The sequence below is a fragment of the Scyliorhinus torazame genome, chromosome 8 (genome assembly GCF_047496885.1).
Source record: "Scyliorhinus torazame isolate Kashiwa2021f chromosome 8, sScyTor2.1, whole genome shotgun sequence".
Classification (NCBI taxonomy): Eukaryota; Metazoa; Chordata; class Chondrichthyes; order Carcharhiniformes; family Scyliorhinidae; genus Scyliorhinus; species Scyliorhinus torazame.
Genome location: NC_092714.1, coordinates 173157851 through 173302029, shown reverse-complemented (window position 1 = coordinate 173302029; position 144179 = coordinate 173157851). Strand labels below are relative to the sequence as shown.

The 144179-nt window shown below is 50.1% G+C and overlaps 1 protein-coding gene across 1 annotated transcript; it reads right to left on the bottom strand.

Moving 5' to 3' along the window:
• Positions 1-28961: 28961 nt before the first annotated feature.
• Positions 28962-119480, bottom strand: LOC140428255 (RNA-binding protein 38-like). The gene is made up of 4 exons (XM_072514527.1): positions 119134-119480; positions 109034-109157; positions 104374-104428; positions 28962-30521 (listed from the first exon to the last, which is right to left on the bottom strand). Exons 1-4 carry the CDS (start codon positions 119341-119343, stop codon positions 30230-30232), a joined length of 681 nt encoding a protein of 226 aa, XP_072370628.1. The 5' UTR covers positions 119344-119480; the 3' UTR covers positions 28962-30229.
• Positions 119481-144179: the final 24699 nt, after the last annotated feature.

The following is a 144179-nucleotide window of genomic DNA, read 5'->3' as shown; positions in this document are numbered from 1 at the left end:
TTAACAAGATGTGAAGGGGTGCCAACAGGGTGGCCAAGTTTGTAATAAACTTCCCGTAATAATTTACGAGTCTCAGAAATGATCACAATTCTGCGGCATTTTGTGGAGTTGGGGCCCATTTTATGGCCTGAACCTTCTCCTCCACAGGGTGCAAACCGTCCTTATCCGCCCTATAACCCAAGTATGTCACAGTATTTGCTTGGAAGATGCACTTGCCTTTCTTCAGGTGGGCGCCTACCTGGGAAAAGCATCTGGGACCTCCTCTAGATTATCCTTGTGTTGCTTTTCGGTGGCCCCTGTGATGAACACATTTTCTCAATCTGTGATTTTCTAACCCAGGGTCGTGACCCGGGCAGTGGGTCGTGGGCGTGTGTCAGGAGGATCGCGGGGCCATGCGTTGCCGATCACGGGAAGTAGTGCCCAATAGCCGCAACTGGCTCTTAAAAATGCCGGCTGTCCCACGTATGTGTGCCCCCTCAGCAGTGTGCAGGCCCGGAGCCCAGTGGGGCAGACCACCTGCTCCTAACGTCAGCGTGTAGGAGCAGATTTTTTTTTCAAATCAATGCAGTCTTCCTGCCTGGAGCGGCGGCAGAGGGCAGGTCACACACCCCGTACACTGACATCATGTGCTCTGGCTGAAAAGAGATTCCTCCATTTTGTTAGCAGCAAGCAAGCAGCAGGACTGAAGAATTTAAAAAGGATCGTTTTGTAATAAGGAAGAGAGGGCCAGGGACACAAACCAGCCAGGATCTCACAACTGAATCTGCTGGAGAGAGCTACTCGGGAGAGTCCACAACAGGACAAAGCAGTGCTGGTGTGAGCTCCAGGGCCTCGGATCCGCAACCCATAAAGAAGAAGCTGAAATCTGGAATAAAGCAGTATAAAAATGATTTGTTAATTATGCACTGCAAATCAGGATGCAAAGTCCATGTGTGTTATATGCAGGGAAGTACTGGCAAATGAAAGATTAAAATCCTCAGAATTTCAAAGTCATTTGAAGACTAAGCATGGCGAGTTTGAGGATATACCTCTTGATTTTTTTCAAAGGATGCAGCAAGAACTTAAATCGTCAACTGAATTCCTCAGCAGAAATGTTACATTGAACGACAAAGTACAATTAGCCTCTTACATGGTAACTTACCGTGTAGCTAAAGAGAAAATGCCCCACACTGTCGTGGAGAGATTCATTCACCCTGCAGCAATAGACATCGTGCAGTCCTAGCTGTGAGGTTAGCTGAAATGCATCCCAGTTAGTGATAACACAGCGGCTCGCTGAATTTGTGATATTGCGGACTTCCGGGTGCGGCGATGACCAGCTAAGTCGCACGTTTCGGCAGCTCCCTGTGAAACGGACTTTTGGGCTCTTGATAGGAGCCCCAACGGCAATTTTAACGGCTGAAAACACCGTGCGGTAAACCAGAAGGGTGTTCCCCCTGGACACGGATGGAAAAAGGAGAGGAAAGTGGCCGGATTGCAGCGGATCCTTTGGAACAACGGCAAGGAAGGCAAGCAGAAACCAAGATGGCGTCGGAAGGTGGCAGTTTCATATGGGGCCCTGAACAACAAGAGTTTTTGAAACGCTGCGTGGAGGAGATAAAAAAGGAAATGAAGAAAGAGTTGTTGGCCCCGATATTACAGGCGATTGAAGGGCTGAAAGAGGAACAAAAGACAAAAGGAGCAGGAGCTTCGGGTCGTGAAGGCGAAAGCAGCAGAGAATGAAAACGATATACAGGGCCTGGTGGTGAAGTCGGAGATACAGGAGGCACACCAGAAACGATCTGTGGAGAGGTTGGAGGCACTGGAAAATAACGCAAGGAGGAACAACTTGAGGATTCTTGGCCTTCCTGAAGGTGTGGAGGGGGCGGACGTCGGGGCATATGTGAGCACGATGTTGCACTCGTTAATGGGAGTGGAGGCCCCGACGGGTCCGTTGGAGGTGGAGGGAGCATACCGAGTTATGGTGCGAGGATCGAGAGCAGGAGAAGCTCCCAGAGCCATAGTGGTGAGATTTCTCCGTTTTAAGGATAGAGAAATGGTCCTTAGATGGGCGAAGAAAGCTCGGTGTAGTAAATGGGAGAACGCGGTGATCCGCGTCTATCAAGATTGGAGTGCGGAGGTGGCGAGAAGGAGGGCGAGCTTTAATCGGGCCAAAGCGGTACTTCACAAAAAAAAGATAAAGTTTGGAATGCTGCAACCGGCAAGACTGTGGGTCACATATCAAGGGAGGCACCACTACTTTGAGACGGCGGATGAAGCGTGGACTTTTATTGTAGAAGAAAAATTGGAATGATTGGACTACGAAAATGAACGTTTGGACAAAGTGGTGGGACGAGTGGGGGGGGGGGCGAAGAGAGATTGTATGATTAATCCTGCGGTATGGTAACTTTTCTTTCTCCCACAGGTGGTGATGGGGGGAGGTGGGGAGGTTGAGGAGATGGGGCGTTGGCCATGGGAGGCGGGGCCGAGGGAGAGGCGCGGGCTTGGTTCCCGCGCTATGATAATTATGGCGGGAATAGAGAAGCAGGAAGGAGGGGGCGCCGCACGGGGCGAGCCGTGATCACGGGGGGAAGCCGAGGTCAGCCAGAGTTTGCTGACTTCTGGGAGCAACATGGGGGGAGTAATTACGCTAGCGGGGGGTCTAGCGGGGGGGGGGGGGGGGAGGGGGGAATTACTGGGTTGCTGCTGCTGGGGAAAGGGGGGAGTGGGTACGGGAAAGGATGGGCGGGGGGGCACCGTCTGGGAGAAATACAGCTGCGTGGGAACTGGGCGAGAAGCTGGAAAAAGATGATGGCTAACCGGCAAGGGGGGGGGGTGGGAAGCCCCCCAACTCGGCTGATCACGTGGAACGTGAGGGGGCTTAACGGGCCGATAAAGAGGGCACGAGTACTCGCACACCTTAAGAAACTTAAAGCAGATGTGGTCATGTTACAGGAAACGCACCTGAAACTGATAGATCAGGTTAGGTTGCGCAAAGGATGGGTAGGGCAGGTGTTCCATTCGGGGCTGGATGCGAAAAACAGGGGGGTGGCTATATTAGTGGGGAAGCGGGTAATGTTCGAGGCAAAGACTATAGTGGCGGATAACGGGGGCAGATACGTGATGGTGAGTGGCAAATTACAGGGAGAGATGGTGGTGTTGGTAAACGTGTATGCCCCGAATTGGGACGATGCCAATTTTATGAGGCGAATGCTAGGACGCATCCCAGACCTAGAGACCGGAAAGCTGATAATGGGGGGAGACTTTAACACGGTGTTGGAACCAAGGCTGGATAGGTCGAAGTCCAGGACTGGTAGGAGGCCGGCAGCAGCCAAGGTGCTTAAGGATTTTATGGAGCAGATGGGAGGGGTGGACCCGTGGAGATTCAGTAGACCTAGGAGTAAGGAGTTCTCGTTTTTCTCCTATGTCCATAAAGTCTATTCACGCATAGACTTTTTTGTGTTGGGTAGGGCATTGATCCCGAGGGTGAGGGGAACGGAATATACGGCTATAGCCATTTCGGATCATGCCCCACACTGGGTAGACTTGGAGATAGGGGAGGAAACAAGAGGGCGTCCACCCTGGAGAATGGACATGGGACTAATGGCGGATGAGGGGGTGTGCTTAAGGGTGAGGGGATGCATTGAAAAGTACTTGGAACTCAATGACAATGGGGAGGTTCAGGTGGGAGTGGTCTGGGAGGCGTTGAAGGCGGTGGTTAGGGGGGAGCTGATATCAATAAGGACACATAAAGGGAAGCAGGAGAGTAAGGAACGGGAGCGGTTGTTGCAAGAACTTTTGAGGGTGGACAGACAGTATGCAGAAGCACCGGAGGAGGGACTGTATAGGGAAAGGCAAAGGCTGCATGTGGAATTTGACTTGCTGACCACAGGCACTGCAGAGGCACAATGGAGGAAGGCGCAGGGTGTACAGTATGAATATGGAGAGAAGGCGAGCAGATTGCTGGCACACCAATTGAGGAAAAGGGGAGCAGCGAGGGAAATAGGGGGGGTGAGAGACGAAGATGGAGAGACGGAGCGGGGAGCGGAGAGAGTGAATGAAGTGTTTAAGACATTTTATAAAAAATTGTATGAAGCTCAACCCCCGGATGGGAGGGAGAGAATGATGGAGTTTTTGGATCGGCTGGAAATTCCCAAGGTGGAAGAGCAGGAAAGGATGGGATTGGGAGCACAGATCACGGTAGAAGAAGTGGTGAAAGGAATTAGCAACATGCAGACGGGAAAGGCCCCGGGACCGGACGGGTTCCCAGTTGAATTTTACAGAAAATATTTGGACTTGCTCGCCCCGCTACTGACAAGGACCTTTAACGAGGCAAAGGAAAGGGGACAACTGCCCCCGACTATGTCAGAAGCAACGATATCGCTTCTTTTAAAGAAGGAAAAGGATCCGCTACAATGCGGGTCCTACAGACCAATCTCCCTCCTCAATGTAGATGCCAAGGTCTTGGCCAAGGTAATGGCAATGAGAATAGAGGAATGTGTCCCGGGGGTGGTTCATGAGGACCAAACTGGGTTTGTGAAGGGGAGACAGCTGAACACGAACATACGGAGGTTGTTAGGGGTAATGATGATGGCCCCACCAGAGGGTGAAACGGAGATAGTAGTGGCGATGGATGCCGAGAAAGCATTTGATAGAGTGGAGTGGGATTATCTGTGGGAGGTGTTGAGGAGATTTGGGTTCGGAGAGGGGTATGTTAGATGGGTGCAGCTGTTGTATAGGGCCCCAGTGGCGAGTGTGGTCACGAATGGACGGGGATCGGCATATTTTCGGCTCCATAGAGGGACAAGGCAGGGATGTCCTCTGTCCCCATTACTGTTTGCACTGGCGATTGAGCCCCTGGCGATAGCGCTGAGAGGTTCCAAGGGATGGAGGGGAATACTTAGGGGAGGAGAAGAACACCGGGTATCTTTATATGCGGATGATCTGCTACTATATGTGGCGGATCCAGCGGAGGGGATGCCAGAAATAATGCGGATACTTGGGGAGTTTGGGGATTTTTCAGGGTATAAATTGAACATGGGGAAGAGTGAGCTGTTTGTGGTGCATCCAGGGGAGCAGAGTAGAGAAAAAGAAGAACTACCGTTGAGGAAGGTAACAAGAGACTTTCGTTACCTGGGCATCCAGATAGCTAAGAATTGGGGCACATTGCACAGGCTAAATTTGACGCGGTTGGTGGAACAGATGGAGGAAGATTTCAAGAGATGGGATATGGTAGCATTGTCAATGGCAGGGAGGGTACAGGCGGTTAAGATGGTGGTCCTCCCGAGATTCCTCTTTGTGTTTCAGTGTCTCCCGGTGGTGATCACGAAGGCTTTTTTCAAAAGGATAGAAAAGAGTATCATGGGTTTTGTTTGGGCCGGGAAGACTCCGAGAGTGAGGAAGGGATTCTTACAGCGTAGTAGAGATAGGGGGGGGCTGGCACTACCGAGCCTAAGTGAGTATTATTGGGCCGCTAATATTTCAATGGTGAGTAAGTAGATGGGAGAGGAGGAAGGAGCGGCGTGGAAGAGATTAGAGAGGGCGTCCTGTAGGGGGACCAGCCTGCAGGCTATGGTGACAGCCCCATTGCCGTTCTCACCAAGGAACTATACCACGAGTCCGGTGGTGGTAGCTACACTGAAGATTTGGGGACAGTGGAGACGACATAGGGGAAAGACCGGAGCACTGGGGGGGTCCCCGATAAGAAACAACCATAGGTTTGCCCCGGGGGGAATGGATGGGGGATATGGAATGTGGCAAAGAGCAGGAATAACGCAACTGAAAGATCTATTTGTGGATGGGAAGTTCGCGAGTCTGGGAGCGCTGACCGAGAAATATGGGTTGCCCCAAGGGAATGCATTCAGGTACATGCAATTGAGGGCTTTTGCGAGGCAACAGGTGAGGGAATTCCCGCAGCTCCCGACACAAGAGGTGCAGGACAGAGTCATCTCAAAGAAATGGGTGGGGGACGGTAAGGTGTCGGATATATATAGGGAAATGAGAGACGAAGGGGAGACTATGATGGACGAACTAAAAGGGAAATGGGAAGAAGAGCTAGGGGAGGAGATTGAGGAGGGGATGTGGGCAGATGCCCTAAACAGGGTAAACTCGTCGTCCTCGTGCGCCAGGCTAAGCCTGATTCAGTTTAAGGTATTACACAGGGCACATATGACTGGAACACGGCTCAGTAAATTTTTTGGGGTGGAGGATAGGTGTGCGAGGTGCTCGAGAAGCCCAGCGAATCATACCCATATGTTTTGGTCATGCCCGGCACTACAGGGGTTTTGGATGGGGGTGACAAAGGTGCTTTCGAAAGTAGTAGGAGTCCGGGTCGAACCAAGCTGGGGGTTGGCTATATTTGGGGTTGCACAAGAGCCGGGAGTGCAGGAGGCGAAAGAGGCCGATGTTTTGGCCTTTGCGTCCCTAGTAGCCCGGCGCAGAATATTGCTAATGTGGAAAGAAGCCAAGCCCCCGGGGGTGGAGACCTGGATAAATGATATGGCGGGGTTCATAAAGTTAGAGCGGATTAAGTTCGTCCTAAGGGGGTCGACTCAAGGGTTCACTAGGCAGTGGCAACCGTTCGTCGAATATCTTGCGGAAAGAAAGATAGGGGAGAACAAAGAAGGCAGCAGCAGCGGCCCAGGACTTGGGGGGGGGGGAGGGATGGGGGGGGGTTGGGGGGGGGTGGTGTGTGGCCTGAGACAAGGCAGTTGCCAATTAGGGCTAGTTTTTATTTTTTGTTATTTAATATTTATTTATTTGTTGTTGTTTTTGTTTAAATTTAAAAAGGTCATTATTATCTGTATTGTTACAATGTTGTGTAAAGGATGCACAATGTACTATGTTGGTTGACCAAAAATTTTCAATAAAATATTATTTTTAAAAAAAAAAGAATTTGTGATATTGCTGACATTTAGAAGCCCAGCTTATTTCCCGTTTAAAATCAGCACAGGAGTTCTCAATACAACTTGATGAATGTACAGATGTTTCAGATCATGCAACCTTGCTAGTTTACATTCGGTATGTTTGGCACAATGAATTTATTGAGGATTTGTTGTGCTGCCTGATATTACCAACCAACACAACAGGCACAGAGATTTTTGAAGCATTGAACAGTTACATGGTTGGAAAGTGCAGGTTCAATTGGATTATTTGCAAAGGAATCACAATCGATGGACCAGCCAACATGACTGGAAGAAACAGTGGATTTATAATAAGGATTAAGGAGGCAGCTGGTCAGGACATTGTTTGGAATCATTGTTTTATTCACCTTGAGGCATCAAAAGGAATTCCATCCGATCGTGAAGTGGTGTTGAAAGGAATTGTGAAAGCTGTGAATTTCACTAAACGCAGCGCACTCAATACCCGGCTTTTTGAGACTCTGTGTTCCGATATGGGGGCTGAGCACATGCATTTATTGTTCCACACAGAAATACATTGGCTGTCAAGGGGTTGGGTGCTTGGCAGAGTTTATAAACTGAGGTTTCAAATCCATGCTTTCCTCCTTGAGAAATTGTCCTTTCTGGCTGATTTGTTTGTTGATGAAACTTGGATGCTAACTATGTCTTACCTTGACATCTTTTCAATTCTAAATGAACTGAAACTCAAATTGTAAGTGAATTGTCAATGTGAAGAGATCGATGCTTTCCAAAAGTCGTTGAAAGTTTGGCAATTGTGAGTAAAAAGCCATAATTACTACATGTTCCCCACACTGCTACATCACATCGAAGAAATCACTGTCAGCAAGGGAACTGTCAATACACTGGCAAGCCTTATTCAGTCGCTTCGCTGATCAACGGTTTTTGTCACTACTTTCCAGAGGAGAGGTTTCAGATCTTGAGAAGCTGTGGGTGAAAAAGTCCTTTGCGTTTGAGACCCCAGAGTCAATCATTAACTTCAGCTGACTCCAAATGAAGAAACTGGGCAGGATTGTCCGAGCCTCCGTGGAGAAATCGCGCTTGGCACGGGGGCGGCCACGGACCGGAGAATCGCTGCCAGTCACGCGAGCGCGGTTGACGTGGCGCCGGTCGGGGGCCATTGAAAGAGGCCCCCACAGCGATTCTCTGCCGGCAACTGGCTGAGTTCCCGCTGGCGTGGTTCTAACATGGTTCCACCCGGCAGGCACTCAGAGTGGCGGCTGCCACGTGTGACAGTCGAGGAGTATTCTACCTAAGATCTTCCCGATTAGTTGTCGTTGTAAGCTACCAGACAAGGTCTTGTCAATATCTAAAGTAAGCCTCACTGTCTGGGATGTCTAATTATAGTATCAACAATGTTCCTTGCCTTCACTACCTTCGGTATACGAGAGAGACTATCACTTAGGGGGCTATCTTATCCTTAACTTCAACCAAATATTTCTTATTCTGAGAGCCGGGTATGGGTAAGTCATCCTCCATTAGCCTCAGAGGTGAGAATATGATGAGTCTTAGTTAAATGTCACACTTATTTATGAAAATCGACACGGATCTGTATGGTAAAATATATATGCAATTTATTTAAAGAATAAGGGTAATACAAGTTTTTAGTAAATGATACAGTTCGGCAAATACAGGATATGTGATGAGTTAGCCTTTGAATTCCCTAACTACATAATTGCTTAGGCTATAAACATTTAATACTTACAACGACTAGTAGCCTCGGAGTTCAATACTCAATCAAGAGCAGAATTCTACGAGTCGAGATAAAGGCAGCGGCTTGGTCAGGTAAACACTCAGCAATCTCCTAAAGCTCTCAAAGCGAACCTCTTTTCGCAGCCTTTGCTTAAACATTTATATGGTTTTCTTACTTAGGGAGTTCTAGGGAGTTTTAGCAGGGCATCTGCTTCTGAAAATACTAGATCAACTCCCAACAGTTATTTCTAGACAAACAGTAGCCTCCCTTAGTTGGTAAAGCTTATTTCTAGACAAGGCCACTAGACTTAATGAGCTCACTGCAGATGGGCTTTTTCAAAGGTAATGTCTGTAGTATTTGTTAAAAACATTATTGCGATAAGTAATGGTTTACAAGAGATACATGACTTCATCAGTCATCAGTTTTTAATATAGAGTTAATACATGATTTAATATAAAGTCAGTTCTGATCAGTTTTTAATATAGAGTGGATACCGCCACATGCGGCCGCCCTGATGGGGGGCAGGGGGGATCCGCCACCGGGGGGGGGGGGGTCCTCCAGGACAGCCAGGGTTCTGATCGGAAGCCACTGATCAAGGGGCGCGCATGATCTGGGGGGGGCCAATATTGTTGGAGCCAGCTTGCTGTGTGGGTCCACCATGTTGCGCAGGGCCGCCGCCGCAGGCCGGAAGTGGAGGGCCCCGTATCGGCAGCCGGAGCTGCATGGAGCACTCCGGTGCCCTGCTGGCCCCCTTCAGGTAAGTGAATTGCTGGGCCAAGGGGCCCATTGACGCCGGCGTGAAACGCTCCGGTGTTACATCGGTGTCAACACTTAGCCGCCGTTTCAGAGAATCCTGCCCCTGAACCTCTGCGCCTCACCTGTGACGGCACATTAAAAACACGGCACAAGTCAATGTGGCTGTCAGCATTCTGGAGTAGCGTCTCTGAGGAGTATCCGGAGCTGAGTTAAACAAACATTCTGTTGCTATTGCCCTTCACAAAGACCTAATGTGTGAGGTTGGATTATCCATCCTCACAAAGATGAAGACAGTACAAAGGAATCGGCTGAACTCTGCACCCAATATGCGCATTGCAGGTTTCCAGTGCCCATCCAGAAAATCTTTTTCCAATCAAAGCGGAGCACTCAAAGCCAATCACGTCCCAGCAGGTTAGGTCACGGCCCTTACACCACAACCAAGTGTAGCCAGTCAGTTATCCATGGCTCACTGGGGTCACGGTTGTTCCTATGATGCTCAGTGGTTCCCCAGTGTAAGTCGCCAATCTAGCATTGGTGTTGCATAGGCTGAGGGGCAGGTTTCCGGTGCGGAGTCAGTGGAACATCTGATGACCAATGATTAAGATTGCGGCCCCTGTGTCCATCTCCACCACTAGGGGGTGGCCATTCACCTTCATTTTGATCCAAATCAGTGCCACCTTCGGGGTGCAGTTCAACTGCACCATGTGTCCTCCTCAGGTGGGGCCACATGCATTGCCCTGACTCATGGCGGTCTCATTGTCTGGGCAGGCGCACACTCTCTGCTGATGCTGGCGACCTTGATTGCCACCTGATCTACGCCCAGATGCCTGACAATGTTGCCGGAACTCTCCCTCATCTTCAGGGGCAGTGTCCTGCTGGTATGCAGCGGTGCCGGAATATTGAGCCCGGATAGAGTGTTGTACCCTTGGTTGTCGCTTTAGAGGTGACCTGATCATTCGGGCTCTACCCTGGGATGTTGCTGGAGTCCTGTATGGAGCTGGAGCAACAGGAGGGACACTTTGGTCCAAGGAACCTTGGAGTTCCTGCACTGCTGCCTCCACGTTTTCACAGGGCAGCCCTAGCACAATGGGCCCTTTAAAATCCAGCGTAGCTCCACCTACAGCTTCCTCTGTGTGACCATGTTGTTGATTCCACACACCTGCCGATCCCTCAGCATCTTGGATAGGGATGGCCCGAACTCACAATGCTCAGCAAGTCGTCGGAGTCAGGTTAAGAAATCTGTTACGAACACCTCCAGAGTTCATACAGCCATGTTGAACCGGTACCGTTGCATGATAGCTAATGGTCTTGGATCACAATGGTTAGACACTAGTGCCACTAATGCATCAAATGATTGTTAATGTGGAGCAGCCGGGTACGTGAGGCTTTTTATAATGCCAAAGTTTGGGGCCCTGCAGGCTGTCAGGAGGGTTACCTTCTGTCGGTCCCCTTCCAAGGTGCCTTTACCCTGGAAAAAGTATCTCATACGCTCTGCGTAGAGTCCAATCTTCCAGGCCTGGGTCAAAGGCCACCAGTTTCCCCCAAAATGTAGTTCTCCACATTGCTGTACGGTAATCTCCCGGGGTAGCTGGGGCACCCTGAAGTAGAGTTCAGATTTTCCTTTCTCCTTGTTTCCAGTGACCAGGAAGCCAGCAGTAGAAATAAAAAAGATTCATTTAATGTGTTATAAAGTCTGCCCATGGCGGTAACTATTTACACCTCACAGTCCCCATTGAGGCAACCAACATGCCGGGCCCTGCTCGAGCCAGCTTTTATATTCAATCTTATGAGTCCCAGCCAGGTGAACCTAGGCCCACTTCCGGGGAAGCTCATATTCGAAGAGCCCCACAAGGAGATCAATTATGGCTTCCCCGTGGGTCTCATGGGGGTTATTACCCATGGGCATTGGGTGCTCTCTGGACAGTTCCATGGGCACCTTGCCCTGTGGAGCCCATTAGCAGTAATGCTTTATTGTTAATACTGTCGACCCCTTTCCAAAACGAGAGAGGGAATCATGTTCCAAATGGGTACTGGTTGAAGAATTGGCACTCCAGAATGGAGCCCTATCTCTGACCCTTGCTCACTTTGAACATGTTGTGGCTGTGGGACAGTGAGGTGGTCAAGGGTTAGAGAGTTATTACAGGGTATATTATAAAGACATGTGGGAGAGGAGCCCATGGCAGAGAATATGTTAAGCGATGGGCTGGGTTTGATTGGGCAAAGGGCCAATTCTTGGTCAGGACTCTATGGGAATTTCCAACATCTGCATCGACAGCCAAAGTTCATCTGAGCAATTGTTAAGCAGGTTTGTAAATGGCAGGCTGCCCACCATGAAGAAACGTTCTCTGTGAATACATTGCCAACTTGTACCAGGCTGTAACCAACAATCCTTTGTCAGCTCAATAGGCCCAGAATAATTTTGAGGGAAGATCATTTGCTTCTCTGAGCTCCTTCACAAAAGCACCTCAATGGAAGGAAGGTTGGCATGGCTATGTTTAGGATAACAAGGCTTCCATGAGGCCTAACCAGTGTTTTTTTAAATAACCACTGAAGGCCCAGCTGCCAATAGGGAGGGAGGCTTTTTACAAATGCGTGTCTGAATGTAGAGCCGATTCCAACTCAGCAACAGTTCTGGTGACTGATGCCGATGTCCTTCTGTTCGGAGGAGGAGGAGCACCATAACCTTAAATCCCTTAATTCTTCAAAAAACTATCTATCTTCATCTTAAAAACATTTAATGAAGGAGCTTCAACTGCTTCACTGGGCGAAGAATTCCATAGATTCACAACCCTTTGGGTGAAGAAGTTACTCCTAAGCTCAGTCCTAAATCTACTTCCCTTTTTTTTTGAGGCTATGCCCCCTAGTTCTGCTTTCAGATTTTAAAAGATCACGGCCTAGTTTCGGGAGACGTTCGGAGGAGGAGGAGCAGTCTCTGTCAGGGAGAGAACCTGAGAACATCTAAGACACTCAAAGGGTAAGAAGGTAAGTAAGTGATTTTTACTCATTTTTACTTTTATACCTTTTTCAAATTGTGTGTGTCGGCGGAAACTGAAGTGACATCACAGAAAAGCTGTGGCCTGAGTGGCTGGTTGGGAATCTACACTAAATTTAAAAAATTAAGCATTGGTAACTAATTAAACATAATTACTTAATTATAATTTATAGGGATATCTAAGCCAGAGATCGGAGAGTACTATATTTAGCTTTCGCATTTCTATTAGAAATCTAGTGCTAGGAAACAGATAGTTAACAGTAACTTTGAAATTTTTAAAAAAATATATTAAATTTTAATTTTAATTAATTGACGCAATGTCAGTTAGAGGGGTGCAGTGCTCTGACTGTGAGATGTGGCAGGTCCGGGAGGCTTCCAGCGTCCCGGATGGCTTCATCTGCAGAAAGTGCACCCAACTGGAGCTCCTCACAGACCGCATGGTTCGGTTGGAGCAGCAATTGGATGCACTTAGGAGCATGCAGGTGGCGGAAAGCGTCATAGATCGCAGTTATGTAAATATGGTCACACCCAAAGTGCAGGCAGAGAAATGGGTGACCACCAGAAAGGGCAGGCAGTCAGTGCAGGAATCCCCTGTGGTTGTCCCCCTCTCGAACAGGTATACCCCTTTGGATACTGTCGGCGGGGATAGCCTATCAGGGGAAAACAGCAGCAGCCAGAGCAGTGGCACCACGGCTGGCTCTGATGTTCAGAAGGGAGGGTCAAAGCCCAGAAGAGTAATAGTAATAGGGGACTCTATAGTCAGGGGCAAGATAGGCGCTTCTGTGGACGTGAAAGAGACTCCAGGATGGTATGTTGCCTCCCTGGTGCCAGGGTCCAGGATGTCTCCGAACGGGTAGAGGGCACCCTGAAGGGGGAGGGCAAACAGGCAGAGGTCGTTGTACATATTGGTACTAACAACATAGGCAGGAAGGGGCATGAGGTCCTGCAGCAGGAGTTCAGGGAGCTAGGCAGAAAGTTAAAAGACAGGACCTCGAGGGTTGTAATCTCGGGATTACTCCCTGTGCCACGTGCCAGTGAGGCTAGAAATAGGAAGATAGAGCAGCTAAACACGTGGCTAAACAGCTGGTGTAGGAGGGAGGGTTTCCGTTATCTGGACCACTGGGAGCTCTTCCGGGGCAGGTGTGACCTATATAAGAAGGACGGGTTGCATCTAAACCGGAGAGGCATAAATATCCTGGCCGCGAGGTTTGCTAGTGTCACACGGGAGGGTTTAAACTAGTATGGCAGGGGGGTGAGCACGGGAGCAATAGGTCAGAAGGTGAGAGCATTGAGGGAGAACTAGGGAATAGGGACAGTGGGGCTCTGAGGCAGAGCAGACAGGGAGAAGTTGCTGAACACAGCGGGTCGGGTGGCCTGAAGTGCATATGTTTTAATGCAAGAAGTATTACGGGTAAGGCAGATGAACTTAGAGCTTGGATTAGTACTTGGAACTATGATGTTGTTGCCATTACAGAGACCTGGTTGAGGGAAGGGCAGGATTGGCAGCTAAACGTTCCAGGATTTAGATGTTTCAGGCGGGATAGAGGGGGATGTAAAAGGGGAGGCGGAGTTACGCTACTGGTTTGGGAGAATATCACAGCTGTACTGCGGGAGGACACCTCAGAGGGCAGTGAGGCTATATGGGTAGAGATCAGGAATAAGAAGGGTGCAGTCACAATGTTGGGGGTTCACTACAGGCCTCCCAACAGCCAGCGGGAGATAGAGGAGCAGATAGGTAGACAGATTTTGGAAAAGAGTAAAAACAACAGGGTTGTGGTGATGGGAGACTTCAACTTCCCCAATATTGACTGGGACTCACTTAGTGCCAGGGGCTTAGACGGGGCGGAGTTTGTAAGGAGCATCCAGGAGGGCTTCTTAAAACAATATGGAGACAGTCCAACTAGGGAAGGGGCGGTACTGGACCTGGTATTGGGGAATGAGCCCGGCCAGGTGGTAGATGTTTCAGTAGGGGAGCATTTCGGTAACAGTGACCACAATTCAGTAAGTTTTAAAGTACTGGTGGACAAGGATAAGAGTGGTCCTAGGATGAATGTGCTAAATTGGGGGAAGGCTAATTATAACAATATTAGGTGGGAACTGAAGAACATAGATTGGGGGCGGATGTTTGAGGGCAAATCAACATCTGACATGTGGGAGGCTTTCACGTGTCAGTTGAAAGGAATTCAGGACCGGCATGTTCCTGTGAGGAAGAAGGAAAAATACGGCAATTTTCGGGAACCATGGATAACGAGAGATATTGTAGGCCTCGTCAAAAAGAAAAAGGAGGCATTTGTCAGGGCTAAAAGGCTGGGAACAGACGAAGCCTGCGTGGAATATAAGGAAAGTAGGAAGTAACTTAAGCAAGGAGTCAGGAGGGCTAGAAGGGGTCACGAAAAGTCATTGGCAAATAGGGTTAAGGAAAATCCCAAGGCGTTTTACACGTACGTAAAAAGCAAGAGGGTAGCCAGGGAAAGGGTTGGCCCACTGAAGGATAGGCAAGGGAATCTATGTGTGGAGCCAGAGGAAATGTGCGAGGTACTAAATGAATACTTTGCATCAGTATTCACCAAAGAGAAGAAATTGGTAGATGTTGAGTCTGGAGAAGGGTGTGTAGATAGCCTGGGTCACATTGAGATCCAAAAAGACGAGGTGTTGGGTGTCTTAAAAAATATTAAGGTAGATAAGTCCCCAGGGCCTGATGGGATCTATCCCAGAATACTGAAGGAGGCTGGAGAGGGAATTGCTGAGGCCTTGACAGAAATCTTTGGATCCTCACTGTCTTCAGGGGATGTCCCGGAGGACTGGAGAATAGCCAATGTTGTTCCTCTGTTTAAGAAAGGTAGCAAGGATAATCCCGGGAACTACAGGCCGGTGAGCCTTACTTCAGTGGTAGGGAAATTACTGGAGAGAATTCTTCGAGACAGGATCTACTCCCATTTGGAAGCAAATGGACGTATTAGTGAGAGGCAGCACGGTTTTGTGAAGGGAAGGTCGTGTCTCACTAACTTGATAGAGTTTTTCGAGGAGGTCACTAAGATGATTGATGCAGGTAGGGCAGCGGATGTTGTCTATATGGACTTCAGTAAGGCCTTTGACAAGGTCCCTCATGGTAGACTAGTACAAAAGGTGAAGTCACACGGGATCAGGGGTGAGCTGGCAAGGTGGATACAGAACTGGCTAGGTCATAGAAGGCAGAGAGTAGCAATGGAAGGATGCTTTTCTAATTGGAGGGCTGTGACCAGTGGTGTTCCACAGGGATCAGTGCTGGGACCTTTGCTCTTTGTAGTATATATAAATGATTTGGAGGAAAATGTAACTGGTCTGATTAGTAAGTTTGCAGACGACACAAAGGTTGGTGGAATTGCGGATAGCGATGAGGACTGACAGAGGATGCAGCAGGATTTAGATTGTTTGGAGACTTGGGCGGAGAGATGGCAGATGGAGTTTAATCCGGACAAATGTGAGGTATTGCATTTTGGAAGGTCTAATGCAGGTAGGGAATATACAGTGAATGGTAGAACCCTCAAGAGTATTGAAAGTCAAAGAGATCTAGGAGTACAGGTCCACAGGTCATTGAAAGGGGCAACACAGGTGGAGAAGATAGTCAAGAAGGCATACAGCATGCTTGCCTTCATTGGCCGGGGCATTGAGTATAAGAATTGGCAAGTCATGTTGCAGCTGTATAGAATCTTAGTTAGGCCACACTTGGAGTCTAGTGTTCAATTCTGGTCGCCACACTACCAGAAGAATGTGGAGGCTTTAGAGAGGGTGCAGAAGAGATTTACCAGAATGTTGCCTGGTATGGAGGGCATTAGCCATGAGGAGCGGTTGAATAAACTCGGTTTGTTCTCACTGGAACGAAGGAGGTTGAGGGGAGACCTGATAGAGGTCTACAAAATTATGAGGGGCATAGACAGAGTGGATAGTCAGAGGCTTTTCCCCAGGGTAGAGGGGTCAATTACTAGGGGGCATAGGTTTAAGGTGAGAGGGGCAAGGTTTAGAGTAGATGTACGAGGCAAGGTTTTACGCAGAGGGTAGTGTGTGCCTGGAACTCGCTACCGGAGGAGGTGGTGGAAGCAGGGACGATAGTGACATTTAAGGGGCATCTTGACAAATACATGAATAGGATGGGAATAGAGGGATACGGACCCAGGAAGTGTAGAAGATTGTAGTTTAGTCGGGCAGCATGGTCGGCACGGGCTTGGAGGGCCGAAGGGCCTGTTCCTGTGCTGTACTTTTCTTTGTTCTTTGTTCTTTGTTTGTTCTACCGCCCACCCTCCCAATCATTTCCTCAGCCTCCACTCTCTTCCACCCTCCCTCCCTATCTCCTTCCTACTCGCGATCTCCACTCCTCCCTTCCAATCACCCCCTCCTCAAACCGATAACATACATCAACACCCCCCCCCCCTCCACCCCACGACCCACTGATATATCCCGATGCTCTCCTGCCACCCATAACCTACCTGAGGCCACCAGTAGGAAAACATCCAATCCTGGCTCTGCACTTGTTAAGAAGAATACCTGCTGGGGTGACAAACCGGCTGCAAAGGTCAAGGGCTGTGGTCTCCGTTCCCCAGCTGCGTGTTTCTCGGTGACGCGCCGTTCACTGGCAGCGGGATTCTTGTTCCCGCCTCTTACCGATGGGAATTCCCATTGAAGAAGCCCCTATGCTGCCGGGAAACCCAGAGAATCTCAATGGACAGAGAATTGCGACCTAAACAGCATTCAGCCAACGCCAAATGTTTCACAATATCGAGAAGTTGTGTGTCCCCACCAGTCTGCAGGACGCTGATCTATACAATAATCACAGAATCATAGAATCCCTACAGTGCAGAAGAAGGCCATTTGGCCCATCGAGTCTGCACTGACCCTCCGAAAGAACACCCTCGGCGGGATTCTCCACTCCCACGTCGAAGTGGCCGCGCCGTCGTGAACGTCGTCGAGGTTCACGACGGCGCGGAACGGCCCCGGTCCCGACCGATTCAGGCCCTGACAATGGGCCAGTATCGGGGCCACATCATCTACACGCGCCAGGCCTTGTCGCCCGCGCAAAAGCGGCGCCGCATAGATGACGCGGCCTGCACCGCATAACGGGCGTGATCCACGCGTGCGCGGGTTGTCGTCCTCTCTAAATCCGCCCCACAAGAAGATGGGGGACGGATCTTGCGGGGCCGCGGAAGGAAGGATGTCCTCCTTCAGAGAGGACGGGCCGACGATCGGTGGGCACCCATCGCGGGTCACCCCACATTCCAGGTGAAGCCCGGTGCAGGATCCCCCCTCGCCCCCCCACAGGCCGCCCCTCCCCAGCATTCACGCACCGCCCACGACTGCAGCGACCAGGTGTGGGGGGAACCCGCCGTTTTGGCCTGGCCGCTCGGCCCATCCGGGCCTCAGAATAGCGGGGGTGCCGGAGAATCGCCATTTTGGGTGTATCTGGCGATTCTCCGGCCTGCGGCCCGCGAAACTCGACCGGGCCGTTCCCGCTGCTTGGGAGAATCGCGGGAGGGCGTCGGACCGGCGTCCCCGGAAATTTTGGCGGCCCAGGCGATTCTCCCAACCGGCGTGGGAGTGGAGAATCGCGCCCCCTATCCCTGTAATCCAGTGACCCCACCTAACCTTTTGGTCACTAAGGGGCAATTTAGTACAGCCAATCCACCTAACCTGCACATCTTTGGACTGTGGGAGGAAACCGGAACACCCGGAGGAAACCCACGCAGACACAGGAAGAAAGTGCAAACTCTACATGGACCGTGACCCAAGATCGGAATTGAACCCAGGTCCCTGGCGCTGTGAGGCAGCAGAGGACATGATGGTGTGAACACCTCAGTAGCAGTGAGGTGAAACAGGAATACTGGGCGGGATTCTCTGACCCCGGGGCCGGGTCGGAGAATCGCCGGGCCGGGTGCAATTCACACGACGACGGTCCGCCGATTCTCCATCGGTGCGGCGCCGGTCGGGGGCCGCTCTACCATCTACATGATGTACGGCAGTAACTCACCAAGGCTCCATAGACAGCACCTTCCAAATCCACGACTTCTACCATCTAGAAAGACAAGGGCAGCAGATACATGGGGGCTGTTGGGTGAAAATATTCACAAGTGGACCTTAACATGAGCGAAAGAAGCAATTTATTGTTGCAGAGCTCTGGGAGAAATACCCTAGACCCCATGGTCTTGACGGCATACTTTCTCTCTGAGCTGGGGCTTATACTGGATTAATATACACTTTCAAAAGCAAAATGAGTTTGCATTCTCATACATACAGCCAATCAATTCTCTTAGTATCGCAGTTCATTCCATATATAGTTAATCAATTCTTTACACAGTATGTTACATTCGTCCAATCAATATGTTGCGCGCGTGATTACATAGGGTCATTAGGTCATGAATTGCCAGCCTGGATGCCGGATCTAGGGGCCCCTTTCTCTCGTAGTGGTTTGGTGGGCTCCTTCCTCTGCAGTTGTTGTGACAGCTTAGAATAACAGCTCCTGCAGTCCGTGGAGCACCAGTCATCACTGACCCATTGGACGGAATTCTCCGACCCTCCCGCCGGTCGGGGGCCGCTGGCAGCGGACCCCCGGCAATTCCTTCGATGGGCCGAGCGGCCGGTGGTTTCTGGCCAGTACTGCCGGTGTGGATTGGACATCGTCCCACACGGTGGGACCTGGCAGGTAAGTTGGCTGGTGCGGTCCTCGGGGGCGCCTGGGGACCCCACTGTTCTGCACTTCTTGACACTTCTTCCTCCCGCGCCGGTCCCTGTAGGGCTCTGCCATGGCCAGGACAGAGAAGACACCCCCTGCGCATGTGGCAGAATACGCCGACCGGTCTGCGCATGTGCTGAACCACACCGGCGGTTCTGCGCATGCGCTAACTCGCGCAGTCCCTTCGGCGCCGGCTGGCGCGGCGCCAACCCATCCGGTGCTGCCCTAGCCCCCGGAAGTGCGGAGAATTCCGCAACTTCCGGTCGGCCCGACGCTGGAGTGGTTCACGCCGTTTTTTACGCGGGTGTCGGGCCTATTGTCTTTGCAGGATACACCTGGGGCGAGATTCTCTGACCCCTTGCCGGGTCGGAGAATCGCTGGGGGCTGGCGTGAATCCCGCCCCCGCCGGTTGCCGAATTCTCCACCACCGGAGATTCGGCGGGGGCAGGAATTGCGCCGCGCTGGTTGGCGGCCCCCACCCCCCCGCGATTCTCTGGCGCGGATGGGCCGAAGTCCCGCCGCTAAAATGCCTGTCCCGCTGGCGTAGATTAAACCACCTACCTTACCGGCGGGACAAGGCGGCGCCGGTGGGCTCCGGGGTCCTGGGTGGGGGGGGGGGGCAATCTGGCCCCAGGGGGTGCCCCCACGGTGGCCTGGCCCGCGATCGGGGCCCACCGATCCGCGGGCGGGCCTGTGCCATGGGGGCACTCTTTTCCTTCCGCCTTCGCCACGGTCTCCACCATGGCGGAGGCGGAAGAGACTCCCTCCACTGCGCATGCGCGGGATTGCCATCAGCGGCCGCTGATGCTCCCGCGCATGCACCGCCCCGAGATGTCATTTCCGCGCCAGCTAGGGAGGCACCAAAGGTCTTTTCCGCCAGCTGGCGGGGCGGAAATTCGTCCGGCACGTGCCTAGCCCCTTAAGGTTGGGGCTCGGCCCCCAAAGATGCGGCGCGATGCCCGACTGATTTGCGCCGTTTTGGGCGCCAGTCGGCGCCAGTCGCGCCATTTCCGGAGAATTTCGCCCCTGGTTTGAGGCACCATTTAGTCCAAAGTTCACTGTCTCAGCAGAAAACACCATTTATGGTAACTTAAAAACAAGCATTAATTCATATAGCCAAGTAACCCAGCATGCAATACCAAAGCAGAAGATGTACACCAACAACCCACCACCTGGAGGTTCCCCTCCAAGTCACTCACCATCCTGACATGGAAATATATCGCCGTCCCTTCACTGTCACTGGGTCAAAATCCTGGAACTCACTCCCTAACGGCACTGTGTGTGAACCGACATCTCAGGGACTGCAGCGGTTCAAGAAGGCAGCTCACCACCACCTTCTCAAGGGAAATTAGGAATGGGCAATAAATGCTGACCTAACCACAGAGGCCCAAATCTCATGAACGAATAAAAAAAAGTCCAGTGGTTGTGAAAGTATAGAAATGTAAATTATTTAAATGCAAATCTCTCTCAGGTGTACCTAAAAGATCTAATGATTCTGAAGAAGGGGTTTCTCTTGATGCCCTGACCAGTATTTACATCTTAATCAACTAAAAACACATTGCCTTGTCATAATTTCATTGTTTCTGGGTTCTTGGGTTTTTTTAAAATGTATTTTATTACAAACATGTATCAAAACAGTTTACAGCGAATAAACACCCCGGGAAACATACTTCCCAACAATCAATTATACAGTCTGTACAGATTTTTCCCCTTTTTCACCTCCCTCCCCCGCAACGAACAGCTCCTCAAACACGGTCACAAACATCCCCCACCTTTTCTCAAACCCTCCTGAAGAGCCCATTAACTCATACTTTATCTTCCCTAATCGCAGGAAGTCGTACAGGTCACCAACCAAACCGCTACCCCCGGTGGCGATGCCGACCGCGACTCCAGCAAAATCCGTCGCCGTGCAATCAGAGAGGCGAAGGCCAAGACATCGGCCTTCCTCCTCTCCATGAGCTCCGTCTTCTCTCAAACCCCAAATATCGCCACCAAAGAGTCCGGGTCCACTCCCTCCTCCACTATCCTGGCTAAGACCGCGAACACTCCCGCCCAGAATCTTCCCAATTTTTCGCAACCCCAAAACATGAGCGTGTGATTCGCTGGCCCCCACCCACACCTCTTGTACTCATCTGCTACCCCCTGAAAGAACCCACTCATTCTTGCCTGAGTCATATGCAACCTGTGTACCACCTTAAACTGTATCAGGCTGTTTCTAGGTTCTTGTTGAGTCTAAAACGTCTGTGTCATTTCAAACATTACAACAGAAACTGCATTCAAACTGTACTTAATTGGCTGGAAAGTGCTTTGGGACATCCTCGGGTTGTGAAAGGTGCTAAATAAATGCAAATTCTTTCTTCCTCTTTATGTATGGAGTTAGTTCTTCAATCAGAAATCAAGGCTAACTCTCGGGAATTCCCAAATGTATGTAAACACAGTTACTTGATACTGAACAGTGACCCAAGCTGGGACTCAAACCTGGGACCATGGAGCTGTGAAGCAACTGTGCTAACCACTGTGCTACCGTGTTGCCCCAAATCTCTGCAAACAAAAGCAATATGTCCAAGCCTTGCACCTTTTTTGAATTACCCGAGAGCTTGGGTGGCCTGTAGTTCCCCATTGTTTTCTCCATAGCAACACCTCAGACAATCAGAATCGACTAGCCAAACAATTGACACACTTTTCTCCTGCAGCCTTCCTGACACATTTCATTTCATTTAAGCCTGACATTCTTGAACAAATGCAACCACATTCAAGGCTCTGTGATGTGACATTGTTGGAGATAGGTTTCAAGATTACTCGCTAAATAATCATTGCTGATGCAAACCAGCTCATGCTCGGACTTTCACTGGCCTCTCCTGGCAGCAATACTAACCAATGAAACCTGTGAACTAACGTCAATGAAACTTCATTATCATCCCTCCCATTTTCCTGCTCACAACATCTCCCCCTCTCCTGTAACTGCAACTCCTGTTCGGAATCATTCTTCATCTCTTGCGATCGCTCTCAATTTGCCATTGAGCCTAAACATGACTGTCTCTGTTCTTACTGATTATGCCATCCAATACTTGTCCATATCACAAGGTCCTGAATAGCAATCAGGATCAGGAAAACCATCTTCCTTCACTTTCCATCCCAGGACATTCCTACACAGGGACTTATCTCATAGAATCATAGAATTTACAGTGCAGAAGGAGGCCATTCGGCCCATTGAGTCTGCATGGCCCTTAGAAAGAGCACCCGACCTAAGCCCACACCTACATCCTATCCCCGTATCCCAGTAACCCCACCCAATCTTTTGGACACTAAGGGCAACTTAGCATGGCCAATCCACCTAACCTGCACATCTTTGGACTGTGGGAAGAAACCGGAGCACCCGGAGGAAACCCACGCAGACACGGGGAGAACGTGCAGACGCTGTACTGGACAGTGACCCAAGCTGGGACTCAAACCTGAGACCATGGAGCTGTGAAGCAACTGTGCTAACCACTGTGCTACCGTGCTGCCCCAAATCTCTGCAAACAAAAGCAATATGTCCAAGCCTTGCACCTTTTTTGAATTGCCCGAGGGCTTGGTGTCCTGTACTTCCCCATTGCTTTCTCCATAGCAACACCTCAGACAATCAGAGTCGACTAGCCAACCAATTGACACCCTTTTCCCCTGCAGCCTTCCTGACACACCAAAGTGCTTTGCAGCCAATGAATTATTTGTGAAATGCAGTGAGTGTTGTTGAGTGGTAACTTCCACGGAGTTGAAATCAGCATTGGATTGCCACTACGTACCCACTTACCTACGCCAAATCTCTTCTGTGCCTCTTTCACCAACTTCCCGTTTCAGGCCAACAAGATCCAGGCAACCTAACAATCCTCAAGGCCCAGCGATGAAGTGCAGCAGAGGTGAATTGAAGGAGGACACCACCCTTTTTTTTTAACAGCACTCTCTGCCTTGAACCAGGTAAGATTAAATGTCCATTGAACTTGACAGGCCAGGGAGAAGGGAAGTATCCCAGGTAAGTGGATAAGATCTGGGGGGAGGGGGGAGGTGGGGATCCTCGGAGGTCAAGTAGCAAGGAGTTGGACATCAGTGGGGCTGGGAGAGATCGACATCAACGAGTTGGGAATGTTAGACATTCAGAGTTTGGGAGGGTAGGCTCGCAGTTGGGTCAGGGGTAGGATCAGGCCTGGGAGGGTGGAGATCTGTCAGTGTGGGGGGACTGAGAGGCGAGCCAGTGGGTGGTCAGGTTGGTCATGTCAGGGGGGTGTGAGAGCGTTGCCCAGGGGGGACATAGAGGTAATCCCATGGGGCAGGTCAGGAGTGGAGGGGGTATAGTGGGGGGGAGGTTAGCCAGGAAGGGGTTGGAGTCCCTTGGTGGGTCAGGGATGTAAGTGCAACCTTCTGAGTGGAGGGTCAGTCTGCACCTTGATGATCATTGCCCTATTGGTGTACCCCTGGGGGGACCCTGCCAGAATTATCCAAAGTTTTTGATTTAACTTGCATTTTCAGATGGTTTACAGAGCAGGGCAATTATCCAGGGGAAGTTCGTACTTCTCGGCAATTGACGTGCAAATGCTCACTTGTGAAGTTCCAAGAGAGATTCCCCAGCCCACCTTTAGGGTGCCCTTTGTCCCCTCCCCGTCAGAAAATACTGCACCAAATTTGAAATGTAGTCCGATGTAATGTAATCCCGGACATGCAACAGGAGTGAGAAGGCCGTGCTAGCCTGATTGTCTTAAAGAGTCAACGTGTATCCCTCAACCACAAACTGATTAATTGGACCTTTATCTCAGAGCTGTTTGTGGGAAATTGTTGTTTTTGAAGCCACTACTCCATTTCCCTCCTGATGCACATAAAATGCCAAAGGATTAGTCATACACCTCTCCCTGGCTGGATTGAACACAGTTCGGAGTATCTGGGTGGATTGCCAAAAACTGTGGGGTATCTATTGGGGTGCATAATCTCCAGTGGTATAGTTCCAGTTCTGTCACATGAGCAATCTATCTTGGGGGAGGGAGATATGTCACATTCTGGGAATTCAAAGTATGTTGGCATGAGGACACCTCAGGATTCGACTTTTAGCCCTCGTCAGGATGTTAAAAAATCATCTCAGTCCTCTGTGTTTTTCACCATCTCCAACCCAGGCCACCTTCCTGGAGGCAGGGTGTGTGTTGGAGGTGGCAGGCCAACATGTTTGCTCAGAATGTGGCCATTTACACTAATTAGCAGACACATAAGGCCAAATGAAGGAGGATAACTGGGACATTGTTCAGTCCTGTCTGGCACAAAAGTAAAACAGGAATGGTGGCCAAACCATGGCTTACAAGGGAAATTAGAGATGGTATTAGTTTCAAGGAAGAAGCATACGAATTGGCCAGAAAAAACAGCAGATCTGAGGATTGGGAGCAGTTTAGAATTCAGCAAAGGGGGATCAAGGGATTAATTAAGATGGGGAAGCGGAGTACGAGGGTAGCTTGCAAGGAACATTAAAACTGACTGTAAAAGCTTCTATAGGGACGTGAAGGGACTAAAACTTGAAGATGACAAAAATAGGTCCCCTTCAGTCTGAAACAGGGAAATTCATAATGTGGAACAAAGGAATGTCTGACCAACTAAATACATACTCTCATAGACTTATAGAATTTATAATGCACAAGGAAGCCATTAAGTCCATCGAGTTTGCACCGGCCCTTGGAAAGTGCACCCTACTTAACCCTACACTTCCACCCCATCCCCGTAACCCAGTAACCCCACCTAACCTTTTTGACACTAAGGGCAATTTAGCATGACCAATCCACCTGACCTGCACATCTTTGGACTGTGGGAGGAAACCAGAGCACCCGGAGGAAACCCACGCAGACACAGGGAGAACGTGCAGACTCCGCACAGACAGTGACCCGAGCCTGGAATCGAACCTGAGACCCTGGAGCTGTGAAGCAACACTACTAACCACTGTGCTACCATGCCGCTCACTCTGTCTTCACAAAAGAGGATACAAATAACATATTAGAAATGTTGGGGAAGACAGCGTTTAGTGAGAGGGAGGAATTGAAGGAAATCAGTATTCGTAGGGAAATGGTGTTGGGGGAAATTGATGCAATTAAAGACCAATAAATCCTTCGGGCCTGATAATCTTAAGGAAGTGGCCCTGGAAATAGTGGATGCGTTGGTGGTCATCTTCCAGGATTCTATAGACTCTGGAACAGTTCCTGCAGATTGGAGGATAGCTAATGTACCCCACTATTTAAAAAGGGAGGTAGAGTGAAAACAGGGAATTATAGACCAGTCAGCATGATGTCGGTAGTGGGGAAAATACTAGAATCCATTATAAAAGATTTAATAGCAGAGCACTTGGAAAGCAATGGCTGGTCCATACAGGCTCAGCGTGGATTTACGAAAGGGATTTGTCATGCTTGATAAATCTGGAATTCTTCAAGGGTGTAACTAGTAGAGTTGATGAGGGTGAGCCAGTGGATGTGGTATATTTGGACTTTTAGAAGGTTTTCAACAAAGTCCCACATAAGAGTAGCGTGTAAAATTAAAGCACATAGTGTTGGTGGTTGTGTATTGAGACAGTTAGAAAATTAGTCGACAGGCAGGAAGCAAAGAGTAGGAATAAATGGGTCTTTTTGGCAGGCAGTGATGAGAGGGCTACCACAGGGATTAGTGCTCGGATCTCAGCTGTTCACAATATATATTAATGATTTAGATGAGGGAACTAAATGTAATATCTCCAAATTTGCAGATGCCACAAAATTGGGTGGGAGGGTGAGCTGTGAGGGGGATGCAGAGATGCTTCAGTGTGATTTGGAGAAGTTGAGTGAGTGGACAAATGCATCGCAGACGCAGTATAATTTGGATCAATGTGAGGTTATCCACTTTGGGAGCAAAAATGGGAAGGCAAATTATCTGAATGGCTATAGTTTGAGAGAGAGGGGAATGTGCAATGCAAACTGGGTGTCCTCATACACCAGTCACTGAAAATAAGCATGCAAGTGCAGCAGGCGGTAAAGAAGGCAAATGGTATGCTGGCCTTTATAGCGAGCAGATCTGAGTACAGAATCAGGGATGTCTTGCTGCAATGACACAGGGCCTTGGTGAGACCACACCTTGAATATTGTGTGCAGTTTTCGTCTCCTTTAATGAGAAAGCATGTTCTTGGTGTCGAGGGAGTGCAGCAAAGTTTTACCAGGCTGATTCCTGTGATGGCAGGTCGGAAGTATGATGAGAGATTGAGTTAGTTAGGATAATGCTCGTTGGTGTTTGGAAGAATATGGGGGGATTCTATAGAAATCTATAAAATTCGAAAAGGACTCGTGAGGGTGGATGTTCCTCATGACAGGGGAGTCCAGAGCCAGGGGTCACTGTGTAAGGATATGGGGTAATCGATTTAGGACGGAGATAAGGAGAAATTTCCTCACCTAAAACGTGCTAAGCCCATGGAATTCTCTACGACAGAAAGTAGTTGAGGATAAAACAATATGTTTTCAAGGAGGAGATAATAATATAGCTTTTGGGGCTAAAGGAATCAAAGGATACGAAGCGGGGGAAGTGGGAACAAATTACTGAGTTGGATGATCAGCAATGATTAGAATGAATGGATTAGCAGAGTCGTTCCCGGTGCCACCCCGCTATCTAACGGCACTCTGTTGCCATTTTGTGCCCCAGCAGGGAATCCCCCCACCCCCAGGCCGCACTTTAGAACTTTAGAGAAATTTCCTGCACTGAGGAGCTCCGCTCAGGAAGAGATCAGGACACCATTTTTAAATGGCACTCCAATCTTTCAACCCCGAGACGCCCCTGGGCCACCACAGCTCACGTAAAAGGAGGTCCTTGGCCCCCCCTGCACCCTATCTCACAAAAGCAAGGGCACCCCCCTGTCCGATCCCAGTGTGGGGAAAAATGCTAGCCTGCCACTTTGGCACTGCCAGGGTGGCAATACCAGGGTGCCCAGGTGGCAGTGCCAGGGTGCCCAGGTGGCAGTGCCAGGGTGCTACCCTGCTCATTCGCCTGGGATCCAAATGCCGTTTTGCCACTTCCCAGTTTGTGAGGACCAGTGCCGAATGGCACTCGGCTATGCTCTCCTCGGCGAGGCCAATAGGTGCCGGGTGGCCGTTTAACCCGGCGGCAGCATGGCTTAGTGGGTTTCTAACCTCACTTCACCGTGCGAGACTGGCTCCCGCCCACAAGATCTGGTTAGATCTCGCAAATGCCATCGGGAATCCTGGGGTAGGCCTCTCCCGGGATTACCAGCCTTGTCCCGCTCTGGTTCCAGCGGTAAGCGGCCGGTAAACCGCACCCATTATTTTAAAATTGGTGCTCAACTATTGAAGGAATGAAATCAGGAAACACTTTCACATGAACGGTAATAGAAATCTGAAATTCTCTTCCCTAAAATGTTGGTGCCAATTATAATTCAAGACCAAGATGGATAGACAGATTGTTGTTGGGTAAGGCGAGGTGGAACATGAAGCAAGGGTGAACATGGGAATTAGGAGCACAAGCAGGCAATTCAGCCCCTCTAGCCTGCTCCACCATTCAATCAGATCATGGCTGATCTCTTCCTGGTCTCAAATCCACCACCCTTCCTGTTCTCCATATCTCTTTACCCGTTTCTTTTAAATCAGAAATATATCTAGCTCCTTCTTGAAACCATTTAATGACTCAGACGTGGAGCAGTGGTAAAACAGGTGGGTACGGTGAGTAAAACAGAGATGGTACAGATCAGCCATTGTCTAATGAATATCAGGGTAGGCTTGAAGGGCTGAATGGCCTCGGCTTGTCCTTATAATTGTTTTCCCTCTTTGCCCCAACACCCTCCTTTCTCTCTCCCTTAAGACCCAGACGTGGTGATTGATATTTAGGTCTGGTAAAAGAATGCTGACAGCATTCATGGAACTCGAGTACAGTGCATGGTTCTGGTCAGCTCATTGCAGAAAGGATGTAATTGCATCAGAGTGGGTGCAGTGGAGATGGACGAGGATGTTGCCAGAACTGGGAAATGGTAGCACAGTGGTTAGCACTGTGGCTTTACAGCACCAGGGTCCCAGGTTCGATTCCCAACTGAGTCACTATCTGCACATTCTCCTGTGTCTGCGTGGGTTTCCTCCGGGTGCTCCGGTTTCCTCCCACAAGTCCCGAAAGACTTGCTGTTAGGTAATTTGGACATTCTGAATTCTCCCTCCGTGTACCCGAACAGGTGCCGGAACATGGCGACTAGGGGCTTTTCACAGTAACTTCATTGCAGTGTTAATGTACGCCTACTTGTGACAATAAAGATGATTATTGTTATTAAAATTGCAGCTATGAAGAAAGGTTGGCTAGGCAGGGGTTCCCCTCGGAGCAGAGGAGGCTGAGGGGAGATTTGATTGGGATGCACAAAATCACGAGGAGCCTGGATAGTGGATGAAAAGGGCCTGCTTGTCTTAGCAAAGAGGTCAGTGATGAGGGGGCATAGATTTAAAGTGGTTGGTAGAGAGGAGATGAGAAGTGGTCTTTGCACCCAGAGGGTTGTGGGTGTCTGGAGCTCATTGCCTGAAAGGGGACAAGAGACAGAGACTCTCAATTCATTTAAAAGGTGTTGAGATGTGCATCTGATCTGCTGTACCCGGCTATGGACCAAATGCTGGAAAGTTGGATTAGGATGGGTGTCTTGTTTTTCAACCGGGATAGTCACGATGGGCCAAGTAGCCTTTTTCTTGTGCTGTAAACTTTCTCGGATTGTATACAAGCTGTCTACCATCTGCAGAGGAGGGCAAAAGCAATCTTCCAGCTGAGGGAAAGGGGAAGACAACGAACATGCAGTCCCTGCTCCTCCACCGTCACATCGACAGGCTGTGGTACCTCAATGTAGTCAGTTACAGGAACAAGCCACCTCAGTATGAGCAAGGGGGGGGGGGGGGGGGGGAGGGGGGGATCACATAACCGCAGAGATTTTGTTCAATATTTATGTTCCTTTATTACAACATTGAAAACATTTTTCTCAGTACCTGCTACAGTCCGATCGGAATGCCATTATATGTAATTGTCGCTTTGAGCCTAAATTGCTGTTGCTTTTTTTTTTTAAACATTTTTTTTACAAAAAAAATTATTTAAAAATTGCATTTATAACTTAAAAACTTCTCATTCATTTCAGCTGGGTATAAAATGTTTGGTATCCAAATCTATCAGACATGTAGTCAGTTTGCCTCCATACAGCAGGTGTTTTTGCAATTAGGAAGTTCCAATACTGCCCAGTGGGTGTTGGATAGAACACGAGATGAATACTGCATCATTAAATTGATAAAAATTACTGTCCTGTTCATATACAATTAGCTTTCCAAAAACAAAAAGCTCATTTTAAAAAATATATACCCAAGTTGAGATGATCTTAAGATTAATTACAAAATTAAGAAAATAGAACAGTGTTCTGACTACAGAAATATTGCTTCCCTTCCAAAGTTTTTTTTTTGCATATCGAAATTAATTAGCAACCTATTCATTTATAATCTACTTACAATAATTTATACATTGGTAGCTGAACAACTAACTTTTCTCCTTCCCCAGTTGCGATTCACAGCTCATCGCAATAAATATTAAAAAGTAGTCACAATTTTTATCCTCCGTAAGGCATTGATAAATAATAGGGTTTTATACAACAAAAATAGCGTTTTGTGTGTGTGTTCTTTCATCTCACTGCATTGTTTCTACTGCAGCTCGTACCTTACAAGAAACAGTATGCTACTCTTCATTCTAAGAGGTGGCAATAAGGAGAGAATACATTATGTAATTGGGGAGAAAGAGGCAGAGGTGGGCATTGAGAGGGTGGAAGAGAGGGTGAGAGAGAGAGGAAGACAGAGAGGCAGACACTGAGGGAGACAAAAACAGAGAGAGAGAGAGAGAGAGAGAGGCAGTAACAGAAAGAGATAGACAAAGTTGTCTGCTTTCCTGGCTTGCGATTAATGTTCGGTTTCTGATTGGAGATACTTCTTTCCAGAAGGTAAACTGAAAGAGGTGACTGGTTTTCATGGAGCCCAAGGCCCTGATGGATCCTGTCTGCCCCATTAATACTTCAAAAATCAGCTCTCCATATTCTCAATGAGATCTTACAGTAATGTCCCATTAATCGCCTGTGAGTCTTTCCACCTTAGAATAACAGTGCCAAGAGGATGATGTGAGGTCCATTATCATTTAATCCTCCTCCTTCCCTTCCTCCATTCCCTTTACTGAATCCGGTCAGGTTGCAGCGGTTGAGGAGGATACTGTACGAAGGCGGCTGTGGCAGCACCACCAGGACTCCCGCCCACCAAAGGCTGCTGCAGAGTGGAATAGCCAAATCCATAGTAGCTGGCAGCGGGCGAGGCAGCATATGGGTATTGATCGTAGGCGGCATACTGAGCATAAGTGGCAGAAGCTGTATAATCAATGAATGGGGAGGTCACCGACTGCAGCTGGGTTGGAAGGACAACTCCAGGCTGCACAATAGCCTGTGGGTAAATGTACTGGGTGGCGAGCCTGTAAAAAAAATGGAGGGGAACAAGTTAGCAAACATCCCTACAAGGCAACAGTACAACAGACAAAAAGAACTAAATTAAATGAAATATAAAGGAACTTCTCTATCACACCTTTCATGACCTCAGTAAGACCAAGGAGCAGAATTAAGCCATTCGGCCCATCGAGTCTGCTCTGCCATTCAGTCACGGCTGATATGTTTCTCATCCCCATTCTCCTGCCTTCTCCCCGTAACCCTTGATCCCCTTAATTAATCAAGAATTAGTAGGTTGCAAAGCATGGTCAAAGTGTGTTGCTGGAAATGCAGCAATACATTCGCGTGCGCACAAACACAAAAGTGTGACCATGAGGAATCGTTTTTTCTTGCCAATGGTGTTGAGGGATAAATATTGGCCAGGACACTGCTGAAAAGTCCCCAACTTCACACTTCAGAATAATGCAGTGGGATCCTTTATGTCCAGCTGGGAGGGCAGGCAGGGTATAGGATTAATGTCTTGTCCGACTGACGCCACTTCCGACGCTGTTAACCTAGATTCTTGCTCAAGTGTCTGGAGTGGAGCTCGGACCCATGACCTCCTGAGTCAGTGGGAGAGAGTGACACCCAGGGAGCGGCAAGAGGAGACTACAGGTGGCATTTTAAGGATGGCGAGAGTTGGCGCATAACACGCAACCGCCGATTCCCGAACTTCCACTGCCATTTAACCCTCACTGGAGTCTTGATTGACAGTCATTAAGGCTTCCATCCACCTTTGGAAGGAAGTCCCGCTTGTGAGAATTGGCCAACGAACCTGGCCAGTCGCGCCGCTTCAATGGCCAGAAGCGGAACTGCAGCGCTCTGCCCGGGACTAAGTCCTGGGACCTTTAAAGAGGAAACTCCCAGGGGATGCCCTGGAGGTGAGTGTTGTCGTGTTGGGTGCTCTGCTACACAGACGAACCAACACGGTTGCGGATGGTACAACTCAGTTTTATTACTAACAATAACATCTGTAAACTGGTTACTGTGGTTCGTTCATTACCCTCTAACCTGTGGACCTAGCCCTAACACTATCTTGGAGAAGCACTCAGCACATGGTGAATGTCTGAGTGGCTTGCTGTGAGCTCTGTGCCCTGAGCTGTCTCCTGCTGGAATGCACGGGAAGTGTCGTGTTCCCCGTTTTATAGTGTGTATGCTCTTGCCTGTGATTGGCTGTGGTGTTGTGTGTGTATTGATTGGTCTGTTGATCTGTCAATCAGTGTGTATGTGTGTTTGCATCATGATGTTTATCGGAATATCATGACAAGTGTGACGTTCAGGAGTAGGCCACGGGAAGAGGGGGTTCCCACAGCTCCAAGAACCCAGAAGGGATGGGCCTACTGGTTAATGTGCCCTACACCCTGCCCCCCTCCCCACCACTTCTGCCCGAGATGGAGAAAAGGTTTTTTCTCTGTATCCCACCCTTCCAGCGCTGCGCTCCCGGCAGCCTTAAAATTGAGGCTGGGTGAGAAAAGGCCCTTTAGGGTAGGTGAATGGGCGGGTTTCCGACCCGAGGCCCTGTCTGCCCAAGTATGAAATTGGGTCTGGGTTTAGGAGGGAGGGTTTCCGGAGGGAATTCTGTCCTTTCGATTTTAGGCTCACCCCTCGTCTCAGGACCGCCTTGGGAGAATTGTAAAATTCTACTTTTAAAGTTGGCGCATTTACCAAACAAATGACAACTTTCCAGCTGGGTAGAGGTTAACAGGAAGGCTGCTGACATGAGCAAATGTGTTTCATTTTAGGGAAATCTCTTTAGGCACAACAAGCCTGTCTCATTGAATATCCCGACTCCAGTTTAATTCTTTTTCGACAGACACCCCGCTAACTGTCTCTTGCACCTGCTGGGCAATGACTTTTGTAATTCCTTCCACAATTCCATTCCATTTTGGTGAAAAAATTCATTCAACTTCCTTTTTTGTACCCCTCAACTTCCTCATTTTCTTCCTTGCTCTGTGTGCACTCAAAAGAGGATTTAAATTTAACTCACAAACGCATTGCGTTTCACGACGGCGCAAACAGGGCCCGGACACGACCTATTCTGGCCCCCACAGGCGGCCAGCGTCCTTACACGGCACCAAATGGGCGCCGCGCCAACCTGCACAAGTGCAGTTGGGGCAGCCCAATCCTGCGCATGCGCAGTTGGGCCACGCTATCCTGCGCATGCGGGGGGAACGTCTTACGCACGCCGGCCCCTCACCAACATGGAGCCGGTGTTCTGGGAGGTAGGCCCGGGGGAGGGGGAGGGGGGGGGCAGAGGCCGGCCCTCCGATCGGTGGGCCCCGATCGCGGGCCAGACCCCATCGGAGGCCACCCGGTGAAGGAACCCCCCTCCACAGGCCGCCCCCCCAGCATTCCCGCAGAGGTCCCGTCGGCAGCGGCCAGGGGTGGACGGCGCCGACGGGAACCTTTCGTGTCGTAGCGGCCGCTCGGCCCATCCGGCTGGAGAATCGCCGCTCGCCGGTTCTCCGAGCAGCCCGGTGCGAATCGCGCGCCGCTGGTTTCCGGGAGGTGGGAGAATCACATGCGGGGGTCGGGCTGGCATGACGCGATTCGCACGACACCCCGGCGATTCTCCCACCCGGCGCGGAGGGGCGGGGTGGGGTAATAGCGCCCAATGTCCCTTGCGGCGCCTCCATAACAAAATGTGGACTCCCCCTATCTGCGGGCAGTAGCACTGTAATGGGGTGATGGTCGAGTCAGTCAGGGGAGCAGGCTCCCTTTCCCCATTCTTCCATACACCAAAACCAATCGCCCAATCAGAAGATAGAAATCACACCGCAAGGGTGATTCAATCCCAGATCTCGAGTTGGAATCAGTCGAATGGGATCTGGTGCCAGTGATTGTTGTGTGGCACAGTGTGCCTGGTTTGACAACACCAGACTTTTGAAAACTTGTGCTGAATGTCAGTCACCTCTGTTTAGAAAATCACCACCCCCTCATCAACTCCCACCTCACTCGATTATAATCTCGCTCATCGACTGGCTGGGGGTTTCGGAGGGAGGAGGGTAATCCCTTGATTTTGACCCAATGACAGTGAAGGAACGATGATTTATTTCCAAGTCAGGATGGCGAGTGGTTTGGAGGGGAACTTGCAGGTGGTGGCGTTCACATGCATCTGCTGGCCTTGATCTTCTAAATGGTCGAGGTCACGGGTTTGGGAGGTGCTTACGAAAGAGACTTGGTAAGTTCCTGCAGTTCATCTCATAAATGTGTGATGTACCTTCGGCCACTGTGTGTCAGTGGTGGAGGAAGGGAGTGTGGATGGATGAGGTGTCAATCAAAAGGGCTGCTTTGCCCTGGATGTTGGGTTGCGAGGATTTCTGGCAAGCCAGTATTTGTTGCCCATCCCTAATTGCCCCCAAATGTTTGTTCAGTGGCCACCCCCAGGATGTCGATCGTGGGGAATGCAGCGATGGTAATGCCATTGAATGTCAAGGAGAGATGGTCAAATTCTCTTGTTGGTTTCGTCACTGCCTGGCACTTGTATGGAGCAATCTTTATTTGTCATTTATCAGCCCAAGCCTGAATGTTGTCCAGGGGGCACAAACTACTTCAGGATCTGAGGCGTCACAAATGGTGCTGAACATGTTCAATCATCAGTGAACATTCCTACTTATGACTTTATGATGGAAGGAAGATCTTTGATGAAGCAGCTGAAAATGGTTGGGCGTAGGATACTATCCGGAGGAATTCCTGCAATGATGTCTTGGAACGGAGATGATTGACCTCCAACAACCAAAGCCATCTTCCAGTGACCTCACTGTCCTGACAACTCAAAGAAACAATCAGGCAAGTATCTCTATCCTTTTATCATGAGGTACATACAACAAATTCCATTTTTACACAGGCAGGTCATTAGCCTGACTGAGGTGGAACAGGGGAGGTCATTACTGCACTCCCATTGGATTCAATTATCCTGCTGGATGTCAACACAGTGTTCAGAGAATGGAGCTCTGGTCCCCATTCCTCATGGTGCTCAGAGAATACAGCTCAAACCCAGAACTATCCGAATAGGGGGCGTCATTCTCCGACCCCCCGCCGTGAATCTTGCCCCCGCCCCCGCCGAAGTCTCCGGTACCGGAGATTGGGCGGGGGCGGGAATCGGGCCGTGCCGGTTGGTGGGACCCCCCGCTCAATTATCTGGCCCGGATGGGCCGAAGTCCCGCCCAGAAATTGCCTGTCCCGCCGGCGTAAATCAAAGCTGGTATTTACCGGCGGGACCAGGCGGCGTGGACGGGCTCCGGGGTCCTGGGGGGGGGGGGGGGGCGCGGGGCGATCTGACCCCGGGGGGTGCCCCCACGGTGGCCTGGCCCGCGATCGGGGCCCACCGATCCGCGGCCGGGCCTGTGCCGTGGGGGCACTCTTTCCCTTCCGCCTCCGCCACGGGCCTCCACCATGGCGGAGGCGGAAGAGACTCTCCCCACTGCGCATGCGCGGGAAACTGTCGGCGGCCGCTGACGCACCCGCGCATGCGCCGCATTTCCGCGCCAGCTGGCGGGGCAACAAACGCCATTTCTGCCAGCTGGCGGGGCGGAAATCCCTCCGGCGCCGGCCTAGCCCCTCAATGTTGGGGCTCGGCCCCCAAAGATGCGGAGCATTCCGCACCTTTGGGCCGGCGCGATGCCCGTCTGATTGGCGCCATTTTTGGCGCCAGTCGGCAGACATCGCGCCGTTGGGGGAGAATTTCGCCCCAGATCAGCAATTCAAGGAGCATGAAATGCTGGGCAGTGCTGAGAATTGGAGCATCTTACTGTACAGAGGTAGATGGACTCCATGAAAGAGCTTTTCAATTGACACCACTATCCTGCTTGTTACCGATAGCCCTGAAAAGGTTTCCTATTTACATATTTATCAGATCACCTTTAGAAAGTCACATATTGAAACTGCTTCCTTCACACAAGGTCAGTAATTCCGAATCATAACAACGGCACACTGACAAATATTACAGTGACAAATCCTATCCATTAATACTGTACCCCAGTGTTATACAGTGACAAATCCTATCCATTAATACTGTACCCCAGTGTTATACAGTGACAGATCCTATCCATTAATACTGTACCCCAGTGTTATACAGTGACAAATCCTATCCATCAGTATTATACCCCAGTGTTATAGTGACTGATCCTATCCATCAGTATCATACCCCAGTGTTATACAGTGACAGATCCTATCCATCAGTATTATACCCCAGTGTTATACAGTGACAGATCCTATCCATCAGTACTATACCCCAGTGTTATACAGTGACAGATCCTATCCATCAGTACTATACCCCAGTGTTATACAGTGACTGATCCTATCCATCAGTATTATACCCCAGTGTTATACAGTGACAGATCCTATCCATCAGTATTATACCCAGTGTTATACAGTGACAGATCCTATCCATCAGTATTATACCCCAGTGTTATACAGTGACAGATCCTATCCATCAGTACTATACCCCAGTGTTATACAGTGACAGATCCTATCCATCAGTACTATACCCCAGTGTTATACAGTGACTGATCCTATCCATCAGTATTATACCCCAGTGTTATACAGTGACAGATCCTATCCATCAGTATTATACCCCAGTGTTATACAGTGACAAATCCTATCCATCAGTACTATACCCCAGTGTTATACAGTGACAGATCCTATCCATCAGTACTATACCCCAGTGTTATGCAGTGACAGATCCTATCCATCAGTACTATACCCCAGTGTTATGCAGTGACAGATCCAATCCATCAGTACTATACCCCAGTGTTATACAGTGACAGATCCTATCCATCAGTACTGTACCCCAGTGTTATACAGTGACAGATCCTATCCATCAGTACTATACCCCAGTGTTATACAGTGACAGATCCTATCCATCAGTACTATACCCCAGTGTTATACAGTGACAGATCCTATCCATCAGTACTATACCCCAGTGTTATACAGTGACAGATCCCATCCATCAATACTGTTCACCAGTGTTATACAATGACAGGCATCATCCATTGATACTGTACCCCAGTGTTATACAGTGACAGACCCTATCCATTAATACAATACCCCAGTGCTTTACAGTGACAGACCCTATCCAACACTGTGCCCCAGTGTTATACAGTGACAGATCCTATCCATTAATAATGTATCCCAGTGTTATACAGTGACAGCCATCATCCATTAACATTGTACCCCAGTGTTATACAATGATAGACATTATCCATTAATATTGTACCAGTGTTATACAGTGACAGATCCGATCGTTCAAAACTGTACCCCAGTGTTATACAATGACAGACATTATCTATTAATATTGTACCCCAGTATTACACAGTGACAAGTCCTATTGTTATGGGTGAGGCGTTTTCAGAACCCCAAAATGTATCATGGAGTTCAACCAACCTCTCCCTTTAATGGATTTGTAGCTTTTCCGAGCACACGGCTTGTTCCCTAGGTGTGGTATTACAATTATGGACACATGGGTTCTTAAACACAAAACACTGTTTATTCCATGAACTCAACTTAACATCTTAAATAAACATTGGATCTCTTAACACCCCTTTCTTCAAAGATAACTCAGAAAATATTGCAACAGTAAATAATTCCTCAAAATGTTCCTTCAAACTTCCAAGAGACTTAACACCTTTAAACAAAATCACATCAGGTTAAAGGCTTTACTTTAAATCACTCAAATGATCCAGTGATAGTCGTTCATGGCAGATATCCAGCTCACTGCAAAACACAGACACACACCAGCTCTTTTCAAAACTTGCAGTTCTCTGGAAACACACAGACACACTGTTTTTTAAACTGAAACTAAAAACCTGCAAACTGGCTGACCTAAAGCCCAGCTCCACCCACTCTCTGACATCACTGTTTTCTTAAAGGTACATTGCTTAAACATCCATGTCTTAAAGGTACCCTCACATGACACTATCGTTCAAAACTGTACCCCAGTGCTTTACAATGACAGACCCTATCCATTAATATTGTACCCCAGTGTTATACAGTGATAGACCCTATCCATTAATACTGTACCCCAGTGTTATACAGTAACAGACTCTATCCATTAATACTATACCCCAGTGTTATAGTGACCGAAAGACCCTACCCATCAATGCTCTACCCCAGTATTATACAGTGACAAACCCTAGTGTAAGGATCTTCCTGTTAATCCCCGTCTTCCCCTTGATTTTCCTTTTAATTTCTGTTATTCTGCCATTTCAATTTTTGTACCTGTACAGTCAATGTATTTTGTACAGATCTGTACAGATCTATGTATTTTAATTTTTAAAAAAGAACGCCCATCAGGATGTGCTGTTTAGTCTGGTGGACTTGGTTTGCGGCCAATGAGTTGTTTCAGATTGCCGGGACTTAGTTGATGATCTATGCTTATTGGTGCTGATTGTTTTGGAATGATCCTTCCTCTGTGAGACTGTTTTGAGTTTTAGTTTTGTTTTGAACACAGAGCTGAAGGAGGCCCTTTGAGTTTCTCTGTCTCCGTCTCTCAAACACCTCGGCTGGAGCTCTCTCCAGAAAAACTGAACCAGACAGCTTTTCCTCTCTATCCAGTCTTTGAATGTTGAATTTCCGAAGGCAGAGCTGGAGGGAATTCTTTGGCTCTCTCGCCCCAAAATGCTAACAGACCTCTCCAAAACCTCGTGGAAGCAACTTCTCTGATACTGTGTTTCCCTCAGTAAAGCTAGGTGAGTCTTGCCACCAGTTAAGACTGAACCTCACGCAGAATCTGGGGAGAAAGTGAGATCAAGAGTCTTAAGAATCAAACCAGCCTGGGGCTATTCTTTTGAGTGAAGGCCCAGGGTAATAAAAGTTAAAGTGACTCCCCCAAAGAAAACCCCAGTCTGTGGGGTTGTGACTGAATGTTCTGCCAGAAGATCCTCGTTGGCATTCCAACCACTGGTTACAATCACTCTGCATTCTGAGAGGACAGCCTGCTGCTTCATTGACTTCAATATCCAAAGCAAGGACACTCGTCTTACATTATTGTTACCTCTCCCTCTGTGTGTGTGTGTGTGTGTGTGTGTGTGTGTGTGTGTGTTGGTCTTGTGTTTGTTTAAGTAGAGTGTGGGACGGTAAAAGGGGGAGTAGATTAGCTGGCTATTATTCTATTATAATTATTGCATGTCTTATCTCTATTTTTGTTATAAATAAACAGTTGTTGTGTTTCATTTACAAATCTGCTGCCTTTAAGTCATTGGAGCAGTCAAGAGCAAAATATCTCAGAACCGTTACCAAAATTATTGGTTAATTCACTTGTGTTGGGACTCCAGTGTCTGTGGGGCTGGAATCACCGTGCACTAGCCCAGAGTGTCGTAACAACAGTGACAGACCCTATCCATTAATACTGTACCCCAGTATTATATAGTGACAGACCGGTCTCCACCAGTACTGTACCCCAGAGTTATACAGTGACTGGTGACAGATCCTATCCATTAATACTGTACCCGTGTTATACAGTGACAACTCCTATCCATCACTGTAATCTAGTGTTATACAGTGACAGATCCTATCCATCACTGTACTCGTGTTATACAGTGACAGACCTGTCTCCACCAATACTGTTACCCAGTGTTATACAGTGACAGATCCTATCCATTAATACTGTACCCGTGTTATACAGTGACAACTCCTATCCATCACTGTAATCTAGTGTTATACAGTGACAGATCCTATCCATCACTGTACTCATGTTATACAGTGACAGACCCGTCTCCACCAATACTGTTACCCAGTGTTATACAGTGACAGATCCTAGCCATTAATACTGTACCTGTGTTCTACAGTGACAGACCTTATCCATTAATACTGTCCCCCAATGTGATACTGACAAACCTTATCCATTAATACTGTACCCCAGTGTTACAGTGACTGACCCTACCCATCAATATTGTACCCCACTGTGATACAGTGACAAACCCTATCCATTAAGACTGTACCAATGTTATACAGTGACAGATCCTATCCACTGTACCCCAGTGTTATACCATGACAGATCCTATCCATTAATACTATACCTGTGTTATACAGTGACAGACCTTATCCAATAATACTGTACCACAATGTGATAGTGACAAACCCTAGCCATTAATACTGTACCTCAATGCGATACAGTGACTAACCCTATCCATTAGTGCTGTACCCAATGTGATACAATGACAGACCTGTTTCCACCTGTGTTATATATTCACATTTGTTCTTGGTTGTAACAAGGTCACTTTTAGATTCGGATCACATGATGTACTGATGATGTCAAGGCAGTTTGGATGGCTTAACAGCCAGTCTATTGTTACAGCTTGTTAAGTGTACACTTTTCCAATAAAGTTTGTTTGTGCCTTTGTGGTCTGCAGCCTATCCTTTAAAAATTCCATAAAGAAACTGGCGACGAGGAGGTGGATCCACAGTGCAAACATCCGAAAAAGAACTGCACAAGTCTGGTGGATTGAGAAAAATCATCGATCCACGCTGCAGCCATTCAAAAAGGATTATGATGATAAAAACATTGCTACACCAAAGCTGGGAATGGAGGGATGACAAATAATAGCAGCAACCATTAAAGGAACCAAAGTTTAAACACGGATTTAGCTTTAAAAAAAGCATCAAAAGAAGCTTGCCATATGCTCTGCCTGGAAAGTTCTGGAACAGTGCTCCCTCTATTGTGAGTAGCAAGTAAGCAACAGATACCCTGCAACAATTAATTGAGAGTTCAGGGAATTTTGCAACATCCCTTGCAAAACTCCAAAAGTAACAGTCTGAGCTCGGGGTTACCTTCTTTCGAAGGAAAAAAAAGGGTGATAGTGCTAAAAGCTTTGTGGCACATTGTCCTTATGCAAGATTTCCCAAAGTAAAAGGCCATGGGTTTCTGGCACCACGAGACTGTATGATGAAAGCACGGAGCGCTGGAGTTCATACAACAAAGGATCCTCACTGTCTTCAGGGGATGTCCCGGAGGACTGGAGAATAGCCAATGTTGTTCCTCTGTTTAAGAAGGGTAGCAAGGATAATCCAGGGAACTACAGGCCGGTGAGCCTTACTTCAGTGGTAGGGAAATTACTGGAGAGAATTCTTCGAGACAGGATCTACTCCCATTTGGAAGCAAATGGACGTATTAGTGAGAGGCAGCATGGTTTTGTGAAGGGGAGGTCGTGTCTCACTAACTTGATAGAGTTTTTCGAGGAGGTCACAAAGATGATTGATGCAGGTAGGGCAGTGGATGTTGTCTACATGGGCTTCAGTAAGGCCTTTGACAAGGTCCCTCATGGTAGACTAGTACAAAAGGTGAAGTCACACGGGATCAGGGGTGAGATGGCAAGGTGGATACAGAACTGGCTAGGTCATAGAAGGCAGAGAGTAGCAATGGAAGGATGCTTTTCTAATTGGAGGGCTGTGACCAGTGGTGTTCCACAGGGATCAGTGCTGGGACCTTTGCTCTTTGTAGTATATATAAATGATTTGGAGGAAAATGTAACTGGTCTGATTAGTAAGTTTGCAGACGACACAAAGGTTGGTGGAATTGCAGATAGCGATGAGGACTGTCAGAGGATACAGCAGGATTTAGATTGTTTGGAGACTTGGGCGGAGAGATGGCAGATGGAGTTTAATCTGGACAAATGTGAGGTAATGCATTTTGGAAGGTCTATTGCAGGTAGGGAATATACAGTGAATGGTAGAACCCTCAAGAGTATTGAAAGTCAAAGAGATCTAGGAGTACAGGTCCACAGGTCATTGAAAGGGGCAACACAGGTGGAGAAGGTAGTCAAGAAGGCATACGGCATGCTTGCCTTCATTGGCCGGGGCATTGAGTATAAGAATTGGCAAGTCATGTTGCAGCTGTATAGAACCTTAGTTAGGCCACACTTGGAGTATAGTGTTCAATTCTGGTCGCCACACTACCAGAAGGATGTGCAGACTTTAGAGAGGGTGCAGAAGGGATTTACCAGAATGTTGCCTGGTATGGAGGGCATTAGCTATGAGGAGCGGTTGAATAAACCCGGTTTGTTCTCACTGGAACGAAGGAGGTTGAGGGGAGACCTGATCGAGGTCTACAAAATTATGAGGGGCATAGACAGAGTGGATAGTCAGAGGCTTTTCTCCAGGGTAGAGGGGTCAATTACTAGGGGGTATAGGTTTAAGGTGAGAGGGGCAAGGTTTAGATTAGATGTACGACGCAGAGGGTAGTGGGTGCCTGGAACTCGCTACCGGAGGAGGTGGTGGAAGCAGGGACGATAGTGACATTTAAGGGGCATCTTGACAAATACATGAATAGGATGGGACTAGAGGGATACGGACCCAGGAAGTGTAGAAGATTGTAGTTTAGTCGGGCAGCATGGTCGGCACGGGCTTGGAGGGCCGAAGGGCCTGTTCATGTGCTGTACATTTCTTTGTTCTTTGTTGATTCAAATACTTTGCCCAGGCGAACAAAATTTTGGCAGACATAGTAGGCCCGACTTTCCGGAGTACCATGGAGGGAAAACCTTCAACTGTCTGTAAAGTCTGGTGCAGCCAGAAAAACCAGGCTCTAAAAACTATGATGAGATTGTGGAGATATTGCAGGGCCACATCTCACCTCAGCTTTTGATAATTGCTGAGAGGTTCAGGTTCCATAAATGTAACCATCAAGATGGTCAATTAATCACACAATCCATAGCTACTTTGAAGAAATTAACTGAATACTGTGAATTGAACGACACCATTAGAGACAGACTAGTGTGTGGGTTAAGAAGTGAAGCTATCCTAAAAGGTTGTTAACAGAAAGCAACTTAAATCTAAAGAAGGTTTTAGAAATCAACATCTCTGTGGAATTAGCAGATAAGGACGCCCAATAATTTAGCAATAACCTGCTCACAGATACTCAGTTTGGGTTCTGCCTGGGTCACGCAGCTCCTGGCCTCATTACAGCCTTTGTTCAAACATGGACAAAGTAGCTGAATTCCAGAGGCGAGGTGAGAGTGACTGCCCTTGACATCAAGACAGCATTTGACTGAGTATGGCATCAAGGAGCCCTAGCTAAACTGGTCAATGGGGATCAGGGGGAAAACTCCACTGATTGGAGTCATACCCGGCACAAAGGAAGATGGTTGTGGTGGTTGAAGGTCAATCATCTCAGCTCCAGGACATCACTGCAGGAGTTTGTCGGGGTAGTGTCCTAGGCCCAACCATCTTCAGCTGCTTCATCAATGACCTCCCTTCCATCACAAGGTCTGAACTGGGGACGTATACGGATGACTGCATAATGTTCAGCACCATTCGCGACTCCTCAGATAATGAAGCAATCCATGTCCAACTGCAGCAAGACCTGGACAATATCCAGGCTTGGGCTGACAAGTGGCAAGTTACATTCGCGCCACACAAGTGCCAGGCAATGAACATCTCCTACAAGAGAGGATCTAACTATCACCCCTTGACATTCAATGGCATTACCTTCGCTGAATCCCCCTTAATCAACATCCTGGGGGTTACCATTGATCAGAAACTGAACTGGACTAGCCACATTAATACTGTGGCTACCAGGGCGGGTCAAAGGCTAGGAACCTTACAGTGAGTAACTAACCTCCTGACCTCCCAAAGCTTGTCCATCATCTACAACGCACAAGTCAAGAGAGTGTAATGGAATGCTCTCTACTTGCCTGGATGAGTGCAGCTCCAACAACACTCAAGAAGCTCAACACCATCCAGGACAAAGCAGCCTGCTTGATTGCTCCCCCTTCCATAAACACTCAAACCCTCCACCAATGACGAACAGTGGCAGCCGTCTGCACCATCTACAAGATGCTCTGCAGTAACTCACCAAGGTTCCTTAGAACATAGAAAAATACAGCACAGAACAGGCCCTTCGGCCCACGATGTTGTGCCGAACCTTTGTCCTAGATTAATCATAGATTATCATAGAATTTACAGTGCAGGAGGCCATTCGGCCCGTCAAGTCTGCACCGGCTCTTGGAAAGAGCACCCTACCCAAGGTCAACACCTCCACCCTACCCCATAACCCAGTAACCCCACCCAACACTAAGGGCAATTTTGGACACCAAGGGCAATTTATCATGGCCAATCCACCCAACCTGCACATCTTTGGACTGTGGGAGGAAACCGGAGCACCCGGAGGAAACCCACGCACACACAGGGAGGATGTGCAGACTCCGCACAGACAGCGACCCAAGTCGGAATCGAACCTGGGACCTTGGAACTGTAAAGCAATTGTGCTATCCACAATGCTACCATGCTGCCCTTAAGAACAAATTAATCTACACTATATCATTCTACCATAATCCATGTACCTATCCAATAGCTGCTTGACGGTCCCTAATGTTTCCGACTCAACTACTTCCACAGGCAGTGCATTCCATGCCCCCACTACTCTCTGGGTAAAGAACCTACCTCTGACATCCCCCCTCTATCTTCCACCATTCACCTTAAATTTATGTCCCCTTGTAATGGTTTGTTCCACTCGGGGGGAAAGTCTCTGACTGTCTACTCTATCTATTCCCCTGATCATCTTATAAACCTCTATCAAGTCGCCCCTCATCCTTCTCCGTTCTAATGAGAAAAGGCCTAGCACCCTCAACCTTTCCTCGTAAGACCTACTCTCCATTCCAGGCAACATCCTGGTAAATCTCCTTTGCACCTTTTCCAAAGCTCCCACATCCTTCCTAAAATGAGGCGACCAGAACTGTACACAGTACTCCAAATGTGGCCTTACCAAAGTTTTGTACAGCTGCATCATCACCTCACGGCTCTTAAATTCAATCCCTCTGTTAATGAACCCTAGCACACCATAGGCCTTCTTCACAGCTCTATCCACTTGAGTGGCAACTTTCAAAGATGTGTGAACATAGACCCCAAGATCTCTCTGTTCCTCCACATTGCCAAGAACCCTACCGTTAACCCTGTATTCCGCATTCATATTTGTCCTTCCAAAATGAACAACCTCACACTTTTCAGGGTTAAACTCCATCTGCCACTTCTCAGCCCAGCTCTGCATCCTATCTATGTCTCTTTGCAGCCGACAACAGCCCTCCTCACTATCCACAACTCCACCAATCTTCGTATCATCTGCAAATTTACTGACCCACCCTTCAACTCCCTCATCCAAGTCATTAATGAAAATCACAAACAGCAGAGGACCAAGAACTGATCCCTGCGGTACGCCACTGGTAACTGGGATCCAGGCTGAATATTTGCCATCCACCACCACTCTCTGACTTCTATCGGTTAGCCAGTTCTTTATCCAACTGGCCAAATTTCCCACTATCCCATGCCTCCTTACTTTCTGCAGAAGCCTACCATGGGGAACCTTATCAAATGCCTTACTAAAATCCATGTACACTACATCCACTGCTTTACCTTCATCCACATGTTTGTTCACCTCCTCAAAGAATTCAATAAGACTTGTAAGGCAAGACCTACCCCTCACAGATCCGTGCTGACTATCCCTAATCAAGCAGTGTCTTTTCAGATGCTCAGAAATTCTATCCCTCAGTACCTTTTCCATTACTTTGCCTACCACCGAAGTAAGACTAACTGGCCTGTAATTCCCAGGGTTAGCCCTATTCCCTTTTTTGAACAGGGGCACGACATTCGCCACTCTCCAATCCCCTGGTACCACCCCTGTTGACAGTGAGGACGAAAAGATCATTGCCAACGGCTCTGCAATTTCATCTCTTGCTTCCCATAGAATCCTTGATATATCCTGTCAGGCCCGGGGGACTTATCTCTCCTCAAGTTTTTCAAAATGCCCAACACATCTTCCTTCCTAACAAGTATTTCCTCGAGCTTACCAGTCTATTTCACACTGTCCTCTCCAACAATATGGCCCCTCTCATTTGTAAATACTGAAGAGAAGTACTTGTTCAAGACCTCCTATCTCTTCAGACTCAATACACATTCTCCCGCTACTGTCCTTGATCGGACCTACCCTCGCTCTAGTCATTCTCATATTTCTCACATATGTGTAAAAGGCCTTGGGGTTTTCCTTGATCCTACCCGCCAAAGATTTTTCATGCCCTCTCTTAGCTCCCCTAATCCCTTTCTTCAGTTCGCTCCTGGCTATCTTGAATCCCTCCAGCGCCCTGTCTGAACCTGGTTTCCTCAGCCTTATGTAAGTCTCCTTCTTCCTCTTAACAAGACATTCAACCTCTCTTGTCAACCATGGTTCCCTCACTCGACCATCTCCTGCCTGACAGGGACATACAAATCAAGGACACGTAGTACCGGTTCCTTGACAGAAACTTTCAAACCCAGACCACTACCATCTAGGAAAAGTGCAGCAGACACCTGGAAACCCCATCACCTGGAGGTTCGCCTCAAAGTCACTCACGACCCTTACTTGGAAATGACAGAACAGTACCCTACCCCGGTATAATACACTGACAGAACTGGACGGTACCCCGGTGTTATACACTGACAGAACAGTACGCTATACCCCAGTGTTATACACTGACAGGACAGTACGCTACCCCAGTGTTATACACTGACAGAACAGTACGCTACCCCAGTGATATACACTGACAGATCAGTACAGTACCCCAGTGTTATACACTGACAGAACAGTACGCTACCCCAGTGTTATACACTGACAGAACAGTACGCTACCCCAGTGTTATACACTGACAGAACAGTACGCTACCCCAGTGTTATACACTGACAGAACAGTATGGTACCCCAGTATAATACACTAACAGAACAGTATGCTACCCCAGTGTTATACACTGACAGAACAGTATGGTACCCCAGTATAATACACTAACAGAACAGTATGCTACCCCAGTGTTATACACTGACAGAACAGTACGCTACCCCAGTGTTATACACTGACAGAACAGTATGCTACCCCAGTGTTATACACTGACAGAACAGTACGCTACCCCAGTATAATGCACTGCCAAAACATGACGGTACCCCAGTGTTATACACTGACAGAACAGTACGTTACCCCAGTATAATACACTGACAGAACAGTACGCTACCCCAGTGCTATACACGGACAGAACAGTACGCTACCCCAGTGTTATACACTGACAGAACAGTACGCGACCCCAGTATAATACTGACAGAACAGTACGCTACCCCAGTGTTATACACTGACAGAACAGTACAGTACCCCAGTGTTATACCCAGACAGAACAGTACGCTACCCCAGTGTTATACACTGACAGAACAGTACAGTACCCCAGTGTTATACCCAGACAGAACAGTACGCGACCCCAGTGTTATACACTGACAGAACAGTACAGTACCGCAGTGTTATACACTGACAGATCAGTACAGTACCCCAGTGTTATACACTGACAGAACAGTACACTACCCCAGTGTTATACACTGACAGAACAGTACTGTGATGAACGGTTACTGTAACACTATACCCTTGTCATCATGTAAGGTGATGTCCACTTTAAGACCGGTCTTAGAACCCTGGGGAACTCCGCCTCCGGCTCAGTCCATCTGGGAGCCGTATATAAGGGGCCGCCTTGTGGGCGGCGTAGCTGTTAGCACAAGTCTCGGCACCAGGCTAGTTCTTAGCTTATTGAAGCCTTCTTTACCGTTTACACTCTAAGAGTCATTATTGAGGGTACCACAATTTAATAAACTAAACTACATCAGGGTGGACGCAGGCCTAAAGCCAGAGAAGCTCAATCTGGAAGCACGGACACCGGAGGCAAAGGAAATTTTTAAATACTGGCTCCGATGCTTCAAGGCTTACCTGGACTCCTCAGAGACTCCCATCCTGGGATCGCGCAAGCTGCGTCTACTCCACGCCCATGTGAGTCACAGAATCTCCGTCACGCTCAAAAAGGCGACGACTCATGAAGAGGCGGTCGAGCTACTCCGCAAGCGGAGCACATCAAGGAGGTGCACGCCAGGCATGTGCTCTCTACCTGCCGGCAGCGGCTGCTCGAAAACAGGGCAAAAGACCTCCAGGACACGCTAACGCTCGCCTCCTCGCTGGAGGTGGCCTGACATAATTTGGGTACGTACCCCGCGGACTCTGCGAGCCCCCCCCGGACTTCCTCAGACTCAGCCATTTTACAGGCCTGCGCCACGCGGCGACCCGCTCATTATGGGGGCAAACCGTGCTACTTCTGCGGGCAGGGCCAGCACCCATGCTCACGCTGCCCAGCCCGCTCCGCGATCTGCAGCAACTGCGGGAAGAAGGGGCATTTTGCGATGTCTGCCTGGCCAGACCCAGGGGCCAGAAGAACAAAGAACAGCCGACCCAAAAATCAGGCTCTCAGGCCCGTAGGCCTCGCAATGCGGCTGCGCACCGACCCGACACGCCCCCTTCTGACTAGTCATCAGCCTCGTGCGAATCATGGGAGCGGCCATCTTGTCGGCAGCCATCTTCTCGATCCGACACGTGCAGCCGACGGCGGCGGCCATTTTACGAGTCCGACTCGGCTGAGGACTCGGACTACCCGCGAGTGCGAACGATCACCCTCGACAAAACTCGGCCAAAACACCTGCAGAACATGATTCAGATCCAGGTCAACGGGCGCGACACTGCATGCCTCTTCGACTCTGGGAGCACGGAGAGCTTTATCCATCCTGAAACGGTAAGGTGCTGCTCCCTGCGCACCCATCCTGCGTCCCAAACCATTGCCCTCGCATCCGGGTCCCACTCGGTACAAATCAACGTGTACTGTTTCGCGGATCTCGCGATCCAGGGCGCCAAATACACCCGTTTCAAATTTTATATCCTTCCCCACCTCTTGCTCGGACTGGATTTCCAGTGCAGCCACCGAAGCCTGAAACTGAAGTTCGGCGGACCCTTGCACCCCCTCACGGTATGCAGCCTTGTGACACTGAAAGTCGCACCCCCCTCTCTATTCACGAACCTCACTCCCGACTGTAAGCCCGTCGCCACCAGGAGCCGCCGGTACAGTGCCCAAGATATAACTTTTATCAAGTCAGAGGTCCAACGTTTACTGGGAGAGGGGGTCATCAAGGCTAGCAACAACCCTTGGAGAGCACAAGTGGTGGTAGTCCGGTCCGGGGCTAAGAAACGGATGGTCGTGGATTATAGCCAGACCATAAACGGATTCACGCAGCTTGATGCGTACCCCCTTCCTCGCATCGCGGAAATGGTCAATCGGATCGCCCAATACGAAGTATTTTCCACGGTTAACCTCAAATCCGCCTACCACCAGCTCCCCATCCAACCAAAAGACCGCCCCTATACTGCGTTCGAAGCAGCCGGCCGGCTCTTCCACTTCCTCAGGGTCCCCTTCGGCGTCACAAATGGGGTCTCCGTCTTTCAAATGGTGGACCAGTACGGTTTGCGGGCTACATACCCGTACTTGGACAATGTCACCATCTGCGGCCATGACCAGCAGGACCATGACGCAAACCTCGAAAAGTTCCTCCAGACCGCCCGAGCCCTTAACCTGACCTATAATGAGGAAAAATGCGTTTTCCACACAACCCGGCTATGTCGTCAAAAACGGGGTCCTAGGTCCCGACACCAACCGCATGCCCCCTTAAGGAACTTGCCCTCCCCCTCAGCCTCAAGGCCCTCAAACGGTGCTTGGGGCTCTTCTCCTACTACGCCCAGTGGGTCCCCAAGTGTGCGGACAAAGCCTGCCCACTCATAAAGACCACCACTTTTCCCCTCTCGGCTGAGGCTCGATTGGCCTTCAACCGCACCAAGGCCGATATCATTAAGGCCGCTATGCGCCCGGTGGACGAAACTATCCCCTTCCAGGTAGAGAGCGAGGCATCAGACATCGCCCTGGCTGCTACCCTCAATCAAGGAGGCAGACCAGTAGCGTTCTTCTCCCGAACCCTCACCGCCTCCGAGGATCGACACTCTGCAGTCGAGAAGAAGGCACGAGCCATTGTGGAGGCTGTGCGGTGCTGGAGGCACTACCTAGCCAGTAGGAGGTTCACCCTCGTCACCGACCAATGGTCGGTCGTCTATATGTTCGATAACACGCAAAGGGGCAAAATAAAAAAACGATAAAATTTTGAGGTGGAGGATCGAACTCTCCACCTACACGTACGATATCAAGTATCGTCCAGGGGAGCACAACGAGCCCCCAGATGCCCTGTCCCGCGGCACATGCACCAACGCGCAGGATGACCGCCTGCAAGCCATCCACAATGACCTCTGTTACCCGGGGGTTACCCGGCTCGTCCATTTTATCAAGTCCCGCAACCTACCTTACTCAACCAAGGAGGTCAAGGCCATGATCAGGGCCTGCCAGATCTGTGCGGAGTGCAAACCGCACTTCTAACGGCCAGACAAGGTACGGCTCGTGAAGGCCTCGGGGCCCTTTGAGCGACTGAGCGTGGACTTCAAGGGGCCCCTCCCGTCCACCAATCATAATGCCTATTTCCTCACCGTGATCGATGAGTTCTCCCGTTTCCCATTCGCCATTCCCTGCCCCGGCATGACCTCAGCCACGGTGATTAAGGCACTGCACAGCATCTTCACTCTGTTCGGTTTCCCCACTTATATCCACAGCGACCGGGGTACATAATTCATGAGCGATGAACTGTGTCAGTATCTGCTCAGCAAAGGCATCACCTTGAGCAGAACGACAGTTATAACCTGCGGGGAAACGGGCAAGTGGAGGGGGAGAACATGACAGTTTGGAAGGTTGTCCTTCTGGCCCTATGGTAGAGAAGTCTCCCAACAACCCGCTGGCAGGAGGTCCTGCCCGATGCCCTACACTCCATTAGGTCACTCCTCTTCACGGCCACGAATGAGACCCCTCACAACCGATTGTTTGTCTTCCCCAGGAAGTCTACCTCCGGGGTCTCGCTTACGGCACCGGGACCTGTTCTTCTCCGGAGGCACACGAGGAGCCATAAAAAGGAACCCCTGGTCGAAAAGGTCCGATTACTCCACGCCAACCCCAGTTACGCCTACGTCGAGTACCCCGACGGCAGGCAAGATACGGTTTCCCTCCGGGATCTGGCACCAGCTGGATCCCACACTACAGACGCCCCTTCCTGCGCCGCTCCCCTGCAGGACCCGGCATCCCCTACAACACACCCCCTCCCGTCCCCACTCCCCGTTGGTGAGCACCTACCGCGCGCGCCCCCTAGCGCCCCCCCCTTTACACACGCCGCCGGTGCCAGCACCGCTACCCCCGACCCCGCCTATTCTCCCTGTGCCCTGTTCCCCTGCCCCGACCGAAGCTCCGACCGCCATGCTCCCGGACGTACCTTCAACCAAGACGTCTGTGTCCGCCGCACCACCGCCCGAACTGAGGAGGTCGATGAGGACGATCCGGCCACCGAGATGGATGGACTTATGATGGCACTTCACCCCTGCCGGACACTTTTTTTAAAAAGGGGTGAATGTGATGAACGGTTACTGTAACACTGTACCCTTGTCATCATGTAAGATGATGTTCCCCTTTCAGACCGGGCTTAGAACCCTGGGAACTCCGCCACTGGCTCCGCCCATCTGGGAGCCGTATATAAGGGGCCGCCCTGTGGGCGGCGTAGCTGTTAGCACCCGTTATTGAGGGTACCACAAGTACGCTACCCCGGTGTTCTACACCGACAGAACAGTACGGTACCCCAGTATAATACACTGACAGAACAGTACGGTACGCCAGTATAATACACTGACAGAACAGTACGGTACCCCAGTGTTATACACTAACAGAACAGTACAGTACCCCAGTGTTATACACTGACAGAACAGTACGCGACCCCAGTGTTATACACTGACAGAACAGTATGCTACCCCAGTGTTATACACTGACAGAACAGTACGGTACCCCAATATAATACACTGACAGAACAGTACGGTACCCCAATATAATACACTGACAGAACAGTACGGTACGCCAGTATAATACACTGACAGAACAGTACAGTATCTCAGTGTTATACACTAACAGAACAGTACAGTACCCCAGTGTTATACACTGACAGAACAGTACGCGACCCCAGTGTTATACACTGACAGAACAGTATGGTACCCCAATATAATACACTGACAGAACAGTACGGTACCCCAATATAATACACTGACAGAACAGTACGGTACCCCAGTGTTATACACTGACAGAACAGTACGCGACCCCAGTGTTATACACTGACAGAACAGTACGCTACCCCAATATAATACACTGACAGAACAGTACGGTACCCCAATATAATACACTGACAGAACAGTACGGTACCCCAATATAATACACTGACAGAACAGTACGGTACCCCAGTGTTATACACTGACAGAACAGTACGCGACCCCAGTGTTATACACTGACAGAACAGTATGCTACCCCAGTGTTATACACTGACAGAACAGTACGGTACCCCAATATAATACACTGACAGAACAGTACGGTACCCCAATATAATACACTGACAGAACAGTACGGTACCCCAGTGTTATACACTGACAGAACAGTACGCGACCCCAGTGTTATACACTGACAGAACAGTACGCTACCCCAGTGTTATACACTAACAGAACAGTACAGTACCCCAGTGTTATACACTGACAGAACAGTACGCGACCCCAGTGTTATACACTGACAGAACAGTATGCTACCCCAGTGTTATACACTGAAAGAACAGTACGGTACCCCAATATAATACACTGACAGAACAGTACGGTACCCCAATATAATACACTGACAGAACAGTACGGTACCCCAGTGTTATACACTGACAGGTACAGTACCCCAGTATAATACAGCACAGATAATACACTGACAGAACAGTACAGTGCCCTAGTGTTATACACTGACAGAACAGTACAGTAGGCTAGTGTTATACACTGACAGAACAGTACAGTACCCCAGTATAATGCACTGCCAGAACAGTACGGTACCCCAGTGTTATACACTGACAGAACAGTACTGTATCCCAGTGTTATACACTGACAGAACAGTACGCGACCCCAGTGTTATACACTGACAGAACAGTATGCTACCCCAGTGTTATACACTGACAGAACAGTACAGTACCCCAGTATAATGCACTGCCAGAACAGTACGGTACCCCAGTGTTATACACTGACAGAACAGTACTGTATCCCAGTGTTATACACTGACAGAACAGTACGCGGCCCCAGTGTTATACACTGACAGAACAGTACGCGACCCCAGTGTTATACACTGACAGAATAGTATGCAACCCCAGTGTTATACACTGACAGAACAGTATGCTACCCCAGTATAATACACTGACAGAACAGTACGCGACCCCAGTATAATATACTGACAGAACAGTATGCTACCCCAGTGTTATACACGGACAGAACAGTACGCTACCCTAGTGTTATACACTGACAGAACAGTACTGTATCCCAGTGTTATACACTGACAGAACAGGACGCGACCCCAGTGTTATACACTGACAGAACAGTACTGCATCCCAGTGTTATACACTGGCAGAACAGGACGCGACCCCAGTGTTATACACTGACAGAACAGTACGCGACCCCAGTGTTATACACTGACAGAACAGTACGATTCCCCAGTGTTATACACTGACAGAACAGTACGCTACCCCAGTGTTATACACTGACAGAACAGTACAGTACCCCAGTATAATGCACTGCCAGAACAGTACGCTACCCCAGTATAATACACTGACAGAACAGTACGCGACCCCAGTGTTATACACTGACAGAACAGTATGCTACCCCAGTGTTATACACTGACAGAACAGTACAGTACCCCAGTATAATGCACTGCCAGAACAGTACGGTACCCCAGTGTTATACACTGACAGAACAGTACTGTATCCCAGTGTTATACACTGACAGAACAGTACGCGGCCCCAGTGTTATACACTGACAGAACAGTACGCGACCCCAGTGTTATACACTGACAGAATAGTATGCTACCCCAGTGTTATACACTGACAGAACAGTATGCTACCCCAGTATAATTCACTGACAGAACAGTACGCGACCCCAGTATAATATACTGACAGAACAGTATGCTACCCCAGTGTTATACACGGACAGAACAGTACGCTACCCTAGTGTTATACACTGACAGAACAGTACTGTATCCCAGTGTTATACACTGACAGAACAGGACGCGACCCCAGTGTTATACACTGACAGAACAGTACTGCATCCCAGTGTTATACACTGGCAGAACAGGACGCGACCCCAGTGTTATACACTGACAGAACAGTACGCGACCCCAGTGTTATACACTGACAGAACAGTACGATTCCCCAGTGTTATACACTGACAGAACAGTACGCTACCCCAGTGTTATACACTGACAGAACAGTACAGTACCCCAGTATAATGCACTGCCAGAACAGTACGCTACCCCAGTATAATACACTGACAGAATAGTTTGCTACCCCAGTGTTATACACTGACAGAACAGTACAGTACCCCAGTGTTATACACTGGCAGAACAGGACGCGACCCCAGTGTTATACACTGACAGAACAGTACGCTACCCCAGTGTTATACACTGACAGAACAGTACGCGACCCCAGTATAATACACTGACAGAACAGTACGCGACCCCAGTGTTATACACTGACAGAACAGTAGAGTACCCCAGTATAATGCACTGCCAGAACAATACGCTACCCCAGTATAATACACTGACAGAATAGTATGCTACCCCAGTGTTATACACTGACAGAACAGTACGTGACCCCAGTGTTATACACTGACAGAACAGTAGAGTACCCCAGTGTTATACACTGACAGAACAGTACGCGACCCCAGTATAATACACTGACAGAACAGTACGCTACCCCAGTGTTATACACTGACAGAACAGTACGCTACCCCATTGTTATACACTGACAGAACAGTACGCGACCCCAGTATAATACACTAACAGAACAGTATGCTACCCCAGTGTTATACACTGACAGAACAGTACGCTACCCCAGTGTTATACACTGACAGAACAGTACGCGACCCCAGTGTTATACACTGACAGAACAGTACGCGACCCCAGTATTATACACTGACAGAACAGTACGCGACCCCAGTGTTATACACTGACAGAACAGTACGCTACCCCAGTGTTATACACTGACAGAACAGTACGCTATCCCAGTGTTATACACTGACAGAACAGTACGCTACCCCAGTGTTATACACTGACAGAACAGTACGCTACCCCAGTGTTATACACTGACAGAACAGTACGCTACCCCAGTGTTATACACTGACAGAACAGTACGCGACCCGTGTTATACACTGACAGAACAGTACGCGACCCCAGTATAATACACTGACAGAACAGTACGCGACCCCAGTGTTATACACTGACAGAACAGTACGCGACCCCAGTGTTATACACTGACAGAACAGTACGCTACCCCAGTGTTATACACTGACAGAACAGTACGCTACCCCAGTGTTATACACTGACAGAACAGTACGCTACCCCAGTGTTATACACTGACAGAACAGTACGCTACCCCAGTGTTATACACTGACAGAACAGTACGCTACCCCAGTGTTATACACTGACAGAACAGTACGCTACCCCAGTGTTATACACTGACAGAACAGTACGCTACCCCAGTGTTATACACTGACAGAACAGTACGCTACCCCAGTGTTATACACTGACAGAACAGTACGCTACCCCAGTGTTATACACTGACAGAACAGTACGCTTCCCCAGTGTTATACACTGACAGAACAGTACGCTACCCCAGTGTTATACACTGACAGAACAGTATGCTACCCCAGTGTTATACACGGACAGAACAGTACGCTACCCCAGTGTTATACACTGACAGAACAGTACGCTACCCCAGTGTTATACACTGACAGAACAGTACGCTACCCCAGTGTTATACACTGACAGAACAGTACGCTACCCCAGTGTTATACACTGACAGAACAGTACGCGACCCCAGTGTTATACACTGACAGAACAGTACGCTACCCCAGTGTTATACACTGACAGAACAGTACGCTACCCCAGTGTTATACACTGACAGAACAGTACGCTACCCCAGTGTTATACACTGACAGAACAGTACGCGACCCCAGTGTTATACACTGACAGAACAGTACGCTACCCCAGTGTTATACACTGACAGAACAGTACGCTACCCCAGTGTTATACACTGACAGAACAGTACGCTACCCCAGTGTTATACACTGACAGAACAGTACGCTACCCCAGTGTTATACACTGACAGAACAGTACGCTACCCCAGTGTTATACACTGACAGAACAGTACGCTACCCCAGTGTTATACACTGACAGAACAGTACGCTACCCCAGTGTTATACACTGACAGAACAGTACGCTACCCCAGTGTTATACACTGACAGAACAGTACGCTACCCCAGTGTTATACACTGACAGAACAGTACGCTACCCCAGTGTTATACACTGACAGAACAGTACGCTACCCCAGTGTTATACACTGACAGAACAGTAGAGTACCCCAGTGTTATACAGTAAAAGCCTCACACCACCCTGAATTGGAAATATATCTCCACTCCTTCACTTTTACTGGGTCAAAAGTCCTGGAACTCCCTCCCTAACAGCACTGTGTGTGTACCTACATCACATGGACTGCAGCGGTTCAAGAAGGCAGCTCACCACCCCCTTCGCAAAGGCAACTCGGGATGGGCAATGGCACCCAATGGAATTTCAAAAATAGCAGCTAGTTGGTGATTGGGTTCGAGAGCAACTATAAACCAACATTCTTCAACTTGAAAATAAGAAAGTTTTGTTTTTGAAATAAGTATTTTGGGGACAGTTTGAAGGAGGCAATGCCAGTTGGACCGGTTGTCCTTTGCTAAGGGTTACTGTGCACCTTCCGAGATCCACTCCACCTGACCAGGCACTTCCTTGGTGATGTCTCTCCTTACTCACTCCTGCCTGTTTCGCAGTCTCCGGCCCTCCCACTGTCCCATCAGGCTGCTGAGCCAGAAAGCACCTTGCCCTTGGATACAGAAACAATCTGATCTCAATGTTAGATCTGCCTTACACCCTATCAGCTTCTATTTGCAGCACATTCAAAAGCAGTCACCCTGCAGCACACTTGTTCTGTTCAATGTCACAGCCAGAATTGTCAGCTCTGAAGTGTGCTGGCCTGCTTGGCTATACAAGGCTGTGTAAAGTAGAGAGGATCAACAGCTGACTGGCTTTGTAAGCGAGATTTTCCAAGGAAAAATAAAGTATCTTTCCTTTGGACACGATGAGGGGATTAAACCAGATTTAAAGAGGACAGCTGTCTATGTTCCAACGCTATGTTCAGCACAGAGTGCGAGTGAAACAAAGAGACAGACGAGTACAATGAGAGCAAGGAATCAGACCCACAGGGACACACAGAGAGGTCCATAGTGAAAATACACATAGATATAAACAAAAAAAAGAGAGAGAGAGAGAACCCGAGAGAAAGTGACGGACAGACATGGAACGGAATCTTGTTGAGGCATTGGTGGGTCTTGTCTACCAGCTGGAGGATTGGCAAGAGACCAGAAAGCTTACCGAACCACCAGCCAATCAGGCAGTGGTGAGGCCAACGCCGGGCCTTCCCCTGGAATGAAGACCCCAGGGGCGGAAGTTGCACCCACCGAGGGCTGCAGGTCAATCAAAGGCTGGCAGCTCGACTTCCGATTGCGGCCATGCCTGAATAGGTCGCACATTCGGCAGCTCCCGCCGGGAACGGACTTTAGGGCTCTCTAGAGGGGCCCCAACGGCACTTGTTCGACGGCTTCCAGTGTGGGAAGGTGACAGCAAGGTCCCCCCCGACAGTATATGGATTGGACCAGGAGTGGAGCGGTGAAAAAAGAGATCTTGGAGCAGTGAAAAGTGAGAGGGAGAAAAAGCAAGATGGCGGCGGGTGGAGTCCAAGCAGCCTGGGCGCAGTGGTCGCAGGAGCAGCAGGAGTTTCTTAAACGCTGCTTTGAGGAGCTGAAGAAAGAAATGCTGGCGCCAATGAAGGCGGCAATTGAGAAGCTAGTGGAGACCCAGAGGGCCCAGGGGGCGGCGATCCGGGAGGTGCGGCAGAAAGCCTCGGAGAATGAGGATGAGATCTTGGGACTGGCGGTGAAGGTGGAGGCACATGAGGCGCTGCACAAGAGGTGGGCGGAAAGATTTGAGGACCTGGAGAATAGGTCGAGGAGGAAGAATCTTCGGATTCTGAGTCTCCCTGAAGGAGTTGAGGGGCCCGATACCGGGGCATATGTGAGCACGATGCTCAATTTGCTGATGGGCGCGGGAGCTTTCCTGAGGCCCCTGGAGCTAGATGGGGCTCATCGGGTCCTGGCAAGGAGACCCAAGGCCAACGAGCCGCCAAGGGCTGTAGTGGTGAGATTTCACCGCTTTATGGATAGTGTGTCCTGAGATGGGCCAAGAAAGAGCAGAGCAGCAGGTGGGAGAACACGGAGATCCGAATCTACCAGGACTGGAGTGCAGAGGTGGCCAAGAAGAGAGCTGGCTTTAATCGGGCCAAAGCGGTGTTCCATCGGAAGGGGGTGAAGTTCGGTATGCTGCAGCCAGCGCGATTGTGGGTCACATTCCAAGATCGGCCACTATTTCGAAACGCCTGAGGGGACTTGGAGCTTTATACAGACTGAAAAGTTGGACTCAAATTGAGGGTTTGTTGTTGTGGGGGGGGGATGTTTGCTGTATATATGGTTTAAACTACGTGTAGGAAATGTTCCCTTGGTTGGGTGTTGGATGGGGATGGATGAAGGGATTTGATGGGGAGACAGTGGGAGAGTGTGGGTGCCGGTGTTGGAGGGAGGGGAGGCTCGGGGATGGGGGAATTGAGATAAGGCCGCAAAAGGAGCTGCGTCAGAGGGGGCGGGGCCGGCTCAGGAAAACACGGGCTTTTTCCCGCGCTAGGGAAGGACAGCGGTGGGGGTCGGAGGAGCGCACACTGACTGCTAGGGAGGAGGGGGAGGGGGGATTCCCACACTGGGGGGGGGGGGGGAGGTCGATGGGAAGGGGGAGAGGCCAGGGTCAGCAGGAGTCAGCTGACTTACGGGAGTGTTATGGGGGGAGCAAAAGAGCTAGATATGGATCTAGTGGGCGGGGGGATGGGTTGCTGCTACATTGGCCAATGCGGAACTGGAAATAGGAGAGGTGGTCGGGGCGGGGGTCCGCCGTCTGGGGGACTGGAGGGTGCGGGAGGCGTGGGCACGTGATTGGCCTAGAAAAGGAGATGGCTAGTCGGCAGGGGGGGGTTGAGAAGCCCCCCAATCCGGCTGATAACTTGGAATGTGAGGGGCCTGAATGGGCCGGTTAAGAGGGCCCGAGTGTTCGCACACTTAAAGGGACTGAAGGCAGACGTGGTCATGCTTCAGGAGACACATTTGAAGGTGGCAGACCAGGTCAGGTGGAGAAAGGGATGGGTAGGACAGGTATTCCATTCGGGGCTGGATGCGAAGAACAGAGGGGTTGCAATACTGATGGGGAAGCGGGTGTCGTTTGAGGCCAAGAATATTGTAGTTGATAATGGGGGTCGATACGTGATGGTGAGCGGTAGGTTGCAGGGGGTGTGGGTGGTACTGGTAAACGTATACGCCCCAAACTGGGATGATGCCGGATTTATGAAGCGCATGCTGGGTCGGATTCCGGACCTGGAGGCAGGAAGCTTGATAAGGTGGGGGGATTTCAACACGGTGCTGGATCCAGCATTAGATCGCTCCAGATCCAAGCACGGTAGCATTGTGGATAGCACAATTGCTTCACAGCTCCAGGGTCCCAGGTTCGATTCCGGCTTGGGTCACTGTCTGTGCGGAGTCTGCACATCCTCCCCGTGTGTGCGTGGGTTTCCTCCGGGTGCTCCCGTTTCCTCCCACAGTCCAAAGATGTGCAGGTTAGGTGGATTGGCCATGATAAATTGCCCTTAGTGTCCAAAATTGCCCTTAGTGTTGGGTGGAGTTACTGGGTTATGGGGATAGGGTGGAGGTGTTGACCTTGGGTAGGGTGCTCTTTCCAAGAGCTGGTGCACACTCGATGGGCCGAATGGCCTCCTTCTGCACTGTAAATTCTATGAAGACGGGGAAGAGGCTGGCTGCGGCCAAGGTGCTTAGGGGGTTTATGGACCAGATGGGGGGAGTGGATCCGTGGAGGTTTGCTGGGCCCCTGGCCAGGGAATTCTCATTCTTTTCCCATGTACATAGAGCCTACCCCCGGATTTTTTTTGTTTTGAGTAGGGCGCTAATCCAGAAAGTGGAAGGAACGGAGTATGAGGCCATAGCCATCTCAGACCACGCCCCGCACTGGGTGGAGCTGGAGTTAGGAGAGGAGAGGGACCAGCGCCCGCTGTGGCGTCTTGATGTGGGATTACTGGCGGATGAGGAGGTGTGCGGGAGGATGCGGGGGTACATTGAGAGATACTTGGAGGCCAATGACAACGGAGAAGTGCAGGTGGGGGTAGTCTGGGAGGCGTTGAAGGTGGTGGTCAGGGGAGAGTTAATCTCCATCAGGGCCCACAGGGTGAAGAGAGAGGGCAGGGAGAGGGAGAGGTTGGTGGGGGAGATCTTAAGGGTGGACAGGAGATATGTAGAGGCCCCCGAGGAGGGACTACTTAGGGAGCGGCGAAGCCTCCAGACGGAGTTTGACCTGTTGACCACAGGGAAAAAAGCAGAGGCACAGTGGAGGAAAGCACAGGGGGCGACGTACGAGTATGGGGAGAAGGCGAGCCGGATGCTGGCACACCAGCTCCGTAAGAGGGTGGCAGCGAGGGAGATAGGTGGAGTTAAGGATAGCAGGGGGAATACGGTGCGGAGTGCGGTGAGAGTAAATAAGGTATTTAAGGACTTCTATGGGGATCTGTACAGATCTGAGCCCCCAGCGGGGGAAGAGGGGATGCAACGATTTTTGGATCAACTGAGGTTCCCGAGGGTGGAGGAGCAGGAGGTGGCTGGTTTAGGGGCGCCAATTGGGTTGGAGGAGCTGGTTAAAGGATTGGGGAACATGCAGGCGGGGAAGGCCCCGGGGCCAGATGGGTTCCCGGTCGAGTTTTATAGGAAATATGTGGACCTGCTAGGCCCGTTGTTAGTGAGAACTTTCAATGAGGCAAGGGAGAGGGGGACCCTGCCCCCGACAATGTCCGGGGCGCTGATCCCACTGATTCTGAAGCGGGAGAAGGACCCGCTGCAATGTGGGTGGTATAGACCGATCTCGCTCCTCAATGTGGATGCTAAGTTGCTGGCAAAAGTGCTGGCTACGAGAATTGAGGACTGTGTCCCTGGGGTGATTCATGAGGACCAGACGGGATTTGTAAAGGGCAGGCAGCTAAACACTAATCTGCGGAGGCTCCTCAACGTGATTATGATGCCACCAGTGGAGGGAGAGGCGGAGGTAGTGGCAGCTATGGATGCGGAGAAGGCCTTCGACCGGGTGGAGTGGGAGTATCTTTGGGAAGTGTGGCGGAGGTTTGGGTTCGGGGAGGGGTTCATCAGCTGGGTCAGGCTCCTATATAGAGCCCCGGTGGCGAGTGTGGTTACGAATCGGCGGAGGTTGGAGCACTTTCGGCTGTACCGAGGGATGAGGCCGGGGTGCCCCCTGTCCCCCTTGTTTGCATTGGCAATTGAGCCTTTGGCCATGGCACTAAGGGAGTCCAGGGAATGGAGGGGGTTGGTCCGAGGGGGAGTGGAACATCGGGTGTCGCTGTATGCGGATGACCTGTTGCTGTATGTGGCAGATCCAGTGGAGGGGATGGTGGAGGTTATGCGGATCTTAAGGGAGTTTGGGGACTTCTCGGGCTATAAGCTCAACGTAGGGAAAAGTGAGCTCTTTGTGGTGCATCCAGGGGACCAGGGAAGGGGGATAGACGACCTACCATTGACGAGGGCGGACAGGAACTTTCGGTACTTGGGGATCCAGGTGGCTGGGAGCTGGGGGGGCCCTGCACAAACTCAATTTGACACGGTTGGTGGAGCAGATGGAGGAGGATTTCAAAAGATAGGATGTGCTGCCACTCTCGCTAGCGGGCAGGGTACAGTTGGTTAAAATGATGGTCCTCCCGAGGTTTCTCTTTGTGTTCCAGTGCCTTTCCATTGTAATTACCAAAGCCTTTTTTAAACGGGTAGGTAGGAGCATCATGGGTTTTGGGTGGGCAAATAAGACCCCGAGGGTAAAGAGGGTGTTTCTGGAGCGTAGCAGGGACAGGGAGGGCTGGCGCTGCCAAATCTGTGCGGCTACTATTGGGCAGCCAACGTGGCGATAATCCGTAAGTGGGTAATAGAGGGAGAGGGGGCGGCGTGGAAGAGGTTGGAGATGGCGTCCTGCAGGAGCTCGAGCCTGAGGGCGCTGGTGACGGCACCGCTGCCGCTCTCGCCGACAAGGTACACCACGAGTCCGGTGGTGGCAGCAACGTTGAAGATTTGGGGGCAGTGGAGACGGCATAGGGGCGAGGTGGGAGCCTCGGTTTGGTCCCCGATTCGGGAGAACCATCGGTTCGTCCCGGGAAGGATGGATGGGGGATTTCGGAGCTGGCATCAGGCAGGGATCAGAAGAATGGGGGACCTGTTTATAGATGGGACGTTTGCGAGCCTAGGGGCGCTGGAGGAGAAGTTTGGGTTACCCCCGGGAAATGAGTTCAGATATATGCAAGTGAGGGTGTTTGTGAGGCGGCAGGTGAGGGAATTCCCATTGCTCCCGGCACAGAGGATTCAGGACAGGGTGATTTCGGGTGTATGGGTTGGAGAAGGCAAGGTTTCGGCGATCTATCAAGAGGTGAAAGAAGAGGTGGTTTCGGTAGAGGAACTATAGGGCAAGTGGGAGGAGGAGCTTGGGGAGGAGATAGATGAGGGTCTGTGGGCTGATGCCCTGAGTAGGGTTAATTCTTCCTCCTCTTGCGCCAGGCTCAGCCTAATACAATTCAAGGTTGTTCACAGAGCGCATATGACAGGGGCGAGGATGAGTAGGTTCTTTGGGGTGGAGGACAGATGTGGGAGGTGCTCGGGAAACCCGGCGAATCACGTCCACATGCTCTGGTCGTGCCCGGCACTGGATGGGTTCTGGAGGGGTTTCGCGAGGACAATGTCCAAGGTGGTGAAAGTCCAGGTCAAGCCGAGTTGAGGGTTGGCATTATTTGGGGTAACGGACGAGCCGGGAGTGCAGGTTGCGAAAGAGGCCGGTATTTTGGCCTTTGCGTCCCTGGTAGCCCGGCGGAGGATCCTGCTATTACGGAAGGACGCGAAGCCCCCCAGTGTGGAAGCCTGGATAAATGATATGGCAGAGTTCATTAAGCTGGAGAGGATAAAGTTTGCCTTACGAGGGTCTGTGCAGGGGTCCTTCAGGCGGTGGCAACCGTTCCTAGACTATCTCGCGGAGCGCTAGGAGGAGGTCAGCAGCAGCAGCAACCAGGGGGGGTGGGGGGGCGCCAAGGGTACTCTTGAATGTCATATGGGGGGGTTAATATATGCGGGTGAAACCCAATGTATAAGTAGTTTATTATTTTTGATTGTGGTGTTGGGGTTCTTTCTTCTTTTTGTTATGGGAGGGGGGGGGGGTTGTTTGTTAAAAAATTTTGTTGGAAACATTTAAATAAACATTTTTATTTATTTTTTTTAAAAAGGCTGGCAGCTCTGATGGGGAGGCCGTGGATGGTGCTGGTGTGGTAGGCACCGGAGTCCCAGGACTGCAAGATGAGCTGGGCCACGAGTACGGTGAGGCGGGCTTCACAGGGCGAGGGTGTGACCAGGTCGCCAGTAAGGGCAGGGGGCAGTTCTCAGCAGACCCCTCCCCTTCCTGATGTTGAGTCCCTCGATCAGGCACTGACTGCCTTTGATCGAAGCCCACCCGCACCCCTCTCCGCTAGTAGGCGACAAGCAGCCTGACACCCGTCATGTACGCTACATGACATCCAGCCCACCCCACCAAAGCTGGGTTAATACCAGCAGCAACAGGATGAGGTCCTCAAATGGTCGTTACTTGGGCCACTTAAGGGTCTCAATTGGCGGTGGGGTATGAAGGTAGATCATGGGCCTCCCCACGCAGAACTTAATTCAGGCGGAGGCAGGGAAATGTTGGGGTTCCAGCGCACCACCATCTGGAGAGAGAGAGAGAGAGAGAGAGAGAGAGAGGGAGAGACACATGCATGGAACCAGATATGGGGGGGGGGGGGGGAAAAGAGAGAGAGAGAGAGAAAGAGAGAGAGAAAAAGAGAGAGACATGGAGAGAGATAGAGAGCGTCACACAGACACATATGTGGTGACAGAGACACAGAGAGCGAGAGAGAGAGATAGCGAGAAGGAGAGAATTCCAAGGGTTTTGGCTTTCTATGGAGTAGCAGCTGCTGCTTTCTGCACTGCGGTCAGAGGCAGTCAATGAAAGGGGCAGGTAAGTGAAGAAGCAGTGATTTTTTGATTTTTCACTGGGTCAGATCAAATGGCCTCGTTGGGCCCGAATCGGGATGCGACGAGGCCATTAAATCTCGCAAGAGATGTTGCGATCTGGATCTCGGAGCAGGATCCAGGTTTGCATATTTAAGTGAGCAGTTAGCTTCACTTAAATAGGTCTACAACGGAGTTTCCCAAGCTCCGGCACAAATGCAGATCAAACGTCATGGCATCTGGGGAGGGGGAGGTCCTCCCAGGTTATTGGAGATTCCTGGGATGGGTAGGATTTGCATTGGGGGAGGGGGGAAAGGCACCCTCCTATGGAGGGACTTTTCACAGCAGGGGAGGTGGAGAAATCAGGGGCAGGATTCTCCGACGCTCCGACCCCGCCTGGCTGCCGAATTCTCCGGCGCCGGGGATTTGGCAGGGGCGGGAATCGCGCCAGTCGGAGGCCCCCCCGGGTGATTCTCCAGCCCGCAGGACTCTGCCTTTTTAGAGCGGCCAGGCCGGAGAATTGGCGCCGGCGCTTTTGGCGCGGCGCCGGTCGCGGGCCATTGTACGCGGCCGGTCCACCGATTCTCCGGCCTGGATGGGCCGAGCGGCCGCTCTAAAAAGGCAGAGTCCCGCCGCCGGGAACTCTGCGTGCAGGGTCGGGGGGGCGGCGTGTGGGGGCGGGGGGGGGCTCCGATGGGGCCTGGCCTGCGATCGGGGCCTACCAATCGGCTGCCGGCCTCTCGCTCCCCGGGCCTATTTTCTTCCGCGCTGGCCCCTGCACTCCCACGCCATGTTGTGTCGGGGCCAGCGTGTTGAGGGAGGCCACCGCGCATGCGCGGATCCCGCGGCGCACGGGATGGGAGGCTGGAGCGGCGTAAACCGCTCCAGTGCTGTGCTGGCCCCCTGTAGGGGCCAGAATCGGTACTCCCAGCGGTCCGTTCACGCTGTCGTGAAACACGACGGCGTTTCCGACGGCATGGGCACTCTGCCGTCGAATGGGAGAATCCCGCCCCATGTTCCAGGCGGCAGAGAATCCACCCCAGGTCATCTAAGTCACCAGGCAATGCACAAGGAATGGAATGGCCAACCAGACAGAGTGCAGGAGGAGATACCATAGGGATCAAGAACATTTCTTCCCCAAACAATTCAGTACTTCAATGGCTGCAACACACTGTGAGGCATAGAGTGGATGAGAAAAGTGAAATATAAAGCCAGCTTTCTTTTTTGTGTGCTCCGGTATATCCCAATAGCCATGTCTCCATATTCTAATTGGTGTCATTTTAAATGGATTTCAAAACAAACCCAACCGAATAAATCTACAGGGAGAAATATTTTATGGAGATGGGTTGGGGGGGGGCGGGTGATGAAGGAGCATCTGAATTGATAATATCATCGCTCATAAGTAACCTAACAGGTCAACAGGTTTTAAATAGTTCTAGGGCATCTATAAACGAAGAATGTGTGGGTAAACAGAAAGAGTGGTCCCTCTTGGTTTGGGTCCTGGATGGAGCCTATGTAACTAGGACCCATTGGGAGTCCAAGTTCAAAATCAGACAGGACAAAGATAGGAAATAAAAGCTGTGATGAAGCTTTGATACATATTTATATTACAGTGTGGTTAGTGCAGTCATAGTGTCCTCAATCCACACATTGTTACTACACCACACGCTGCTGTACATTGTGCGTCTGCAGCACACACACTGACCTACAAAACACACCATTGTCTTTCCCAAACAGCACAATATGTCCTTTGAAAAAGGGAAAAAAGTCTGTTGCAACCTTTGTGCCCATGACAACATCGCAGTGTAAAAGACAACCAAATTGGTCAGGGTCCACGTTCAGTTCATTCACGGGCCAAAAAAAAACGCCTTGGAAAAGACAGAAATATTTCAGGCATCTGAACAGCCACACAATCAAGGACCCACGTGTGTGCCAGCGAACTAAATGCCCACATTCAGCAGTCTTACAGATGTTCAAATTGTTACTCAAAAGCAGGATATTCAAACACTATGGGCGGGATTTTCCGTTCCTGAGACTAAGTGTTGACGCCAGGGCAGGATTCGTGGACTTCCAAGGCAGCAAAACTGGCGCCGAACCTGGACCGATTCAGCAACCGTTGAGGGGCTAGCACCGGTGCCACGTGGAGCACAATCGATTCCAATGAGAAATGGTGCGGGATTCACCAGAATAGCAATTGACATTCATGAGGCTGGCAATCTGCAGCCGCATATACACACTTCACTCCCCACACACCCCATCCCAGCAAACAAGATGGCACTGGTTGCATTGCAGCACGGGCGGGTCAGGCCCGCTAATGATATGCCAGGGCGTTTACCTTACGCAGAGTGGAACGCATTGACGCCATTGTCGAGGCACTGGATAATTGCGATTTGGCATGAAACAAGCGGCCACCACGATTTCGGTATCAAAAACAATTCTCTGCCTGATGGCGTTTTCCGATTCCGATGACGGCCGACAGAGAACCCCGTCCTACGCTTTTTAGAATTTAAGTTAACCTTCAGTTTAAATCACCTTTGCTTCACAGGAAAGGTCACCTTAACTGAGCACCTGCTCATTTTGGTAGAGTTTATTAGTAGTTTGGGGTTATAGAGGCCAGAAGTGTTATGATAGCAACATTGAAATGAGACCCCAGATCATCATGGGACTGCTTTCCTCTATCCCCTTTGCAAGAGTGAATGGGGGTCTTGTGGGCTGTGCTTCCCCTGGAGGAGAACAAATGAAAAGTTACAGGAAAAGGTGTTGCATTAGAAAATACCCACGGATGGCAAACTCCAGCATGACTCAGAACAATAACTCATGATTGCTCAAATCAGGATAAGCAAATCGAAAAGCACTCCCACACAGGAAGAATGTTTAATGTCAGAACCCACACAAGTGACAGATGACTCTTAATCTGCAACATCCAGAGTCAGGGCACTCCGGTTGAGGGCACCTAGTCCTGGTCAAGCCAGCGATGTTCATCAACTGACCCAACAACCCAAATTTAGGAGTTTGCACAAGGCTTCACCCCAAAACGGCCTGCGACTCCCAGAATATGTTAGATAGTCCTGTGACTACAAGACCTCTTTATTGACAGAAAACAGTGTATGAAAAATTAATAGACAGTTTGGTGCCACAGTGGTTAGCACTGCTTCCTCACAGCGCCAGGAACCTGGGTTAAATTCTAGCCTTGGGTCACCATCTGTGTGGAGTTTCACATTCTCCCCCCCCCCCCCCATGTCTGCGTAGGTTTCCTCTGTCATAATATACATCTATGTATACAATGGACAGGCAGTGATTGACACACAGGATGACCAGTAAGCACACAGAACAGAGCAGCCAATCACCAGACAGGACACGACCACTATAAAGCCAGAGGGCACCAGTTTTCCTGCTCTCTCGGGACCCAGCCTCTGAGACAGTCAGAGTTAGTGAGCTGGTCAGTGCAAACACCATGTGGTAGCTAGTAAGTCTGGTTAGGCTAGTATCAGGTTTCCAGTCAAGTCCGCATAGTGTCAACGCACAGTTGAACATGCATAATAGTTTAGATGTTAAATAAAATCGTGTTGCATCTTATCAAGTGTTGGAGGTCTGTCTCTCGCTACACTGCATCAAGTGCAGTCCACATCGACCCAGCCTACCCAACGCATCATCCTCCAGGTGCTCCGGTTTCCTCCCACAGTCCAAAGATGTGCACGTTAGGTGGATTGGTCATGTTAAATTGCTCCTTAGTATCCAGAGGTCTGCAGGTTGGGTGGGGTTACAAGGATAGTGTGGGGGATGGGCCTAGGTAGGGTGCTCTTTCAGAGGGTCGCTGCAGGCTCGATGGGCCGAATGGCTTCCCATTGCACTGTAGGGATTCAATGATCTAGGCAGAGGAAGGGGTCAAGAATCAATGTGGGCCCTGCCCCAGTTTGGAGCCACATTGGCCCGACTTGGCTATACACAGGGTCATTATTTACAGACTGGAAAGAAGCAAAAGCAAGAAGAAAAATGAACACACAAGATTTGGATAGCATACGAACTCAGACAAAGCACATAAAAGGAAGTGGTTCAGATCTGAAGACCAGTTTACGTCCAAAACGAAAAAGAGGAAGAGCTTGTCTGCTGCAGGCAGGTCAACATTCTCCCTCATCCATTTAACATCCTCAGATCTACAAATTAAAACTAGCACACACAAGTTAGAAGCTTTGTTGACTTAAGTTGGAGGCATCAAACTGTCCCGTAGGCACAGCTACCTTATCGACGCAATGCAAAAGGTGCACTACATAGGAGTTTTATGCATAGAATTAGAAAGATGAGAAGCCTGGTCCACTTGCAGAAGACAGTGTTCTCTCTCCCAGCAGCCCAGCCAACTAATGCCACCAATAAAATGACAGAGCAACTGGTTATGCATCTCATTGTTGCAAGCAGGAGTGAACTGGGTGCAAAAATGGCTGTGTTTGCCTGTGTGACAGTGACTGCATTTCAAAAGAATTCATTGTGGGAGAAGCTTTTTGGATCGCTTCCAAAAACAGTGATAAAAACTCTGCACAAATCCAAAAATCTGTCTTTCTTGTCGCAATGTACTAACAGCTCAAATGAAAGAAGCATTAAACTTCTGTTGGTGGATCAGAATCAGAGCTGTATTCTCAAATGGTTATTCAGCTTAACCAGTGATTCCCTATCAATGCAAGGAGCAAACAGCAGCCCCTAAAAATGTTTCGGATCATTGGTCAGGAGGTTGGCCTGCTTCTTCAGGTGGCATAGATTACAGTGAGGCAAAATAGCTGTAATCCGGATACTTTTTAAAAAATCTGTTATTGGGTTGAGGGTGTTTCTGGGCTGGGCCAGCATTTGTTGCCCATCCCTAATTGCTCTTGAACTGAGGACAGTTAAGAGTCAACCGCATCACTGTGTGGGTCTGGAGTCGCATATAGGCCAGACTGGGTAAGGAAAGACATTAGTGAACCAGATAGGTTTTGTTACAACAATTGCTTAATGGTCATTATTCAACCTTTAATTCCAGATTTTTACTGAATTCAATTTCACCATCTGCCATGGTGGGATTTGAACCCAGGTCCCTGGATTACTAGTCCAGTGATAATACCACTTTGCCACCACCTCCCCATCATAGGCACTGCAGCTTTTAAGCATAAATAGGCAGTAAACCTGCCTCCAGCAAAGGAGGATCAAAACCATTTAGGTCATCAGCTCCAGACATCAGTGGCTCAGTTGGTAGCATGCTCACCTTGGGGTTAGATGGTTCTGAGTTCAAATCCCACTTCTTGAGGGACTTGAGCACAAAATCTCTGCTGTCATTCTAGACAACAGCGAGGGAATGCTAGAGGGGAGACATTGAAGAAAAATGAATGCATTAGATCCCATGGTACGATGCAAAGGAGGGAAGCTCCCGTAAGTGTTTTTGCCTCAGCCATGGAGTGAATTTGGTAAAGGAAAAAAAAAGATGGCGTTGAATTTTCCTGGAAATCAGGTGGGAAAAGTGACATTGAAGCTGCCGACAGTCATGGAGGCTTTCTCTACCCACTAGTCCCACGCTTAACAGCAAGCGGTCGGTTCCACAACGGATCACTGGCTGGGTAGCCTCTGATTCACCCATCCACGAGGGTCAGGGCTCCATTTTTAAAGGCCGTCCCAGCACGAAGGAGTTCACCCTGGAACCCCTCACTCCCACAACCCTCCCAGCACTGCCCCCTGCCACTACCCAGGTAATGCCAGGGAGCAGTGTCCAGGCATGACACCCTCCTCCTCTCACCCCACCCCTGGGGCGATGCACTGGCCTGAGTTCCCCTGGGAGGACTGCTCCCCGGGCACACGCCTAGGGAGACCCGTCGTGATTGTCATCAAGTCTGCCCTCGCGCCGGTGTGAACGTTTTTTCTGAAGGGGGCTGAGGGGGTGATACAGGCATAAAGGCCTTATAATGACATCCTAATTAATTCAAATGATGTTCCCGACATTGTTCATCAGGAAATGTGCCTGGTACTGATGGGGGGGGGAGGGGGTGGAAGAGAAGACAATCGCATCGCACATTCACGGTGATGTGAAACGCAATTTTGCTGTTTTCGCGAGATTGTCCCCTCCCGATGTGACCGGGAATCCCTGGCCATAGTCTCAGAATTGTGATCAGGAAGCTAACAGATTGTTGTAAAAACCCATCTAAGTTCACTAATGTCCTTTGGGGAAGGAATTTCTGCCTTCCTCACCGGGTCTGGCCTACAGACCCACAGCAATGTGGTTGATTCTTATCTATCGTCTGAAATGGCCTCGCAAAACACTTAGTTCATGGGAAAACAGAGATGAGAAATAAATGATGGCCTTGCCAGTGACACCCACATCCTCTAAATGAAAGAAGACAGACAGCCAGTGAGCAAGTTCCTGAATGTTGAAGAAGCAAGACTTATCAAAATAATAGAATCATACAATGATACAATGCAGGAGGCTGCCATTCAGTCCATTGTATCTGTGCTGGCTCTTTGAAAAAGCACATCCAAGTGTTCCCTCTTCAGCAGCGGGACTCTCCCGAATCCCCGCGATGGCGCGACGCCGGCGTAAAAACGGCACGAACCACTCAGTGTCGGGCTGACCAGAAGTTGCGGAATCCTCCGCACTTCCGGGGACTAGGCCGGCACGAGTTAGCGCATGCGTAGAACCGCCGGCATGGTTCCATGCATGCGCAGATCGGCCGACGTATTCTAGCGCATGTGCAGAGGGTGTCTTCTCCGCGCCGCCCATGGCGGAGCCCTACAGAGGCCGGCACGGAAAGAAGGAGTGCCCCCATGGCACAGGCCCCCCCACCCCAGGGCCGGATTCCCCCGACGGCATGCCAACGGCCCCCGACCGGCGTGGCGTGATCCCCGTCCCCGCCCGAAAACCGGCGCCAAAGAATACGGCAGCCGGCGTCATGGCGGGATACACGCCGCCCCCCCAGGGATCCTCCGACCCGGCCGGGGGGGGGGGAAGGGGGCGGATAATCCCGCTGCAGACGTTTAACCAGTTCCCTTTTGAAAGTTACTACTGAAACTGCTTCCAACACCTTTTCAGGCACGCCTTCCAGTTCGTTATAACTCACCAAATAAACAGTCTTTCCTCACATTGCCCTTGGTTTTTTCATGCCAATTATCTTAAACGTGGGTCCTCCAGTTCCTGACCCATCTGCCGGTGGAAACAGATTGTCCTTATTTACTCTATCCAAACCCCTCATCATTTTGAAATCCTCGATCAAAGCTCTCCTGAACCTCCTCTGCTCCAAGGAGAACAACCCCCATTTCTCCAGACTATGCACATAACTGAAATCCCGCATTACGGAACGTCACCATTATATATGTCAATAAAGAGGGCAGCACGCTGGCACAGTGGGTTAGCACTGTGGCCTCACGGTGCCGAGGTCCCAGGTTCGATCCCGGCTCTGGGTCACTGTCCGTGTGGAGTTTGCACATTCTCCCCGTGTTTGCGGGGGTTTCACCCCCACAACCCAAAAAACTGTGCGGCGCAGGTGGATTGGCCACACTAAATTGCCCCTTAATTGGAAAAAATTGGGTATTCTAAATTTAAAAAATATATATATGTCAATGAAAGAATGGGTCCCTATTTTTTGGAATGTGTCCGGCCACAGCAGAGCAAGTTAACAGTGACAGCGAAGTCTCAGGAATAGGCAACTTTGCACATCAGACTGGTTGGGGTGACCTCAAAAATGCATCTAGAGTGGAGATACACCCAGAATGGAAAACCACAAATCAGTTGGTTTCCATGGCAATTGTATTACTGGTTAGAAAATGTTTTACGTTAGCATAGAGAGTGGTGTGCTTCACAGTTGGATTGTAGAATAGAGGAGGGGCTGTGTGTTGCCTGCACAGGCACCAATTATACCACACGTCTCGGAGTTAGCTCGCATTAAAAAAATATTGTTTTACAAGATGGGAGGCCCCCATTTTCCTCTCAGAATCCCGCAGAGCAGTCTGCGGAGGGATCAGGTGGAAGCCCTGTTACCTAGTTTCTCTAGACCAGGAGGAATCAGAGATGGGTGGCACAGTACACAGTGGTTAACACTGTTGCTTCACAGCGCCAGGGACCTGGGTTCGATTACCAGCTTGGGTCACTGTCTGTGCGGAGTCTGCACGTTCTCCCAGTGTCTGTGTGGGTTTCCTCCGGGCGCTCCGGTTTCCTCCCACAAGTCTCTAAAGACTTGCTTGTTAGGTGAATTGGACATTCTGAATTCTCCCTCAGTGTACCCGGACAGGCACCAGTGTGAGGCGACATGGGGATTTTCACAGTAACTTCATTGCAGTGTTAATGTAAGCCTACTTGTGACACTAATAACGATTATTATTATAGATGGGAGGAGCAGGAAGACTCCCACCTGCCTCACCTACAGGCCTCAGCTAGGCCTGACCAGGGCAGGTGCTGCTTAACCAATAATTAAAGATTAATCTCCTCTTGAGAGCAAGCCAGGAGAAAAATCATAGGGGCAATAAAGACAGTGCTTTTCCCCCAATTTCTTTGAACATTTAGGTTTATTAAAATATATATTGAAGGTGATAGAAAGGTTGTGGGCGATTGGAGGTCAGAGGTCATGTGAATACACCTCGAGGAATATGTCTAACCAGATTTGAATGAACAGACTCTTAGGAAATTTCAGGAGCCCAGTTTTGACAGCAATGTCCTGGTGCAATGGGTCTCTGCACTCATCCCATCCCTTTGTCGCACTTGACAACTCAGTGTTCCTCAAGAATGAATAGGAGAACCTCCTGATGTAACTACACAAAGGTCCATCCAAAGGGGCTCCTTTCTCTACACTCCAAGCCCGAGAAGCAAAGATGCTTGGTCAATTCTGAATCAGCCAATTCAACATGCCACAGTCCTAGAATAGAGCAAGAGGTTGATGAGGCCCAGACATGGGATAGAGCTTGGAAGAGTCTGCCTCATGCTGGGGAAGTAGAATGGCATATGTACTCGACATAGGGTGTTGGTGGACATAGTCACCATACACAAGATGAAATAAAAATGCACAGAAGATAGGAGGTTAATTAACCCTGCAAACACTAGGCCTGGGGTATTAATGATAGATTGACTGATTTTTGTTACATGTACCAAAGTACAGTGGAAAATATTTTTCTGCGGCCAAGGGAACGTACACAGTACGTACATAGTAGACAAAAGAATAATCAACAGAGTACATTGACAAATGGTACATCAACAAATAGCAATTGGTTACAGTGCGGAACAAGGGCCAAACACGCAATACATGAGCAAGAGCAGCATAGGGCATCGTGAATAGAGGGTAGGATTCTCCCCTACCCTGCGGGGCGGGGGGTCCCGGCGGGATGGAGTGGCATGAACCACCCGGTGTCGGGCCGCCCCAAAGGTGCGGATTCCTCCGCACCTTTAGGGGCTAGGCCCGCCCCGGAGTGGTTGGCGCCCCGCCGGCTGGCATGGAAGGCCTTTGGCGCCACGCCAGCCGGGGCCGAAGGGACTCCGCCAGCCGGCAGGAGTCCGCGCATGCGCGGGAGCGTCAGGGGGTCAGAGAATCCAGCCCAGTGTTCTTACAGGGAACTGATCAGTCCGAGGGGGAGTCATTGAGGAGTCTGGTAGCTGTGGGGAAGAAACTGTTCCTATGTCTGGATGTGCGAGTCTTCAGACTTCTGTATCTTCTGCCTGATGGAAGGGTCTGGAAGAGGTCAAAGTCTGGGTGTGAGGGGTCTCTGATAATGCAGTCTGCCTTCCTGAGGCAGCGGGAGCTGTATACAGAATCAATGTGGGGGTGGCAAGCTTGTGTGATGCGTTGGGCTGAGTTCACCACACTCTGTAGTTTCTTGCGATCTTGGGTCGGGCAGTTGCCAAACCAGGCTGTGATGAAACCAGATAGGATACTCTCTCTCGCACATCTGTAGAAGTTTGTGTGAATCGATGTTGACGTGCCAAATTTCTTTAGCTTCCGTAAGAAGTAGAGACGTTGTTGGACTTTCTTGACTGTTGCATCAACGTGAGTGGACCAGGACAGACTGTTGGTGATGGTGACCCCCAGGAACTTAAAGCTATCGACCATCTCTACTTCAGAGCCATTGATGTAGACGGAGGGTTGTCGTGCTTCCTGAAGTCGATGATCAGTTCCTTAGTCTTTCCGACATTTAGAGAGAGGTTGTTTTCGGTACACCGTGCAACCATGTGATCTATCTCCCTTCTGCTGTCTGATACATCGTTGTTTGAGATATGACCCACCACAGTCGTACCATCTGTAAACTTATAGATTGAGTTGGAGTTGAATCTTGCCACACAGTCATGTGTGTACAGGGAGTACAGTAGAGGACTGAGCACACATCCTTGCAGGGCCCCGGTGTTGAGGACTATTGTGGAGGAGGTGCCGTTGCCTATCCTGACAGATTGCGGTCTGTTGGTGAGAAAGTCGAGGATCCAGCTGCACAGGGAGGTGTCAAGTCCAAGATTGCAGAGTTTGGTTATTAGTCTTGTTGGGATAATGGTGTTGAAGGCAGAGCTGTAGTCTATGAACAGCAGTCTTAATAGGTGTCCTTGTTGTCGAGATGTTCGAGAGTTGATTGTAGGGCCAGAGAGATAGCATCTGCTGTGGATTGGTTGCTGCGGTAGGCGAACTGCAATGGATCGAGACCAGCTGAGAGGCTGGCATTGATCTGTCTCATGACTAGCCGCTCGAAGCATTTCATGATAACAGCTGTCAGGGCCACCTATCGGTAGTCGTTGATTATATTACATGTTGCTGATCAGGCAGACTCTGTGGCCAATCAGCCTTCACAGCAAACTGACAAAGACAATTGCTCCCCAAGGTCCATCAACCCATATATTGTGTAGTCGAAACATCATCCTTGTATCCTTACGGACAGCAAACCTTGTGTCCAGGTCCCTGAGAAACTGTGCAGGAGAGAATTTTCTGCCAGTCCATGTCAATACTTTCTCTCAATGGTCAGTCACGACCTCGCCTCTGTCAGATACCTCGCTCGATCTGCGAACATCCCATTGGATTGTGCAACCCACAATGCACCTGACTGTGGGGACCTCACAGGCCAAATCCGTTCCTTCATACACCAGACCTCAGATTCCACTGTTCACCGAGTATCCATTGCTGACCTGGTGTAGGTTCAACAATATTCCTGTTAACCACTAGGCCAGCTCAGTCTCCCCTCCTTCAACACAAACATGTCCACCTGTTGCATGGCACCTACCCTTCGAAGAAGCTTGCCAACATTACAGATGTTAAATGCTGCCTCTGGGTTGCCACCATTGCATGCGATAGTTTACTCATCATTCGGCGCATGTTGCCCTTGCTCCTCCAGAGAATACAGTGTCATTCCACATGATGTTCTGTAAAGCTTTAGAACCATTGTCTACCTACCCCTTAGTCACCCATCATGTCACCGAGTCACATTGATCACCCACCCATATTTCTATGTGTTTGACACAGATGCCTCCATTGAATAGGTCACTAGCTGCCACACTTACACTGCTCTCTAAACTATCCCACACACTGACGTCTCCCTGCCTTCAGAGATACTCCAAAAGGTGACTAGCATCTCATTTGCTGCTGACATTATCAAATATGAGCAACAATTGGTTTTAGTTCTTACACAGCCGCTTTCATCATTGACAATGAACGACACACCTTGTGGCAGACTCTCCCAGTTGTGCTTTGGTTTTTGTCCACCAGATGGTTCCCAAGCTGTCGCACTGACTGATCCTGCCCCCTGGGTTTTCCACCCTGTTAGGAGACGAGCTGCTTCAGGAATGCTGCATTGACATTGATCTCGGAGATTGAAGAATCTCGACAAGAACCCAGTAGCAGAGAAGACAGTATGGGAACTGGAGGGCGCGTTAATACACAAGCCATCAAATACCGTCACACCATTGGCCCTGTTCGTCGTCACTGCAGAACTCATCTCATGTCTTTGTTCTCAAGGCATTTGTGCGAGTTATGAACACAGAGACCAGTTCACCAATCTTCAGATTCCGATGCCTGGGTTATTGAGACTCAATATCAGCTCCATCAGGTCAACCACCTATTTGATCACAAATCAACCCACCACCCCCCCCCCCCCCCCCCCCCCCCCCACCCCTCAGGAGTGCAGCCAACTTTCACCTCAGTTGATGTTGGTGCTCTGGTCTACCTTCATACTGATCACAAGTCACAGACCCACCAACACTATTTGGTTAACTCTATCGATGACAGCTGGTGCAATATTCACAAATCCATCGGTTCCCAGCTCCATCGCACAACCTATTGACTCGAAATTTGAATTCTACAAGGTCCCTTCCTTCTGTATTGTCTCTGCAATCTGTTCCGTTCCAGTTATCGCTTTACGAGCCACGGTAGACACTCCCCAGCAGTCCAGCCCATTCCCACAAACTCTAACATACCAGATGAATTGTCTACACCTTCCACAACTCCAGTGTGGTCAACAATGAGCTCAAACATACAAACTCCACAGCTGGGTCCCTCAAACCTACCTCAATCACTGACTTTGGGCAGATCCCCGATGCAGCAACACCAATACCTGATCCACAACTACATTCTTTATCACCTACTCCAGGTCCTGCAGACTCCAGCCCTTGGGCGAAATTCTCCGGAAACGGCGCGATGTCCGCCGACTGGCGCCCAAAACGGCGCCAATCAGACGGGCATCGCGCCGCCCCAAAGGTGCGGAATGCTCCGCATCTTTGGGGGACGAACTCCAACATTGAGGGGCTAGGCCGACGCCGGAGGAATTTCCGCCCCGCCAGCTGGCGGAAACGGCCTTTGTTGCCCCGCCAGCTGGCGCGGAAATGACATCTCCGGGCGGCGCTGGCGCGGGAGCGTCAGCGGCCGCTGACAGTTTCCCACGCATGCGCAGTGGAGGGAGTCTCTTCCACCTCCGCCATGGTGGAGACCGTGGCGGAGGCGGAAGGGAAAGAGTGCCCCCACGGCACAGGCCCGCCTGCGGATCGGTGGGCCCCGATCGCGGGCCAGGCCACCGTAGGGGCACCCCCCGGGGTCAGATCGCCCCGCCCCCCCCCCCCCAGGACCCCGGTGCCCGCCCACGCCGCCTTGTCCCGCCGTTCAAAAGGTGGTTTAATCCACACCGGCGGGACAGGCAATTTATCGGCGGGACTTCGGCCCATCCAGGCCGGAGAATGGAGCGGGGGGGCCCGCCAACTGGCGCGGCGCGATTCCCGCCCCCGCCGAATATCCGGTGCCGGAGACTTCGGCAACCGGCGGGGGCGGGATTCACGCCAGCCCCCGGTGATTCTCCGACCCGGCGGGGGGTCGGAGAATGACGCCCCATGTTCCTGTTCAGATGCAGCAATTCTGATCTGGGGCGTCATTCTCCGCCGGCGGGAGTCTCCGTTTTGCCGGCGCCCGGGGGTTTCCCAACGGCGTGGGGCTGCCCCACAATGGGAAACCCCATTGACCGGCCGGTGTTACGGAGACTCCCGCCGGCCGGTCGGGGCAGAAATGTGGCGGGGCGGGTAGGAGAATTTCGCCCCTGGTCTTTCAGCCTCCAGCCCAGGCCCCTGATCTGCACTGGCCTTATCTAGCCAGACGTCCACATGTATCACTTGTCCTGTTCCCTCACTATCTGCTTTAAAGGTGCCCAGCTTGTCAGAGATGCCTCCCAAAACATCCAGCAGATTTTATTCTTCAGCATCAATGCTAATATTTGGGGGTAGAATAAACGGCTGGTGGGTAATCCTCCCTGTGAAACGTGTTTGTACCAATTGCTGCCATTCCTATAGCTGTGTTTAGAATTCCTTTCACAAAAAATGTTTGCTTCTTATGTTTATAACGCTGCATTCTTTGGGCACCTATGTTCTCGTGAGAGTTCATCTTGATGAGAAGAAGCTTTTTGCATCTATTCATCTTGAATATTTTGGCATTGTTACTTAATACAAGATGGGAATTGCACATACAGGCAAGAGAAGAAGATGTCATGCTATTTTCCTTTGGTGGCTGGGAGCCCTTTTCCATGTGGGTGCAGCCATTTTGTGTTACTTATTGCACACCTCGATTTTGTGGCTGTATTAAAGTTCAATATTCGCCTAGGGCACGATCCTCCGGTCATGCTGCACCAGAAAAGCAGCTTGCCACGATGCAGTGTGGCCTGTGAAAGCCAAGAGACCTTGCTCCCGGGATCTACCAATGCCTCGGGAGACGCAACGCAATCTCGCAAGATGTTGCAAGGGGAATACCGCCCACAATGGGCAGGATCACTTTTTAGCAAATCTGCATATTAGAGCAAGGCAGTAAGCCTTACTCTAACGTGCAGATTCCCGAGGTACCCGAGGCTCTGGGATTGAATCCCTTCGCCTCAGGGACCTCGGGTGAGTGCCATTTGGTCCTGGTCCCCACAAAAGGGAACCAGATGGAAGGACACTCGTGGGGGTCTCCAAGGGGATCGGATACCCCAGCTGCATGCCCTTTGGGCAGGTACGTGCCCTGGCACTGCTGGTGCCACCTGGGTACCCTGGCACTGCCATCCTGGCAGTGCCAACTGGGTGCCAGCCTGGCACTGCCATGATGTCCAGGTGATGCTGACAGGGGCAGTGCTAAGCTGACATTTTGTGTGCGCAAGCGAGCGGGCCGGGGACCTTCTGATGTTGCTTTCAGGCTTGGGGAGGGTGTCGGGAGATACTTTACGGGCCCTTGCAGACCAGGACGCCATCTAAAAATCTCTCACTACAATGGGGTGTTCCAGCGAGCAGAGCACCCCACTGTATAAACGGGGCTATGTGCGGCCTTGGGCATTCCCCATTCAGGCCCCCAATACGATGTGTGTCGCGTTGAACAGCCTTGTGTTTCTCGGCACTGCGAGCGCTGGAAAACAAGCAGCTAAACGTGCTCGCTCGGGAACTTTGTCCCCTTTTGGGAAGATCGTGCCCCTAAACACTAGTGAGAATGTGATTCGGCTGAAAGGTAAACACAGCTTCCTGGCTGTCAATAACATTTGTTCAATAGTTTATCCTCTTACAAACGGATTCCAATTTTACACATATTACCCAATCTTCCAAAAAGAACGTTACACCCTGGAGAGAAATTGCCCCCTCGCTCCCTGCCTGGGTGCCGGATATGTCAACAACTATCACCCCCAAACACCCCCATTCCCGACTCCAGAGTGCACACATTTCCCCCCTTCTACCCCAGGGTCTGGGGAGTGGGGGGAGATGGGTGAAGATGCTGCGGGTGAGGAGGGGTAAGAAGGGCAGTGTGAGTGAAGAGGTGGAGGAGGACAGCACTCTCCATTTGCTGATGTCCTGTAACCCAGGAGCAGCCTTTCACAAAATACAGGAATGCCCATTTCCTAGAGGGACTGATTGACCTGATTAAATTTGATAGCAGGAACAAGGACACAATGCAGGTAAAGGGAGGGGAATGATATTCGGTGAATTCCCCAATTCAATGATGCAGACATAATGGGCTGAATGGCCTCCTTCTGTGAGTCTGGGGATATTCAGGCCCAAACTGTAAAGAGCAAAACTGCGTGGGCAGTGCAGAATATTTGAAAACGGTCAGACAGATCTTGTCTGGAATGGCTTTCAAATCCCCTTGAGAAGAGGCCTAATGGTGTTGACAGGAATAAACAACAGATGCCCGAGAAGCCACATTAGGGCCTTGCTGGCTTGTGGAACACAAGCTGCCAAATCCAACCCCTAAGCTCCTTGACTAATTATCTGACTAGAAGTTAAGGTGTTGGGCAACAGCGGTGAGGAGCCAACTAAACGGAAGAAAGACTGGAACATCATGGAAGGAAAGATAAGGGAGAGAGATGGGGAAGGAGCGAGAGAGAAATGGGGGAAGGGGAGAGTGGGAGGAAGGAGAGAGAGAGAGAGAGAGAGATTCTCCAGAACAATTTCTATGTGTGCTAGCGAGCGGGAATGGCGGTTGGCCCAGCGGGGGCGGCAATGTTATTCAACATTAATTGGTCCACTTAACGAGACCTCACGAGCTTCTGGCCCGGAATGACGGCTCGCCAGCTGATTCGTCGGCACTGCGCTCCGCCAGCCCCCTGCTAACAAGATCGAGCAGCACTTAAGCTGCACTTGCTCAGCCAACCCCAGCCAGCTCGCAACAATAGCGCAGAGGAGACTGACCCCGAGATTCAGGGATGCTGGCCTGGGGAGGCTCCTGGACATGGTGGACGCCAGGAGGGATGTCCTGCTCCCCCAGGGGCCACGGAGGATGAGCCACAAGGCAGCCAGTGCTGCCTGGGATGAGGTAACGGTAGCAGTCAGCTCGGACGACTGGCCTCCAATGTCGGAAGAAGGTCAATGACCGACACGGGGCAGCACGAGCGAGTAGACACCAATGCCCAGAACCCCCCCCCCCCCACCAAGGAAGTATCAATCCCCCAACCCACCCAGGTGACTCCCAACCCTCCCTCCGCCCCCTCCTTCAATCCACCCTCCACCCACTCCTTCACACCTCCATCCACCCCAACCCTTCCTTCACACCCCACCACTGTGAGCCAGGCGTGTGGCTATCAATGCCCTCGGTGCCTCCTCGGGAAAAGCTCTTCCATAATCGGCAGGAGAAGGCCCAGACTGGCAGTGGGATGCTGGACTTGAGAATCCTCACCTCCTTCGAGGTGCAGGCCCTGGAGGGGATGGGGTGGCTGAGGACAGATCGGTCAGCCACGCAGAGGCTGTTGGATGCTGCAGAGATGAGGAACCACCGGGCTCCACCCGGAGGGGGAGGGGACATAAAGTGAGGGGAGGGGAAGAGTGTGAGGGGGGGGGAAGAGTGTGAGGGGGGGGAAGAGTGTGAGGGGGGGAAGAGTGTGAGGGGGGGAAGAGTGTGAGGGGGGGAAGAGTGTGAGGGGGGGAAGAGTGTGAGGGGGGGAAGAGTGTGAGGGGGGGAAGAGTGTGAGGGGGGAAGAGTGTGAGGGGGGAAGAGTGTGAGGGGGGAAGAGTGTGAGGGGGGAAGAGTGTGAGGGGGGAAGAGTGTGAGGGGGAAGAGTGTGAGGGGGGAAGAGTGTGAGGGGGGAAGAGTGTGAGGGGGGAAGAGTGTGAGGGGGGAAGAGTGTGAGGGGGGAAGAGTGTGAGGGGGGAAGAGTGTGAGGGGGGAAGAGTGTGAGGGGGAAGAGTGTGAGGGGGAAGAGTGTGAGGGGGGAAGAGTGTGAGGGGGGAGAGTGTGAGGGGGAGAGTGTGAGGGGGGAGAGTGTGAGGGGGAGAGTGTGAGGGGGAGAGTGTGAGGGGGGAGCGTGTGAGGGGGAGCGCGTGAGGGGGAGCGCGTGTGGGGGAGCGCGTGTGGGGGAGCGCGTGAGGGGGAGCGCGTGAGGGGGAGCGCGTGAGGGGGAGCGCGTGAGGGGGAGCGCGTGAGGGGGAGCGCGTGAGGGGGAGCGCGTGAGGGGGAGCGCGTGAGGGGGAGCGCGTGAGGGGGAGGGGGAGAGTGTGAGGGGGAGGGGGAGAGTGTGAGGGGGAGGGGGAGAGTGTGAGGGGGAGGGGGAGAGTGTGAGGGGGAGGGGGAGAGTGTGAGGGGGAGGGGGAGAGTGTGAGGGGGAGAGTGTGAGGGGGAGGGGGAGAGTGTGAGGGGGAGGGGGAGAGTGTGAGGGGGAGGGGGAGAGTGTGAGGGGGAGGGGGAGAGTGTGAGGGGGAGGGGGAGAGTGTGAGGGGAGGGGGAGAGTGTGAGGGGGAGAGTGTGAGGGGGAGAGTGTGAGGGGGAGAGTGTGAGGGGGAGAGTGTGAGGGGGAGAGTGTGAGGGGGAGAGTGTGAGGGGGAGAGTGTGAGGGGGAGAGTGTGAGGGGGAGAGTGTGAGGGGGAGAGTGTGAGGGGGAGAGTGTGAGGGGGAGAGTGTGAGGGGGAGAGTGTGAGGGGGAGAGTGTGAGGGGGAGAGTGTGAGGGGGAGAGTGTGAGGGGAAGGGGGAGTGTGTGAGGGGAGGGGGAGTGTGTGAGGGGGAGGGGGAGTGTGTGAGGGGGAGGGGAGAGAGAGTGTGGCGGAGAGGGGCTGAAGAAAGAAAAAGGATAGAGAAAGAGGGGGATGGACTAAGTGAGAAGGAGAGAGAGAGAGAGAGAGAGAGGGAGGACACACTTGAGTCGAGAAAAGGGGGAAGAGTGAGAGCTAGAAGAGCACTCACGGGCACAAAAAGTTTAAGTTGTAACTTTTGGGAGAGGGGGAAAGCAGTGTCCCCCTGGTGAAATCTGTGCACAACTGAAGCATTTAGGAGCCACACTACAAATAGAACTCCGAGCAGAATTGTGCCAATGAAGACTCCCACTGAATATCAAACTTGTGCATGAGATTTGCATAATTGTTTCTGAACCGAGATTCAGGAAGAATAGTTTGTTGGTTTATAAGGAAGGAGCAGGGTCAATGAGTTTGCTTTAAAGGGTCTGTTACTGCAGCAAACACAGGAGGCAATGATCCCGGCCTCGTTTTCTGGGATCACGAATGCTACCCCTTTCTGGAATCACTATTCTGACTCTGAAATGACAGCAGTGTTTCATCAAATGGGAAAGAAAAACATACCTGCATTTCTATAGCGCTTTCAATTATCTCAACAGTAAGTAAAGTCACCATAATCCCAGATGACCAAAGATGACCCTTTGATGGGGAGAGCTGACTGATGCGATTTAACCTGAGGATCACCACACCTCAGGTGAGAATCTTCATGAATAACCTCAGCTGGTCCGGGAATTGAACCCATGCTGTTGGCCTCACTCTGCATCGCGAACCAGCTGTCCAGCCAACTGAGCTAAATCGGCCCTCCCAGCACACCTCGGTGGGACTGGAAGATCGTGCCTGCAGCCAATGGCGAGCTGCCTCCGCCGACAGAAGACTGGCCACTGGGGTGGGGGTGGGGCAGAACATCCCGGCTAATGAGATATCTTTGAACCGTAGTCAGTGTTATACTGAAGCAGCCAACCGGAGTGCTGCAAGATCCCACAAAATATCAGATCATCTGTTTTTAGTGGTGTTGATTGAGGAATAGTGTTGGACAGGAATCAAGGAACCTTAAGGGATGGGTTGGTGGTGGTCTGTTGCTGGGAATGATCCAATATTTGGATGAACAGCAATCAAACCGGGCCCAACCTTAGATTGAGAACTCTGACGTCCTTGTTAGCCTGCTGTAACAAAGGCCCAGGCTGGCATCAGAAGCAGCTTACTACCGCCCATCTCAATTTCCGAGTGTCTCAGGAGCCTTATAAATAGAAAGGATTCACAGTGGTTCAGACATGATGAATTGCTCCACTCTGCCAACGGCAGAACGGGTTATCTATCGTCTGCCCAAACTTTTCACACTTGCTGTAGGTGCCGAAACATCTTCCTTGAATACTGATCAGCCTGCTACTGGAAGAGTGGGACATGGAGTTGATGAAAGAATCCCTCAGCAGCCCTCCAGCATGCTGAAGGAGGTGAAAAATACTCAGAACAAGAGCAAAACTTAATTAATGACTGAGAGGAATGGTGGAGAGGGAGAAAAGTGGAAATGGCTGTATCTGGACCCCAGGTGGGATTAACATATGGGGCGGGATTCTCCGCAATCGGCACGATGTCCGCCGACCGGCGCCAAAAACAGCGCGAATCAGTCCGGCATCGCGCCGCCCCAAAGGTGCGGAATTCTCCGCATCTAGAGGGGCCGAGCCCTCACCTTGAGGGGTAGGCCCGCGCCGGACTGATTTCCGCCCTGCCAGCTGGCGGGAAAGGCCTTTGGCGCCCCGGCAGCTGGCGCGGAAATGACTTTGCCGTGCGACGCATGCGCGGGAGCATCAGCGGCCGCTCACGGCATCCCCGCGCATGCGCAGTCGAGGGGGTCTCTTCCGCCTCCGCCATAGTGAAGACCATGGCGAAGGCGGAAGGTAAAGAGTGCCCCCACGGCACAGGCCCGCCCGCGGAGCGGTGGGCCCCGATCGCGGGCCAGGCCACTGTGGGGGCACCCCCCGGGGCCAGATCGCCCCGCGCCCCCCCCCCCCCCAGGACCCCGGAGCCCGCCCGCGCCGCCTTGCCCCGCCGATCGAAATGTGGTTCAATCCACGCCGGCTGGCGTGGGTTGACAGCGGCGGGACTTCGGTCCATCGCGGATCGGAGAATCGCCGGGGGTGGGCCCGCCGACCGGCGAGATTTCCGCCGACCGGCGCGGCGCAATTCCCACCCCCGCCGAATCTCCGGTGGCGGAGAATTCGGGACACGGCGGGGGCGGGATTCATCCCGGTCCCCGGCGATTCTCCGATCCGGTGGGGGGTCAGAGAATCGCGCCCCTGCTCTCTGGGCTAATTTGGCCTGTAATTCCGACTGTTCAATAATGTAATACCAGGACCAGTGAACCAGCCACCCCTTGTACAGCACCCTCCATTTTGCTTTGAGTTGACATCAAGGGAAAACAGGAAGAGAATTAAATGGGCAGCTACTTCCCTCGCACCTCTTTTGTACAATTTCACAAAGTCAAGATCTTCCTTTTCTTTCCGGGTGTTGGCAGTGCCCACAGATCAAGCATAAACTGACAAACTAATTCAGAGATGCCACGTGGGGGAAGTAGAAGGGTCACTTTGGTGCTGTAGCGAGCATTCTACTATAGATGAGACTGAGGAATGTTGTTGGTGCAGATCAGAGGGAGTTTTACTTATCCTGAACGCTGACACACTGAGTGGGTTATGTGCGATGGCATCTGCAAAACCCAACTGTGCCACAACACTCGGCCCATTGCGGTTCACACACACACTTCCTACTCCATAATTCTCCAGGTCACATTCACCTCACGGGGTTTTTAACCCAGCACAGTTTTAATTCCAATTCTGACGGCCGAATGGCCATCAGGTGGTTGCTAGGCTTCACATTGCTCAATCCAGCTGGAAGGCCCATGGTACTACTAGAGGCTGAGTTTTGTGGGACCCACATCTGACCCTGATTTTGGGGTCGCAACCCCACACAGTGATATTGCCTGATGGACAATTAGTAGCCAGAGAGCAGATTTGCCATCCAATGGAAGGGCAGTGGATGGACTGATTCTCAAAAGGTGGAAGGCCTACAGGAGGCTGTCCAGCTTGGAAGGAGCTGCAGCCTGCTATTGGTTGGCAAAGAAGAGTGAGGCCACCTCCACTATGAAGTGTCCTATCTGCACTTTTAAAACCTTTGAATCAAAAATGGTCAAGGTTGTCGGACCACCATTGTAATGGGGAATCCCTTGTAGAGGTCACCTCCAGGCAGTTACCATGCTCCTGTTGTCACGGGGACAAACTGGAAAACTCCAGTCAACCTCCAATCATCAACTTTTTAGTTATAGAATTTACAGTGCAGAATTTATCTTAAGAAGATACCAGTCACCTATGTAGGCTGCAGCGAAAGGACTCAGGAGTGGAATGATGCAAACAATCAATTCATCAGTCGGTAGTGCAAAACATACCCATCCACCTCAGGTCCCACACTCAGGTGGGGCATAAGTCTTGCCTTGGGCCTCCCTCTAGAATGTGAGAGTCAGATTTATGATCAGTGTGAATGATCAGAGCAGACCCTCCCAGGGTCAGAACGAAGGAGTAAGAGGCAGGAACCACTTGTGGCAATGGTTTCAAATCCAGAACCATCCCCAAAAGTATCAAGTTGTTTCATATACAGCTTGTAAGGAATTTGTTAAATCCTTGTCTGTTCCGTGTTTCTTTTTTAAGAACCCTGGGCGTCATTCTCCGACCCCCCCGCCGGGTCGGAGAATGGCCGTTGGCCGCCGTGAATCCCACCCCCGCCGAAGTCTCCGGTACCGGAGATTGGGCGGGGGCGGGAATCGGGCCGCGCCGGTTGGCGGGACCCCCCGTTCAATTCTCCGGCCCGAATGGGCCGAAGTCCCTCCCAGAAATTGCCTGTCATAGATTATCATAGAATTTATCATAGAATTTACAGTGCAGAAAGAGGCCATTGAGCCCATCGAGTCTGCACCGGCTCTTGGAAAGAGCACCCTACCCAAGGTCAACACCGCCACCCTATCCCCATAACCCAGTAACCCCACCCAACACCAAGGGCAATTTTGGACACTAAGGGCAATTTATCATGGCCAATCCACCTAACCCGCACATCTTTGGACTGTGGGAGGAAACCGGAGCACCTGGAGGAAACCCACGCACACACGGGGAGGATGTGCAGACTCCACACAGACAGTGACCCAAGCCAGAATCGAACTTGGGACCCTGGAGCTGTGAAGCAATTGTGCTATCCACAAGGCTACCATGCTGCCCCTAAATCAACGTCCCGCCAGCGTAAATCAAAGCTGGTATTTACCGGCGGGACCAGGCGGCGTGGGCGGGCTCCGGGGTCCTGGGGGGGGCGCGGGGCGATCTGACCCCGGGGGTGCCCCCACGGTGGCCTGGCCCGCGATCGGGGCCCACTGATCCGCGGGCGGGCCTGTGCCGTGAGGGCACTCTTTCCCTTCCGCCTCCGCCACGGTCTCCACCATGGCGGAGGCGGAAGAGACTCCCTCCACTGCGCATGCGTGGGAAACTGTCGGCGGCCGCTGATGCTCCCGCGCATGCGCCACATTTCCGCGCCAGCTGGCGGGGCAACAAACGCCATTTCCGCCAGCTGGCGGGGCGGAAATCCCTCCGGCGTCGGCCTAGCCCCTCAATGTTGGGGCTCGGCCCCCAAAGATGCGGAGCATTCCGCACCTTTGGGCCGGCGCGATGCCCGTCTGATTGGCGCCGTTTTTGGCACCAGTCGGCGGACATCGCGCTGTTGGGGGAGAATTTCGCCCCCTGTCCCTGCAACATTGCAGTTTTGTTTAAACTGCGGACGCTGGTCAATTTGGTCAAACCCAAAGCACCCCGCGTATAATGTACTGGCCCAAATCTTCCCTTTATGCTCTGTGACACGGCCCGTGATGTCAGTTTGATGGGCTTGGCAAGAGGTCAATCAGTGCGTCTGAAATTCTGAGACATCTCCTGTTCTCACTTGCGTTTGGAGGAGCCATTCAGCACCTTCTGGAAGAAAGGCAGCTCATGTGAAGAGCTCCATTTTGTCCTCAGTTCTCTGAAAGATGTAGGCATGAACAACATGGAACAGATTTAAAACACACACTCTCAGCTCTCTCTACCTGGTGATTTAAGATGCTTCCAGCCAGACCTGTGGAAGTCACCCCTGTTTAATTGACTGCAGGCAATAACCAGACCGGTGAAAGGAACTACTGGTTTAAAAATGCTGCAAGCAGTTTCTCCCACTAGGTCTGTAACAGTTTAATCCTGTCTGAATGGTTGGGAAAAGCCCTGTCGGAGAACTTCCTTCACAATCCAGCCAGAATCTGTGCACAGAGACCAGACAGGCGGTTGAAAGGCAGAGTGGATGTCGAATCTGCTGTAAAGAGAGCATGCTACAACCTGCAGGTTCTGGTTGAAGACACAATTAGAAGATTGCTGGCCACAAAGACCGCTACTTCGGCAGCAAAGAACCATCTCATACCTCTTAATCCCTGTCATTTTTTAACCTTTCTCCCCTCTCCACTGTGTCTGTCGGGTGAAGGGGTTTGGGGAATAGTTAGATCAGCAGACCATTGTTCCATTCTTACCATTATATATTCATCTTTTTCCTCGTTATAAATAAGTTTTTTCAGTGTTTTACTTATAAATCTGGTGCCTGTAACTCATTGAAGCAGTCAAGGATTAAAGATCTCAGGACAATATACAAATTATTGGTTAATTCACTTGTGTTGAGACCCTGGGTTCGATGGGGCTGGAATCTGACCGTGCTCTCGCCCAGGGAACAAGCATAGAAACAGGTCATCCTCCCATCATTATTCAGCCATTTATCAACATATTGTTCTCTTCCTTTCTTCCTCGTATTTATTTTATCAGCCCCTTAAATTCCCTTATTTGCCTCTATCATTGGCAGCACCGTCTACATTCTCACCACTCCCTGGGTAAACCGATCACTCCGGAAGTGAACTTATAGGTGGCCATCTTAGAGTTTTGCTTTCTCCCACAAATGGTAACATCTCTCATACATCTACCCGATCAAACCCCTTTATCATTTTAAACTTCTCGATGTGATCTCCTTCGTCTCTGTTCAGTCTTTCCTGATAGTTAGAACTTCCCAGTTCTGGAGATGGATGCTGGCGTAAATCAGCCTGGTACATCTTATAAATATGGAAGCAGTTATTTACAAAAGATGCTGCCGTGAATCCCGCCCCCGCCGGTTGCCAAATTCTCCGGCACCGGATATTCGGCAGGGGCGGGAATCGGCTGCGCTGGTCAGCGGGCCACCCCCGGCGATTCTCCGGCACGCGATGGGCCGAAGTCCCGCTTCTGGAATGCCTGTCCCACCGGCTTGGATTAAACCACCTTTCTTGCCGGCGGGACAAGGCAGCGGGAGCGGGCTCCGGGGTCCTGTGGGGGGGGGGGGGCGATCTGGCCCCGAGGGGGTTGCCCCCACGGTGGCCTGGCCCGCGATCGGGGCCCACCGATCCGCAGGCGAGCCTGTGCCGTGGGGGCACTGTTTTCCCTCCGCCTCAGCCCCCCCCCCCCCGCGCATGCACGGGGATGACATCAGCAGCCGCTGACGCTCCCACGCATGCACCGAATTCCGCCGGCCGAAGACCTTTCGGCCCCGACTGGCGTGGTGCCAAAGGCCTTTCCCGCCAGCCGGCGGCGCGCAAACCACTCCGGCGGGGGGCTAGCCCCTCAAGGTGAGGGCTTGGCCCCTAAAGATGCGGAGAAATACGCACCTTTTGGGGCGGCCCGACGCCGGAGTGGTTCACGCAACTCCATCCCGCCAGGACCCCCGCCCCGCCGGGTAGGGGAGAATCCTGCCCCTGATATCAGCCTGGTACATCTTATAAATGTGGAAGCAGTTATTTACAAAAGATAACTAAATGCAAAAGTAAAGGCCAATTGTTTTAAGGGCTACATTTGAAACAGTAAAATGGGGCAAAGATTTGCTTGAAACCTGCAATTTGAAAACACTGGGCTGGTGAGTCTAACTGATCAATGGAGGAGATGTCTCCTCCTCTTCAGTTTACAATCTAAGTCAGCATTCTTCACATGGGAGTGTGAAACCAGCCTCTGCAGGCTACCTGGGCAGCACGGTAGCATAGTGGTTAGCACTGTGGCTTCACAGCGCCAGGGTCCCAGATTCGATTCCCTGCTGGGTCACTGTCTGTGTGGAGTCTGCACGTTCTCCCCGTGTCTGCGTGGGTTTCCTCCGGGTGCTCCGGTTTCCTCCCACAGTCCAAAGATGTGCTGGTTAGGTGGATTGGCCATGATAAATTGTCCTTAGTGTCCAAAACAAAAAGGTTAAGTGGGGGTTACTGGGTTATGGGGATAGGTTAGATACGTGGGCTTGTGTAGGGTGCTCTTTGTAAGGGCCGGTGCAGACTTGATGGGCCGAATGGCCTCTTTCTGCACTGTAAATTCTATGATTCCACCAGAGGGTGCATCAGTGTGGTTCCACTGATTGTTGATGCCCATCAGAAGAAAAACAGGAGAAGACAATGCCCCTACTATTTTTCTTCCGTTGCTCCTGGAAGTAGCTACGAGATCAGTCTCTTGTTCGGCAAGGGCTCGCAATCCGATTTCAAAATTGTGCAGGGTCTTAGACCCTCAACCTTTTGACTGATGGGAGATAAAAACGCTAGCAACTGAGCCAAGTTGACAGCGTAGTCCAGGCACTGAGCCTAGGCGTTTCTTCGTCTGGACAAGTCAGTGCCTCAATTCAGGCACCAGTCAGAGACATAATCATCCAAAAGTTTAAAAAATTGGACTAAATCCTATTCGCCCCTAAATCATTTGGAGGCAAACGTGGCAGAAGCACAGAGGAAAGAAGCAGCGAGATCAGAACTTGCAAATCAAACTGGAAACGTGCTGTCCTTCCCTGATCTGAAGTACATGTTACTCCAATCGCACATCCTGATTGACTCTTACTGACCTAGCAGACTACCCAGTTATACCAAACACCAGGCAATAATTTATCTCCGCGATAAATAGTTGAAAAGGAAAATGTTGCACTGTTATGAGGAACGAGCAGGGGGAGTGATTGGATAGCTCTGTAACAGCGAGCCAGGACAGACACAATGGGCTGAAGGGCCTTCCTCCGCGTCGTATCATTCTGTGATGCTATGAACCATGGTGGGTATTAAATGGCATTGACGCCCACATCGCGAGAATTAATCTTAAAAACAACCGTGGCTGAAAGTGGTGATCCTCTATAATTGAAACAAAGACACCTACACACGCAATGCAATGAATTCCTAGTTACAAAATTACAGTGGTTGTAAGCAGCAACCGTCCCTTCCCCCATCCGCCCACCAGCACAAACTTGATTGGCATTGTGTTTCCCTTGCGTTCAGCCGGCCTAGAGTTAGAGAAAGCAAAGGGGAACCCGGAGAAAGAGAGGAGAGGAAAAAGGATTGAAATGAAAAGAGTTGCCACACGAACCTGGAGTGAATTACAGATAAAGCCATCAACAAAAACAGATTTTACAAATAGAGGCAGAGAGTACAAGTGTCAAGAAACAGTGATAAATTTGTATGAAATATCGTACAGGCCATATCTAGAGGATTGGGTTGCCAACCCTTCAGGATTGGCCTGGAGTCTCCAGGAATTGGAAGATTAATCTCCAGGACTCTGCTGTGCGTAACCTTGGAGAAAAATCATCCGGACATGATAAGAGATTGTTTTTCTTTGTCATCTTCTTTGAACATGTCTCTTTACTAGATGAGTCAGTACAGGCATGTGCAGAGTGGTAACCTGTACTAAAAAAACTCTGGGCGTGAGTCTCTCAGCCCGGGCCTGGCTGGAGAATCCCCGCGACCAGCGCAAAGTGTGCCATGCCGCCGGCACGCGATTCTCCACGGAGAATCGGCGCCATTGGCGCCGGCATGGTTGGCGCGCGCCAGTCGGGTGCTGCTCTACGTGGCCGGCCCGCTGATTCTCGTCCTGGGATGGGCCGAGCGGCCGTCGTAAAAACGCCGAGTCCCACCGGCGCCATCCACACCTGCTCTCAGTCGGCGGGGCTTCGGCGTGGAAGGGTCCGGGGGCGGACTGGGGGGAGTCCGACCGTGGGGGGGGACCTCCGATGTGGCCTGGCCCGCGATCGGGGCCCACCGATCGACTGGCCGGCCTCTCTGGCTGGGGGCCTCCTTTCCACCACGCCGGCCCCTGTACTCCTGCGCCATGTTGCGTCTGCGCCGGCGCGTTGAAGGAAGACACAGCGCATGCGCGCGTTGGCGCCGGTGCCACTGCGCTTGCGCATGCGCGGATCCCGCGGTGCCCAGTTCACGCCGGGATCAGCAGCTGGAGCGGCGTGAACCGCTCCAGTGCCGTGCTGGCCCCATTGCTGATCCTGAGGCCGTGGTGACGCTGTCGAGAAATGCAACAGCGTTTCCGACGGCGTCAACACTTAGCCTCAGGATCACAGAATCCCACCCTCTGCTTTTAGTAACTATTCATTTGAAGACAAGGAACAGGAAACTTAAACAGAAAACAGATATTCAGAGCAGCTTCCTGTTGTCACGGAAACTGTAAACAATATCACATGTCATAAGGGGGTGGGCCGAGTGAACAAAATCCTTGTCACTGATGCTGAAGTGAATATAAATCTTAAGAAAAAACCCCACAGAAGATATTTGTAAGGAAATGTTAAACCGTCGATACAGGGGACCAAGACTGTTGCTTCAAATTACACATCAATGCCTTGCACGCCGAACACATTCAAAAATAAATATCTGAAAGGGATGCAGGTTAAACAAACACGGACTTTCAACCTCACAGTTTTCTTCAAAACCCTACAAAAATCCCCTAGTCTCACTGTGCATAAAATCTGTATAAGCCTGGGACAGGTTCGACCATTTTAACAACCACTGTGTTCATTTGGCCCGTAGCAGTCCAATGCAAAAGTAGTTTCTCTGTACCTTTGGGTGTCTTACCCAATGGGAGCTGACTTTAATAAGGGTACAGATAAAAGCCATGCTGTTTAACTGGAGAAGGGACCATTCCTCATCATTTGATTGTACATTGTTAATCTTCCTTCCTTGCACTTTTTTTTGTATCTCTTTCGCTGCATTCTCTCTGCCAACCATCCACCCACATCCACCCCGAACGCTGGGCTTTCTCCAAGCATTTATTCCACCAACCCCAGAGCAGCCAGAGATTATGCTTCTTCCTACAAAACTTCCAATCACTTTCTCCTAGCGTCTCATCACCCATGTCTCCCATTTTCCATCCCAGACATTCTGGCATTATCTCCAACTCCAGGCCACACTACACACTGCAAATCGAGGAATTCCCTCAAGGAATGGTCGGTAACATCCATGAACAAAACTACTCCATTGCCTGTCTCTCCATTTTCACCATCCGGATCTATCCTCTCAATAATGACCGGACTCCCATATCTTCACATTGCATCCTACTAATGTTCACAATCACGTCATTTTCCACCATTTCTGACAGCTACATGATCCAACCATCATGTACATCCTCCCTTCTCCTGGAATAGTATCAGCAGTGATGCACAACTCGAAGCTCAACAGCACCCACCACCCCAACTTCTTCTGACCTTATGCAACCACACATGAGGTAGCATCTATCCAGGAGGCCGCATAGATGACGTCATCCGCGCATGCGCAGGTTGACCGGCGCCAACTCGCACATGCGCGGTTGCCGTCCTCCCCGCGGCCGCCCCGCAAGATGTCGTCGGATGCATCTTGCGGGGCGGCGGAGGAAAGGAGGGCCTCCTTCAGAGAGGCCGGCCCGCCAATCGGTGGGCACCGATCGCGGGCCAGACCCCTTTTGTGCCGTCCCCCCAGGTGCAGGAACCCTCCTGGCCCCCTCACAGGCCGCACCCCCAGCGTTCCCGCGCTGTTCCCGCCGGCAGCGACCAGGTGCAGATGGCGCCGGTGGGAACCTGTCGTGTTAGGCAGGCCGCTCGGCCCATACGGGCCGGAGAACCAGACGTGATTCTCGCCGCGCCGGTTTGGGGGGGGGGGGGGGGGGGGGGGGGATGGGAGAATCACGTGCGGGTGCCGGGGCGGGATTCTCCCACCCAGCGTGTGGGTGGGGGGGGGGGGGGAGAATTCTACCCTTGGTCCGCACATAGCCTCAAAATCGGAGAATTCAGCCCCTGTGTAAATACCATTTGTAAGTAAACCATTATAATTCTTTACACATACTGACTGGTGGTCGGCAATTCTTCCTTCACTGCAGGTGATTTTACACAAAGCAAGTTCACAACTACGTGACAGCCATCAGATCTGTTTTAATGATGGCGCTTGAGAAATAAATAATTACCTTGGAGAACTCCTGTTCTTTGCGAGGTCAGACTCATGCAGCGGGATTCTCCGACCCCCCGCCGGGCCGGAGAGTCCCCGGGGGGCGGCGCAAATCCCACCGCCGGCTGCCGTATTCTCCGGCGTCGTTTTTCAGGCAGGGGCGGGGTTCACGCCACGCCGGTCGGGGGCCAGTGGCAGCTGTCCCCCCCGGTTATTCTCCGGGCCCTAATGGGCCAAGCGGCCGTCCATTTTTGGCGAGTCCCGCCGGTGTTGGTTAGGCATGGTCCCACACGGCGGGACCTGGCAAGTAAGTCGGCGGGGGCAGTCCTCGGGGGGGGGGGGGGGGGGGATCCGATCCCGGGAGGGGGCCAGCGCGGAGAAGCGAACCCCCGCGCATGCGGCAAAACACGCCGGCAGTTTCGCGCATGCGCGAGATCGCGCCGGCCCTATGGCGCATGCGCGAACTCGCGTAGTCCCTTCGGCGCCGGCTGGCGCAGCGCCAACACCTCCGCCGTCCACCTAGCCCCTGGAACTGCGGAGAATTCCGCACTTTCGGGGGCTGTTGACGCCGGAGTGGTTCGCGCCGGTTTTCCCGCCGGTGTGGAGACTTAAGTCCCCGGAAAGGAGATTCCCGCCCATGTTATCTCCTGTCGTCTAGCACTCCCCCTGCTACTGCACTGGAGAGTCAGCCCTGATTTTTGTGTTCAAATCTCTGGAGGGGGTTTGAACCTGACCCTTCTGACTGAGAGGCCAAGAGTGCGACCCACTGACCCATGGCTGACACCACAACAACAAGCTCCAAAATTGAAGGGGAATGAGATCGCTTTTGGGGGAATTGCTGTGAAAGTGGGACTTTAGAAATCCCAACAATGACTTCGCTCTGTGCCAAAATCCAGCAGTTATCAGAACTAACACGTTTGCAATTCCATCGAAACACTCACATGTTTTTGACATCCGAAAACACTTCAGGGTCAACAAGTTACTTCTGAAGGCATAGTCACTTGTTTTGTGCAATGTACCAGCCAATCTGCATACAGCAAGTTCCAAACGTCAACAAGGAGATGAGAAAGGCCCCCCCTCTAACATCTTAAGCACAGGACGGCACCTCCAACAGTGCTATACTCCCTCAGGTGCTGCACTGGAATGTCTGTCTGGGTTAAGTGCTCAAGTCGCAGAGTGAGGGTTCAGATCCACAGCCTTCTGACTCAAGTGCCAAAAATGCTACCTCCGAGTCAAACTAAAATCGTTGGATTGTTTTAATCAAAGCATGGAGCTGGACTCTCCGCCGTCGGGATGCTCTGTTTTGCCGGCAGCCCGGGGGTTTCCCCGATGGCGTGGGGCTGCCCCACAATGGGAAACCCCATTGACCAGCCGGTGAAATGGAGAATCCCGCCGCGGTGTTGAACCAGAAATCTGGTGCAGCGGGATGGAGAATCCAGCCCATGGTATTGGACCATAACTATTAACAATTCCTATCAGACTGTGTGACAAGAGAATTTAGTGCTGGGTCACTGCAGAGTTCCAAGATCTGGCTCATTTTAATTAAGTATCAAGTGCAAGATTTAACTCCTTAACTAGAGATTGTTGCACTTTCTAACTGAAAATGTACAGAGGGTACTGTTTGATGAAAACAAATTGAACAAAAACACAGCAGAAACATCCACCAGTTAGTGATGCGGTACAGAATCTGAATCTGCCAAATCAGATGTGTGATCATCAGCCCAGCCCCAGGCCTCTGTCATTCCATCTCCTAGCGACAGACCAATTATTTGTAGTAGTGTACACAACAGGCTATATTCCTCTGAGTTCAAGTCCATGCCAAAGGCACAGGTTGGCACTGGCATTTCTAAACTGCCACAGTGCTTGCCCCTGCATCAGTAATTAGTAGATTTGTAAAATAACACCTCCAGGCCTTTTTTTAAATCATTATTAATTCTTGCGGCATGGCAATGGTGGCAGGCGCAGCATTTACTGCCCAACCTAGTTGCCCTGAGGACTGAAAGTAGTCAAGCGTCAACCACATTGGTGTGAGCCTGGCGAACTGGGTAAGGGTGACAGGTTTCCTTTCTGAAAGGACATTAGTGAACCAGGCACCTTCATTGTCACTTTTACTAAAGTATGTACAAACAAAGAACAAAGAACATTACAGCACAGGAACAGGCCCTTTGGCCCACCAAGCCTGTGCCAATCCAGATTCCTTATCTATCGTGCCTGCCTCCACTGGCAACGCGATCCAGACACCCACCACTCTGCGTGAAAAACCTTCCCCGCACATCTACCCTAAACTTTCCCCCTCTCACCTTGAACCTGTGCCCCCTTGTAATTGAGTTTTCCACCCTGGGAAAAAGCTTCTGACTATTCACCCTGTCAATATCTCCCAATCTCCGTCTTTCCAACAAAAATAATCCGGGTTTATTCAACCTCTCCTCATAGCTACCGCCCTCCAGACCAGGCAACATCCTGGTTAACCTTCTTTGCACTCTCTCCAAAGCATCCATGTCCTTCTGGTAGTGAGGCAACCAGAACTGCAGGCAATATCCAAATGTGGCCGAACTAAAGTTTTATACAACTGGAACATGACCTGCCAGCTCTTGTACCCAATGCCTCGGTATTATTTTCAAAATGATTCAAATATGGATTAGTTCCCTTTTCGGCGGGAATTCAGCTGTTGGAGTGGGCGGAGCTACAGAGTCGAGCGGTGAGTATTTAAATTAGCTGCTTCGCTGCTTAAACAGCGGCCACAGGGTCTTTGGGGATAAATTTGAAGAGTGACATCACAGCAAAGCAGTGACCTGATTGGCTGGTAAGGAAAGTGCTCCAATTAGCAGTAGCTGGGAGAAATTTAACTCTTCGTGTGTTGGTAAGTATTGGGATTGGTCAGTAAAATCTTTATACCTTTCACTTATTCATTATTTGATATTATATTTGTAATCAGTTAAGGTAAAGTGTAAAAATGGCAGGAGATCCCAGACCCGTGTTATGCTCCTCGTGCTGAATGTGGGAGTTCAGGGATGCGGCCGATGCCCCTGACTCCTTCATGTGCGGGAAATGTGTCCAGCTGCAGCTCCTGTTAGACCGCATGACAGCTCTGGAGCTGCGGATGGACTCACTTTGGAACATCCGCGATGCTGAGGAGGTCGTGGATAGCATGTTCAGTGAGTTGGTTACACCGCAGATTAGGATTGGTGAGGGAGACAGGGAATGGGTTACCAAAAGGCAGAGAGAAAGAGCAGGAAGGCAGAGCAGGTGTCCCCTGCAGTCATCCCCCTCCAAAACAGGTATACCGTTTTGGATACTGTTGGGGGAGATGACTCACCAGGGGAAGGCAGTAGTAGCCAGGTTCATGGCATCGTGGCTGGCTCTGCTGCAGAGAAAGGCTGGAAAAAGACTGGCAGGGCTATAGTCATAGGGGATTCAATCGTAAGGGGAGTAGACAGGCGTTTCTGTGGTTGAAAACGAGACTCCCAAATGGTATGTTGCCTCCCGGGTGCACGGGTCAGGGATGTCTCAGATCGGCTGCAGGACATACTGAAGGGGGAGGGTGAACAGCCAGTTGTCGTGGTGCATATAGGCACCAACGATAAAGGTAAAAAACGGGATGAGGTCCTACAATCACAATTTAGGGAGTTAGGAGATAAGTTAAAATGTAGGACCTCAAAGGACCTCCAAGCAATCTCAGGATTGCTACCAGTGCCACGAGACAGTCAGAGTAGAAATTCAAGAATAGTCAGAATGAATACGTGGCTTGAGAGATGGTGCAGGAGGGAGGGGTTCAGATGTTTGGGACATTGGAACCGGTTCTGGGGGTGGTGGGACCATTACAAATTGGATGGTCTACACCTGGGCAGGACTGGAACCAATGTCCTAGGGGGTGCTTTTGCTAACACTGTTGGGGAGGTTTTAAACTAATGGGGAAGGGGGGTGGGAACCAGATTAGGAAGTTAGAGGTCAGTAAAGAGGCAGCAACTAAAACCAGTAAGGTACTAGATAATAAATTCAATGTGACTAAGGGGAAGAGTAGACAGGGAAGAGATGATGAACGCAAAGGGACAGGTGGTCTGAGGTGCATTTGTTTTAATGCGAGAAGTGTAGCAGGTAAGGCAGATGAACTTAAGGCTTGGATTAGTGCCTGGGAATATGATGTTATTGGTATTACTGAGACTTGGTTGAGGGAAGGGCAAGATTGGCAACTAAATATCCCAGGTATAGATGCTTCAGGAGGGATAGAGAGGGAGGTAAAAGGGGTGGAGGAGTTGCATTACTGGTCAGAGATGATAGCACAGCTGTGATTATGGAGGGCACTATGGAGGATTCGAGCACTGAGGCAATATGGGTAGAGCTAAGAAATAGGAAGGGTGCAGTAACATTGTTGGGACTTTACTACAGGCCTCCCAAAAGCGAGCGTGAAGTAGAGGTACAAATATGTAGACAGATTATAGAAAAATGTAGGAGCAATAGGGTGGTCGTGATGGGAGATTTTAACTTCCCCAACATTGAATGGGACTCATGTAATGTTGGAAGCGTAGATGGAGCAGAATTTGTAAAGAGCATCCAGGAGAGTTTTTTTAGAGCTGTATGTAAATACTCCAACTCGGGAAGGGGCCATACTGGATCTGCTATTGAGGAATGATCCCTGCCAGGTGGTTGCATTTTCAGTCGGTGATTACTTTGGGAATAGCGATCACAATTCCGTAAGTTTTAGAATACTCATGGACAAAGCCGAGAGTGGTCCTAAAGGAAGAGTGCTAAATTGGGGGAAGGCCAAGTATAACAAAATTCAGCAGGAGCTAGGAAATGTGGATTGGGAGTAGCTGTTTAAGGGTAAATCCACATTTGAAATGTTTGTGTCTTTTAAGGAAAGGTTGATTAGAGTGCAGGACTGACGTGTCCCTGTTAAAATGAGGGATAGAAATGGCAAGATTAGGGAACCATGGATGACGGGTGGAATTGTTGACTAGCTAAGATGAAAAAGGAAGCATACATAAGATCTAGGCAACTTAAAACTGATGAAGCTTTGGAGGAATATCGGGAAAGTAGGACAAATCTCAAATGCACAATAAAGAGGGCTAAAAGGGGTCATGAAATATCTTTGGCTAACAGGGTTAAGGAAAATCCCAACGCCTTTTATTCGTATATAAGGAGCAAGAAGGTAACTGGAGAAAGGATTGGCCCACTCAAAGACAAAAGAGGGAATTTATGCATGGAGTCAGAAGAAATGGGTGAGTTTCTTAATGAGTACTTTGCATCTGGAGAGGGACATGACGGATGTTGAGGTTAGGGATGGATGTGTAAATACTCTAGGTCAAGTCGGCATAAGGAAGGGAGAATTTCTGGGTATTTTAAAAGGCATTAAGGTGGACAAGGTCTGGATGGGATCTATCCCAGGTTACTGAGGGAAGCGAGGGACGAAATAGCTGGGGCCTTAACAGATATCTTTGCAGCATCCTTGAGCACGGGTGAGGTCCTGGAGGACTGGAGAATTGCTAATGTTGTCCCTTTGTTTAAGAAGGGTAGCAGGGATAATCCAGGGAATTACAGACCTGTGAGCTTGACATCAGTGGTAGGGAAACTGTTGGAGAAGATACTGAGGGATAGGATCTATTCACATTTGGAAGAAAATAGACTTATCAGTGATAGGCAGCATGGTTTTGTGCAGGGAAGGTCATGTCTTACAAACCTAATAGAATTCTTTGAGGAAGTGAGAAAGTTAATTGATGAGGGAAGGGCTGTAGATGTCATATACATGGACTTCAGTAAAGCGTTTGATAAAGTTTCCCATGGCAGGTTGATGGGAAAAGTGAAGTCGCATGGGGTTCAGGGTGTACTAGCTAGATGGATAAAGAACTGGCTGGGCAACAGGAGACAGAGAGTAGTGGTAGAAGGGAGTGTCTCAAAATGGACAAAGGTGACTAGTGGTGTTCCACAAGGATCCGTGCTCGGACCACTGTTGTTTGTGATATACATAAATGATCTGGACGAAGGTATAGGTGGTCTGATTAGCAAGCTTGCAGATGATACTAAGATTGGTGGAGTTGCAGATCGCGAGGGGGACTGTCAGAGAATACAGCAAAATATGGATAGATTGGAGATTTGGGCAGAGAAATGGCAGATGGAGTTCAATCCAGGCAAATGCGAGGTGATGCATTTTGGAAGATCCAATTCAAGAGCGGACTATACGGTCAATGGAAGAGTCCTGGGGAAAATTGATGTAGAGAGAGATCTGGGAGTTCAGGTCCATTGTACCCTGAAGGTGGCAACGCAGGTCGATAGAGTGGTCAAGAAGGCAGACAGCATGCTTGCCTTCATCGGACGGGGTATTGAGCACAAGAGTCGGCAGGTCATGTTACAGTTGTATTGGACTTTGGTTAGGCCACATTTGGAATACTGCGTGGAGTTCTGATCCAGAAGGATGTGGATGCTTAAGAGAGGGTGCAGAGGAGGTTCACCAGGATGTTGCCTGGTATGGAGGGCGCTAGCTATGAAGAAAGGTTGAGTAGATTAGGATTGTTTTCGTTGGAAAGACGGAGGTTGAGGGGGGACCTGATAGAGGTCTACAAAATTATGAGAGGTATGGATAGGGTGGATAGCAACAAGCTTTTTCCAAGAGTGGGGGTGTCAATGACAAGGGGTCACGATTTCAAGGTGAGAGGGGGAAAGTTTAAGGGAGATTTGCATGGAAAGTGTTTTACGCAGAGGGTGGTGGGTGCCTGGAACGCTTTGCCAGCGGAGGTGGTAGAGGCGGGCACGATAGCATCATTTAAGATGCATCTAGACAGATATATGAACGGGCGGGGAACAGAGGGAAGTAGATCCTTGGAAAATAGGCGACAGGTTTAGACAAAGGATCTGGATCGGCGCAGGCTGGGAGGGCCGAAGGGCCTGTCCCTGTGCTGTAATTTTCTTTGTAGTTCACAGATCAACTATGATCTCAACATGTTTGAGGTGCCAAATGGCCTACTTTTGTCCCTACGTTCCCAAGCTTACATTCGCTGGATTATTGGTCCAGACCTCTGGAATACTAGTTCAGTAACACAACCCCTACACCATACACATGTGATCATTTCAACCACACTACAGGCCTTCATAGCCTTACTAACCCATCACGGGCCGGAGAATCGCCGGGGGGGGGGGGGGGCCTCGCCGACCGGTGCGGCGCGATTCCCGCCCCCGCCGAATATTCGGTGCCAGAGAATTCGCCAAACGGCGGGGGCGGGGGGGGGGGGGGGGGGGGGGCGGAGAATCCCGCCCCCGTTGTCAAAGCTTTTCAAACTGCACGTTCAAGCTGGATTCTGAAGAATATCAAATCTCGCAAATCTGGCCTGATGAATGCAAGATGAAAAGTTTTGACATGTCTCTTTTCCAGCAATACTCAGGGTCTGTACTATCAAATGACAAAAAAAAACTTAAGATTCTCGATGTATCATTATGCAGGAAAAAGACAACAAGGAATCAACTCTCAATCAGGCTTTGTAAATGCTGAGGGAGTTCACAAGTCTTAGATAGCCCAGTCCGATGGAGATACATCGATAGATCATTCCCGCCGCATCAACAGATCATTCCCGCCGCATCAACAAGGAGTGAGCCTTTCGTAATATTCCACCCTGGAGCCCTGAGGTGCCGGATTCTAACTCTGGTCCAAGTGGAGTAAAAGTAGCTCCAAAATCCAGACCCGAGAATACAGAGGCACCAAATTTCACCATGAATAAAGCCCAGCACAACCTCGTCTTTAGAACCAGTGCCATGAGAAGCTCTACCCAGACTAGCAACAGCATAGATAATGGGAACCTTGAGCTCACAGTGCAACTTGGAGGCCCTGGGGGTTGGATTTGTTCTTTGTTTAAGAAGCTGGGCAATTAGCCAAAGCCCATATTGCAGGACATGGCAAGCTTGAAGGGAGTAGTAACAATAGTAAAAAGATGCTATGGATGACCCTGATCTTGTGCTATAGATTGCAAAGAGAAGGAAAGATTTCCTGTATAATGACCACAATACCGGGAGAACTATGGACCATCTTTCTATTTGTCTTATTTCAATTGACAACCAGTACCCCCACCGCCCTCCTCTCCCCCGGTTCAGAGGCTGATGATCAAGGGTTCGAGACTGATGGGCTGTCAGTGGCACTGCTTTCAATTAAAATATTAAATCACAGTTCCACCTACCCTTTCAGCTGGATATGAAAGGTCCCGGAACACGAGTAGAAGAGCAAGGAAGCTCTCTGTGTCGTGGCTAGTGTTTACTACCCCTCTGCTTCTGCAGAAACAGATTAACTATCATTTACATAATGCCTTGCTGTTGGCAAACTAAACGGCAGTAAAGTGCTTTGGGATGTTTTGAGGTTCTGAAAGGCATTATGAAAATCGCTTATTGTCACGAGTAGGCTTCAAATGAAATTACTGTGAAAAGCCCCTAGTCACCACATTCCGGCGCCTGTTCGGGGAGGCTGGTATGGGAATTGACCCGTGTGCTGGCCTGCCTTGGTCTGCTTTCAAAGCCAGCTCTCTAGCCCTGTGCTAAACCAGCCCCTGGAAATGCAGGTCCCTGATTGTTGAGTTGTTACGGAAGTGGATGAATGCCCAACCCGTGACAGGAATTTCCACGGGCTGAATGGGCAAGCCAATGAGCTGGATAGATCTTATAGCATGTCCACATGGTATCATTACTCTTCCCAATTCACTCAAAAGATCTGGGGCGAAATTCTCCAGTATCGGCACGATGTCCGTAGACTGGCGCCCAAAATGGCGCAAATCAGTCGGGCATCGCACCGCCCCAAAAGTGCGGAATGTTCCGCATCTTTGGGGGCTGAGCCCCAACCTTAAGGGGCTAGGCCTGCGCCGGACGAATTTCCACCCCGCCAGCTGGCGGAAAAGGCCTTTGGTGCCCCGCCAGCTGGCGTGGAAATGACATCTCCGGGCGGCGCATGCGCGGGAGCGTTAGCGGCCGCTGACGGCATTCCCGCGCATGCGCAGTGGAGGGAGTCTCTTCCGCCTCCGCCATGGTGGAGACCGTGACGAAGGCGGAAGGGAAAGAGTGCCCCCACGGCACAGGCCCGCCCGCGGATCGGTGGGCCCCGATCGCGGCCAGGCCACCGTGGGGGCACCCCCCCGGGGCCAGATCACCCCGCGCCCCCCCAGGTCCCCGGAGACCCCCCGCGCCACCTTGTCCCGCCGCTAAGGTAGGTGGTTTAATCTACGCCGGCGGGACAGGCATTTTAGCAGCGGGACTTCGGCCCATCCGGGCCGGAGAATCGGGGGGGGGGGGGCCGCCAACCGGCGCGGTGCGATTTCCACCCCCGCCGAATATCCGGTGCCGGAGAATTCGGCAACCAGCGGGGGCGGGATTCACGCCAGCCCCCGGCAATTCTCCGACCCGGCGGGGGATCGGAGAATCTCGCCCCTGATGGTGAAATACAGCTTGGAGGGAGGAGCATTTCCTCCACTCACATCACGATTTTTATTTTAAATAACAATTTTCAACTCACGACACACACACAATCATCTGAGAAATAGCACAATATTAAAAGGAAAGGAAGATGGATTAGACAAACACACAAGAGACTCCACAGAATTCAGGCTCTACATTCCTTCTGTCTGACCATCTAATGCGATGTGAAAGGTTCAGTTTAGTGTGAATTCATCTGAACCACACTCAAAAACAAGGGATTATCCGGCTCCTTTGGGAATGGGAAGGCAGCGCTGTGTACTCAGTGCTAATAAAACTAAGCAAATGTTTCCCATCAAAATTAGGAAGAGAGAGAGTGAGAGGTGGGAAAAACATATCTGTGAATAGTATTGCTGAGATGAGGTGCCTGTTGGTGTAGATAGAGAGAAACAATTCTTCTGTTAAGAGAGGACAGAATGAGGGAGTACAACCGAAAAACGAGAGTTGGACCATTCAGAGCTGATGTCAGGAAGCTCTTCTTCACACAAGTGAAAATCAGGAAGTCCCTCACCCAGAAACCCACGGTTTAAATTACAAAACTGAGATTGATCAATTTTAGACAAGGCATTTAAGGGAATGAAACCCTGGTGGGCCAAAGTATTTAAAGGTACAGAGCTGTCATTATCTATTGAATAGAGAACAGGCTTGGGGGCTATTTCTGTCCCCAGGGTCTCAGTTTGTCTCCTGATTCAGCTACAACTCAATCCTTACCAGGTGAGGCCTTGTTTTGTATTTGTTAGTGGTTGTAAATGACTCACCTCGGAGTCAGAAAGTACTGAATTGGAGGCCCATTCCAGAGATTTAAACACATATGGGCAGGATTCTCTGACCCCCCCACCGGGTCGGAGAATCCCCAGGGGGCGGCGCGAATCCCGCCCCGCCACCCGATGCCGGCTGCTGTATTCTCCAGCGCCATTTTTCGGGCGGGAGCGGGACTCACACCACGCTGGTCGGGGGCCATTGGCAGCGCCCCCCACCCCCCCCCCCCGGCGATTCTCCGGGCCCCGATGGACCGAGCGGCCGTCCGTTTTTGGCCAGTCCCGCCGGCGTGGATTGCGCATGGTCCCACACGGCGGGACCTGGCAGGTAAGTCGGCGTGGGCAGTCCTCGGGGGGGGGGGGGGGGGGGGGGGGAGTTCCGACCCTGGGGGGGCCCGCACGGTAGCCTGGCCCGCGATCAGGGCCCACCTATCTGCGGGCGGGCTTGTTCCGTGGGGGCACTTCTTCCTTCCGCGCCGGTCCCTGTAGGGCTCCACCATGGCCGGCGGGAAGAAGAGAACCCCCTGCGCATGCGCAAAAATACGACGGCTGCTCTGCGCGTGTGCGGAATCACGGCGGCGGCTCTGCGCATGTGCGAGATCACGATGGCCGTTCTGCGCATGCGCAAACTCGTGCAGTCCCTTTGGCGCCGGCTGGAGCAGCGCCAACCCCTCCGGCGTCCACCTAGCCCCCGAGACAGGTGAGAATTCCTCACCTTGGGGGCCCGTTGACGCCGGAGTCGTTGCCGCCGGTTTTCCCGCCAGCGTGGGACTTAGTCCCCGGAAGCTAGAATCCCGGCCATAATCTAAACTGATGCACTACAGAAGGAGTGCTACACTGTGGGACATGCCACCTTCTGGATGAGATATTAAGCCAGGGCCCCAACTTATCATTTTCCTGTTCTTGAGATGTGAATCGTCGGCAAGGTCAGCATTTATTGCCCATCCACAAATTACACACGTGGTGGTGAGGTATTGCAGAGGATGTAAAAAACCTGTGACATTATTCAAAGAGGATCCAGTGTCCTTCCCAATATTTACACATCAACCATCCTCACGAAAACAGATGAGCGTTGCTGTTTGGGGGATCTTACGGTGTGCAAACAGGATGCTGCATGTATTACATTACAACAGAGGTTGTCCTACAACAAAATACCTCAGTGCTTCTAGAGTACTTTGGGACATCTTGCAAGGCACTACAGAAGTGCAAGACTTTCTTTAGTACAGAGTTATTTTTAAAACAAATGTTTTTCTGCCTTACCCAAGGGGACGTTGGATCAAAGCTGGGTGAATCTGCTGGATGCCCAAAGCCAATCCTGCAAATAAAATAATTAAATATAAATAAAAGCATTGCAAGACAGAACAATGCTAAGAGGTTGGGGAGGGGGGCGGGTTGTAGGATAAAACCATTTATCTGCCCTTAATCTAGTTTTCTTTTAATTATTTTATGGGATGTGGGCGTCACTGGCTAGGCCAGCATTTATTGCCCATCCCTAATTGCCCTGGAGAAGGTAGCAAGTCGCCATCTTGAACTGCTGCAGGTCCAGAACTGGAGGGACACCCACAGCGCTGTTAGGGAGGGAAGTCCAGGCTTTTGACCCAGCTACAGTGAAGGAATGCCGATTTTGTTCCTAGTTAGGATAGAGTTTGGTTTGGAGGGGAACCTGTAGGGGGTGGTGTTTCCATGCACCTACTGCCCTTGTCCTTCTAGATGGGAGAGATCAGGGTCTGGAAGGTGCTGCTGAAGGAGCCTTGGTGAGTTGCTGCAGTGCATCTTGGAAGATGGTACACACGGCTGCTACTGTGCTTTACTGCTGGAGAAAGTGAATGTTTGATGAATGTGGAGTGAGTCAAGTGGGCTGCTTTGTCCTGGGGGTGGAGCTGCACTCATCCAGGCAAGTGGAGAGTATTCCATCACATAGCTGACTTGTTCCTTACAGATGGTGTAAGTTCCTTACCGGCTTTGGGGAGTCAGGAGGTGAGTTATTCACCATAGAATTCTCTCCTTCTGACCATCTCTTCTAGTCACTGCATAATATATATGACTACTCCAGCTCAGTTTCTGGTCAATGGTAACATCCAGGATATTGATAGTGGGGAATTCAGCGATGCTAATGTCATTGAATGTCATGTGGAGATGGTTAGATTCTCTCTTGTTGAAGATGGTCATTGTCTGGCACTTGTGTGGCGTGAATATTACTTGCCACTTGTCAGTCCAAGCCCGATGGCCTCCAGTATTTGCTGCATTTGCACACTGACTGCTGTGGAATCAGTTGTGAATGGTGCTGAACATAGTCATCAGTGAACATCCCCACTTCTTTTTTTATTCGTTCATGGGATGTGGGCATCGCATTCTGTGCCAGCATTTATTGCCCATTCCGAGGGCGGCAGTTAAGAGTCAACCAAATTGTTGTGGGTCTGGAGTCACATGTAGGCCAGGCCAGGTAAGGATGGCAGATTTCCTTCCCGAAAGGACATTCGTGAACCAGATGATTTTTTATGGCAATCGACAATGATTTCATTGTCATCATTAGACTTTTAATTCCAGATATTTACCGAACTCAAATTTTGCCATCTGCAGTGGCGGGATTTGAACCTGGATCTCCAGAGCATTATTCTGGGCCTCTGGTTTACTAGTCCAGTGACAATACCACTACACCACTGCGTGCCCTAATGATTCTGACCTTATGATGGAAGGAAAGATTGATGAAGCAGCTGAAGATGGTCGGGCCCCGGACACAATCCTGAGGAACTCCTGCAGTGATGTTCCGGGACTGAGATGCTTGACCTCCAATCACCACAACCATCTTCCTTTGTGCCAGGTGGAATTCCAACCAATGGAGAGTTTTCCCCCCTGACCCAGATTCTCATTGATGTTAATTTTGCAAGGCTCCTTGATGCTACACTTGGTCAAATGCTACCATGGTATCAAGGGCAGTCACTCTCATGTCCCCTATGGTGTTCAGCTCTTTTGCCCATGTTTGGACCAAGGCTGTTTTGAGATCAGGAGTTGAGTGGCCTTGTCAAACACCAAATTGCGTTTCAGTGAGCAGGTTATTGCTGAGTAAATACCACTTTATTGCAATGTCAATGACACCTTCCATCACTTTGCTGATGGAACCCCAAATGTTAATGTCTCTCTAAACAACTTGTCCCATGCCTCTCGGAGCTGAGTTGTAGATAGCCTTTGGTCAGAGATCTGTAGGCACAAGACTCTGTGGCAAGACTCAGGGTCCCCACACACCTAACCTTAAAATCAGCAGGCAGGGAGGCTCACATTCCCATCAGTCTGACCTGCAATTAGACCCTAGAGATGAAGGGAGACTGCCTACACGGGGAAGAATTTTCAACCTTGGTTGGGGTGTAAAGCAGATGGCAAATCTGAGGTCGCTCGTTACACCATGATGCTTCACACAAAATTGTTCATTCTTATGACCCAGGTACCTCCAGAATTCATTCAACTTGTGGCCTACTCTAATAAAGAGGTGCTCCCCTTGAAGGAGTCCAGACTTTTTTAACCAAGAGAACAGGAGAAATCCAGTCATAAAGACAGTCAGCCTTTGATAGCTATTCAAGAAAGTTCGCTGGATGGGGCGTAGGGATAGTGAAAGTGATTCAGTCAGTTATAATGGTGTGCGGCTCCTGCATATTTCTCTTATTTCCCTTTCTTTTATTTTGCCATTATCATTTTTGATCCAAGGATGATTAATGGACATGGATCTTTAAGTCAAAGAGCAGAATTCAAATCCTGCTGGTTTGAACAGGAAGCTCCAGACTGTCGGACCTGTGAGGGGGATGGGTTGGGACTCGGTTTGATTGATTGGCTATCCGGAATGAATTGGCCCATAATGCTGTACTCTGCCTAGTTAACAGGTGGTGATTGGCTTTTTTTCCCCAAATTCATTTACGGGATGTGGGCATCACTGGTTAGGCCAGCATTTAGTGCCCATCCCCAGTTGCCCTTCAGAAGGTGATGGTGAGCTGCCTTCTTGAAAAGCTGTAGTCCGAGATGTGGGCGCACAGTGCTGCTAGGGATGTACTTTGACCCAGCCAGCGATAGTGAAGGAACGCCGATATAGTTCCTAGTGAGGATGGAAGGGCGATGTATTTCCAAGTCTAGGTAGTGAGTGACTTGGAGGGGAAGCTCCAGGTGGTGGGGTTCCCAGGTGTCTCCTGCCCTTGTCCTTCTAGATGGTAGTGGTTGTGAATTTGGAAGGTGCTGTCTGAGGAACATTGGTGAGTTACTGCAGTGCATCTTGTAGTTGGTACACACAGCTGCCACTGTTTGTCGGTGATGGAGGGTTTGAATGTTTATGGAAGGGGGTAACAATCAAGCGGGCTGCTTTGTTCTGGATAGCGTCGAGCTTCTTGAGTGTTGTTGGACCTACACTCATTCAGGCAAGTGGATTGTATTCCATTTCACTCCTGACTTGTGCCTTGTAGATGGACAGGCTTTTAGGGCATCAGGAGATGAGTTACTCTCCATAGGATTCCTAGCCTTTGATCTGCTCTGGTAGCCATAGTATTACCATGGCAGATCCAGTTCATTTTCTGATCCAATGGTCACCCAGGATGTTGACTGTGGGGGATTCAGCGATGGTAATGCTGGGGGTGATGGTTAGATCCTCTCTTGTAGGAGATGGTCATTGCCTGGCACTTGTGTGGCACGAATGTTACTTGTCACTTGTCAGCCAAAGTGAATGGTGTGAATCCCAGTGGATTGCTTTTCCGAGTCCCAAGGAGTTTCAGTTTTGATTCTTGCAACCCAGGGGTAAGAACCTGCAAATTCTCCCCAGAAAAGCTGCTGTGAGTGCCGTATCGCCCCAGAAATGCTGCTGTGCTATCTCTCAAGAAACACAGAAGCAGAACCAACTATTTCTCTATCCAGAAAGCTTGCTGTGAGTGCAATCTCTCTGCTGAAAGCTACTGTGAGGGCTGCATTCCTGAAACTACAGAGCCCTGAATATAAACCACAAACTGAAAGCAATGTTTGAAGAGAAGTAAGGCACCACTCCAGAAAAGCTGTAAGTACTGCAGATGTGCGGCGCCGTAGCACAGTGGTTAGCACAATTGCTTCACAGCGCCAGGATCCCAGGTTTGATTTCCGGCTTGGGTCACTGTCTGTGCGCAGTCTGCACGTTCTCCCCGTGTCTGCGTGGGTTTCCTCCGGGTGCTCCGGTTTCCCGAAAGATGTGCCGGTTAGGTGAATTGAACATTCTGAATGCTCCCTCTGTGTACCCAAACAGGCGCTGGAGTGTGGCGACTAGGGGATTTTCACAGTAACTTCATTGCAGTGTAAATGTAATCCTATTGTGACACTAATAAAGATTATTATTATTTTCAAACTACAGAGAACCTGAATGAATGGATGATTCCACAGAAATGATCGGTATAGGCTGCAAACAGAGACTTTAATCTGCAAGCTTGCTGGGAAGAAAGATGTGCTAAAAGCCATCATCTAAAACAAATCCTTTTCCTCCAGCTTATTATTTTTACCCTTTCCACCCCTCGGTGTTTGTCTGCCTTGTGTGTGTGTTTGTGTAGAGGGTGGAGGCCAAGTGGGAATTAGGTATTAGTTAATAGTTAATCTGTTGTATTTGCTACATATTTCATTATGTTCTTGTTCTAAATAAACAGCAATTGTGTTTAAGCTTACAAACCTGGTGACTGGGCAGCCATGGGCCAAAAAGTTTTAGTTGTATTTTTATCAGAATCATTGGTTAATCCACTGGTGTTGCGACTCCGGGGCACGTGGGGTTGGAATTGACCATGCACTAGCCCAGGGTGTCATTAACAATGGTAGCCCAGGGTGTCATTAACAATGGTAAGGAGGTCTCAGGTTGTACAACAGATCAGACACAGGGGGATGCAGAGTAAGGCTCCAGAAGGGCAGCTACTCTACACAGAGGCTGGTTACTTACCAGTTTGTATGGTTCTTGGTTTTGCCCCCAGGTAGGCTAGATTGACATTAGCTTTTCTGCCATCAATGATGGGATTGGGATCCTTACATGCTCGATCTGCTGAGACCCTGTCTGCCATGGTGACCTGTGACAAACAAATAAACAATGCTGTTAGTCGTTAAACTGAACCAGTGCGCACAACTTCCGCAGTGGATCAAAATATTGGGAAATGGAGCCACACCGATCCATGGTTCAGGTTGCTAGCCTGAATCAAAGTGACTGACCCAGGCCCATCAGGAGTGCATCAACCAGCCTTAACAATCTAGGCCTTGTGCTGAGACATCAGCAACAGCAGCCTGCCGAGGCTCTCGATACAAGCTCGCACAATTAAATCAACAGTTCTTTATGCAGTGCAGAGGAGGATGCTTAAGTCTCCAATGAAATGCTCCCCACCACTGAGGTTAGGACATTTTGGGGACAGAATAAATCTGAGGCATTGCATTTACAGAGTGAGCCTTTAATATCAGTAGCCTCCAGTTTATAATAATAATAATCTACAAGTAGGCTTACATTAACACTGCAATGAAGTTACAGTGAAAAGCCCCGAGTCGCCACATTCTGGCACTTGTTCAGGTACACAGAGGGAGAGTTCAGAACGTCCAAATTACCTAATAGCACGTCTTTCGGGACTTTTGGGAAGAAACCGGAGCACCCGGAGGAAACCCACGCAGATACGGGGAGAACGTGCAGGCTCCGCATAGACAGTGACCCAATCCGGGAGTCACTCAGAATCTCAGGACATTACCAAGCATGGCAACAGCCAATTGTCTTTATTTTAGGCAAACATAGCAGCAGCATGATGGGGCAGACAGCATTGAGACAAAAGAGCAGATAATCTGTTATCCTGATATTGGACAGGACACCAGAGAACTCCCCAGCTCTTCTTCCAATCATGCTGTGGAATCTGGTGGGGGTGGGGGGGAGAGAGAGAGAGAGAGAGAGAGGTGGGAGGCACCTCGCTCAGTGCAGCCAAGCACCAGAGTGGGACTGGATCCCCTAAACGTCCAACTCAAACGTGACAGCGCTACCATCCAGCCAAACACCCAAGTCATGTGAATTTTCAAAAAATATTTGATAAGGTTTCATATAACAGACTTATGGCAAAGATAATGGCAGATGGAATGAATATGAATGTGTCCACATGATAGGAGAGGTGGTGAAGGACAGACAGCAAAAAGGAGGTATAACAAAAAATAATTTGCATTTTTGAAAAAGAAATAACCAACCAACCAACTGGTTGGATTTTGGAACAAACTCCGTGAGAGGGTAGTGGAGGCAGGTTCGACTGAGGCATCCAAAAGGGAATTGGATTGAATGTGCACGGTTATGGGGATAAGGTGGGTGGGACTAGGTAGAATGCTCTTTCAGATGGCCAGTACAGATTCAATGGGCTGAATGGCCTCCTTCTGCACTGTAAAGATTAGGTGATTTATATTGCATCTTTCGTGAACTCAAAACCTTCCCAGGCGCTTTGCAACCAAGTAAATTCTTTAAGCATAGTCACTTTTGTGAGAAGCTCAGCAGCCAATTTGTGCACAAACAGCTAAGTTATAATGAGCGGGTAATCAGTTTTAGTGATGTTGATTGTGTTGGAATTATCTAGTTCATAATTAATATGTTTTAGAATATTAACTTTTAGTTTCAGGAATTAAAGTTTTAGTTGTAGAAAATGGGGCATCTGGGTGAGAAACTGATAACCAACTCTGATGCAAATGCAACTCAAACAATGCTTAAATAATGAATGCTGCATGTTCACATTTCTTTTTTTTAAAATATTTTTATTCTCTTCCTTTTTCACATTTTCTCCCAAATTTACACCCACCAACAACAATAATCAACAACAAATATGTCAATCCCCATAACAATAACAACTATCCCATCCTCCCACCAACCCCCAAACATTAACCCGCATGTTTGGACCCGCAGTCCAAAGACGTGCAGGTTAGGTGGATTGGCCATGATAAATTGCCCTTCGTGTCCAAAGGGGTTGGGTGGGGTTGCTGGGTTACGGGTATGGGGTGGTGTTGTGGGCTTAAATGGGGTGCTCTTTCCAAGGGCCGGTGCAGGCTCGATGGGCCGAATGGCCTCCTTCTGCACTGTAAATTCTATGTATGTTTACATAAACAAATGACAAAAAGGAATCAGGGATTACCCATAGTCACCATTAACACACACCACCCCCCCTCCCCTCAGCCCTCTCGCCCATCCCTCCCAACTAATGTTCGATGTAATCCAGTTCTTGAAAGTGAATAATGAATAATGCCCATGACTTGTAGAACCCCTCCGTCCTTCCCCTCAGTTCAAACTTAACCTTCTCAAGAGTCAAGAATTCCAACAGGTCCCCCCGCCACGCCAGGGCACAGGGTGAAGAGGCTGCTCTCCACCCCAACAGGAACCGTCTTCGGACGATCAACGAGGAGATGGCTACGATATCTGCCTCCACGCCCGTTTCCAACCCTAGCTGGTCCGACACCCCGAGTATGGCCTCCCGGGGACCCAGGTCCAGTTTCACATGCACCACCTTGGAAATTACCCTAAAAACCTCCTTCCAGTAATCCTCTAGCTTTGGACATGACCAAAACATATGAATGTGATTAGCGGCCCACCGCCTCCACCCCCCCCCCCCCCCCAACCCCACCCCCCCCCACCCCCCCCCACCCAACACCCCCCTCCCGCAATGCTCACACACATCTTCTACTCCTTCAAAGAATCGGCTCATCCTCGCCCTCGTGAGGTGTACTCTGTATACCACCTTCAGCTGTATCAGCCCCAACCTCGCACATGAGGTGGAGGCATTTACTCTCCGGAGCACCTCAGACCAGACCCCCTCCTCTATAACCTCTCCCAACTCTTCCACCCACTTTGCTTTGATCCCTTCCAGTGGTGCCTTATCCTCTTCCAAAATAGCTCCATACACCGCTGACACTGCCCCCTTCTCCAGTCCCCCTGTCGTCAGCACCTCCTCCAGCAATGTGGAGGCCGGTTCCTCTGGGAAGCTCTGTATCTCCTTCCTGGCAAAATCCCGAACCTGCATGTACCTAAACCCTTCTCCCTGCTCTAGCCCATACTTCGCTTCCAGCTCCCTCAATCCTGCAAACCGACCCCTAAGAAACACATCTTTTAGCGTCTTAATCCCCTTCTCTTCCCATTTCTGAAAATTTCCATCCCACTTCCCTTGCTCAAATCTGTGGTTCCCCCGAATCGGCATTTCCCTTGACCCTGCCCCCAACCCGAAGTGTTGGCTAAACTGCCTCCAGATTTTCAATGAAGCTATTATTACCGGACTCCCTGAATATTTCCCCGGAGCTATCGGGAGCGGCGCTGTTGCCAGTGCTTTCAGCCCCGACCCCCAGCACAAACTCTGCTCCATTCTGACCCACTGGGAATCAACCCCTCTGACCCAGCTCCGCACCTTCTCCACATTCGCCGCCCAGTAGTAATACATCAGGTTCGGAAGACCCAAACTCCCTGCCTGCCTTCCCCTCTGTGGCAGCACCTTTCTCACTCTGGCCACCTTCCCACCCCATACGAACGAGGTAATCCTTCCCTCCCCATATGAACGAGGTAATCCTTCCCTCAATCTCCCTGAAAAAAGACTTTGGCAGGAAAATCGGTAGGTATTGTAAAATAAACAGAAATCGCGGCAACACATTCATTTTAACCGCCTGTACCCGACCCGCCAGTGACAGAGGAAGGCCGTCCCACCTTGCCAGATCAGATTTCACTCTCCCCACCAAACTAGAGATGTTGTACCTGCGAAACCTCCCCCACTCCCGGGCAACCTGCACCCCCAGATACCTAACGGAATGGCAGCCCCCCCACCCCTGCCCCCACCCCCGGCCGAGACACCACAAAATACTCACTCTTGTCTAGGTTCAGCTTGTACCCCGAGAAAGACCCAAATACTCGCAGGAGCTCCAATATTCCTCCTATCGACGCACTCGGCTCCGACACATACAGCAGCAAGTCGTCGGCATATGAGGACACCCTATGCTCTATCCCCCCCCGCACTTTTCCTTTCCATGCTCCCAAACTTCTTAATGTGATGGCCAACGGCTCAATCGCGAGTGCAAACAGCAGGGGGGGCATAGGACATCCCTGCCTCGTCTCACGGTGGAGAGAAAAGTATCTCGAGCTGCTGTTGTTTGTGCGGACACTCACCCTCGGCTCCTTATATAGTAGCTTTATCCAGTTCACAAATCTTGGTCCAATCCCAAACTTCTCCAGAACTGCCATCAAGTACCCCCATTCTACCCAGTCAAATGCCTTCTCGGTGTCCAATGCCACAACTACCTCTGTTTCCTTTCTTTCCGCCGGTGCCATAACAACGTTCAAAACCCTCCTAATGTTCGAAAACAGCTGCCTCCCTTTCACGAACCCCGTCTGACCCTCACTTATCACCTTCGGGCGACACTCCTCCAGCCTACCCGCCAGTACCTTCGCCAATACTTTTGCGTCCACATTCAGAAGTGATATGGGCCTACACGACCCACACTCCGTCGGATCCTTATCTTTTTTTAGCAACAGTGAAATTTATGCCTGCACCAAGGTTTGTGGCAACACCCCCTTCCCTATCGCCTCTTCAAACATCGCCACCATCAGGGGTGCCAGAATATCCTTGAATTTTTTTATTATATCCCACCGGAAACCCATCCGGCCCTGCCACCTTCCCCGACTGCATCCTCCCAATCGCATCCTTTATCTCCTGCTCCACTATTGCTCCTTCTAATGTAGCCCTGTCCCCCTCCCCTAGCCTCAGGTACTCCAGGTGGCTCTGACCTGTACTCCTCAAAACTCCTCAAACACCTTGTTAATCAGATCCGGAGCCACCACCAACTTCCCTGCCCTATCCCTCACCTGAAGAATTTCTCTTGCCGCTGCTTCCCTCCGGAGCTGACCTGCTAACATACCTTATCTCCATGTTCATAAACTGCACCCCTTGCTCGTCTCAGTTGGCGCACCGCCTTCCTGGTGGACAGTCGGCCGAAGCTCGCCTGTAGTTCCTTCCTCTTTTTCAGCTTCGCTAGGTCCCCATCTTCTGCATAACTCCTATCTACCTCCAACATCTCACCTATTACCCGCTGCTGCTCCGACCTCTCCCCTTTGTGCATTTCTTTTTTAAACATTAACAGTCCCCAACAGGATTGTAACAGTTGAAGGATAAATATTGTGAATAATTCCAAGAAACTCTTCTTCAAAAATACTAACACAGGGGAGGGGTGCAGACAGGACCTTGGTCTAAACACCTCACCCGAAAGACAGCACCTCTGACAATGCAGCACTGGACTGTCAGCCTGAATGATGTGCTCCAATTTTCAGAGTGGGTCTTGAACCCACAACCTTGTGGCTCAGAAACAAGAGTGCAAACCACGTGGCAAGGGAGGTTTGTCAGAATAGAAACTTATGGTGAATGAGGTTCCACAAGGGTCAGCGCGGAGGACTTTCTATCATAAATGATCTAAACTTGGGGTATTGAAGCAGCAATATTGAGGTTTACTGATGACAACCAGTTGGGGTGTTGGACACACTGTGAAAACCAATAGGAGCCCACATAGGCTGTGATGATGCACAGATCCTATCTAGTCGGACCAACAGTGTGGCAGTGTTCCCAATGTCACCGGGACACAGGCTGGCACCATAAGAGCCCCATCAACCTGAGGAGGGCACAAATAATGGGATAAGCTAACACAAGGTCCACCAACGTTAAAGGAAGCATAGTATTGAAGTAGATCCGGATCAAATAGCTACTCTTCAGTTTACGTCCTGTGGTACACACTGATCACAGAAGGTTTTACACACTCAATGCAGCCTAATGTCAAAAAGGTGAAAAACAGAAATGGACTTCAAAAAGGAGAAAAGGAAAGATGGATAAAAGGCAACAAAGGAGATCAGAGATGGTAGATTGTTTCTGCTAATTGCATACATTGTAACAAGGGCACAAACTTGAAAAATATTTTACACAAAGGGGAGGGTCTCTGCCTCAAACCACTGCTGAAAGAGCCATAAATTATTGTGAAAGAGAATTAAGGTAGTTAGAGAAATATTATCGAACACATGAAGATCCAGCAGACAGCAGGCTTATGTGAGCTAGCTCATATGTAGGAAATCACCAACAGAGACTGAAGGGCTGTTTCTGCACTCTAATATTCTATGTTGCCAGAAAACACACAGAATTGCACGCAATGCAAAGTGTGGGGAAGGAGGGTGTTCGCTCTGGCTGTCTGTCTCACTTTCACAGCCTTGTTTGTATCCGAGTGGCTTTGGAGAAGGAGTATGCAGTGTCCAGCAGTATCTGTGATGTCTTACACAACCGGTGGGACCTACAGGGACTGGGGTGCCGAATAAACAATAACATCACAGTTTTGCTTTTAAGTTTCCTTTGGTGCTGTTGAAATGAGAGTTTGCCACTTTATTTTAAACATCTCAGTTTGATTGGACCCCCTGGTAATTTATTATTTTAGTGGTGCCGCTTCAGACAGGGGACAATGGGGGCAACATAAGAGCCATCCCTGGAGGTCCAATTAAAATAGGCCCACAGGATTTCTAAATGACCATGTCACAACCTCTGCTTGCCCCTGCTTTACGCAGCAGTTGCACTTTCACTAGCAGTCCATGCAGGGCAGGAACTGTGCTGCAGAGTGCTGCATGGTGTACTGCGATACAACAAGCCCCTTCTGTTCAGACTAGATAAAAGCCTGAAGTGCAGAACAGCTAACACCCAAGTGCAGTCAGCAACAACAACCTGTTAACCGTAACAAAAAGGAAGCAACCCAGCTGCAGAGTGTGCATTCATCACTACAGGCTGCGCAATCTCCAATTTTTGAAGTGTAGTTACTATTGTAATGTAGGACAAATCTGCAAACAGGATGTTAGGACAATGAACCATTTTAGAAAGTTCTCTCATTTTTCTGATGTTCTGCACTGGCAAATATAAGGTCACAAAGTTGCATTTATGACTTTGTGATTTTCAGAAACCCATTGAAGGCGGCAAGAACCAAAAGATGTTGCTGTTTGTGGGAGCTTGCTGTGCATACTTTGATTGCTGTGTTTCCTACATAACAGTGGATGCCCTTTAAAAGTACATCATTGGCTATGAAGTCTGGGACATTCGGATGCCTTGAAAGGCACAACATAAATGCAAGTTCTTTTTAAAACAGTGCCCTTTTAAGAAGGTAGACCCCACTGTGTGACTGGATTATTTGGCATCTCCAACAAGCAACTGATAACCAAGAAAAATGTGGCAAGGTGGCATGAGGGACTTTGCAATCCACTTACTGGCCTCGTGGATCCATTACCCTTCAATGCTGAATAAACCGAGGGTTTTCCTCAGATAACTGCAGTAAGTATTTGATTCTAATCTTTAAAACAAAAATTCAAATGGGAAACTCAGGATTATTTGACTATTGCTGGTCGAGAGCCATTAAAATAAAATCAAACAACATCCCTTTGTGTGAGTTTCTTTGTTCGACTTTATATTTAAACAGCAGAAGCTGACAACATAGACAGATGAGATGACCAGAATGGGCCTGTTATTCTGCCCAGTGTACGGAAGCTGAATAAATACATGCAGCTAGCTGAAAAACACCCAGTGCTATCGATAGAATCTCGACTTGTGATTCTAATTCTTGTGCACTGTCTGAGCTCTGTAACTCTTTCCAGCCCACGCTCCTAACTGTCCCTTTATGTTAATCCAGCTCCAGGCTACTGCTCAACTCCTCCCAGTCCGTTCCCTGGAGACATTACTTAAAAAGGAGATTGCTCGGCATTTTCTCAGTCACCGTCTGTACATATTTATCCTATTTTGAAGTTACTAATGGATATATTTGCTCAGAGTGATTGGTGGCAGTAGAGGTGCAACAATTAGCTGGTTCGATCTCCGTTTTACTAAATTCAAACAGCACATCTGAATAAGCTGCTCAGCAAACCTTCAAACAATGAGACACATTCTCCTCTCTAAGCAAATCTCCCTCCCAATCCCACCAATTCTTTAAAGAGCATTATTACAAGGATACTCAATTTAATCTACTTTCTCCATTGTCCCCCCCCCCCCCCCCCCCATCCCCCCACACACACACGTGTTCGAAAGACAGGGAAATGTTTGTACTTGGGTCAACCACCCTTCTTCAGCAGTCATTCATCACATGCAGTCACAGACAGTTACCACAACAGACTGTACTGCTGTGAGGTGCAGCACAGATTCTGCCCTCAAGAGGACAGCCACAAACATACACTTTCAATGGGAAGTCATTGGATAACCATTTGGAGCAGGAATTACTGGTTTCTTCCCCTCATTCCTCTCTAACCTGCGGGTGCTGAGATCAATTAAACTCCTCTCCTGTTACTCGGCAGGACCCAGTGCACTGAGCATAGACCAGGAACTTCCCGCTCTCCGATGCACCATATTGTTCTTACCCAGAGTCAAGTGGAAAACTTGACATTGTTCTCTGAATGCTTGTCAGACACAATAGTTCCTGGGTCAGGTCGTCGCAAAGCACTAACATACTCAGAGATTAGTCCTTGGAATCTCAGAATCCCTACAGTGCAGGAGGCCATTTGGCCCATCGACTCTGCACAGACCTTCCAAAGGAGCATCCCAACAGGCCTATCCCTCCACCCCATCCCTGTAACCCCATATAACCTTTGGGGCAATTTATCATGGCCAATCCACCTAACCTGCACACCTTTGGACTGTGGGATGAAACCGGAGCTCCCAGAGGAAACCCACGCAGCCACGAGGAGAAAGTGCAAACACAGACAGTCACCCAAGGACGGAATCGAACCCTGGCATTGAGAGGCAGCAGTGCCAGACCATTATTTCTAATTAAAGGAAAAATAAATTGTGATCCCTTTGTTCTTAGACAAGGAGAAGGACAGCAGGACATGAAGGAGTGTCAAATGCCAGACTGGCTGGTACATTTCAAATCGTAGTTAAGCTCCTGGCACAGTGCCAACACAGTCTGTGATCTTCACCTGGTCTTTCAAGGGTGAAATGTGCCACACCAGCAGATCACTGCCCATCGCTAGGCCGGTTGTGGCCACCAATGTTTGTGTGGACATTTGGTTCCCTTCCCCCTCCCCCCCCCCCCCCCCCCCCCCAAATGGGCTCACAGATACAGCCTCACACCAATCAAGCCACCTGTAGAGGACTCCCACCCTGACTGAGGATAGCTTGCTTCTTATCCTGCCCCAACCCAATCAGGTGTCTGCCCTCCCAACCCAGCCACCAGAAAGCAGGAACAAAATATAGTTAGATACTCTCTCACCACATGCTAGAAGCAGCTGGGTGTTTACCACAGGAACAGGGGAGAAAAACAACCTGCATGTTACAAAATTTAAAGATAATTATAATTGTTGAGGGGGAGGGGGTGGGTGGAGCAAAAGTAAACCAGGAAGTGGGAGGTTGTGGCTTTCCATGCAGTTTATAAATTCAGTCAGCCAGACCGGGTCTGTGTGTGTGTGTCTCTCTCTGTAGATATCACTGTGTAAAAACTCTGTCCTCTCAGGATTTTAAGAGACACATGAAAGAATTACCAACTTCATACTCGTCACAGTCCCATTTCTTGACTGACTTGAGTTGTCAGTTTCTGTTTTAAAACTTCTCATTTGACGATTAGCCCCAAGTGTCTCTGAAAAGGGTCGGTTGAGAATCGGCCAGCTACTTCTGCATTTTGGAGAAAGGAGAAGTGAGGCGGTTTTGAGCAGAAACACAAGGGGGGCAGACTCCCCTGCCAGCCAGGCTGCGAGTCATCTGTGATCAGGCAAGTGTCTCTTCGCTGTGTGCCCCCCCAGCCTCTGCACTCTGCAGCAAGGGAGCTGGGTCACTGCTCCAGACACAGGCTGCTGGAGTCCACCAGCACACCATCTCCATTCAAACAGCTGCTCCTCTTTCAATCCTAATCCTCTCCCCCCCCCCCCCCCCCCCCAAAAGACATCAGTGAAAAGAGAGGGGGAGGGGGGGAAAGAGACAGAGACTGGGGGAACATTCAGCAACACCGGTAAAGCACAAAGTCCCTGGTTCAATGCGCACCCCCCCCCCCCCAATTCCCTCCCCAGATACTTACAAAGCCGTAACCCCGGGATTTCCCCGTCTGCCGGTCAGTGATCACCACCGCTTCCTCAATGTCTCCAAACACCTCAAAGTATTTCCTCAAGGACGAGTCAGTAGTGTGATAGGGCAAGCCACCCACAAAGATCTTGGTAAAGGTAGTGTCCTTCTGCAGCGTGTGCATGGTGTCAGGGTAGGTGCAGGCGAGAGGAGGCTGCGACAGCATTGAACAGACTGGGGACAGACACACACACAGTCCAGGCTTCAGCCCCCCCCCGCTACTCAGTACGGGCAGCCCATACACAGGATCACACAGCCAGAGAGCACTGCACTCAGCAATCACACACGCCGCAACACTCGGGCTTATAGCCTCAAACTGGAAGCTCCACCTTGCAGCTGCTTCATTGGGTGTCTTATTTGCCTAAATGGACTATGGGAACTGTAGTCATTTTATATGTAACAGAAAAAAACGGGCCGTGCCTGGAGCAAGTGCAACTGGTTCAGCAAAGGGTTCCTGGAAATCCCAAAGAAAGGCAGTCAGGCACAACAGCTCCCCCCCGCCCTCATCCACAGCAGACTGTACCCTAACGGCCAATTTGCGCACAGCAAGATCCCGCAATGCAATCCTGACCAGATAATCTGTTTCTGTGATGTTGATCCGAGAGATAGATCCAAAAGCAAAATCCTGTGGATACTGGAAATCTGAAATTAAAATAAGATACACTCAGCAGGTCTGGCTCTATCTGTGGAAACGATAAGAGTTAACGGGTGCGATCTACCAGCCTCGTGGCCCTCTAATGGGGGCGCGATGCAGACAGTAGATCCCAGGAGGGACTTCTCCCTGGCTTCCCGATAGCCGTTACACCTCATGAGATCTAACCAGACCTTGCAAGACGTCACGATCTGGATCCCACGCACAATGGGTGGGATCCAGTCTCGCAGAGTGAGTCGGTTTAGAAGTTGACTTACCTCTGCCTTCACTGGATAGAACAGCCACCCGGCATCTACGGCCTTACCGGGGAGACTCCAGCTAGGTGCCGTTCAGTACTGGTCCCACAAATGAGGATCAGGCAGAACGGTGCCTGGGAGACCCCCCCCCCCCCATCTTGGGATTGGGCTGGGGGTGCCCTGCCCACATGTGGTGGGGTGTTGGGGTCCGATGACCCCCCAACAGGAGAGTTAGGGGTGTCCGGGGCTTGCGTCGGGGGATCGTGAGATCAGAGCGCCATTAAAAATGAAGTCCTGATCCTTTACTGCACTGAGGAGCTCCACTCGTCGGAGCTCCTCAGCGCAGGAAATGTGGCTGTGTGGCCTCGTGGGGGTGTTCCTCCCCCCCCCCCCCCCCCCCACCCCGAGGTGCAGAAACAAGACAGAGTGCAGTAAAGGGTGTGGGTGTGTGAGAAAGTGGGGCCGTTCTCGGCGTTTAATCCCACCTAGAATGTCTCTCTGTTTTATTTTGGTCAGATTTCGCCCAATATTTCAGAACAATAGCACTCCCCCAGCACTGCATTGGACTATCAGCCTGGACATAAGGGGCGGGTTTCTCTCAGCCTGGGGCCAGGCCGGAGAATTTCCGCGACCGCTGCGAATCACGGCATGCCCCCCCGACGCCGGCACGTGATTCTCCACAGAGCGGAGAATCGGCGCCATTGGCACCGGCATGGTTGGCACGGCGCCGGTGGGGGGGGCCGCTCAACGCCGCCTCCCCGCCGATTCTCGGCCCGGGATGGGCCAAGCGGCCGTTGTACAAAACCCGAGTCCCGCTGGCGCCATCCACACCTGCTCTCAGCCGGCGGGAACTCGGCGTAGAAGGGTCGGGGGGTGCGGCCTGTGGGGGGGGGGGGGGGGGGGTCCGACCCCGGGAGGGGGGGCTCCGATGTGGCTGGCCCACGATCGGGGCCCACCAATCGGCGGGCCGGCCTCTCTGGCTGGGGGCCTCCTTTCTTACGCGCCGGCCTCTGTAGCCCTGCGCCATATTGCATCGGGGCCGGCGCGTTGGCGCCGGTGCCACTGCGCATGCGCGGATCCCGCGGCGGCCAGTTCACGACAGGATCAGCAGCTGGAGCGGCGTGAACTGTTCCGGTTCCGAATTGCTGATCCTGAGGCCGTGTTGACGCCATCGGGAAACGCGACGGCGTTTCCGACGGCATCAACACTTAGCCTCAGGATCACAGAATCCCGCCCAGGATTTGAATTCAGAAGCAACATTGTCCCTAACTGAGCCATACCGAACACCTTCACTGTTCTAACTCGGACCTCTTTCCTACACTTCCCTTGGGTCAATTCAACTACTGACATCTGTACCGTCACCTACCTAGTGTTCATACTCTAGAATTCCCTCCATAAACCTCACTGCCTCTCCAACTCGCTCAGCTCCTCACTGACTACGAACATGTCCCTGGCGGAGGTTGGAATTCAGGGGCTGCACCCCAACATGGCACCTTGCTCGGGGAAGTCAGTCGGCCTCTGCACTTTCAGCAACAATACCTGCAATGATTCAACATTGCGCATTGGCTACTCACCCTGATGCAGGAAAATGAGTGATGGTCGAATAAAGAGTGAGATGATGAAAGGTCACAGTCCTAAAACGTTAATGCTTTTTCTCTCTCCACAGGTACTGTCTGACCTGCTGAATATTTTCAGTATTTTCTGTTTTGATTTGCAGCATTTTGCTTTTGCAGCAGTGGGATGTGTTTGGTTTCCAAGCATGTGTGTGTGTGTGTATGCATATGTGTGTGTGTGTATATGTGTGAGTCTGTGGGGTATGTGAGGTCTTTGAGTGTGTGTTTTGCATGTGTGCATGCATGTGTGTGTGCATGTGTGTCCATACATGTGTGTGCATGTACTCGAACAGGAGCCGGAATGTGGTGACTGGGGGCTTTTCGCAATAACTTCATTGCATGTTAATGTAAGCCTACTTGTGACAATAAAGATTATTATTATTATTATGTGTGAGTGAGTGTGGGTGTGTGAATGTGTGTGAGTGAGTGTATGAGTATGAGTGTGTATGTGTATTTGATTGTGGTTGTGAGTGAATATGGGTGTGTGTGATTGTATGAGTGTGTATTTGAGTGTGGGTGTGTGAATGAGCATGGGTTTGTGTGTGTGAGTGTGGATATTTGAGTGTGTGTATGGGGGTGGATATGAGTGTGTGTATGAGCGTGGATTATGTAGATGTGTGTGAGTGTGGATATGTGAGTGTGTGAGATTGTGGATATGTGAGTGTGAATGTGTGAGTGTGTGTGTGAGTGGATATGTGTGTGAGGGTATGAGTGTGAGTGTGAATGTGTGTGTGAGTGTGAATGTGTAGGTGTGTGTGAGTCTGTGTTTGTGAGTGTGTTTATGTGAATATGTGTGTGAATGTGGATGTGTGAGAGTGTGGGTGGGTGTGTGGGTGGGTGTGACTGTGGATATGTGAGTATGTGTGTGTGTGGATGAGTGGGTGTGTGTGGGTCTGTGAGTATGGATATGTGAGTATGTGTGTGAGTGGATGTGTGTGAGTGGATGTGTGTGAGTGTAGATGGGTGTGTGTGTGTGTGGATGTGTGAGTCCGTGTGAATGTGGATATGTGAGTATGTGTGTGAGTGTCGATGAGTGGGTGTGTGAGTGTGGGGGTGTATGAGTGTGGATGGGTGTGTGAGTGTGGATATGGGAGTGTGTGTGAATGTGGATATGTGAGTATGTGTGTGAGTGTCGATGAGTGGGTGTGTGAGTGTGGGGGTGTATGAGTGTGGATGGGTGTGTGAGTGTGGATATGTGAGTGTGTGTGAATGTGGATATGTGAGTGGGTGTGTGTGAGTGTGGATGTGTGAATGTGGATTTGTGAGTATGTGTGTGAGTGTGGATGGATGTGTGTGAATGTGGATGTGTAAGTGTGTGTGGTTCTATCAGAAACACGTCAAAGTTGGTGAAATGCAGGTGCATTAAATGTTTACAATGGTTGCATCCTCTTTTAATTCCTTTCAGAGTTGGGTCCCCTCTGCTCCTGGAAGTGTTCACCTGCTCTGATCGCTCTCCAGCATCGCTCACGAGTGACCCTTGTTCATACATGAACATTGACTGTAGATGTCAGCTGTCTGCTCAGTGACCAGCGACATCAACAACAACTTCAGAAAAGTGTCTGAAGGTGTTGCACAGAGCTGTAATCCGACAAAAGTCAATCCTGAGTCAAAGGTGGCGGTACTGGCAGGGAACAGGTTTAATCAGAGAGGTGGTTCAGAAAGGAGCAGAGCAAGGTGGAGGCAGTGAGCTTTATGGAGGGATTTCCAGAGCAATGGGGTCTGGATTGATGAAGGCACGGTCACTGCCGGAATGATGGGAGAGAGGAGTACCCAAAAAAAGCAGAGTCAGTAAAGTGAAGACTTTGTGGAGAGGTTAGAGGGTTGGAGGAGGTTGCAGAAACACAAGGAAATAAGACAATCAAAGTATTTAAACACAAATGTATTTCAAACATGAGGCATGTGATGAATGGTTACTGTACCCTTAACACCATGTAGGTGATGCCCCTTTAAGACCGGGTTTGGAACCCTGGGGGACTTCGCCTCCGGCTCCGCCCACCAGGGAGCCGTATATAAGGTGGCGCCCTGTAGGCGGCACTCAGTAAGCACATGTCTCGGTAACTGGCTAGTTCTCTGCTTATTAAAGCCTTCAGTTCCCATTCCACACTCTCGTGTGGTTATTGAGGGTACTACAATTTAATAAGCAGACTACGTTAGGATGGACGCTGGTCTCAAGCCAGAAAAGCTCGACCTGGAAGCACGGACACCGGAGGCCAAAGACTTTTTAAAGTACTGGCTCCGCTGCTTCGAGGCCTACCTGGAATCCTCGGAACTCCCATCCTAGGGCCTCGCAAGCTGTGCCTACTCCACGCTCGGGTGAGCCATAGAATCTCCGCCATGATCGAGAACGCGACCACTTACGACGAGGCGATCGAGATCCTGCGAAAGCGTTTCGTCAAATCCATAAATGAGGTACATGCTCGGCACCTGCTCTCTCCCTGCTGGCAGCGCTCAAGATAAATGCTAGACGAGTACGTGGAAAAGCTCACCGCGCTCGCCAGGAACTGCAACCACCAGGATGTGACGGGGGAGTCCACATGAAGCTGCACATCCGAGAAACATTCATGTCCGGCATCCGTTCAACCTATATCAGGAAGTGACTCCTCGAAAGTGGAGCTAAAGACCTTCAGGACACGGTAATGCTTGCCGCCTCACTGGAAGTGGCCTGCCACAACCTAGGCACGTACCCTGCGGACCCTGCGAGCCCCCTTCGGACTTACCCAGAATCGGGTACGCTACGGGCCTGCGGCGCGCCGACCCACCCAGACCGGGGGCACACCGTGCTATTTCTGTGGGCAGGGCCAGCATCCACGTCAACGCTGCCCAGCCCGCTCTGCCATCTGCAGCGACAGCGGAAAGAAGGGGCATTTTGCGAGGGTGTGCCTGGCCAGGCCCAGAAACAAAAAGCTCACCAGGCACGGAAATCGAGCTCACAGGCCCGCAGGCCCCGCAACACGGCTCCGCACCGGCCGGACACGCCCCTTTCTGACGCGTCATCAGCCTCGTGCGAGTCATGGGGGTGGCCATCTTGGTGGTGGCCATCTTCTAGACCCGGCACGTGCGACTGACGGCGGCGGCCATTTTGTGAATCCGACTCGGCTGAGGACTCAGACTACCCACAGCTGGGAGCAATCACCCTCGACCAATCGCGGCCAAAGCACCTGCAGAATTCCATGATGCAAGTCCAGATCAACGGGCGCGACACTCCCTGCCTCTGGGAGCACGGAGAGCTTTATCCATCCAGAAACGGTAAGGCGCTGCTCCTTGCGCACCTATCCCGCTTTCCAAACCATAGCCCTCGCCTCCGAGTCCCACTCGGTCCAAATCAAGGGGTATTGTATTGTGGGTCTTGCGATCCAGGGCGCCGAATACGCTCGTTTCAAGCTCTATATCCTCCCTCACCTCTGCGCCCCCCTGCTGCTCGGTCTGGATTTCCAATGCAGCCACCGAAGCCTGACCCTGAAGTTCGAGGAACCCTTGCCCCCCCTCACGGTCTGCAGCCTTGCAACACTGAAAGTCGCACCCCCCCCCCCATCACTATTCACGAACCTCACCCCCGACTGTAAGCCCGTCGCCACCAGGAGCCGGCGGTACAGTGCCCAAGATATGACTTTTATCAAGTCAGAGGTCCAGCGTTTACTGGAAAAGGGGGTCATCGAGGCTAGCAACAGCCCCTGGAGAGCAGAAGTGGTGGCAGTACGGTCCGGGGAAAAGAAACGGATGGTCGTGGACTACAGCCAGACCATAAACCGCTTCACGCAGCTTGATGCGTACCCACTTCCCTGCACAGCAGAGATGTTCAATCAGATTGCTCAATACTGTGTATTCTCCACTATCGACCTCAAATCCGCCTACCACCAGCTCCCGATCCGACCGAAAGACCACTACAAGGCATTATCAGACCGGAAGCCAATGGAGGTCATAGGATGGGTGAATGGGACTATGTGAGGAATCAGATATGAGACACTGAGTTTCAGATGAGCTGAAGGTCATGGAGAGTTAGGGGACAGACGACCGGCCAGTACAGCATTGAAACAGACGTGTTTGAAACAAATTGATAAATGTGCAGGTAGCAGATAGGGCGAGGGAAGGGGAGTGGTGGGTGATATTACAGAGGTCCTATGCCCTGGGTGGATGTAGGCTGTCTTTGACATCAACGTGGAGCACATGACAGGCCAATGTCAATCTGTTATCCTTGGGGAGGATATGGGTACCTAGACCTGTAAAGGTGGTACCTCTGTAATTCAAGCGACAGCTATAGTACCAAGCCCAACACCTCACTAAATCAACACAGATTATGGATTGGATTTGAAACCTGCCTGGCCTGTTTATCTTGGAGCTCGTCGGTGTCTCAGGGGGATACCGAGTAGCCCAGGATATTAGTCAGCAAAGTGAGCGCAGACCTTGGACTGTATCTGTTGCTGGAATTGCCCAGCTCTTTGAACCATTGCAAGTGCCAAGCCACGGGAGGGGCACTGGAACTTTCCCTGGCATCTCAACCTGGTCTGAATATCTCGGCAAATACTGAATGGGGGCCCTCAAGTATGAGATGGGTGAGACGGAGAGTGAGTCACTCATTGAATGATCTTTCTACCAGTTCACAGTCAGTGTTTATTTATATATCTCAGGGGCAGCAAGGGTGAACCCAGAGCTTGGTGATGGAGCAGAACTGAAGCGAGAAACATTCCAAAATCACCAGCCAGTGGATAATGCCACAAGGTTGATGATTCTAAGCCTGTTGAACAACAGTCTGTTGTACAAAAAACAGCAATTTAAGCATATTTAAATAGAGGCAATTGTTGCAAGCTCATGTGCCTATGTCAATACACTGACATAAATGCTGTTTGGTGAGAATAAACAGAATTAGTGCCTTGTAGTTAAATAGTGTTTACTTTTATCTTGATTTTGAGGACAGATTTGACAAGGTTCCCAGGCAAATAGATTGCAACTAGCATAACCCCCTTGGGGAAAAAGAGGAAGGTCTGAACTGGATGCAGAATTATCGAGATAGGAGCAGACTAATGGATAGTTCCAACTGAGCTGTTGTAAGGAGCAAAGTGTCCCCAGGATTAGCCTGGTCTCTCGGCTCTCCCAGTTGTCAATTCTGACCTTATCAAGGACCCTTATACTCTGCTCAGCCTCAACCTCAGACAGAATCTCTCTCAGTGCACCAGGGTGACAGTCCTATTTGACATTCCCATTTCCCTAGCCTCCCGTAGCCTTCCTGAGTGAGATTTGGTGCCAGTTGAATTCAGACCCATCAGTGAAAGGTCAGAGTTTAATCCACTGCAGTGGCCACTTGCTGAGGGTTGGGCCAGACAAGCCTTTTGCCTTACTCTCTGAAGTGAAGGAGATTTGGGTCTGCTTGCTACTTGGGTGAAGGAAATGATTAGCAATAGAATATTTCAATCAGAGGATCATAGAATTTACAGTGCAGAAGGAGGCCATTCGGTCCATCGAGTCTGCACCAGCTCTTGGAAAGAGCACCCTGCCCAAGCCCACACCTCCACCCTATCTCCATAACCCAGTAACCCCACCCAACACTAAAGGCAATTTTGGACACTAAGGGCAATTTGTTTGTAGGGTAGATCGTTGAGAAAACGCATGCAATTGAGAGTCACACACTGTGCAGTTGTGCAATATATATTTTAATTGCAAAATACAAGGTAATGCGCATTAGTACTAAAAGTGGAAGGGCATTTGATTAAATACAGAGTGTCAGGAGAAAGGCCTACATGTTATCATAGAACAGCCAATAAATCAGAACCATGGCTGTGGTATAAAAGGGTGTGTGTACTGCTGTTGCTGGAGATCTGAAAACAGAAAAAGCTGGAAACACTCAGGAGGTCGGGCAGTGGAGAAAGAAAGAGTGTTCATGTTTCAGATCCAAACTGACTCTTCTTCAAAAACAAGGATATTAATGTTTAATGTTCCGGTGCTGAGAGAGAGATGGAATAAAAGTCAAATACAGTAATTACTGTCAATTTATGAAATGAGAATGCAGTCATGTGTGGTGAATATTTAGCAGTTATGCTTCATTGAGAAATTTTTGAAAGGACTTTGGAAAATATAGTTGTTGTGAATAGTTCTATAGAGAGGTGAAGTAGCACTATCCAATCACGTGTGTGTGTGCGAGAGAGAGTGTGTGTACACATGTATGTGTGTCTGTGTGTATCTGAGTGCGTGTCTGAGAGTTGGGGTTCGGGTTAGAGTGTATGCATGTGTCTGTATGTGTGTATGAGAGTGTGCGTGTCTATTTGTGTGTGCCTCTGTGTCTGTATGTGTATGAGTGTGTGTTTACATGCATGTATGTATGTGCGTGAATGTGTAGGTGTGACTGCGCATGTGCGTGTATGTGTGTGGACATGTGCCTGAGTGTGTGTGTGAATGGGCACACGTGTGTGTACATGCATGTGTGTATGTGTGTGTGTATATGTATATGTGAGCATGTAGGTGTGTTAGTGTGCATGTGTGTGTGTATGTGTGTTTATATGTGCCTGTGTGTGAATGTGCACATGTGTGCGCACATGAATGTTTGTACATTTATGTGTGTGTACATGTATGTGTGTGAGTGTGTATGCAAGTGTGTATAGAGGGTTACAAGGTAGCCAGGAAGGAACTCAAAAATGGACTGAGGAGAGCTAGAAGGGGGCAAGAAAAAGCCCTGGCGGGAAGGATTAGGGGAAACCCCAAGGCGTTTTACACTTATGGGAGAAATAAGAGGATGATCAGAGTGAGAGTAGGGCCGATCAGAGATAGTGGAGGGAACTTGTGCCTAGAGTCTGAGGAGATGGAGGAGGCCCTAAATGAATACTTTGCTTCAGTATTCACGAGAGAGAGGGACCTTGTTGCTCATGAGAACAGTGTGAACCAGGTTAATAGACTCGAACAGGTTGATATTAAGAAGGAGGATGTGCTGGAAATGTTGAAAAGCATCAGGATAGATAAGTCCCCTGGGCCTGATGAGATAGACCCAAAGTTCTACGGGAAGCAAGGGAGGAGATTGCTGCACCGTTGGCGATGATCTTTGCGCCCTCACTCTCCATTGGAGTAGTACCGGATGATTGGAGGGAGGCGAAAGTTGTTCCCCTGTTCAAGAAAGAGAACAGGGAAATCCCTGGGAATTACAGACCCATCAGTCTTACGTCTGTGGTGAGCAAAATATTGGAAAGGATTCTGAGAGATAGGATTTCTGATTATTTAGAAAAACATAGTTTGATTAAAGATAGTCAGCATGGCTTTGTGAGGGGCAGGTCACGCCTCACAAGCCTCATTGAATTCTTTGAGAATGTGACGAGACACATTGATGAAGGTTGGGCAGTGGATGTGGTGTATATGGATTTCAGTAAGGCATTTGATAAGGTTCCCCATGGTAGACTCATTCAGAAAGTTAGGGGGCATGGGATACAGGGAAATTTGGCTGTCTGGATACAGAATTGGCTGGCCGAAAGAAGACAGCGAGTGGTAGTGAGTGGAAAGTATTCCACCTGGAGGTCGGTGACCAGTGGTGTCCCGCAAGGATCTATTCTGGGACCTCTGCTCTTTGTGGTTTTTATAAATGACTTGATGAGGAAGTGGAAGGGTGGGTTAGTAATTTTGCCGATGACATGAAGGTTGGGGGAGTTGTAGATAGTGTTGAGGGTTGTTGCAGGTTACAACAGGACATTGATAGGATGCAGAGCTGGGCTGAGAAGTGGCAGATGGGTTTCAACCTTGATAAATGTGAAGTGATTCATTTTGGAAGGTCGAATTTGAATGCTGAATACAGAGTTAAAGGTAGGATTCTTGAAAGTGTGGAGGAACAGAGGGATCTTGGCGTCCACGTACATAGAGCCCGCAAAGTTGCCACCCAGGTTGATAGGGTTGTTAAGAAGGCGTTTGGTGTGTTGGCTTTCATTAACAGGGGGATTGAGTTTAAGAGCCGCGAGGTTTTTCTGCAGCTTTATAAAACTCTAGTTAGACCACACTTGGAATATTGTGTCCAGTTCTAGTCGCCTCATTATAGGAAGGATGTGGATGCTTTGGAGAGGGTACAGGGGAGATTTACCAGGATGCTGCCTGGACTGGAGGGCATGTCTTATGAAGAAAGGTTGAGGGAGCTAGGGCTTTTCTCACTGGAGCGAAGAAGGCAGAGAGGTGACGGGATAGAGGTGTACAAGGTGATGAGAGGCATGGATAGAGTGGATAGCCAGGGACTTTTCCCCAGGGTGGAAATGGCTGTCACGAGCGGACATAATTTTAAGGTGATTGGAGGAAGGTATAGGGGAGATGTCAGAGGTAGATTCTTTTAGACAGTGGTGGGTGTGTGGAATGCACTGCCAGCAGAGGTGGTGGAGTTTGAGTCATTAGGGACATTAAAGCAACTCTTAGACAGCCACATGGACAGCAGTAAATTGAAGGGGTGTAGGTTAGGTTGATCTTAGATTCTGATAAATGGTCGGCACAACATCGTGGGCTGAAGGGCCTGTACTGTGCTGTACTGTTCTATATTCTATGTATAGGTGTGTGAGTGTGCATGTGTGTGCGTATGTGTGTGTACATGTGACTGTGTGTGTGAATGTGCATATGTGTGTGTGCACATGAATGTCTGTACATGTATGTGTGTACATGTATGTGTGTGAGTGTGTATATGTGTGTGTGATGTAAGTACATGAGTGTGTGTGGGTGTGTATGCGTGTCTGAGTGTGTGGGCATTTGCATGTGAGCACGCGTGTGTCTGTGTGTGTATGAGAGTGTGTGTGTATGTGTCTGTGTGTATGTGTCTGTGTGTCTGTATGTGTGTATGAGGATGTGTGTATGTGTGTGAATGTGCACATGTGGATGCATGTGTGTGTGTTTATGTGTGAGCATGTTGTCTGTGTGTGTGTATGTGTGTGAGTGTGTCTGTGGATGCGTGCATATGTGTGAGTGTGTGTATGTGTGTGAGTGTGTGTAAATGTGTGTGTATGTATGTGTGGGAACATGTGTGTGTGGCTGTGTGAGTGTATGTAAATGTATGTGTGTACATGTGTGTGTGAGTGTGTGCATGTGTGTGTGTGTATGGATGAGTATGTGTTCATGTGTGTGTACATGTGTGTGTGTGTCTACATTTGTGTATGTATGAGTATGTGTACGTGTGTAAGTGTGTGTGTACATGTGTAAGTGTGTGTGTACGTGTGTGAGTGTGTACATGTGTGTACATGTGTAAGTGCCTGTACATGTGTGTGTGTACATATGTGTGTGTGTTGTTGTAAGAATCCTCCTGTTAATTCCTGAATGTTCCTTGTTTTTTTCTTTTAATTTCTGTTTATTCTGCTATTTACATTTTCTGTACATGGACAATTAATGGGAACTATGCTTTTAAGATGAACTGCACCATTAATATTAAAAGGAAACTCCAGCAGGATGTGCTGTTGGTCTGACATCAATGATGACACTTCTTGATGGACTTGGCAGGCGGGCAATGGCAGATTTAAAATTGCCGAGGCTTAGCTGATTCTCACTGCTGGATGGCACTGACCATTCTGGAATGTTCTGCAGGGCAAGGAGGGTTTCATCATGCCTTTAGTTTCATTTTGCGCAGAAGATGGAAGGTCACAGCCCTGACCTCACTTCTCTCACCTGATAGTTTCTATCTAAAGATCCAAAGTAAAGACCTTTCTCTCTGCACAGCTAGATTGAACTGGAGGAAAACCCAGTCCAGCAGAAACTGAAGGCAGAGTCAGTTGTTTAAAACTCTTTTTAAAATCTTGTGTGGGGAACTCTGTTATTATCTCAGAAAGGCTGTTGGTCATTCTGGTTGAGTTGGAACCAAATACGAATTAAACAGGCCGGAGGCAGATTTTCTGAGTGAAGGCTCAGATTAATACAGGTTAAAGTGACTCCCCAGAGGGAATCCTACAGCCTGGGAGTTCTGACTGAATGTTCCAGCTAGAAGATCCCCGTTGGCCATCCAACCTGTGGTTTCAATCACTCTGCATCCTGGGAGGACAGCCTGCTGCTGCAATGACTTCAACATCTGAAGCAAGGACACTCATCTTCCATTTCATATTAATCCTCGTCTTATTTTTCCCCCTCCCCCTCCCTTTGCCTGTGGCTGTCTTGTGTGTGGTTAGAGGGGAGAATGGTAAAAGGGGGCGTAGTAGATTATCTGGCCATTATTCTATTATAATTATTGCATGTCTTATCTCTATTTTTGTTATAAATAAACTGTTATTGTGTTTCACTTACACATCTGGTGCCTGTAAGTCATTGGAACAGTCAAGGGCCAAAGATCACAGAAACTTGACACAAATTATTAGTTAATTCACTTGTGTTGGGACTTTGGGGTCTGTGGGGATGGGATCAACTGTGCATAACCCAGGGTGTCATAACAGTATGTGTAACCATGTGTGTGAATGTGTGTGTGTACGTATGTGTTTGTGAGTATTTGTGTGAGTGTGTGTACACATGTGAGTTTGTGTCTGCATGTGTATGAGTGTGTACATGTTGTGCATGTGTGTGGGAGGGGAGCAGGAGAATGGGAGCTTGCATAGAGCTTGGAACTAGCAAGGATGAGTCAGGGGTGGGGGTGGGGCGGGGTCAAGGTTCATGAAGAATGAAGGAAGGATCCAAGGGAGGACAGAGTGGGGTTGGGGGCTGCAGTGAATGTATTGCTGTAACAATTCACCATATACATATCTGTATTACGCTGTTGCCCATGTGGGCTCCACCTATGGACCATTGTAAGGTATTACCTATGATGTAGCATGTTGGGGCCTGTGTAGGCTCCGCCCCTGGCTCCACCCTTTGAAGGGAGGTATAAGAGCAGTCGCCCCGTAGGCGGCTCCCACTAACAGATCAGTCGCAGGCAGGCACTGTTCTAGTTGATTAAAGCCACAGTTTACTTCTACTCCTGGTTTCGTGTGAATTGATGGTCGCACCAATTTAATAAACTAAAACGCAACTATGGAATCGGCCCTCAAACCTGATCGACTGGAACTTGATCCGCAGGCCGCGGAGGCGAAAGAGATTTTTTCACACTGGCTCCGCTGTTTCAAGGCCTTCCTCGCTGCCTCCTCCTCGCCTTCCATCACCGATGAACAGAAGCTGAGTCTCCTCCACGCACAGGTGAGCCATCGAATCTCTGTTCAACACGAGGAAGCCTCCACCTACGCAGATGCCCTCGTGATGCTAGAGCGCCTCTACGTAAGGCCCGTGAACGAGGTATACGCGCGACATCTCTTCACCACTCGCCGCCAGCGTTCCGGGGAAGAGTACCTACGCGACCTCAAAGTCCTTGCACGAAGCTGCAATTACCAGGCCGTTACGTCAACTCAACATATGGACCTTGCCGTCCGGGACACCTACATGGCTGGAGTCAGGACCAACTACGTGAGGCAGCACCTACTCGAAAAAGATGCCCTAGACCTGGAAGAGACGGTAAAATTAGCCTCCCCTCGAGAAGTAGCGTTCCAAAGCCTTAACGCGTTCCCGTCCGATCGTGCAACCCCCTCGTGGATCCCCGACCAATAATACCCCAGGCCTGTGCCGCGTGGCTGCCAGCCCACCATGGGGGGCTACCCTGTTATTTCTGCGGCCAGCCTGAACACCCCCGGCAGCGCTGCCCAGCCCGGAACGCGAATGGCAGCGACCGCGGGAGAAAAGGACATTTTGCTCAAATTATCTTGGCCAGGTCCAAAACTTTAAATCGCAGGCCCAACCCTCAGACTCACAGGCCCACCGATCCCGCAGTGTGGCAGCGTGTCTGCCGGCTCCGGCCCCCCGGACGCCTCATCAGCCTCGTGTTGTTCGTGGGGGCAGCCATCTTCCAGCCCGCACAGCATGCGTGACTCATGGGGGCCGCCACCTTGGCCATCCTCGCCCACACGGCCCGCCACGTGCGATTCATGGGGGCCGCCATCTTGGACACCATCTTCCTCACCGCCGACACGTGCGACCGACGGGGGCTGCCATCTTGGCCGCCATCTGCAACGCCGACCAACACGTGCAACCAACGGGGGCAGCCACCTTGGAACCGCCCCAGCACCTTCGACCACGCCGGCTACCCGCAACTCAGCGTGGTCACCTTTGACCAGTCGCGACCCAAACACCTCCGGAGCTCTATGATGACCGTCCGGGTAAACGGACACGAAAGGCCCTGCCTCCAGACATGGTAAGACGCTGCTCGCTCCCAATCTTCACGACGCATCAAACCATCTCCCTCGCCTCCGGGTCGCACTCGGTGCAGGTCCGGGGGTGCACTACCGCAACCCTCGCAATACAGGGCGCCGAGTACGGCAACTTTAAGTTATATGTACTCCCCGACCTCTGCGCTCCTCTTCTATTGGGACTGAATTTCCAATGTAACCTCAGGAGCCTAACCCTGAAGTTCGGCGGGCCCCTACCCCCACTCACCGTATGTAGCCTCGCGACCCTAAAGGTCGACCCTCCCCCGCTCTTTGCAAACCTCACCGCCGACTGCAAACCAGTCGCCACCAGAAGCAGGCGGTACAGCATCCAGGATAGGACTTTTATCAGGTCCGAGGTCCAGCAACTCTTGCGGGAGGTAATCATCGAGGCCAGCAATAGCCCCTGGAGAGCTCAGGTGGTGGTCGTCAGGACCGGGGAAAAGAACCGGATGGTTGTAGATTACAGCCAAACCATAAACCGGTACACACACCTCAATGCGTACCCCCTCCCCGGATTGCAGACATGGTTAATCAGATCGTGCACTATCGGGTGTTCTCCACGGTGGATCCGAAGTCTGCGTACCACCAGCTCCCAATCCGCCCGGGGGACCGCCACTACACGCCGTTGGAGGAAGACGGCCACCTCTTCCACTTCCTCCTGGTCCCCTTTGGCGTCACGAACGGGGTCTCGGTCTTCCAAAGAACGATGGACCGAATGGTGGACCAGTACGGGCTGTAGGCCACATTTCCGTACTTGGACAACGTCACCATCTGCGGCCATGATCAGCAGGACCACAATGCCAACCTCCAGAGATTTCTCCAAACCTCCCAAACCCTCAACCTCACTTACAACAAGGAGAAATGCGTTTTCCGCACAACCAGACTAGCCATCCTCGGCTACGTCGTGGAAAACGGAGTTCTAGGACCCGACCCTGACCGTATGCGCCACCTCCTGCAACATCCCCTCCCCCACTGCCCCAAGGCCCTGTAAAGGTGCCTCGGGTTCTTTTCATATTACGCCGAGTGGGTCCCCAACTATGCGGACAAAGCCCACCCACTAATCAAGGCCACCATCTTCCCACTGGCGACTGAGGCCCGCCAGGCCTTCAGTTGCATCAAGGCGGACATCGCCAAAGCCGCGATGCACGCGTTGGACGAGTCCGTCCCCTTCCAGGTGGAGAGCGACGCATCAGAGGTCACCCACGCCGCTACCATCAATCAGGCAGGCAGGCCAGTAGGGCTTTTTACACGAACCCTCACCACCTCTGAAATTCGACACTCCTCAGTCGAAAAGGAAGCCCAAGCCATCGTTGAAGCCGTGCGGCACTGGAGGCACTACCTCGCTGGTAGGAGGTTTACCCTCGTCACCGACCAACGATCGGTAGCCTTCATGTTCGATAATACGCTGCGGGGCAAGATCAAGAATGATAAGATCTTGAGGTAGAGAATCGAACTCTCCACCTATAATTATGATATAGTATATCGTCCTGGGAAGCTCAACATGTCCCCAGATGCCCTGTCCCGCGGCACATGCGCCAGCGCGCAAGATGACCGACTACGTGCTATTCACGATGACCTCTGCCACCCGGGGGTCGCCCGGCTTCTCCACTACATCAAGGCCCGCAACCTGCCCTACTCCACTGAGGAGGTCAGAGCCATGACCAGGGACTGCCAAATCTGTGCGGAGTGTAAGCTGCACTTCTATCGACCGGATAAGGCCCACCTGGTGAAGGCATCCCAGCCCTTTGAGCGCCTCAGTATCGATTTCAAAGGGCCCCTCCCCTCCAACAACTGCAACACATATTTCCTCAACATCATCGACGAGTTCTCCCGCTTCCCCTTTGCAATCCCTTGCCCCGACATGACCGGGGCCACCGTCATTAAAGCCCTACATAGTATCTTCACCCTGTTTGGTTTCCCCACGGAGGTTCTCAGTGACTGGGGCTTGTCGTTCATGAGCGACGATCTGCATCAGTACGTGCTCAGTAAGGGCATCGCCTCGAGCAGGACTACCAGTTATAACCCCAGGGGAAACGGGCAGGTGGAGAGGGAGAATGGGACGGTCTGGCAGACCGTCCTCCTGGCCCTACTGTCTAGGAATCTCCCAGTTCTCCATTGGCAGGAGGTCATCCCCAATGCACTCCACTCTATTAGATCCCTACTTTGTACGGCCACAAACGAGACCCCTCATGACCGCCTATTTTTTTTCCACAGGAAATCCACCTCAGGGGCCTCGCTTCCGCCCTGGTTGAAGACACCGGGGCCAGTCCTACTCAGAAAACACGTCAGCAGCCATAAGTCCGACCCCCTGGTCAAGAGGGTTCAGCTCCTACACCCCAACCCCCAGTACGCATACATCGACCACTCCGACGGCCGACAGGATATGGTCTCCCTCCGGGACCTGGCACTCGCAGGTTCCACTACCACCGTCACCCCATCTTACCCCGCCCAACCTACGCTGACCAGCGCCCCCGCCCCTACATGGCTCCCGTGCTCCCTCCCGCCCTCCATTCCCCCTTCACCGACCCACAGGAATGAAGCTCCAGAAGACACGCTCCCGGAGTCCACGTCTGTGCCCGCACCGGCGACTTCACTACCGATGCCAGCACGGCTGAGTTCGACGCCCAGGCCAGCAGCAATACCAGAGCTTCGGCGATCACAGCGCGCAATCCGTGCGCCGGACAGGCTGAACTTATGAACCCTTCACCCCCGCCGGACTTCATTTTTTTAACAGGGGGTGAATGTGGTGGATGTATTGCTGTAACAATTCACCATGTACATCTGTATTATACTGTTGCCCATGTGGGCTCCACCTATGGACCATTGTAAGGTATTACCTATGATGTAGCATGTTGGGGCCTGTGTGGGCTCCGCCCCTGGCTCCACCCCTTGAGGGGAGGTATAAGAGCAGTCGCCCTGTAGGCGGCTCCCACTAACAGATCAGTCACAGGCAGGCACTGTTCTAGTTGATTAAAGCCACAGTTTACTTCTACTCTTGGTTTCGTGTGAATTAATGGTCGCATCAGGAGCCTCGAGGATTGAGGTGTGAAGGGCCTGGCATTCTGGATGTGTTGGTGGTGTGTTGAGGATAAAAAGCTGAGGGAAGGAAATGAGGGGTCTAAAGGATGGGGATCAGTACTGTCTACATGTGCGTCCAACCCAGGGTATTGGTCAATAATTGGAATGTTCACAGTCACGGGAAGGGGGGGGGGGGGTTATTGCGAGGGAGGCTGATTCAGTGTGGATCTAATGTGAGGTTTGGATAATCGAATATCTCGTAAAGTTGTGCACGAGGTAAAAAGTCCAAAGTTGATGCTGAGAGGGTCTCGGGAGAAGAGGGAATGTCGACAGGGATGGGTATAGGGTCAGTGGGGAGAGATGGCATTTCCAATTAGAGGGTGACAGGATCCAGGGTATTAGGGAGAGGTTGATTGATTCGAAAGGGAAGGAGCATAGTGATGTTGGGAGGGACAAGAGTGATGGGGATGAACTTGAAGGTAATAGAGGGAGGGTAATGGCTTGAAGCCCAACCCTTACAATGGCCATTTTTACCATGTCTCCAGAGGCACATGTGGGTTTCAGGATTGGAGATGGGTGGATTTTGTTTAAGGACAATGGAAGGTTTGAAAATCTCACTGCTCACCATTTCATTGGGTGAAATCCATGGACGCACATATTCTCATCTCACTGCCTGCACCACACAGTTCAATTGCTGAAATATCCATGGGTTTCATATTCCTGCAACCTCGGTAACAGGAGAAGATGCAACAAAGGAAACCTCTTGCCAGTCACCAACTAGGTCTACAACACCAGAGGAGGAGGATGGTCAGGATGTAAGTAAGTAAAGTCGCCATAGTACCAGGTGACCATAGGCTGCTTTCACCTTTGAGGGGGAGAGCTGACTGGTGGTGATTTGACCTGAGGATCACCACACCTCAGGCAAGGGGCAAGGTCGAGAAAGCAGAGCCTCCATGAATAACCTCAGCTGGTACAGGAATTGAACCCGCGCTGTTGGCCTTGTTCTGCATCACAAACCAGCTGTCCAGTAAACTGAGCTAAACCGGCCTGCAGCCATCCAGGGAAGGCAGCGTAGAGGTGAGCACTGGCACATTTCCGTGTTGTCAGGATAAGACCTCACTACCTCCATATGTCGAAAAGGCAAGGCCAGAGACGCCTGAGGCTGTCCTGGGAAATGACCACTGGGATATGTGGAGTTGTGCAGCAAGACCAGCATCACGTGGTATTAGTGGGAATCCCATTGGTGACTGCAGTGCTCAAATTTATTTTGCCACTAGTCCATTCGAGGACTCGATGGACGACATATGTGGCATAGCACAGGTTGCCATACATGTGCATAATGGTGATGAGCAATGCCCTCTCCCATTGTGTGAATGAATAAGTACGACAGGGAGGGCCAACAGAGCCTGCAAGTTCAGCCATGTCCCATAGAATGCTGAGTACAACACTGGGGTTGGTGTTAACACCCCTGCTCTTCCAGATATGTATTAATGACCTTTAGTTTATTGGGACCCAAGTTCAAAATTTGCAGTTGACACAAAACGTTTAAAAAATAATTTTAGAGTACCCAATTTTTTTTTTCCAATTAAGTGGCAATTTTGCATGGCCTGCACATCTTTGGGTTGTGCGGGTGAGACCCACGCAGACACTGGGAGATTATGCAAACTCCACACAGACTGTGACCCAGGGCCGTGATTCAAACCCGGATCCTCAGTGTCGCGAGGCAGCAGTGCTAACCAGTGCACCACCATGCTGCTCTCAGTTGACACAAACCTTGGAAGTGTCGTTAACTGTGAAGGGAATAGAGCTCCACTTCAAAAGGATTTAGACATGATCGGCTTAATGGGCAAAGGAGATCAAATTTAATGGGGGAAAGTCTGAAGTGTTTAATTTTGGTAGTAAGAACAGGGTGAGATGACATGAGAAAAAAGGGTACAATTCTAAAAGGAGCAGAGGGACCTAGGTGTACATGTGCACAGATTAGCAACGGTGGCAGGACAGGTTGAGAGAGCAGTTAATGAAGCATACAGTATTTGGGGTTTTAGAAATAGAGTACAAGAGCAAGGAAGTTATGATTAACTTGAATAAAATGCTAGTTCAGCCTCAACTGGAGCATTGAACCCAGTTCTTACTCTGATGTAAGGTCATTAGAAAAAGAAGCAATGGAGACAGGAGGAAAACCTTTCCCCACAGTGAGTGGTTCGGATCTGGAAAGCACTGCCTGAGAGTGTGATGGAGGCAGATTCAATCATGGCTTTCAGAAGATACTTGGGTTATTATCTGAAGAGGAATAATTTACAAGGCTATGGTGAAAAGGCAGAGGAGTGACACTAGGTAAGTGACAGAGAGCTGACACCGCTGCGATGGGCTGAATGGCCTAATTCTGGACTGTAGCAATTCTATGATTTTATAATTCAACACCCTCCACATTCTATCCTTCATAAACCTGCAGTCATATAATACTCTGCTGCTCGTGTCTCAACTCACACAAAGGCCTGTTCACCTATCGCTCCTGTACCCACTGACCTATATTATCTCCTGAACAAGCAACGCCTTGATTTTAAACAAAAACAGAAAATACTGGACAGTCTCAGCAGAGAAGGGAGCTATAGTTGTTTGAAACAGGGGGTAATTGGAATTCTCTTCTGATACGTCGCTGCTCTTTACCTCACTTTCCGCCTTAACACCTTCTATTTGCCCGAGTTTGATACTGCCTTATGGGGTTCAGTGGCATATGTTGTTGGAGAATGTTCCTGTGAAGCACAGTGGAATATTTTATTGCATTGAAGAGTTATGTAAATATATTTAGTTGCTGCAGTGGTTGCATGGATCAGTGCGGGTAGCCGGAGCACATCGAGTGCAATCACATTGCCCACTGTGAATGAAGCTCATTACATCCTGATCATCAGGAGGGCAAAGATAAAGTTTGGCTCATTTCCTCACTTACACTCCTGAAACTCCTCTCTACCTTCAATGCCATCTGGACTCTATGCTGCCAGACCTGCTGAGATTTTCCAGCATTTTCTCTTTAGTGTAAGGAGTTCATGGATTTGTTGCACCTACAGTGATACATGAACACTTACGTAATACATATATTTATATTTATATATCGAGAGAGATATTCATAGACACATGAATGTGTTTGCGTCCTTCAATGCAACCAACAGCTGATACAATGTTTTCAGTGAAACAGTGGTATAACAGCCATTGGATTGGGATGTGCCTGATAAAATGTATCTTTGCCATTTGATTCAAGGACTTAAATTGATCATGGATTCTGATACGTACCCAGTGTGACAAAGGCAGAGGATACAGTCCAGGCAAGTCCAAAGAGTTTCCTTAGCACACTCAGTCCCAAATTGGGGTCTGCAGAGACCTTCTAGGAGGTGCAGTAAACTAATGGGTGGACAAGGTGAACAGCTGCCCAAGACTAAGTGGTCAAGACTGAGTGAGTCGACAGTGGCCACAGGCATGCTCTGCTCTCCGTGTGCTCTACTGTCCTCGCGCTCTACTGTCCTCGAGCTCTTCCCCCCCCCCCCCTGCTCTCCCCTGTGCTCCTCGACTCCTCATTTCCCCCACTCCTGTTCGCCTTCTGCTCTCCCTTGCTCCAGTTCTTCTTTACTCTCCGTTGTTCTTGCCCACCCCCTGCTCTCCCCTGCTCTTCTTATTCTCCCCCCATGATCTGCATGTCTTGTGTTTCTCCCCTCTCCATGTCCGTGCTCCTCCCACAGATGGACAAACGTTGCAGTGACAAGCAGTCTTCCCCATCTCATTCATGTATGAAGCGACCTGCCTGGACTGCACGCAGAACAATACTTTTCACTGTACTTTGGTACACGTGACAATAAATCTAAATCTAAAGTCAAACACCAGCTTTCTTGGTTGCATTATTAAACACTCTCTGCATACGTCCATATTATAAGTCTGACATATTATAATTTAGGTGGAATAGGGTGCCTGTGATTACTAATCCATTAGAAAAGGGGTTTGACAACCACTGTCATAGCACAACATCTAGACCAATAAAACATTAAATTAATCCTGCAGGGCGACAGGTCTGAAATACAACAAATGCTGCTAACACTTAACAACATCTTTGCAGGGAGAGGGTTGATTTTAAAATTATCACTCCTCTTTTCGAATCCCTCCATGGCCGAACTCTGTACCCTTCTCCAACCCATGACCCTCCGCAATCTCTGCAGTCCTCTAAATCTTGCCTCATAACTATCCCTGACTTGTTTATTCCACCACTGGAGCTCATGCCTTCAACTGCCAAGGCCTCAAGCTCTGGACATCCTCTCTAAACATCTTCCTATGCTCTCTGTCCTATAAGACACTCCATAAAAGCTACCACTTTGACCAAACTTTTGTTCACCAGTTTAAATTTTGTTCGACAACACTCCGCAGCACAATGGCACAGTGGTTAACACAGCTGCCTCACAGCGCCAGGGACCCGGGATAGCAATGCTGCCTCACAGCGCCAGAGACCCGGGTTAGCACTGCTGCCTCACAGTGCTGGGGCCTGGTTAGCACTGCTGCCTCACAGCACTGGGACCTGGGTTAGCACTGCTGCAGTACATCGCTGGGACCTGGGTTCAATACTGGCCTTGAGTGACTATCTGTGTGGAGTTTGTACGTTCTCCCAAGTCTGCGTGGGTTTCCTCCGGGTCCTCCAGTTTCCTCCCACAGTCCAAAGATGTGCAGGTTAGGTGGGGTTATGGGGATAGGGTGAGGGAATGGGCCTTTGGTGGGTGCTCTTTCGGAGGGTTGGTGCAGATGCCGAATGGCCTCCTTCTGCACTGCAGAGATTCTATGAATTAATCTGGAGTTCCTAGAGGATGGTTTGCTATGTTAAAGAATCACTATAAATGCAAATTGTTGTGAACTGCTTATAATGGCGAACAGACGGAAGAAGGAAGTCTATGGTCAGGTGGAGAACAGGAGATGATTAAGACAAGTGGAAGAATGTGCAGGATTATGTGGTGAAGTAGGGAAGTGGCTCTACTTCGGAGAAGCAGCACAGACACAACAGGCTGAATGGTCAATTTCTGTGCTGTAACTATTCTGAGTCTATAAAATGAAGTGGGGAAAAGGTAAGCCAAAATAAGTCAATAAATGAGTAACCTAAAGAGACAATTTGTTTTCTCCGGCTTCCAGAGGATGTGTGAATAGTCCCAGCAAAATAGCAGAGGGGAAGAATGGAAATCTGACAATGTGCTGAAGGTTCCCCAAGGACCAAGAATTTTGTGGAAGAAAATTTGTATAACACCAGGAGTGCAGACTACCCTGCCAGTGGAGTAGCCCATTCCCATTCCAAGCACCAGCCCACAATCTGCCCATTACCAGAAACACTGCTGTGTTTAATTGTCTCCTATTCTCCAGTTAATTATAGACTGTCCTTTTCCTGTGCACATCAAATTCCCCAAATTACTTCCTGCATGTATTATCCATTTAAGGAAATCCTTCCCTCGTCCACCAAGTGGCAGATGGACGATGGGCAGCTGAGACGGTTGAACCAGATTCATTATTTTCACATTGCAGAGAGTTCAGATAGTGGAGGATTTCAGTTTAAAATTCAGAATTAGGAGTATACAAGGAATTAAACAACAACAAACAAACATAAAAAGACCCAAAGTGCTTCACAGAGGGGTAATCATAAAAATAGATGCCTATCCAAAGTGGAAGATAAGGAACCAGTCTTCGTCATCGGCTGTCCCTTGATTTGAGAATGAGGTCCATTTGGAGTCGTGAGTTTCTGACATAGGTTTTCATTTGACTAAACAGCCTGTTTCTCAACCCTCAGGCACATAGGGTAGGACATCGCATGAGATCATGGGATCCAGAGTGCATGATTTGCTTCCTTACTTTCCTTCTCCCCCACCTCATCCTTAAGACGTTGTAACTCAAAGCATCATGCAGTTTGGTGGGCAAGTTGTCATCATCTTAACTGATTCCTGGCAAGCTTCCACCGCCCCCCCCCCCCCACCCCCCCCTTCCTCATGGCCATTTGAGATTTGAGAAAATGAACTGATGCGGAGATGGTTTTCGGCTATTCGGACACAATATCCAGTCCATCAATGTCGATTTTGCCGGAGTTTTCCTTGAATCCTTGTGGACCAGGTTTCAAAATGGACAGTAGCATTTGTTTGATGGTTCTCACATTGAATCTGGAGGATATGATGGAGTCATTCATTACTGATGGAATTTCTCTAGTGCTCTGATGTGTCGCTGGTGTACAGTCTAGGTGTCACTGCAGTACAGGAGTGTGGTAATGACAATTACTCTGCACACTCTTGGAAGTAACCAAATGGTTTCCTGAGACAGCAAAATATGTTTTTGGGAAAGAAAGTTGCGATGCGAGAAGAAAGGGGAGGTTGAAATCACTTGATAAGGAGTGGATTTGTTGGACAAAGGGACTGTTCATCTCTAATGTCAGCCTGGCCAAGTGGTTGCAATCTCACCGCTGAGTCATAAAGTAATTTGATCAAGTCGCACATCAGAGTTTCGAGCAAATAATCCTAGAAGACATGAGTGCAACACCAAGGATATCTGTTTTCAGACAAGCTATTGAACAAAATGTTAGACACATCTCTTGTCTTCATGAAACATAAAATCTTCCCAGAGCACTATTGAATGAAGAGTAACAGAGCTTCCCCTAACATCCTGCCCAACATCTGTTCCTCAATCAACATTTCCAAATACAGATTATCTTGTAATTTATCTCATTGTTGTCTGTGGGATCTTGCTGTGTGCAAATTAGCTGCTGAGTTCCTGATTTTACAACAGTGATCGCATTTTAATATGCACTTCTTAGGCAGTAAAGCGCTTTGGGACACCCCGAAGATGTGAAAGATGCTATAAAAATGTAATTTGTTTTGCCTTCATTTCCTGTATTCCTAATTCTTCCCCTTTCAGGTGTGATGATATGAATACATGCATATCTATGTACAACTGTACAAATGCATAAAGCCATTTATCAATGTGTGTAATCACACGTATGACCTCCTGCCAGCGGGTAGTGCCAGAGAGGCATCACATGAGTGATGAGACTGAGGGCAGTTGATGGTAGTACGGAGAACAGGGCAGTCACACTTAGAGTAGTTCCCTAGGAACTTGAATATCTTTGTTTGTACATAGATCTGTTAGGTAAATTCCCATGTGTCTGACAATAAATCATTGTTCTGGTTGAACACATTCATGTTCTGTGTGTGCCTTCATCTTCGGGGGAACCACGGAACACAACATCAGGGGGAAAACATTTCCATTCAAACATTATTTATTAAGGACATGGGGAATCCACACCGAGTAAAATAAAGAAACATAGTTTTATTTACAAT

Coding starts and splice junctions, on each gene's coding strand:
- LOC140428255 (XM_072514527.1), bottom strand. CDS start 119,343: ATGCTGTCGCAGCCTCCTCTCGCCTGCACCTACCCTGACACCATGCAC. Junction 104,429..109,033: donor ACCAAGAACCATACAAACTG/GTAAGTAACCAG, acceptor TTTTATTTGCAG/GATTGGCTTTGGGCATCCAG. Junction 30,522..104,373: donor TTGATCCAACGTCCCCTTGG/GTAAGGCAGAAA, acceptor TTTTTTTTACAG/GCTCGCCACCCAGTACATTT.